Raw genomic sequence first — 144,179 nt, 5'->3', positions numbered from 1 at the left:
AAGTGGTTATTAACCTAGAAAACTGGAATACCCAAAACATAATCCACACATCAAATGAGATACAAGAAGAAAGCAGGAGTGGTCCCTGGTTCTGGAAAGACTCAGTGAAACAGTATTTGGCAAAACCAGAACGGGGAACTGGGAAGGGGTGGGAGGGAGGACAGGGGAAGAGAAGGGGGCTTACGGGACTTTCGGGGAGTGGGGGGGGCTAGAAAAGGGGAAATCATTTGAAATGTAAATAAATTATATCGAATAAAAAAAAAGAATGAGAAAAAAAAGAAAGCTCTATGATCAGGAAAGAGAGGAGAAAGGGGCAGAGGGTGAAATGTGAAAGAGGGAGGAGGGAGAAAGAGAAAATAAATGTCAGTCAACAGCATGCCTCAGTGACTTCTGCTTCAAATTACTACCCTAGCTCCCCTACATCATGGACTATAACCTGTTTCATGAAATAAACTCTTTCATCTCCAAAAAAAAAAAAAAAAAAAAAAAAAAGAGCACAGCAGCATTTGATTTTTCACAAGTTTGTGAACTTCCCAATTTTTTTAATGTTATTTATTTCTTACTTTATCCTGGTGATCAAAGAAGATTTTTTTCTTGCATGCTATCTTTTTTAGTCTATTGATGCATGATTTATGGGCTCCATATTTTGGATTCTAGGTCATTGTTCCAGGTGAGCCTTGAGAAGCGTCGGTGAACATGTTTGGAGCAGAGTGTTCAGGTGTGTTTCTGTAGCTCTGCTTCATTCATTGAGCGTTCAACTTCTCCGTTTTCCTTTTTTCTTCATGCTGCTGTGTATAGTAGTTCTGTTATTGAGAGTCAGGCACTGTGGCCTCTAGTTACTTGTTTTAGAACTGTCCATTTCTCCATTCAAGTCTGTTACTTTTCCCTTTGTACACCATCATTTAGTGCGTGGATGTTAAGCTTTGTCTTCTTGAGACGTCAAATACTTTAATTGACTTGCAAAAATGTCCTCTTTCACGGCTAACCACTTTTTAAACTCAAAGGCCCTCTTATCCGACCTCAGTACAGCCATGTGCTGCTTGTGACCCAACCAAGAGCCTTGGGGGTGGAGGTGGGGTAAGAAGGAGCAGAGCCGACCTAGACTCTGGGAGCAGGGCAAGCAGCGAAAGCAGATTAATTTACTGCAGGAACTGGGCAAACCTTTCTACCCACTCCTAGCATCTCATTGGCTCTCAAGTAGCCAGATGTGGCGCTACCTTTTGCCCAGTGGCTTGCTCCATCGCTTGATCAAGCATCAGTGGTCTCTAGCCATGCTGGCTGATACTAAGTTGGCTCAGGGAGGAAGTATCAACTGCGCATGCACCAGCATTGCGGCTGCGCCTGCTTGGCTGAGTTCCTCCTACGGCCACCATATTCTCTTCTTTCCTGTTTACATGCGTTGTCCCTCCCCATCTTTTCATTTTCATTCTATAGGTGGCTTTGAATCTAGGATGGAATTTCCTATAGACACTGTAAAGTCTCTGTGGCTTTAGGCATGACGCCCGTTTCTCTTTTCTGATGGCCAGAACTCATCCACTTCAAGCATTTACTGCTATGGAAGGATTTCTTCTGCAATTATTATTATTTTTATTGCCTGTCAGACTTTTATTCCTTGTTTCCTGCATTGTTATCTTAATCTGCTTAGTTATTTTTATTGAAATATTTGAATTCCCTTCCATTTCCTCTTGTGTTTATTTTACAAGTATTTTCTTTATGGTAACATGAGGACGATATGGATTTTCTTGAAGCTCTCTCTCACCTTTAATATTTTGATTTCATTGATTTGTTTATTCACGTTACATCCCGATTCCTCCTCTCCTCGCAGTCCCAACCTCTCCCATTACCCACTTCTCTTCTTGTCAGAAAAGGGGAAGCCCTCTTGGGTACTATCCCACCCTGGAATATCCAAAACTCTGATGCACAACCAGGCAGACCAGGTAGAAGAAGGGATCCAATGGCAGGAAACAGAGCCCATGCTTCAATTGTCAGGGGACCCACATGAAAACCAATCTGCACATCTGCTCCAAATGTGTAGGTCTAGGTCCATCCCCTGCGTGCTCCCTGATTGGTGGCCCAATCTCTCTGAGCTTCTGTGGGCCCAGGTCAGATGACTAGGACCTGTAATTTTAACTCTTTCAGTACTCTCATATTTGAGGAAGTCTTCATTTCTGAAGAACAGTTTGTCTGGTGACTTCCTCCTTTTCGTGAATTTTAGCACTTTGGTTATATAGGTCTCCTGCTCCACAGCTTCCAAAGGCGCTGATAAAAAATTCTGCCACTGAGGGGCTGTGCATGTCCCATGTTACTCTGTCTACCTGTTCCCAGATAGTTCTTCTGTCTTTGTGCCTTGAAAGTTTGATTAGAAGGTGCCTGGGTCATTTTCTCTTCTCTTTTCTTCCTTGGGGTTCGATAAGCTTCTTTGTTGCTTGAATTCATGTTTTTCATCAAAATTTGAAACCTCTCAACCATAACTCATTGGATTGTCTACTCTCTTTCTTTCTTCTTTAGGGATCCTGTAGGCACTGGCTTTACACAACACTCTTCCGCTGGTCCCTGTGATTCTGTTTACTTTTCTCCAGTCTTTTGGGTTTTCTGTTTCTTGGTCCCAATAATTTCCATTGTTCATTGGTGCCTTTTCTATCTTTTTTGTTTTCCTTTGGATCACTTTTGGAGGCAGTCTCATGTAGCCTAATCTGGCTTTGGATTCCTGATTCTCCTGCCTCCATCAACCAAGCCCAGGGATTACTGGGAATTATGTGTGTGTTTCCATCAACCTGACTGATTTTTCTATTTTACTTTGGAAAACATTTATGAACAGTGTACAAAATGATGGTTTTCATAAAGATATATGTTTTCAAAAGTACTACGCATTGAGCTAGCCTCTTTCCATTACTGTCTCCTGCCCTCTCTTACACTAATTCTATTCCTTCCCCCAAACCCTTACCCTTCTGTTTCTATGTTACTCCATGCTATCTATAAACTCCATGTTTCACACGTGAAAGCAACCATGATATCCGTCTTTCCTGGTCTGGGTTATTTCAGTCAACAGGATGGCCTCCAATGCCATCCATGTTTCCTGGATCACAACGTGATTTTGTTCTTCACAGCTGAATAAAATTCTAGTGTGTAGAGAAGTAGTTTCTTCACCCTTTCATTTGTCAATAGTCACCAATGCTGATGCTGCAATTGGGCTGTTATGAGAAATGGCACAACAAACAAGGGTAAGCAAGTCTGTGCTACATGGCCAGATCCCCTTGGTTGTATTTCCTAGAGTGTGGTGTTGTTGGGCCATATGGTATGTCTAGTTTTACTTATATGGGAAATCTCTATAGTGATTCCCAAATGGCCTCGCTGATTTACATTCGCACCAGTACTGTACAAGGCTTCCTTTTCTCCCACAACCTCATCAACTGTTGTCGTCAACAGTTTAATGATAATTATTCTGACAGTGGTGAGACTTTCTCTTTCCTTATTGATATTTCCACTCTATTCATCAGTTTTTTCCTGACTCTCATTTCACTTTTTGGCATGACAGTTGAAGACCTTGTCTAATGTAACTGCTATCAGGTCTTTTCCCCTTTGGAATAGGATGCTTTCCCCCATTTCTTTATCTAATTTGTGACTCAGTGTGGAAAGACATGCATTTGTATCTAATAATACAGAATATCAGGATGGAATTCTTTCTCTTACTGGGGTGTGCACACAGTTGTCATTGTCCTGTCTGTGTGTTCTTTTAGGTGACTCTGTTGTGTATCTTCTGAGCCTTTCCTTAGGCATGTGCAGTCTTCCTCCAATTATCCCCAAGATGAAGTCAGTTTCAATTATTCTGGCATTTAGTGTCTAGATCCTATAGGATAAGAAGAAAAATAATGGAGCTAGGTGAAAAACAGGACCCTACCCCTTAAAACTATACAGAAAGCATTTTAGCTGCAAGGAGGGCTTCCAAAGCAATGGCCACCAACAGGCTGCTTGTGCTTCTGTGAACAGAAGTGACCACCAGCAAGATTTGGAAGACACAGACATTTCTATGGCCCTTACAGTTGTCAGCAAATGCTCCCAGACACAGTCAGTCCTTTGGCATAAGGCTGAGGTGGGGAGATGGGTACCTGTTACCAAATTCAAAGCTAAAATTGAAGCTGATCACAAGCTGCGAGACTTTGGTATATTCTGGAATAGTAATATTGCCATATTCTGTTAACATCACTATCATTCAGGAGTGGGGACACCTTCCTGGCCCTCGTTCTATGACACCCTCCCGGAATCGTACATAGCCTTGCCTTTCCCTGCTTTCCCACTAATTTGTTCCATTTTCACCCTTATTCTTTGGGTTTGAGTGGTGAGTGATACCCAACACCCAGGCAGTAAGCGGATGCTTTCTGTTCCTCAGCCTCTAGGTGTTGGTTGAGCTGGATGTATTTTTATGGTCGTGTATATCTAGGCTTCACCAAGCTCTGGCAAACTTTCTTCCCCTGTCTCATGTTGCAGAAAGCAGAACTTTTTGGAGATGTTTGTGGCTCACAAATATCTTTCAATAAAATGAAAAGAGATTAAGAGAGATTTGTCGAAGTTCTGATATTAAGCAGCATGAAAGGGAGACCCACCAAGCACAAAAATGAATGAATGCCTTCAGTATCCAACATAATTCTCTCCTTTTCTTAGAATGAGATTTTTTTCCCTATAAACTAACTTTATTCTTTCAGACCCCTTAATTACCTAGATATGTCTGGACATAGTGGAACTACAAAGAGGCAGTGGTAGGGATCTGAGACTGAAATAATGAAGACTTAACAGAAATTTACTTAACAGGGAAGTGAATTTCTCCTGTTGGTTGATGTTTCAAGTAGGCTTTTAACTGAGGAGCAGAAATTATACTTCTAGACTGGTGTTTCTTACAACATGGCTCTAGATTACCCTCAGATGGTGGGTTGTAGCATTCACAGATGGGTAGAGCACACAGATCAGTGCAACAGTGGAAATACCGCTAAACTCATTACAGGATAGTTATCGAGCTCAAAATGCGGGAAACTACCACATGCCCAGGAAGCATGAAAGCTGACAATGTGTGCAATATTAGGCACATGAATATTTCATTGGCTCACTCATAAAAATCAGGATAAAGGAGTAGAAAAGTGAATTGTGTTTCACAACTTCCCTGATGTGTAGCTGGCTCGGATCAGGTTGTCTAGTGGACACTGGCCACCCATTTTTCTCTCAAGTCCAGACTTCTGAAAACAGCCTTGAGCTAGGAGATCAGAGAGTTTTCCAATCCTGGGCTTAAGCATCCCTTTATGCCAGAGGCTTCATCATCTGGGAATCAGTCCTTTTAGAGTATCAGAAAACATAATCTAACAGACCAACATCTTTAAAATACTCTCTTCTTGGTCATCATGCGTGTTCTCTTGGATACTTCAATGCCACTGCACTCAGCTTTAGAGTATTTCGTACATTTTACTTTCTTAGATACACCTTGCCGGCTTAAGAAACACACGGAGGAAGGGGCTCTTCCTGTTTCTGTCTTCTGAAGACCTTCATATAATGTTGTCATTTTTTCCTTAAACGCTTCATGGAGTTAACTGAGGAACTCATTTGGTTATTGAATTTTGGTGAAGGGGACAAATCCCGTTAGTGTGAGTTCAGTTTAAAAAAAAATGATCAGAGAGATATTTAGAATCTTCTATATCTGCTTGTGTCAAGGACAGTGAATTTTGAATTGGCAGCATTTTGTTCCTTAGAGTTACGTTGTCAAACATAGTGCTAAAAAAATAGTACCTAACCTCTTGTTGACTTAAAAGAAAGTAAAATTTATGAGGCGAAATAGCTTATTTTTAATCAAATCACTCATTTCCAGATAATTACAGTTTCATACACAATTGTAAGAAGTCATACAGAGAGAATATCTGTATATTTTACTCAATTCCCCTCAACAGTAACATGTAGAAAAACTATAGGGTAATATCTCAGCCAGGATATGGATTCAAATAGAGCTATCCTGAAAGAGTCTTTCATTTACCATGGGAATCTGCCCTGCTGTCCTTTCATAAACACACCCAAAAGTTTTCCCTATTATATCCCTAAAATCTGTCAATTATTATTCTGTCTTTCATTTCTAGAACACTAACCTTTCAGAATGTTATGTAAATGGAATTAAACCTATAGATTCTTTTAGAGCTTAGCTCCATTAACAACTAAAAATCCAGAGGGTTCTTTCTGATACCCTCTCCTCCTGTGAGTTCTAATACTTTGGGTTTTATGTCATTTCTTTGGGTGTGTTTAGAACTTTTCCTTGGGGATATTTAAAACCTTTTGCTAAGTGAATTTAAGGCTTCCAATCATCTTTTACATTTACTCAGAGATCTTCCGACTTATCAGGGTAACAGTTTTATAGACATTTGACTATAATGATCCATTGGACTTCTACCTGCTTTCTGACTGGAAGGTCTAGGAGTCCTTGACTGTGGTTCACCACATGACCCACAATGACCCAAAGAGGTAGGACTCAGGCCTCATTAGCATTGTTAGGAGTAAAAGCCTTGACATTCTGCCTTGCCTTGTCTTTCTCCATGCCACAGGGGATAGGGTAGGACTGGGTGATGGTTAGTGTCATTTAAAGTAAAGGTCCAAGGTCCTCTTGTGACTTTCTAGCAAGGATCAAAGACACAGCCCCATACTCAGCTAATGATGCCACCAAAGAAGGGATGTAGATATCAGTAGAGAGGAAACTGAGGCATAAGGTGTACGTTCATTATTAATTTCACAGACACGGGGAATGGACGTGTGGCTATCAGCGTGTGTATGTAGAGTAGGGTTGTTATTAAGGAACCACTTCTATCTTGACAGCCTACCTATTGTCTATTCTCATTTATCATGATTTTTCTGCCAGTGTCCTTTGGAATTTTTTATTTCTATAGCTTCCAGTTTGGAAAGAAAAACAAACAGGCAAACGACAAAAGCAACGTACCCCTGAGCCCATCTTCAGAGCCCAGGCTCTCTGAGTCATCCACTTCTTGCACGGCCTGCTAGTCCCGCTTTAACAGAATTCCTGGGGTCTTTGTGTAGGAGGAGAAATAGAAGGGAGCAGTCTTATCTCAGCCTTCTGGAGTAGAAGTCCCATCATCCTCTGAGCCTTTGTAAAAAGCCTTCAGTCAGGCTGTCCTCCCTTCACACCAGACTACAGGTTTGTGAGCCCCTGTGAGTTAGTGCTTTCCAAGTCATGTGCCTCCCACCTCGAATCTAAGAACATATATCAAAGTAAAAAGTCTGTCATATAGCAATAGAGTTCCTGAATGAAAATACACCAATCAACTCATATTTAACTGTAATTCAAAGAAATGACTCATCAGGGAGGCATTTTTTTGTCATAGCTGAATAAAAGCTAGCTTTAGCTCTGTGCCTTGCAGACGCTCCAAGGCTTATCTGAGTTGACACTGGTGAGTGTGGGTTTCTTCTACACTTGACAGAGAGTGGGCAGGACTGGCGCATTCCGGTGCCTTTCTTCCCAATGTTTTCTGAATCCATGGGGGTGAAATGATATAAACTGGAAGATTTCTTTGTAAAAAGTTAAAACGATGAGTTGAATGTATTTAACGGTTATGGAAACAAATTTGATGTAGGCCATCTGGGTGGTGTGTGAAGTTCCCAAGGGATCTGTCCCCTTCTAAAGTGCTGCATCTGGGTACACAGCATCAGCCACACCCTTCCCTGGTACTTTTATCTGCAAGCTCTAGAGGGATAATGTTGTGGAGAGTTTTAATTTTAATCCTGCCTTTGATCATGTAGTTCTTGGATAAAACACATGCAACTTGTATTACTTATAGTAATTACGCATTACACAGCAGAAGAGCTGGACAGATATCTATCCTCTGTGTTATTGAAATCTATTTTACTATTAATAACCCCAGGCTATTACTTACAGTGTTTTATCTAGGCTGTTCTTCACTCCAATTGGCCAGCCCTCAAGGCCATATGCTCTTGAACTCACCTACCCCATGGCATTTCTCTCTCTTTCTTCTTCATCTTCTCCTCTTCCTCATGGTTCTCCTTGGACTCCTAATTCAGAAATCCTAAACTCCACCTATGTCTCTTCTGTCCAGTTATTGGCTGTCAGCATCTTTATTTACCAATCAAACATAACTTGGGATGCAGATCTCATTGGATCACTTGGGTCTCTGGGGCCACCAGGTCTTGGGGGGTCACAGCATTACAATATACAGCAAAACCAAACTTAACAGGATAGCATCTTTGAGCCTATTTTTATTTTTTTCTTTTAAATATAAAACAAAGACTATTATCTCAACCTAGATAGGACAAGCCAATAGAAGGAAAAGAGGCAAAGATAAAGTATAAGAATCAGAGACCCATTGTTCACAGATCCTGTAAAAACATCAAACTAGAAACTGTCATAGACACTTGGAGGAACTGGTGCAGCCCTGGGCTGGTCCTGTGCTAGCTGCTGCCACGGATGAGTTCCTATGGTGTTTGTTTTCTTTCTGCGTATGTTGGTTTAGAGGGCCTTGCTTCTTGGTGTCTTTCACTTCCTCTGGTTCTTCATGCCTCCTCTTCTGTGAGGTTCCCTGAGCTCACTAGGAAGTGCGGGAGGGACCTGATGGAGACATCCCACTGAGAGCTGTGTGTTCTCTCACTCACTCTGTGTAGAGTCTGGCTGCGGGTCTCTACCTTTGCTCCTGTCTGTCTGCTGCTTCCCCGATGATGGCTGACAAGGCACGGAGCCACAAGCATCACGGGATTGAATTCTTAATTTTGGAAACAATGTTGTCCTTTTTCTTTGGTGGCATTGGGAAAGGTCTGCCTATTTTGTTAATCTTTTGAAGGAACTTTTTATTTTATTTCTTTTTTATTTGATATATTTTTTTAATTTACATTTCTATTGATTTCTCCTTTTCTGGCTCTCCACTCCCCGAAAGTCCCATAAGCCCTCTTCCTTCCCCCTGTTCCCCATTCAACCCTTCCCACTTCCCTGTCCTGGAATTCCCCTATACTGCTGCACTGAGTCTCTCCAGAACCAGGGACCACTCCTCCGTTCCTCTTGGACATCATTTAATATGTGGATTATGTCTTGAGTATTCCACATTTCTAGGCTAATATCCACTTATCAGTGAGTGCATACCATGATTGATCTTTTGAGACTGGGTTACCTCACTTAGTATGATGTTCTCCAGATCCATCCGTTTGTCCAAGAATTTCATGAATTCATTGTTTCTGATGGCTGAATAGTACTCCATTGTGTAAATAGACCACATTTTTTGTATCCATTCCTCCATTGAGGGACATCTGTGTTCTTTCCAGCTTCTGGCTATTATAAATAGGGCAGCTATGAACATAGTAGAGCATGTGCCCTTATTATATGCTGGGGAATCCTCTGGGTATATGCCCATGAGTGGTATAGCAGGGTCCTCCGGAAGTGTCATGCCCACTTTTCTGAGGAACCGCCAGACTGATTTCCAATTGATATTTTTTACCACCCTGATACTGAGGACTAAACCAAGGACCTCAGAGGAGCTAGGCAAGGACTCTATATGCTACATGGTATACATGCTACATGGCATACATGCTACACGGTATACATGCTACATGGCACACATGCTACACGGCACACATGCTACACGGTATACATGCTACATGGTATACATGCTACACGGCACACATGCTACATGGTACACATGCTACATGGTATTCATGCTGCATGGCACACATGCTACATGGCACACATGCTACATGGTATACATGCTACATGGAATACATGCTACATGGATACATGCTAAGGTGCCATGAAGTTTGAACTTAGCCCATAACCCAGCCTTCCCTCTGCTTCTGCCTTCATATAGGACATGCCACCACCAGGTGCATTCTTTTTTTCCCTCACTGGATGAATCACACAGGTGCAAATATTGTAATCAGTGAACGTGCACAGAAGGGTTGATAAGGATAAACCACAGGGGAGAGTGATAATCGTGGGGGAAAGGGTTTCATCACGTATAGGTATATAATGGAGTCTTTAGTTCAGTCAATTTTTAATTTCTCAAGTTGGATGGTATCCACCCATATTTGTCTGCCAGCAATAACTACATAATGTATTAACAGGAAGAAAAGGAAACAATTTTTCATGTCAGCGTGTTCAGAAAAAAATGAAAAAAAAATACCAATTTCAGATGCAGAAACCCCCTTCACATAGCATCTGTCTTCACTAACACTGGCCATTCTTTCTAATGATTTTCCTTCTATTCTATTCTAAGAAAAGAAGATAAGCCATTAGAGAAGAAGTCACTTCCAAGGACAATATGTGTGAATTTAAATTTACAGATAATAGAAAAAAATCAAGGAACTAAATAATAATAATACTGGGATTTGAAATTTGTGTCTTTTACTGATACATCTTTCATCTAACGTTGTATATTTGGATGTGTCAAAGTTACAAAAAAAGCTGAGATACTGAGAAAAGACACGAAGGTAGGTGTTTCCTGTCACGTGGGGTGAACATGCCTGAGCTAAGCATGCAAGGATAAGGCTGGGAAGGAGAACGTCCTCATCCGTCCCCAGCCAGCCTCAGCCTGCTCCTGTCTCCCGAGCCCGGCGGCTCTTCCCCAGGCTCTGAGGCCAAGTGGAGCAGAGCATCACAGCCTTCGTTTCCTTGGTAACCTGGACCGCGGTTTGTTGCTGTTTGTTATGAAAGGGCCCTCTCTATTGCGGTTCTTCAGGGGCGGAGGTGGCCGGGGACGAAGTCGGGGGGGGGGGGGGGATAAAAAAGACACAGGGGGTAGAAAAGACAGAAAACAGAACTTGGATTGCCTCTCAACTGAGATCCATTTTCCTTCTTCCAGTTCAGAAGGTCGTGGCCGGCCGCGGTGACGTCCACCTTGCCCAGCCCTTCCTACTAAAGGCGGAGGCGCTGTCAGGCTGGAGAGCTGTTAGGACATTTCCTGTGTGTCCCGGTCCTGGCCGCGGCTCTGTGTAGCCGGGGTGGATTTCGACATTGTTCTCCTGATGTAAGGCCGCTTTATCGGCTCCTCCCTAAGTCTCTTTTAAACACAATAAACTAACTGTGTCTTCACATTCCTCAGGGAAGTCAAGCTTTCTGGTTCACAGCGAGAAGAAACGGAAGAAAGATTTTTTTCCCCAACTGAAAAGTCTTATTAAACTAATCTTAGTATAAATAAGGGAAAACGAGATGATTCAAGGAACCTTCTTCCAGAATAGCAAAAATGTCTTTTAGTTACAAACTGTTTTTTAAACCAGTTTTAATGCAGTTCTGCATCTGTTTTCTTAGGGTTTTCAAGTTCCAGATACCCTAGAATGTTGATGAAATGAATCAGAGATATAACAACAACAACAACAACAACAACAATAACAACAAAGTGAAACCAAAAGAAAGCATAGAGAATCCTTGCTAAGTAGCAAGAGAGATTTAGTGCTAAATAATCTCCTCAAGTTAAAAAGTCAGACGGCAACTTTAGGAAACCTAGTTTGCGGAACACCCCTATTTTAAATTATCGAAAATATTATGAGGTCTTTACTTGCAAATTGGAGTTCTTCAACTCTGAGTATTTGAGTTAACAATATGGGAGTTTTCAGAACTGTGCGGGAAAGGCACACCAAACTTTATACCACTTTTTCAGGAAAAGATGGGATTTTCCCACTTATGAAGGATTTCTAATTATTATACAAACTTGGTGAAAAAATAACGGGAATCATTACATAAAATAGTAAGGTAATTTTGCTCTCTCATTCTGACATTTCATTCCAGGTTTTCCCCACACATATCCTTCTGTAAATACAGGACACATTATCAACTCAACTTGATTCTCCCCCGCCCCCAAAGAAACTGTCTTTTTTTTTTTTTTGCAGTTGTTTTATATATAGTTTTGTAGAATATTGCCAATCCAAAGTGTGATTGTTGTCTGTCCATTGCTATGTCCATGAGGAGTACATATATACATGCATGCATATATAAACATACATATCTGTTCATTTTTCGATTATAAATAGCATCCCCGTGTAAGCGATGGGAGGACCTGGTGACACACCATTTCTGGCTCGCCCTGAGTCCTTGGAGACACTGAGTCAGAGTATTAAACTCCTCTGAAAACTGCTTTCAAAATGGCTCCAGTGATTATTAAAATCACCAGTACGCACTCATTTCAGTTTCATGATGTCCTCAGTAAGATTAGATATCGCATTGATGCCTGAATAGTTTTAGTTTGCTTACATTTTATAATTGCATTGTTTGGTAATTAGGATGGATGCATTCTCATATTTATTTCCTAATATTCTTTGCTCTTTGTAAATGTGTTGGTTCAGATGAAGAAAATACAGTTCAGGTGGTGGTCGGATGATAATCACGAAATGTGTCCTTGACTAGAAACTGAGCAAGCCTCCAGTGTTCTGATAAACAGCCTCTACCGTGTCATCCTAAACGCAGTTCTCCTCTGAAGTAGTAATTTTGACTAAATTGGCTTGTAGGGCATTGAGTATTGATGTGAGATGTCTTAGGTATAATATTGTGGCATTATCTGTAGGAATTATGACTGTTGTTCTCAAATCTTTGAACAGATTTGATGTATTTGGCTCTCCAAATTTTGCCATGGTTAATAACAAGCAGTAATAAGTATTTGAATTTCAGTAAATTATTTTCTAAAATTTTCAAATGTCCTAAAGTTATTTTAAATGTTTTAAGATTTGAGAAGTCTTTATAGCTAAAATCTCTGTAACTATCTGAATGTTTTTGAATCAGTTGCGTTTTGCAATACAGAGAATAATTGCTGAATATTGTATTAGCTTTATAAAGTTGTTTTGAGGAGGAGTTAGAAGTAGTGGTTGTAGCTTACCTTTCGGGTGGGGGGGGTTAATGGACACAGGGACTATTACATTTCTGTTAAGGTTTCAAGAGTATTGGAATAAAAAATTAAAGTCAGTAATACTTTAACTGATGCTAGAGCATTGCTTTTCTTTATCAATGTTGAGGTATCAGGGAAAGTTAGATTTTCACAAATAAAATAAATAAATAAATATTTTCATGTAACATGTTTTTGCCCTCTCCGTTCCTGGGGTTCAACCCAGGCCCCCGTCCTGTCCTTGAAACTGTCTACCCCAAGTTCACAACCCCAGGCCCAGAGCGATGCTCTGTGACGGCTTGTTGTTGCTGTTGCTTTTTGAGTTTCATTTATGTGCACCCTATTTAATTCTGTTTTGCAAGGCTGAGGGGTAGTGTGTCCAGGCGGGGCTCAAGGGAGAGCTGGATTTTAAAGGAAGCCGATTTGGAGGATGCATTCCCATCCCTTGATCAATCACGATGCACCCTGTGGGGGCGGTTCGTGGGAACTGAGCTCCACCCAGCCTCACACCTCAGCAGAACGACTACACGCCAATAGTTAAACGATGACGGTACTCACAGCATTTGAGAAAATGCTCACAGAGTCTTGAGACAGTCTCTCACATACGCACATGTACACACGCCATAGCCGTGCACACACAAATTGGTAGACATATTTTTATGTGGAAGCTGGAATTTCCTGTAAGGTTTTCTTGAGACGTATAATATTTATCCGAATTCTTGGAAACAACACCATGCTTATCTGACAGATAATAGCAATAAACAGCTCTGTTCCCTGCAGGGAAGTTGATGTGGTAGAAAGCAAACAGCCATGTCTAAAGGGCCAAACATTTCTTCTTTTCGGTGCTGACTTCTATTTGTCTTCAATTCAGAGTAATGCAGAACTCACAGGGCTTGCATCCAGTCTCTGAAATAAAACATCCGGTAAAGCATATGGTGTCTGTTCCACAGGAGAACCTTTCCTAAGGTTAAGAGTTGATTTGGATGACCAGGTCTCATGCTCGCTTTATAAACCTTAGACAGAGCGCCCTCGCCCCCTTGTGTTCTTCTGCGGTATTGCCCGTGGGAAAACAAAACCCGAGTCTCTGTGAAGAGCAGGAGAAAGGTACTTCTAGGGCAGTAGTGTGAGGTCTCCCTGTGAACCCATGTGAGGGACTTCTTTATGTCACACACCTTAGGTTTGGTCACCGCTATTTGCGTCATGTTTTTCTTTAGTCCTGAGCCACTTTATATAATCACTTCAAGCTTTTGACCTTTTGTGATCTCAAAGACAGTGGTTACTGGTGAAAAAAAAAATTAATTGGGCTTCTGTGATATTTTGGGCATCGTTTTAAATGCCAAAAGAAACAGGAAAGGGGACACTTATCTTTCTGTTACCTGTTCCGGGATCTTCTTTGTTTTGCGGAGGAATCTCATTTTCCACAGCCTGCAGACTTAAGATAAACATAGAAAGTGCTTCCTGCTCTTAGGTGATCCCAGCCACCTCTAGATTCTTCTAAGTTCTGAACATCCTCAAAGCTGCCTTGAGTGTATTTGATAACCGTTCTCTAGGTGATTTCCACATAATACCAATTCCGAAAGCTATGGTCCTAATGCGCATCAAAAGCCTCTTCAAGTGACGTCCACGTTGCCTGCACGCTGTGAACGGGCATTGCTTTAGACAGTCGTGTTTCCATTTGGCCAGCGACTTACAGACTGGCTAATCTTTCCCAGAATCCTTCAGTCCCTTAGCACTGATGGCCTTTCTTTGTATGGGGGTTCACACCAGAAGCTTTGGCTGGAGAAATGAGTCGCTGCATCAGCCAAGCATCCAAGAGGCGTGATGAGGGCACTAGATGCTAGCAACAGGGAGGAGAAAGGTCAAAGATAGGACAGACACACTGGGAAGACGCTGCAGAGTACCACAGGCAATCCCCACGCACACGGATCCGCACAGTGGCACTGCTATGGGACCAACCCAGGATGCATTCTCTAGTGTGGCCACAAGCCATGTGTGCCTTGTCCTACCTGGTTTTTGAGCTTGACACTATAATACGCCTGGTCTGGGCAGTCCTCCTCAAAGGAGTTAGAGGGATTATTTTCCCCCTTTGTTTCTTTCGACACTTTAGATTGCAGCCCCCTCCTCCTGCCGCAGCTCCTTCCCCCCTCCCTTTCTCATCTGAGAAGGACAGCCCCCATCCCCAGAATCCACCCACCCTCGCACATCAAGTCACTGTAGGACCAGGCACACCCTCTCCCACTGAGGTCAAGCAAAGCGATTCAGCTAGGGGAACAGGATCCTCAGGCAGGCAACTGAGTCATGGCCCTGCTCCAGTTGTTGGGGACTTGATGAAGACCAAGCTGCACATCGGCTACGTGTGTGTGTGTGTGTGTGTGTGTGCTACATGTATGTATGTATGTATGCATGTATGTATGTGTGGCTACATGTATGTATGTGTGTGGGGGGGGCTACATGTATGTGTGTGTGTATGTGTGTGAGGGGGGCTACATGTATGTGTGTGTGTGTGTGAGGGGGGCTACATGTATGTATGTATGTATATGTGGCTACATGTATGTATGTGTGTGTGAGGGGGGCTACATGTATGTATGTGTGTGTGTGTGTGTGTGTGTGTGAAGGGATAGGTCCAGCCCATACTTGCTCTGGTGGTTCAGTTTCTGGGATCCCCAAAAGTCCAGGTTAGTTGACTGTTGGTCTTCTTGTGCTGTTCCTATCCTGTCCAGGTCCCTCAATCCTTCCCCCAACTAATCCACAGGACTCCCCGAGCTCCATGTAAGGCTTGGCTGTGGGGCTGTGCTTCTGTTTCATTGGCTGTTGGGTGAAGCCTCTCAGAGGCCAGTTATACTAGGTTCCTATCTGCAAGCATAACACAGTATCATTAATGGTGTCAGGGATCGGTGCTCGCCCGTGAACAGTCATTGTTGGCCATTCCCTCAGTCTCTGCTCCGTCTTTATCCATGAACATCTTATAGGCAGGGCACTTTTTGGGGCAAAGGTTTGCATGTGTGGGTCGGCGACTTTATCCCTCCATAGGGAGCCCTGCCTGGCTACAGGAGGTGACCACCTCAGGATCTATATCCCCCACTGCTAGAGTCTCAATTAGAGCCACCTCCATAGACTCCTGGGATCCCCACCCCCATCCCAGGTCTCTGGCACGCCCCAGAGCTGGCCCCTGACCCAGGAGTTAGAGTTGAGAGTTTTTGTTGTTTTTTTTTTTTTTTTTAATTTTTTTATTTTACGTGTGTGAGTACACTGTACCTGTCTTCAGACATACCAGAAAAGGGCAGCAGAATTTATAGATGATTGTGAGTCACCATGTGGCTGCTGGGAATTGAACTCAGGACCTCTGAGCCATCTCTCCAGGCTGGACTTAGAGTTTTTAAAGTTATTGACACAGAATCTAGCGCTATGTTCCAAATTTGAAACAAAGTTTCATGAAACCGAGGCTGCTCTCTTTGTGTTAAAACCCTCTTCCTTTTTATATCCTACACATTGACAGAGCAGTCGCTGCCCCCGCCAGGACTGTGGGTGGCTTTAACGACTGAGATGAGAAGGGTGATGACCGTGTCCGCCGTGTCCTCTGAAGTGCATGTTCGTACTTTCACTGTGGAATTTCCCCGTGAGGGCTCTGTCAGCAGTGCTCAGTTCATGTTCCCCTTGGGCTTCGATCTCATGAAAGCAGAGACTGTGTCTTACCCTTTGTGTGTCCTTAGCATTTAGGGCCAGACCTGCTTCAACAGGTGCTTCAGAAGATGAGCAGATACCGTAAGGAACAACAGAAACAGATTTCAGTAAGTAAACTGCGGATAAACTGAGGCCACACCCCCCCTTTTATATAGGCTAAGGGGGTGACGACAAGTTTCATTTTTGACACAGACTGTCAGGGGCTTCAATAAATTAAAAATAAATATAAAAACCCCTTTGAATTATTAGATAATAAAGAACATGGAACTTCGGAGAAGGAACCATGAATCATAACATTGAATCCTGCTTTTCAAGTCTGTCCACAGCCTGAAGTGGAATCTGTGTTCAGTGCTAAGAAGGCTGGCCAGTTTCTGACGTCAGGTTTTGTAACTGAGTAAAGTAGAAATAGATTCTGTTTCATGCTTTTTAGGAGACCTTTCCCTTTTTCTCACCATTTCTTGAAAAAAAAAAAGAAAAGCTTCCCTAAAATGCACAGACTCCAGTCCATATTCCCAACTGGGAACAAGTCTTAATTGCTATCTAAGAAAATCTAATAAAATAACTTATCTGTCATCTTCTGATATATGTGTATGCTTACACATGTTCAGAAGCACCTGTGTGGTGTGGGTGTGTGCACATATATGTGTGCAGGAACATGTGTGTGTTGTATGTACATACATATTTGCAGGTGAATATGTGTGTTGTACATGTCGCATGTGTACATAGATATGTGCAGGTGCATGTGTGTGTTATGTGTATATATGTGTATGCTGGTGAATGTGTGTTTTGTGCATTTTGTATGTGTATACATACATGAGTGCATGTGAATGTGTGTGCTGTGTGTATATATATCTGTGCAGGTGAATGTTTATGTTGTATAAGTTGTATATGTGTGTACATAAATAATTATATGTGAATGGGTGTGCTGTGTGTGTGTATATACATGAGCACAGATGGATGTGTGTGTTGTATATGTACATATAAATGTGCAGATGCATGTGTGTATTAGTGCTGTGTGTACATATATGTATGCAGGTGAATGTGTGTGCTGTGCTTGCATATTGTATGCGTGTGTACATATATGAGCACATGTGAATCTGTCTGCCATGTGTAGGAATGTGTGTTGTGTGTGTGTATGTACAAACATGAGCACAGGCGCAGGCATGTGCATATAAAAGCAAAATGAGATTTCATAAGCTTAAGACTGTGCATCGAAAGAAATGAATATGTTTGAAAGGATCTTTTCAGAATTGTAGAAAGTATTTACAAATTATATTTCCAAGATAAGGGATAGTCCTCCAGCATACATGAGAAACATCTGTTAGAGTTAAATAACAGCAATAATAAAGGCAATCCAATCAAATATGGAGAACGAATCTGAAATGATATTTCTCAAAAAAGACAAATGGCCACAGGTATCAGTGGAAATAGGGTCAACATCCTATTAGAGAATTACAGGTCAACAGCATGATTGAGTTCTCACCTCATCAAGAGAGCCACTGTCAAAACCCAGGAGCTAACAAGTGTGTGCAAAGACTCAGAGAACTGAGATATTCGTGTCCAGCTGTACATGGATTGTAAAATAGCACAGCTGTTATGTACGGGAAGCAACAGTGTGGCTCCTCCAAGATCACAGACACAACTAGGTCATGAGGATCTAACAGCCACACATGGAATACACACCTAGACAAACCTGAGGTGGGCCTGGAGAACATACTTGCGTAACTCTCATTAACTGTGACTGTAATAGAAGTGACTCTATGGAAACAACCCCAGTGACTATCAATAGACAATGTTAGTGGCTGGAGAGATGGTCCGAGTTCTTATCTCCAGGACGTAAGTGAAAAATTATCAGGCACAGTTGCACCTGGGCAAGGACTTGGCTGGAGAGGCAGAGACAGAGGCTCAGACTCACCAGACTTACTGGTCAGTCACAGTACTGCACACACACACACACACCACACACACACACACACACACAAGTATTTATACACAATGGGGCAGTATACAGTCTGACAGAGATGGAAATCACCTCATTGTTATGTAGGTAAGTCTCAAAGACTTACGCTAGGGCTGGAGAGATGACTCAGTGATTAAGAGCATTGACTGTTCTTCCGAAGGTTCTGCGTTCAAATCCCAGCAACCACATGGTGGCTCACAAACATCCGTAATGAGATCTGACACCCTCTTCTGGTGCGTCTGAAGACAACTACAGTGTACTTACATATAATAATAAATAAATCTTAAAGATGTCTTTAAAAAAGACTTATGCTAAGTAAATAAAAGAGATACTGTGCTATCATTGTGTTATTTCATTCACATAGAGTAGCTAAACTATTCAAGTCACAGAAACATCACTTAGAGTGGTTGCCAAAGACCATGGTATGGAGAGGAGAGAACTGATATTTAGTCTGTAGAGAATTTCAGTTTTGCTAAGTGAGAGAGTTCTAGATCCACGTCGCATGACAGTGTGAATATTCTTAATGCCACCAAACAACACATTGAAAGCAGTTAGCATGGGAAGTTTACCACTGCTTGACTTTTACCACAACAATAATAAATAAATAAATAAATAAATAAATAAATAAATAAATAAATAGCTGACACACCTTGTCTCCGGAGCCTCAAAGTTCAGCTTCTGAATTGTGAGCCGCTTCATCAGCGATGACTTCAGTCTCACTGAAAGCAGCGGTGATGATATAGACGATGGACGCGATACCACCAAGCGCTCGCACTTCTCCTCACTGCTCTTCAGAGTAAATGGGTCCCAGAGATGAATTAACGTGTGGCCTGTGAATGGAAAGCAAGGGAACTTGGGACTCTGCCCAGCCCTTCAAAGACAGCACTGCCCCTTCCGCTTGCACGCCGGTCTCCGATCAGCAGCCCCTTCACATTCCAAGCCCAGCTCTCGCTCACATAAACAATCTCCTCTCAACCGATCCGTCCCGTGCTCCGATGTGAGCACAGCAGCCACGTGCTTGCCTGGAGGTCTCCCAGATCGAGTCTCTTTGGGTCTGGCTTTTACATCTGCCTCCTTCCTATGTGGGTCACAGCGGCTGTTAAAATTCTGTAGAGTCCACAAGGAGCCACAGAAGCTAAACCCTTGTCAGACTAGCGGTCAGGGGTGCTGTGCATTTCTGATAGACCAGTGGCTGGACCAGAAATGGGCACATCCCTGTAACCTGACAGAAATGTAAATTCTAGTGTGCCACCCAGACCACAAGAATCAGAACCCCTGGCCTTGATGCTCACTGTTCTGAATGTTCCTGCTTTCCTGTGAGATTCTGGTACCAATCCTAGCAAACCCAGAACCTAAATCTAAATCTGAACCTAAAACTCTCCAGAAGTGTGCCAGCAGATGGCAGCATGCGACTGTGTCTGTCTACTTACCTCACTTGTCCTTGAGAAGACTAAATTATTGACAGAAGAAATGTCTGAGTTACCGGCTACTTAGTAAAAAATAATTGTAGTATTACCTTCCTTTCTAAATATGAAGAAGAAAGAGAATTCTCTGAAAGGACAGATTCAAAAGTCAGTTTAAAATAATGTATTTTTGGTTGTGAGCCCAGCTCTTTAATTGCAGAGCCATCTCTTGGGCCATAGAACTTGTGGGAGTGGCCAACCAACGACTGGTCCACCTGGAGACTCAAGCCTTATACTCCCTGGAGGGTCAGGAACCAGAGACTGCATAGCCATGAGACCTAGGATAGCACCAAATACAGCTAACGAATGCCTAAGGCCATTCTGCTGTACCAGTAGACTGGAGCCTAGCATAATCATTATCAGAGAGGCTTCTGACAGCAGCAGATGCAGAGACCCACAGCTAAACAGTACATGGAGCTCAGGAGACCCCTCAGAAGAGGTCAGGAAGGATTGTAGGAGGCAGAGGGATCTAGGACACCTCGAGAACATGACCCACATAATCAGCTAAGCAAGGCACATAGAGGCTCACAGAGACTAAATCGACCACCAGCAAGCCTGCATGGGTCTGACCCAGGCCCTCTGTATATTTGTTGTGGTTGTATAGTTTGTTCTTCTTGTGGGATCCAGAGTGAATGGGGACCTCTGACTCTTTTGTCTTCTTTGGGACCCTTTTCTTCCTCTTGGGTTGCCTTGTCCAGTCATGTGCCTAGTCTTACTGTAACATGATATGCCATATTTGCTTGGTGCTCCCAGGGAGCCTGCCCTTTTCTGAAGGGAAGTTGAGGAGTAGTGGATCTGGGGGTGAGGGCAAGGCACTAGAAGAAGAGGGAGGGGAAACTGTAGTCAGGATGTAATAAATGAGAGAATAAATAAATGAATTAAAAATAAAATCATACACACACACACACACACACACATATCCAAAATATGAACTCTGGACATTATTTAATATTGTTATATTCAGATGACAAGATGCATGTGCTTGTTCTATAACTCCCTTACTGTTTGAGAGTGAAAAGAATCATCTAACCCCGTCCCTGACCACCCTGCCCTACTTTGGTTTCTAGGTTGCCTGTCTAATTTACACACATGTTCTTGTTTGAATACTGATCCTGGGAAGTTTATATTTTGAAAACCATTCTGTGTAGTATAAGCCAACTTTGCTTACAGCCAAAGGATAGGACTCAAAGGGAAAGATCTTTTATGTGGTTATGCACCATGTATATGTGTATGTGTTTACAATAGGAGAATCAGGCTTTCTATAGAGCAGATGATGTCTCTCCACAGTAGAGATTCCAGGGCCTACCTATTTCTTTTGTGTTTCTTTCTTATTTTTAGTCTGTAGTCTCACCAGGAAGCTTTGACTGGCCTTGACCTCATAGCCCTTCTGTAGACTGGGCTTGACCTCATAGCCCTTCTGTAGACTGGGCTTGACCTCATAACCCTTCTGTAGACTGGGTTTGACCTCATAGCCCTTCTGTAGACGGGACTTGACCTCATAGCCCTTCTTTAACTGCCTCCCCTGTGCTGAGATCACAGGTAGACACTACAACACCCAACTGTCCTTAGACACTTTCTGCTCATCGGAAGCCTCAAGGGTTCACTCCTGATCTGCCAGGAAGCTTTCTGTAGGCTGCCCTCCACGTGACCTTTGCCAGGCCAGCGAGGTCATGGCTCAACCCTGGGCTTTCTCAGAGGGGAGACAGGAAGACTTTAGAAGGCTCCCTTCGACCTCCTCTCTCTCAGCATAAGCTTTAGGCACGGGCATTGTTTCTTTTCATATTACTGTACCGTAAAGGGCTCTTCTGATAAATGGCCTTCTGGGTGACAAGCAGAGTAGACAAGGCTGGGTGCCAGTGACAGACAGCCACCTAAGCTTTGTGCTGTCTGGGCTTCTTATCTCTCATATCAATTTGTTCCTGTCTGAGACCATAAACCATCAGGGCAGTATTGCACAGCTGGAACTCGGCATTCATCTTCCCAACCCATCTGGTAAACATATTTTCCTGATGTGATGCTGGCTTCAGCATGGCGCTGCTGGGGGGCCACAGGAGCCGGTCTGCTCCTGATCCTTTCTTGTCTTGAGATCATGTTTCATTGTCTCCCCCAAGCCAAAACTACAAGGAGTTTGATCCATGGCCAAATAATGTGATTCTGGGACATAGAATGGGATTACTGGAGATAAGGCAGCCCGGCCGAGGGGCACACTGTAAGAACATGTGCTTATTAGATTGTACCCTATGCAGGGGCTTTCCCCCACCCCCTGGCAAGCATCAGTGCTGCTAGGCACACACTTTCTTCTGCTCCTGTGACAATCGCAGGTTTGTGTTCACTCCAAAGACCAAAATCCAAAGTGACAGCGGCCCATTGCCACGCAAGAGCCACAAGCTGTTGTTAGTTCACTCGGGGACAGGGCCTGCTTCCCAGCTGATGCAGCACCCCAAGAATGCCAAGTGGCAACTCCTGTGCTCTCACAGGTGCAGGCTATTTCTTCCTGAATGAATCACCAGTTCTCCTCTTAGCTCTTTGTGACCTCACTGCTGCTTACCTCAGAAACACCCAGAAGCTACAGAGTCTCACACTTCGTCCGAACATCCTAGATGGGCTTGAGGACACCTCTCTCTGAATATGGTCATGACCTAGCTCTGAAACAGAGCTCAAGGACTTATCTTTGGAAGAAGCCTGGAAATCCAAAGCATTGTCAACAGTTGAAGATCAAGGGCAATTGCTTAAATAAAGCCAACATACAAAGGCAGGAACTGTATATATCCAACTGCTGTTAAGAAAGACTTACTTGGCCCTTCGGTATGCAAAGATTTTGTTGAGTCCACAGGTCTAGCTAACTGCACATGAAAAACAGTATACTCAATATAAATTCCATTTGTACCCAATACGGTCATATTTTTTGTCATTATTCACTAAGTAGTCTATTGGCATGGCATATGTGTTGTGTTAGACATCAAGAGTAATATAGAAATGATTTAAAGTACAGAAGAGCATGTGTAAGCTATATGACAATACTATGCCACTTATGGGAGGGACATAGCATCTTTAGGTTCTGGTATTCCAGGAGAAGAAGTGCAGTAACCAATCAGCTTAATGACTCTTCAAGAAGGCAGAACTGACCTTGCAATTTTTTTACAGAAGTGGTCAATGCCAGTAAACACACCCCAAAATCTTACAAAAACTCTTCAAACAGCAAGTGCAACGATGGAGAATGTTATCAGGGTTGATCGAGTTGTGTTTGAATGACACGCCACTTGTATTCAGTAGGCATGGACTCTACAATAACTCTTGTCTGCTTCCCTGATTTCACTCAAGCCCACAAGGGCGTGGCAAGGTTGACGATGCAGTTTACTGGCAACTGGCAAGGTTCTGTTGAAAGGACGTTCTTACCAAGCAAACCTGAGTGATGCAGGCTAAGGCAGAACCTGACATCTGAAGGGCTTGTTGGCTGAAAATAAGAACTGAGAGTCTGTTGCTCTCTGGCATGTGCTAACTCAGCCTTCCCATGCATCTGTGGCTATTTTAGTCTCCCGACCTTCCATACATGCCTTAGTTGTACGTGTATAAAGAATAATGGTAATGAGTTTTCAAACACCTCATAGTACTAAGAGAAAAGTCAGGGCAAATTCAGACATTCTTGAATTTCCCAGCGAAAATGACCAACGTGCCAAGGGTCTCTATGGGCATGAGTCAACAACACACATCAGTAAACTTACCTAAAATACTTTGTGAGTTTTTCTTGTAACTCAGTTGTGTGTTTCTCATGTGTGAATTCGTAGATGGCAACACAAGTCTGGCATGCTGGTCTGAAGCTGTGAGGCATTAGGGAAAACCAAAGTGTTCAAACTTTCAAGTCACCGTAGAGGGCCCTTTCCCAGTGTTCTTCCACACAGACATTGTCTTAGATGTGGATATTTCACAAGCATGGTTACCTGCACCCCGGATGCCTCAGTGTGCAGAATGTAAGCTCCGTGAAGACAGGAACTAAGAATACACTCAGTGCTCTTCCCAGGAGGAAGCAAGCCATACGGTCAAGCAGCTTGCAGGCAATTAATGAATACCTAAATACCAGAATGGATGGCATCCAGGTTCCTGGCAAACAGACTAGCCAAGGAAGAGTGCTGAAGCCAAGAGAGGATTGGTGCAAGACACAGAGGAGGCCCGGGGAGGGGCAAGCAGAAAGCTCCTTCTTCAGTAAAGATTCAGAGCCCTGGTGCCTGCTTGTTTCCAGAGAGAAGCCAGACTCTGCTTTGGGGAGAAGAAGTAAAGAAAGAAGGAAATCAGAATCTCATAAAGCAAAGGCAGAAAGGAGGAGAGGGAGGGTCTGGAAGGGAGGGGAGGTGGGAGGGAGAGGGAGAAGGGGAGGGAGAAGAGCAGAGGGTGTGTGTATGTGTGTGTGTGTGTGTAAGAGTGAGTGAGTGAGAGAGAGAGAGAGAGGGGGGAAGGGAAGGAGAGATGGATGGAGGGAAGGAGGGAGGGAGGGAGGCAGAGAGAGAGAGAGAGGAAGGGAAGGAGAGATGGATGGATGGAAGGAAGGAGGGAGGGAGAGAGGGAGGGAAGGAGAGATGGATGGAGGGAAGGAGGGAGGGAGGGAGAGAGAGAGATCCTGTGTACTTCTTGAGTCTCCCAAGTGCTCCTGCAAGGGACTGAGTCCTTCTGCAGTGGAAAACAGGTGTCTCCTGCCAATTAGGATTTAAACGTCAGCAGTGGCGTCTTGAGAGAATGATAACAAGTCTAATTGTAAGCAGCAGCTGGAGAGTCCTTGGCTCCACCAAGACAGGTTTTACTAATCCCCATTTTGCTGGGCGCCTGGCATCAGGCTGGGATCCGCTCCTCTTGACCTGGAGCTGAGGCTTTAAACTGTAGAACAAGTATTTCACAGTCAGAGCTCAGCAGGAAGAATCAGAGCACTCAGAAAGCTGACCTGACTGTGTGGTGGTCGGGTAGACACAATGGTGCCATCAGTAAGTTCCTCAGTCTCCTTGTTACTTGTTACTGTTGGCCCATTTTCAGTGTCCCTTTCCTCTGGGCGTACTAACATCTGGGAGTGTCTTTGGAGTGTGGCTTCAAAATGGTAACTGATATAACTCTTTATGTAAACATACAGAGTCTATGACACTCCTCCCCAAGAGAGAGACGTAAATGAAGTGTGGGAGACACGAGAAAATGTACTGGAACTTAGTGGGAAGCTGCTTTTCTTGCTAATCTTCATAGTGCCAGAGGTTGCCAGGCAGGCATCCGGGGAAGGAGAGTGAGCATTGGTCTTTCCTGGTTTTAGACCAGGCAAGATATGCTGACTGGTGTGATAATGGCAGACTGCCTCAGTTCTCCTTCATGCCTTCAGTAGCCCCACTCATGTCAAGCCCAGCCTGGAACCCACTTCCTGGAGTATGACTTGCTGAAGGTGGGGTGTATGCTCTTTCTTTTGACATTATAACTGACATAAAAATCAATGCCCCATAGATGCTTCTTTAGACTTCTACTCCCCAGTCTAGGAGGTCAGAGACGAATTGTCAAAGCCTCGCTGACCACTGCCAAGTCAAACAGGACAATCGTGGAGCTCCGCTGTTGTGGGAGGAGTCATTCCTTTACTCCGCCAGCAAAACCAGTCAGATCCAAGGCGCATTCCTCCAGAAACATGTGCAAGCCTCTGCTGTGGAATGCCTGGGCATTCTCCTGTAAGAATAGCACAGTGCCAGCTCGACAGAGGGGACCATGAAACCAGAGACTCACATCTGCTCACAGAAATGCACAGGCTCCCAGTGCTGAGGGGTGCTGGCCCAGCGGCTGAACAGCAAGGGAAATTTTCAGTGAGCAAATTCCATAAATCTTATGACTCTGTTGAAATCCACATGTAGATGCCAGACCACATACAAATGCAATCTTTTAAGACTAGCATTTGCTCAAATCTTATTGTACATTATTATCTTTTGTCTTTCCTAGTAAAACTTGGAGGAAAAACACTCCATGTTTGGCCTTCAGCTATTTCCAGCAGAGATGGAAAATCTTGATTAGTGGACACAAAGGACTGGGTTCTTTCTGTCCTTCGCTGATGGATGGGCTGTGGAGAAATTGTAAAGCAACAGATGGTTTGTGAAGAGAGCAACTGGTGTATGGTGGTCAAGTGGGCATGTCTGGTGTCTCGCAAACATAATACTCCAGACTGCAGTTCTACTTTTTTAATCTCTTCAATGGGCTCACAGAGACTGAACAGAACTGGTTATAACTGAACGCTGCTATAGTTCTGACAAAGGGGGTTAGACTCTAACAATGGAGTGTGAAGAGAAGTCAGACTATTACACAAAGAGCCCTTTTCATCCTGGAAAGGGAAGAGAGAAAGAAGGAGAAAGCTAAGATGAACCCAGCTCTTGGGAGCTGGATGGATGTTCACACCATGATTAACGGTGGAGGAAGGAGAAAGGGCAGTCTGGGCTTCTCCTGAAAAGCTTAACTTCAGAGATATTAAGTGCATAACGTATTGATAAAGTTAAACTCTCAGAATTCAGATAGATATTATGTAGGGTCTGAATCTATCACAAAGAGAGTGCCCTAAATAAAGTAAGTAACATAACGGATCTGCAGCATGTGAAGGAAATTAAAGACCTATCTGACTATTTCCTGTGTGCCTGCAGTGTAGAAGCAATGGCTCGACGCTCTCAGATTGGAACATGGAGCCAAGTTGCTTGTTTTGGGATGGGAGAGCCATGGTAGAGGAGGCTAGAGGGCACAAAAAGAATGCGTAGAAAGAGCTTGGCAAGTTTTGGGACATGTGAGTAATGGAGACCAGAGAAAGCTCTTGCAGCTTGGGAAGCTTGTCCTGTGTCCTGTGTGGATGACATGGAGGGTCGACTTAGCCTCAGAAGCATGAACCAGACATTCCCTCCCCCCTCCTCCATGCAAAAAGAAACAAGTCTGTACATGAAGCTATTGAAAAGTCCTTAAAAATTGTGATGCTGCTGCTAAAGTGTAGCTCTTCACAGTTGATGGCTTCTTGCAGAAATTGGGAGAACAATTCAGGTTTTGTTTGTTTTTGTTTTTTGTTTTTTGGGACTGACTATTGGCAATCCAATCTTACTCCAAGCGTACATGAGTACCACAAGTTGGACTTGTTTTTTGGTTTTTTTGTTTTTGTTTCTTTGAAGGGTGGGGGTGGGATGTAAGGACAGGAGAGTAGACCTGGAAGGAATGGGTAACGGAGTATGCTTGGGGTTCATTGCATGAAATTCCCAAATAGTTAATAAAATTATTACGTTGGCAGAAATACAAAGAGCATGCGCTACCTAAGACCAACCTTGCAGATGCTAAGCTGCCTCTGATTGGTTGGCTTTCCGGCTTGTATGCACTTCAGCACATTGTCAACGTATCGACTCAGGAGTTTGAAGGCCAGATGACCATTTGCTTGTTACCGTGGCTCCTGAAGGGAAATGTATTGGTCATACAGTGTTGAAACTAGCTTCTCATCATTACTTGTTGGCAAAGCTATAAACCCCTATGCTTTTCCCAAGAGTACAGGGTACATTGCCCTTCCTTATTCTCTATGACAATGAGACCAGTGCAGTAATTAGATCATTAGATCATTTCATCAAGTCACTGCTACAAAAAGAGAGGAGATATTTCCATTTTTTAAAGCTTCTCAATTTTCTCTTTTAATTTTCTTTTTTGTTGTTTTGTTTGTTATTTTGAGACAGGGTTTCTCCACATAGCCCTGACTGTCCTGGAATTGGAGACTTGGTTGGTCTCAAACATATAGAAATCTGCCTGCCTCTGCCTCCCAGGTGCTGGCTGGGATTAAAGGTGTATACCACCATGCCCAGAAACTTCTCAATTTTCTTAATTTCAGTAGAAAAATAAACAACTATGCCTGAAATTGCCAAATGCTTTGAATTTGTGTGATCCTACCTAATAATGTGTCACGATTTGTCAATGACTGAAAACATCTTTCTATTTTGCTAACTTTACTGGTTATTTGTTAACTGTCCCTACAGGAAGGTTTAAACTTTAGTTCCAAAGGAGGCAATTGAAGTCTATATAACCTCTTATTGAACAGAGGAGTCATGTCTTTGGGTTTGGGGATTTTATTTGTCAATGGTTTGTTGTGCCTGGAACTCTCCTCAAAAAACTTTCATTTTCTGAAACATTTTGGTAGTTGTCTTAGTTAGGATTTCTATTGTTGCAATGAAACACCATGACCAAAACGTTGGGCAGGAAATGGGCTATGTGGTTTATACTTCCATATTGCTGTTCATCATCAAAGGAAGCCAAGGTACTAACTCAAATAGTACCAGGAGGCAGGAGCTGATGCAGAGGCCATGGAGGGGTGCTGCTTACTGCCTTGCTCTCCATGGTTTGCTCATTCTTATAGAATTTAGGACCACCAGTCCAGGAAAGGAAACACCCAGAGTGGGCTAGGCCCTCCCCCAACAATCTAAGAAAATGCCTTACAGTTGGATCTTATGGAGGGATTTTCTCAATTGAGGCTCCCTCCTTTCTGATAACAATAGTTTATGTGCCAAGTTGGCATAAGACTAGACATCGCAGTAGGGAACCATTTGGTTTTTCATGTCTGGGGCTATGTTTGTCCCTGCAGATGGACCGATGGCTTGCTTTGTGAAGGTCTACACACATGTCTAAGAACATATGCCTTCCTTCTCCCAGGGCCTAACAGAAGGCTTATACTTCTTTTTTCTTTCTATTCTTTTTTCTTTTTATGGAAGTCTTTTACTTTCTTTATAAATGTGCCATGCAGATGGTAGCTGTTTTCATTTCTAACATGTCTTGATGCCTGGCAGAATGTTTGGCATGAAATAGATGTTTGCTATGTGTTTATTAAAAAGAGAAATAAGTCATTTTGATGACAGATGCCAAGGTGTTTTGTGAACAGAAACCAAAGCAATATATTCCTTTCATTTTGCTTATTTTCAAATTTCAATCAACTATAGATACCCAGAATCCCCAAAGAGGCAGAAATATTGGCAATCCCCATCTCCATCTAACTTGTTTTAAATTTTTCTTTCGAAATAAGTGGAGAGAAGGTTTTCAGGTTTTCATGAAGCTTGGATGAGAGTTTACGTTGTCCCAGCATCAAGTGTTTCTTCCTACCTGCAGAGGTTTGACTTTCTCTTCTATGATCTGTCTATGATGATTTTTTTCCAGTTTCAGCCTGAGACAACTACCTTTGCAGGATGATTTTCCATGCTGACACTTGTGACATGAGCTCTGTCCTGCTGCATTTTTTCAATGTGGGTGACATCATTCTCCCCGTATACCTGACCTACTTCATTGATCTTCTGACCTTGTGCCCTTTCAGCCTCCTCTCTGATTGGATGTGGATTCAGCACTGTCTTTCTGTCCTGGGTCTTTGACACATGGTCTTCTAAACTTGGGGATCTTTTACAGTTCTGTTTCTGTCAAATTAATCATCATTCTTGTGACTGCCACTTTAGCAGTGACTATAATAGGTCCTTTTGTCATTCATTTGCTCGTTATGGAGTCTAAATAGTCCTATGTCTTACTACACGGGTCAGGCAACTCAGTAGTAATCTAGAGCTAGATTGGCCTCAGTGTTCTTAACTCACTGACCCTGGAGAATAGGAGAAGTAACACGTACTTGATATTTTAAATTATTGGCTCTTGGGACAATTTATTACCAAGTTCTTGATAAGTGACTCAGCAGTGGATAAGTCTTTCTCCAGGAGGTTGGCCAGAAAAATCTATAGATCTGTAAAAGGACATTACCTGCCTCCTGCTTGACCCTTCAGATGAGGGTGGGTGACAGCCAACCTTGCCTTCAGCTGGGCTCCCAGTGACCAAGGCTTTGCCACTTTAGTGTATTAAATATGGATCTGGAGAGACAGACGACTCTCTTTCATTATTGAACAATGGGGAACAAATTCTGTGTATGTCCTTGACCCCCTGCGGAGCCTTGATGAGTGGTTATTTAGGGTTGGTCCTGAGTCATTAGTCCATGACAGCCCCACATGGAGTTTGCACAGAATTTATTGAGCAGCTTCCAATGATGAATAGGCTGAGAAACACAGGCAAAGGATATGGTCATAACAGTACATAAATTTTATTTTCATTTGGCATGAAAACACCTGATTTCCTTCAACACTGTAAGCATGTCACAGCATTAAGCAGCGCAAGGCCGACAGATCTAGATTTCATGAGGACATTTTTTTAATAGAAATGTCCCTTTGTCCTACAGGCCTCCGCTGTTACAGATTATTTTGATTTGACTTGTTTTTATTAGATTTTAGTTTGTTTTAATTAAAAAGAAAGCCAAAGAGAAAGAAACTGAAAAGTTTTTCCAAGATGGAGTTGGCTATGCTGAAGACATTTCTTGTATTTTTCTGCCATGAGACAGAGGCGGCCTCAGGACACAGTGTTTTATTGTTAAGTTTGGCAAGTACCTTGCTTTATAGTTCATACACATGATGAAAGCGTTTAACAGGTAACATTGGTAAACTATATTTAAAACGAAAGCACAAGCAATGTGCTCATGGTGGACAATCTGGTCATTAGTTAAGGAAGAGAATGTCAGGGTAGGAAGACAAATTACTTATAGATAAAATAAGAAAGAAATAAATTCAAACTTAAATTATTGCCTTGTACAGAGACAAAGAAATGTGTCAGCATTAGCTTCGTTACTGTCAAGTTCATAGAATATTGTTTTCTTTGCATGTATTTCTTAGCCCAAAGGTGTTTTCATGATTATTATCAGTCACTTAAAAATGGATTCTAGCTGAGTACTTGATAATTGATTTCGCAGTGTTTATCTGAATTTTCCCAGGTAACACCATGTAACTTTATCTTAGTCTATTTTGTGTTGTTGTATTAAAATCCCTGTGACATTTATTTGAAAATGAGGACATCTATTCAGCTCTAAGATTTGTAGTTTTAAGAACTGGTATTGGTCTCATGTGATATAATCAGTGGTATGTGTGAGGGTGTGTGTGTGAGAGAGAGACAGACAGAGACAGAGAGAGACACAGAGAGAGACACAGAGAGAGACAGAGCCAGACAGACACACAAAGAACTCATAGAAAAAGAGGATGAAGAGAATGAGTCAAGAGAGCAAAGTTACTTTATAAAAGTTCACTCTCAGAGTAACCAGTTTTTTGTCCAGAGATCTAACTCACTCCTATCCACAAGCCTGGATCCTTTTCCGGTGTGCACACACAATGGCCTCCCAGCAAGCTCTATTTCGTAAAGTTCCAATCATCCCTTTCTACTTTTACAGCATGGGTTTAGGTCTCTAGCAAATGAAGTTTTGAGAGGAAACCATGGTATGTTAGAGCAAACTTTTAACTGGTGTGTCGGTTACATGGAATGTTGGAGATTCCACACTCTTTAGTGGAACCCCTTCCTCTAGCGCATTGCTCTCCCATAAGTAGGACTGTAATGACTTAAGGTTAAAGGTAAACTGGTTTTCAATGAAATAAAAGTAAGGGCGTATGTAGAGGATGTACTTCACTAAATAAACTCTCAACTGCATTCCATAGACTAGATAATGTGATGTCTGTGTCAGAGACGGTATAGAGACATAGTATTCAGATTCCAGTGTTTACAAGGGATGTGAAAATTTCAGGATGACAAAAAATGAGGTTCTAGGACTCATCTGTAACACCACGATTTAGATAGGGCAAAGCAATATATTTAATCTATCCTGAAATAGTTTATAGACAGCCCTTAGCTTCCCAGACTCAGATGTCTTGGCTGTTCTATTGTTTGGAAAAATAGGTGGGTTCTCATTTGCCATTGGCAAAGCACTCAGTGACATTTGAAAAATAGCGTTCTGCCCTTTCCCTACAGTACTGCTGTCTCGCCTATCCTACTCTTTAACTGGGTAAAATTGATGGAGAAATAATTTAATGGCCCAGATCTGCTGATTTTACAGGTGTGTGTTTGCTTTCATTTTGCTTTCTGTTCACGTACTGGAGATTACTGCCTACTCTCATAAAATAATTTATTCCATCATAACTTCTATTTTAATGGTCACCATATTTTTGAATACATTAGTCTGTCTAAGTGACTAAATCATGTGTCATTCTGTTGTGGGACTTTTTGCTAATGTTTTATTTCTTTGCCAAATAAATTACTGTCATATTTGTTTCTAGGCAGGTATAGCTGGCAAGGCCTTACATGTGTATGTCCCTGAAGGAGACGTTCATAGAGGCATTTGAATTCTTCCAGGCTATAAATCAAGCCACAGTACTCCCTACTCTATCTTTTTGGAAACCAGGGTCCAGCAGAGGGTACAAAAACAATGTTAAATCCACAGGAGACCTCAAATGACATACACGCACACGCACACACACACACAAACACACACACAGATACATTGCTGGCAACATTTCTATTTCCACACTGATGATCCAAGATCATACAAATAGATGTTTTAAAAGTACTTGTGTATGCATGTCTATGTATGTGTGCTTGTGTGTGTGTATGAGCATGTATGTATGTATGTGTGTGTATGTCTGTGTGTGCATGTGTATGTGTGTGCTTGTGTATGTGTGTGTATATGTGTGTGTGTGTATGTGTGTGTGTATATGTGTGTATGTGTGTGTATGTATATATGTGTATATGCGTGTGTGCATGTGTATGTGTGTGTGTATATGTGTGTGTTTGTGTGTGTATGTGTGTATGTATGCTTGTGTGTGTATGTGTGTTTTATATGTGTATATGTGTGTGTATGTGTATATGTGTATGTGTGTGTGCATATGTGTATATGTATGTGTGTATGTGTGTATATGTGTGTATGTGTGTGTGTATGTATGTGTATATGCATGCATGCATGTGTCTGTGTGTCTGTATATGTGTGTGTTTGTGTGTGTATGTGTGTATGCATGCTTGTTTGTGTGTGTTTTATATGTGTATGTGTGTGTATATGTGTGTATGTGTGTATATGTATGTGTGTGTGTATGTATGTATGTATGTATGTGTATATGCGTGCGTGCATGTGTCTGTGTGTCTGTGTGTGTTTGTATGTGTGTGTTTGTGTATTATGTGTGTGTGTATGCTTGTGTGTGTATGTGTGTTTTATATGCGTATATGTGTGTATGTGTGTTTTATATGTGTATATGTGTGTGTGTTTTATATGTGTATATGTGTGTGTGTGTATGTGTATGTATGTGTGTGTGTGTGTGTTTAGATGTTCACGCCATGGCAAGACTGTGAAGCTCAGAGGGCAGCTTGTGACAATCACTTCTCTCATACCATGTGGGGTCCTGGGGCTTGAACTCAGCTTCTCAGGGTTGGCTACAGCCTTTACTCTCTGAGCCATGTTTTTCAAATAATTGATGTGATTTCATGAAATTATTTCAGATTTTACTTACTGCTTTCAGAGTGATTTAGCTGGGATCTGGCAAAGCATTTTTTTAAAAAGCAACCAGGAAATTGCTGCAGATTCAACAATTCAAACAACTTTGCTTGGCAACTTCTGGTTTTCCAGATGAACACGTCTCAATACCAGACTCATCTGCAGCCAGAGGCAAGCAGTCAGCACTAATAAAAACCCCACCAGAACCTTCTGCCTCCCTTTCTGGCTCTGCTCTCTTGGCAGCTGAATTGCAGTCTATTGAATTCCCAAGCAGAAACCCAGAGGTCAGGGTGGCTGTGCTTGAGGACAGGAGAAGCAGAGGTCAGAGGTGATGGTGGCTAGGTCTGAGGACAGGAGGTGAAGCAGAGGTCAGAGGTCAGAGGTCAGAGGTCAGGGAGGCTGTGTCTAAGGAGTAGAAGCAGAGGTCAGAGGTCAGAGGTCAGGGAGGCTGTGTCTAAGGAGAAGAAGCAGAGGTCAGAGGTAAGGGTGGCTCGGTGTCTGAGAAAGAGAAGCAGAGGTCAGAGGTCAGAGGTCAGAGGCCAGGGTGGCTATGTCTGAGGACAGGAGGAGAAACAGCAATGGTTGTCAGGCTGTAATTATTCAATCCCTCAATTTCTTTGAATCCATTTCCTTTCCATATTTGTGGTAATTCAGGAATCAACAATTCTTTGGGGTCCTCTGTCAGCCTCTTAAGTTCCACAATCTTTACAGTGTGGCCAGAACATTGGTATGAAATTTGAATCTGGACACGTATACCCTCTCTCTGATCTGTCATTCAGTGCCTTCTCATGCAGGATAACATAAGCTCTGTACTGAGATGCTTCCCACTCTGGCTTCCATTGAATCTGATCTCATTTCTTACCATTTCCCTTCATTCACTGCTCCATTAAGAGAGCTTTGTCGTCGTTCTCTCATGTAACAACCTTCTCTTTCCTCTTTTCCCTCTTTCTTTGTATACATTTAACTCAGCCTAGATGCCTCCAACCCCAACCCCATTGCCCCCGGCCTTCATTTTATTCTCAAAGATTCAGTGTGTAAATCATTTTCTCTAGGAAGCGTCCCCTTGAAGGCTGGCTAAGCATATATCTACGAAGTGATTGTTCATGTACCGTATACTTCCCATTGCACCCATAGTTCACTACCTCGAGTCTCGCAGTAAATTGTGAGGAGCGTCCAGGCTGTAGGCTGTGTGGAGCTTCTGCTTTGGTTCTAGAGAGACAAGCTTACCCCACGGTCCCTCCGCTTACCCAAGTGCACACCCCTTTCCATTTCACGTATTTATTGAAGTTTTACTGAGGAAATCAACTGATATCAGAGAGCAGCTGCCAGGTATAAAAGTCAAAGATATAAGGCAAGAATACAGAGTACCTGATAGCCAATGTGACAGTGCATGGCTACGGAGGACACAGGTCCTATCGGGAGCCTATTGTTGGTTTTCCAAATTATCCTGTTGTCACATATATATGTTTATACCTGCAGATTTGTGCTGCTCTCAACCGTGTTCAGGGAAGCTTCTTTTTGCCATGGGCAAGAGCTAATGCGAAGCCTCATATCTGGTCCAAGTGTTGATAAAGTATCGCCGCTACCCAAGGTTCGGGGAGCATGCGGATGGAAAGAGCTAGAGGCTATGGGGTAGGCCTGAGCAAGACTTCTGGATATGATGCGACCAATATAATCACGACCTCACAGGACCACAAGACTTACAAGATCAGTCTAGCTGAGTTTCCATCACATATGGGGTGGGTCTCCTGGGGTCCAACCTTTGACTGGGGAGCTATTGGCAGTTGAAGATTGCTGGGAGAGAAGAGTGTCAGTTTTCTTCAGGTTTGTGGACTGGGAAGGTTGCTCATTCTTTAGTGGATGCTCCCATGACCAGGCATTAATTGAACACAGTACAATACATGTATGAGAATGAGAAGTTGGGAGGAGATATGTTGCAGGGGTTCCAGGACAATTGGAGTACATGAGGAAGAGGGAGATTTGATTGACAATAGATTTGCTATGCATAAGAAGTCTTTGAAAAACTTAATTCAGAATTATGAACCATAGAACTTTCAGAGAGATGTGTTTTGGGCATGATTTTTTTCTGAAGTACTTTAATTCAGCCAAGCAGAGTGACTTTGTAAAGTTAGTACATTTTTTAAATTAATGTGGTGGTTTATGCCTATAATCCTAGCACTTATGAGGCTGAGGCAGGAGGATTGCCAGAAATTGGGGCCAACCTGAAGCACACAGCTACTTGTAGGCTAACCTGGGTGACAAGGGGAGACCCTGTCACAACACAAGTAAGCAAACACTCCAAGCCATAAACAGAATAAAAACCTAAGGAATCAATTCACAGACCATGAGAAGATTTCTTTTTATCTCAGCAGGTCATGCTCAGTTTATATACAACCACTTTTCAAATATATTATAAATGATAGATATAAGTATATCTATCATTTTTTTCATACAGCAGTAGGTTATCAAGCATCCCCAAGCACTGTAAATGTATTTTGTCTCAGACAACTTACCTGCGTGTTTTCTTTGTCTCCCTCTGGTCTTGTTGTATCATTAGAAATCATGCTAATTTTAGATGGTGAACATGTACATGTATCCTGTGGTTTAGAATACACTCCACAAGCACTTCTTGAGTGCCTACTATGTGACAGTAATCTTCAGAGATGCAGAATAGAAAAAAAATCAAGAACTGTAGCTTCACAGAGTGTATCTAGGAATGGCCAAATAGCACCGAATAAAAGGTGAATAAAATACTTACGTTAGATAAGCGAAGGGTATTTGTATTCAGTACAAACATGGAGACACATCCAATTTTAGAGATTTGAGTCTCGTTAACTACAAGATAGTATTAGGGAGAAAGACCTGAACACATGCAGTGGAGATGTCTGGTGAAGCTCTTCTAAAGGAGGGAAAGCTGGAGCCAGGTCTCTGCAGAAGTTGGTCATCAGTGTGTGCCCCAAATACAAATATTCTGCTGTAAGGAACTGACTGAAGGAAGGTGGAATGCAAAGATGAACTACTTATGATCATTGGACCATTCATGTAGGCTACATAAGTCATCGTACAATGGCGCTCATGCTGAATGAGGCTGGAAAAGGCAGTTGGCTAGACACTTCTGGAAGCATGGGTGCATGTTCTGATTCAACGGATTGTTCTGGCTGCTGTAATGACAGCTACTCAAGGGGACTGAGGGCGCAAGCAGGATGCTCGACTACAGGCAAATGGTGATGGAAGTTGAAAATGATGGTTGTGGCCTGGATGGTCATTGTGTGGAGATGTGTGGGTAGCAACACATGCTCTGGTTTATGTGCATCCATTTTGAGATCTTTCATCCATGCAGGTATACTGAACAGCCAAAGGAGACACACTTGTTTGGTGCCCAGGGGATAGGAAATTTAATATAATCTCAAAAAACTCACCTTTCAGTGGCACTTAGATGTTCAAGACCAGAAATAAGTTGGTCTAGTCAATTAATTTTAAGCACATCCGTTGTATTATGCACATCACAATGAACTTTGATATGGTATAGGGTTTGCTGGAGAATCCTCACATAATTCCCTCTAAATTTTGTTATAATTTGGAGGCAAACATTTATTTTAAAAGAATTGTGAATGAGTAAAGTCAGTTCTGAAACTTGTCTTTAGTCTTCACATCAACCATGCCCTTGTGAAGAAATGAACACAACACACGTGCTAACAAACTACTAAATTCATTTTATGAAAGCGTGCTTCTATTCTCTTGGAAGATACTAATAACAATGAGCCATAGATTATAAAAGTTACAACCACGTTCATCTAAATGGACTTTCTATAAATCTATTATTTTGGCAAGATGGTTCAGCAGGTTAAGGGACAACCTGGCAACCTGGGTTCAAACACATTTTGTGGAATGGGCTTCCATACATTGTTGTCTGACTCCACACGTGAATGTGGGATCTGGCAAGTATGCACCCATATGCATGTATTCAAACATACAGATATAAATGAATATAATAATTCTACAATTCAAATAGATACTCTCTGATTATGAACACACTTTGGTTGTATTATGATTATACATGAATGAATGAAGATTCCTAGATGCAGCCCACACCTTCAAAAACCAGCATCTTTACTGCATTCATTAGGGACATTTACTGTATTATAGTTCAGTTTGTCTTCAATGAAAACTCTTTTGCATAAGAAGATGAAATACTACATTCAGAGTCCTAAACATGAATTTCATATGATTTAGAATCAAACAATACATGCACATTAAAATCTCTACAAAATGGAAGAATGAAGACAAGATATACAGTTGCAAAGGTATTTATTGAGAAATAGTAAAGATGTACATATTTTTACAAGCTTTTAATATTAATTTACATTTCTTTAAATTATGTACGTCCCAATAATCTATACTTTACTAATATAACAGAAACCCTTGACTTTGACTGTGAGATTCCCTATAACGCCACCATAGCTGGGAGTCAAAATGCAACTTTGGCTCATGAGGCTTAGGTTTGTGTTGAAAAGAAATACTAAATGCCATCTTCACTGAGAATGTAGGCTTGTTACAAACAAGTAGGCTTTACAAAAAAACTTCACAGTAGGGCGTGCTGTTGAAGCTATTTTGATCTTAGATCACCAGACAGTATCTATTTTTGTGCACAGACTATATAATCTTAAAATCTTATTTTTAACCTCTGAATTGGATTTGCACATTTCTTTGGTTTTTTTATTTTATCATCTTAGATGTATGCTATAATGTTGAAGTTAGGGCACCTAGTTTCTTACTCAAGTGATAGGGTCTTGATATTTTTAAGGTGCAATATAAGGCAGTTATTTTTCTAATATCATACCAAGCTTGAATATGTAATAGCCCAAACCCCATCTGAGTTGGAGAAGAGTTTGCAAACTCATTTACAATAAGGCACGATAGTCTACATAAAAATAGAATGTAGGAACTGCTCGCGGGACTGTTTTTTTCATTTTTATTTTTATTTTTTTTTATTGCTGTTTGTCTGATATGTTTTTAGAAAGATAGAACATTTTCCTATCCTTAGGTGGGAGGAAAAGAGTTGTAGTTTGACCCTGCTCAAGTCACATGGCCAGGCTGGGCCCATGGCTTTCTGGCTGTCACCATTGCTGTGCTGGGAAGTCTGTTTTCCATCAACCTCACTGGTAGGTGTTACACTGGCTGCCTCCCCTTGACTGATACGCAGGAGCGGAAAAGGGGGATCGATGAACAGGAGCAGTGAGGAGGCCAACAGCCAGTCCTTGTGCATTTGGAAAGGGTGAACCTCGCTATCCCTCAAGTGGAGCAGTCCAAGAAGCCTTGTTCATCAGATTTCAAGAAGAATTCTTACTTTTGATGTAGAGGCATGAAGTCTATCAATGAAAGAAACTGGCTGTGTGCCCAACTAACATCGTTTTAGTCATAGGACTAAATACAAATTAGTACCAGTAAAGACTTCCTAATCACTTTCAAGCTGAAGACCAGGAGGAGTATAAAATGTATTATTAATAGTACTAATATTAAAATATTCCAATCATAATTTGCCACAATAGCATTGGGGAAAGGGTAACCAAAAGCCAAATTTAAAAAATGAGGATTTAGATAAGAAGTCCCTATCTTATGCAGAATTATCTCATCATCCATCTACCCTTTGTAAGCTGGGCCACACCATTCTCTAAAGAAATACAGCCCTCCAGAGGATTCTCTGTGATCTTTGAGCAAAATGCTATTTAAGTTGCAAAAGTCACAGATGATGACCTCTTAGGAACCAGTCTCAGATGAGGGGCATTGACTAAGAGCTGGACTCTAGGAACCATCTTGTGTCATTCAGAATGCAGAGAGGGTCAGGTGCTCACACCATTAGAATATTTTCCTTCTTGAAGTCTTAAATTTCCACAAGGCAAACCATGTCGTAACAAAGGAGAAGAGAATCTGTATCATGTTATCAATATGGGCTATACACCAAGACAAAAAGACAGGCAGACACAATGAGGCCAGGCTCTCCTGGCAATGAATGCAGGCATTGTTCAGCAGCCATTCAGGAAGAAGCCAATGTGTTCCTGTCTGTAATGGGGAGACCCTGGACTGATGTGTTCCAAGGAGAGAGAATACCCTTTTACTGTTGTGATCTGGTGATGTTGTCAAGATATAGCTTGTTTGATAATTAACTTACGATGATATTATATTACAAATTCATAGATTCTGATTTTTTTCAGCTATCTGGTCTACCTGCCTTCTATCACTGATGATGCTTGCTTTTGCAACAGCATGGAAGACAAATGCACTCTGCTGTGCCTACTCAATGTGTGTTTTAAGCTACATCCATCCCATAGCATGTTCTAAAAATGACTTTGATGATATTTGCTAAATGTGCACCATGATATTGTCCCCTTAGCAACTGGAACATATCCAGTCTTAAACTAAAATTGTGTATGTTAACATGAATATGGCTCTTAATTTCATTCCAGAAAACTGTAAGAAAGGATTCTTGAGTCTTTGATATATATATATCAAATAAAGAACCCATAGTCTCCCAAACCTGCTTAAGATTGGGTGTTCAGATAATTGACATATGCTGATTACTGGAATCATTTAGAATCCAATTAAAATGCAAGCTTTCTTGTATTATTATTGTTACTGGTTTCTCATTTTAACAAATACTCAGTTTGTTGATGCTTCCATATTAAACTGATAGCTTGAATTTTAAATTTGTCCATATGAAGAATTATCACAAAGGTTTTTGTTTGCTTTTGTCTTTCTTTATCTATAGAGTTTAACCAAAGTTACATTGTAACACACAAATGCTGTCTTGTCTTTAAGGCACAACACATCAGTATGAACATTCTCTTTGCCAAACTTATAAAAGAGACAATATTATATTCCCATTTCCCCAACCCTTTTCCCACCCCCAACAAATAAAAGAAAAATTGCATCCACTTTCAGAGTCAGCTGCTAATAAAGTCACAGTAAATTATTTTCATCAATAATTTACACAAATTACAGGTCTAGATAGGACTGTTGTTACACAGTCTGAGTGCATTCCGATTCAGATTTTCTGGGCTAGGTAGGCTATAAGTCAGATTCAAACCTCAGGGTTGAGAAGAGCTCCCATTTTGAGGAATGTTTTCAACCACCTTGTTGGAGGCAGAGCAGGCGCTGTGGCTCGGGAGGGTTTGAGTTCTTTACTAAAGCTGTCGATTCTCGTTAGGACTCACTTGATATGTGTCAGTAACTGCCACAGATTTTTATTTTTTATTTTTAAACCATGAAAGTATTGTAAAGATAATAAGACCATAGAGCTTCCTTTCTGTAGCACTAAAGTTTAATTCCATTCAGCAACCTGAATTCTTCACTCTGGAGTTTTCATTCCAAGTATGATTTCATCCGTTAAGACCATTTATATGTGTAGAAGAAGCCAGCGGCATTGGATCACACATAAAAATACAGTGTACTTGAAATATAAAAAAATGGATCCCCAGCTAGAGAATACAGTTACAAATATTCTAATTCCAGTGCTTGATGTAGAGCCAAGAGGTCCGAGTGGCTTGATATCCTCCAAAAGGGCATGTTGTGCTGTGTGGTCAAGAGAAGGAGAGAGGGGAGAGGTGGAGGGTAGGAATGAGGAATAGACACAGATCATAACCATCATCCCATGGAGACAGGAGCACACACCAGGATGTGGCATTCATCCATGTTCAAGGGAGGGAGTTTAATAGAGGCCATCCACAGGTGGAAGTCTGGTAGTACCAATGTGGAGTTTTCCAAGGAATAGAGAAATAGATCTGAACTGGATTTTCATGGTACAACATCCAATACTGAATTTCCTAGCGAGTTGAACCTCTACTCTGTAAATCAGTGTTACCAAGGTCAACACTGGGGAAGTCAAGTCAGCCTAGAAATCCTGCATGGCTGAGGGACAACTATCAGTAAGCACTGTAAAATAAATTTAGACCACTACCTTCCTAAACCCATAGCCTTTGGCAATTTGAGAGGAAAAGAGAGTGGATTCCTATCTATTAAAAATAACTTGGAACAGGATTAAATAAAATAAAAGTACAAGAATTGATAATATTCTTACTTGCCTGGGATAACTAATAACTTAAGCCAGGAGCTGGCTTGGTTTATTTTACTAATACAAGACGGACAGGGAGAGGATACAGTTTTAACAGGGACACACATACCATCCCCAAGTGGGTAGACATAACATTAGATGATATGCTGCCTTGGGGATTTTCAGAGTTGGGCTAATATGCAATATTCACTACAGATGTATTCAGAGTTTATAGGAAAGATTGATTGGAAATGAAAAAAATATACTTCAGTAATTACAAAATAATAGCATTAATTGTTGGATTCAACTTAGGACATCTTCTAAGACATATATAAATGGAATGCAGTCTTGTATTTAGTGGAAATTATATATATAAATATATATATATATGTATATATGGAAACAATATCTTATTTTAGCATGAAGCTTTATCATTGTCATTATTACCAAATAATTCTTTGCTGCTCAGTATGGTAACTACTAACTACATTCAGCTATGAGCATTTAAAATATGTTTAGTCCAATTTAAAATGCATTCTGAATTTCAAAGTAGAATGAGACCAATACAGTAATATAGACATCATGTCAATAATTCTCATATAGGCTAGATATTAATATATAATATTTCATACAGATTGAGCCAATTAATAGATATTATTAAAGCTTATTCTATTTGTTTCTTTTTGCTTTTGAATGTGGTTAGAAACTCTAGAAAATTTAGATTTTACATATACATCTCACCTGGTATGTTTTCAGAGGAGAGTGCAGTTATTCTTGCTGCTAAGATTTGATATATTTTTTTTATTTCTCTTTAAATTTCACAAACATGGGTTTTAGTTCAATTAGAGCAAAGAATTTTGAGAAGGGTGATGTTTTGCATTTCAGCTCAGATCTATTTGTAATAACAAAACATACTCAGAATGCCTACACATGCGATTACTTCTATGGTCAGAGAAAAGCATGCATTCTGGGTGCTAGGGAAACCAGCCACCTGTGTTTCCAAACAGAATCATAGCTTTTACCCATCACCCAAACTCTACCTACTTTAACAACCATTTGAAAACAGCATTCTATCTGAAATTTTGATCCATTTGGAGTCAAGCTATTTCCCCTGAAGCATGAGCTTTAAACCAGAGGACATGTCCAGAGTGTTATTCCCAGTGTGGATCACTAGCACAGACTAGATAAGTCTTACTTCTTAACAAACATATTGTTATTGGCTTGGAAAAGTGAGCTTTATTGGTTCTGCTGCCCTAGAGTTAAATAAATCTCACATAGGCTAAGGGCATTCTAGTGTTTGTTTGAGGGTCTGGTGTTCACTATATGTGATTATGGTGCCAATGTGGAAAACTAAAACCACATGAATTCCAAACACCCATAAACTCCAGAAGGGATAGCATCTGTGTGTGCCTTTGACATCACAGGCAGCAGCAGCAGCAGCAGCAGCAGCAGCAGCAGCAGCAGCAGCAGCAGGGGCAGGGCCGCCTGCCCTGATTGAGTCTGCATGGCTGACCTTGTACAGAAAGTTCTTGGGGCCAGTGTGCTGTCTTAAGTCACAGCCACTGCTAATTAACACCCAGGGAGCCGCATGTGTCACCAGATCTCCTAACAGAAGGGAAAAGTTCTGGGGACCTTCTGAAGTACAACCCATTCCCCTCCTTACCTGCTAGGTCTGAGCTGACTGGGTTAGCTTTCTGTTAGGGTCATGAGCTCTTCTATGGAGCTGCTCATTAAGATTATTCTATAGAGAATAAACAACTGGGTCACCTTCTCTGACCCATGGGTTTGGTGGTGGCTTTATTAGAAGGTGATTTAAACGGCCTGTAGATAAGAAGGGTGGCGGCCTCTTTATGAGCTAGCTTGTCCTTTATAGTTTCTTTTCTTTCATGACTCTTTAGTCAAGGAGGTAGTGGGCGCAGAGCAGTGCTGCCTGGTCTGAAGAACAAACTTCATATCATTCCTTTCTCTGATGCTGGGTCAATCACTTAGTGATTTTACAGCGGCCTGGGCTCCTTGTCAGAACTATGTGTTAGATAAAACTTATTTAAATAAGTAGGGTCTACCAGAACTCCTGCATGTGCTCAATGAGAAACTTGTAGATAGATGTGAGGAACGTTGCCCGTAAGACTCTAAGGCAACCTCTCATACCAATTAATAGGAGTGCTCCTATTCTAAGCACGCTGATTAAGGGTTCTTACAAGTTTTCCTTCAGCTATCAAGTTTGTCTTCAGTATTTAGTATGAAGGAACCTGTCTGTCTCCAGGCACTCCCAAAGAAGGTGTGGAATTTGAGAGTCTAGGGCTACCCTTACTGACCGTGCTATGAACCTGCTAAACTTCCTCCGGTAAATTCTGTGAATTTGTTTACCTATCACTGTATGCATGGTGTGAGAATCTATGTGCCTGTATTAAGTATGTGCTCTACATGTATGACTATATTTCTTATTTCCATACACTTGAATGAATATCAGTCAGTTCCCCTGCATTTCCTACCAAATTCCAGGCATAAAATGCTAGACTCCAAATGGTTCGTTTGCAGGCCCACATCGACTCTCTCATGCTCTTATTGATTTGCAACTTGGAGTGTCAATCACGTGTCAAGCTGCCAGCTGGCCAAGCTACAGGGATGCAAACTAGAAGGCTCGCCTGGGAGGCGCCACACCGACATTGTTTGGGACAGGTTACCTTTTGTGCTGCCTGCTCTTCTTCTACACCATCCCCAATTACAACATACACTACTTTTCTGCCAAACCTTTGCATTATTCGTTCAAAGCAACTTTCTTTTCCTGGAAGATAAACGAGACACGGTTCAGAGCTGAGTTACCTGGTTGGCTGCGTGTTCCTCATCCCGGCCATCTCCAATCACAACGTAAGTTATGTTAGTGCCAAATCTGGACACTATACGCTCAAAACAGCTTTCCTTGCCTGAAAGACAACGCTTTGTTTATTCTTGGGGACCTGGTGCTCGGGAACCTTAAGGTTCACAGAGTGCTCAGTTAATGTCTTTTGAACAACATTGGAGGGAGCCTATGACTACTATATCTACAGATCAATGCATACATTTGAATATAACTGCTTTTCTTTCAGAATAGGTTACTAAAACAAAAATGTTTGATGTTTAAAGATAGACAGTAGGCTTGAGAATTTGGCCCTGATAAAATGTTAGTGTTTTTTCACTCCACAGAAAGGGTAGTGGAAAACAATTTTATGGACAAATACAAGTTTTTAAAGCATTTGATTGATTCTGAGAACCAATTTTATCTAATTTATCTTTTATGTAAGCAAGTAAGTACGCAGTGCATACACAGCTGCATGCATACTCAGCAGAGTCACTGAGTAGACGTGAGGTGTTACCATGGAAACAGCAGCGATCTTTTATCTTTACAACGTTGGCATCTTTTCCCGAATTTCATTCTAAGAATATTCTTGCAGCCATTGCTATTTTTGACATTTTTCTTCTTTTTAAACTGCTAGTTTAGAATTTTAAAGAAAATGCTAATGACAAGGGAAAAATAATGATTTTTCTCAGATTAAATATTAAAAAAAATGGCCAATGGGAAGAATATCATCCTTTAAGGAAAAGAAATGTTTATTTGGGTGGGAAAATTATTCCTGTTGTCAAAATAAAAATCACATTCTGTCAATCCTAAGGATATAACATTTATATATCTTCATAGAATGGTGTATGGGGTTGGAATCTAGGTTCTGATTTGTAGAGCGTGGGATAACATGGCACGCACTTTAAAAAGTTTGACTCTCCCTAATTATTCTCCCCAAACGCCTGCAACTGTCATGAGACCTAGGGCTAGCTATGCTGGGTGGGGGATTTTAGGGTTTTAAGCTTGTCAAAGTGCAACAGGTAATTTCATTGCCCTTTAGGGCATTTTGCATGACCTATTTTTATTCCTAGGACTTTCTGCCAGAGATGGTAGAATAAATGTGCTGTCTTTTAACTCTGACAGGGTGGCAGAACTTGATAAAGTTTTGTCTTTGAATGGTAATTGGCAGTCAGACTCTGCACACCATATGCAAGGCAGGTGTCTTCACAGACAGACACGACCTAGGGAGCAGGCTATAGTTATTTGAATCTTGGGGACTATGTATTGCGGACAAACACTCAGGGAATGGAAAATAACGTACATATTCTTCTCTATGAATTTTTTTCATTTGTCCCTGAAATTATCTTTTGATTGCCACAGAACTAATCTGAGACTTCTTGGTGCTGCCAAAATAGTGTTCTTTTTTTTTTTTTTTAAAAAAAAACAAAAAACAAAAAACAAAAAACCTTAGATCAGTTTTTATTGAGTATGTAATTCTGTATTTCTCATTAATTGAACTATTAAATGTGGCTGGAGCACACATTTCTCAGACAACATATGCTAGAACATTGTATGATGTCATGTGTGGGCAGAGTGAGTGAGGATTTCCTGCATTTAGCATTCAGTATTTCTCTAGCTGAGAGTTCTTATAAAACATACACATGTATCATGAATTACACGCGATTTTGTTATTTGAAGCTTTCCCAAATTTTTCTGGATGTTGTAATAGGAAATTAGTTAAAAGAGAATCAACAATTAGATAATGTGTGTGTGTGTGTGTGTGTGTCTGTACGCGCGCGTGCGCACATATTGCAATCCTGCAGATGTGACCCCATCTCGTACAGAATTTCAGAGACATTCCTTACCTATTTTTGTTGCACTGTAAATGTTCTCAATGGGAAAAGCTCCTCCTAGGCTGTAGAGCAGGACTTTCGCAAGAGCAGGAATCAGCTGGGTCGTCGTTACCAACACATTTACACAGTTACTCCTAACAGGGACGAAACGTACACATTTGCTTTCTAGTAGTAAATAGTTTCTGCCGAAACAGATTGAAAATTGCCACTGTTGTTTCTAAGTTCTGTAAGAAACGTCCTCTTTCGGTATTTAGCAACTAGTACTGTCAGCTGACAGTCTCTGAAATGGCAGGTTATTAAGAATGACGTGCAGACTGAGACCATTCTCTGACCTGACGTTTTTGTCAGAGGAAGATGATATTCAGAGTCATTTAGTCTCTTATGTGATGAGAACAAAGTTGGATGACATCAGACACAGGCCTTTTAGGTTTGGAGAGGTGGCTTTGAAATGAAGTTTCACCATTTACATCAGTATTTAGGTCATCTTTCAAAATTATCAACACTCTACAATGGAAAACTTGTAAAGGACAAATATAAAGAAGGAAACGAGACATAGAGATGATTGATTACATATTCATAGATAGCATCTGTCCTCATTTGTGAATTTATTTTCCCATTAGCAATTATATACTATATATAAACAATTTTTATTCTGCTTCCTTGATTTTGTGAGTCTAGGGCTTGTATAATTTTATCCATTATCTTCATATTATCTACAAGTGAACACTTCTGCCAGTTGTTACTACATAATTTGTTTCAGTGGTTGTTGGTTTCTCCAGACTATACAGAATGCAATCTCGAGGCTTTATGTTTTTGTTTTTTGTTTTGTCTTTATTTTTGTTCCCTCACCCTAGTACCTGGAGTTACTTCTTTAATGATAGAACAACTATGGTAAGGAGATAACTCAACTTTGCTGAGAACTCTGACACATAATTCATCAAATAAATTGTTTTCCGTACATTTTTGGGCTCTGTGAAAATGTCCAATATGTTAGCGCTGAAATAGCTGGATACCATAGCAAATTTCATAGCTCACTAGTCAGTGGGCATTGACTTGTTTGTCTAAGGCCTTTTTTTTTTCCTATCCAGCTACTCATTCCTTAAGGTCGTATAGCCACATAACTATAACGTCATTCATAGAAAAATCTAAGAATAAGCTGTTGACTTAATTCGAGGAGAAATGAGCATGACTCCACATCCTCTACACAATTTCAAGGTTTTCATGTTCCAGAGTCCCTGACGTTTGATTGATTATGTCGCAGTTACAGATATCATGACTCAGGAAATTCCGTGTCCAAGCAGCTTTATCTGTTGTGTAGTTTCTGCATAATGCATTCTGATGCCCTTCCTGAGATGTCTATGCGTCACCCCAATTGTTACCTTTATATACACAGAGTAAAATCTAACTTATTTTGAGCCAAACATTTCAAACAGTTGCAGTGGGCAACTTTGGTCCAGGGTTGGCTCTTCAGGTTGAGTTCTCGGTGGCTTTCTCTTTTGTGTGGATCCTACAGACAAAATTCCGGGGACTACCAGAAGACTTCACGTCTGTCAGACTTCACATTAGAACGTGACACCGAGAACTGAACAGAGTGCTCGTGTCTGCCCCAGGTAGGCCAGGAAGTCAAGTGCGAACTCCCAATGAGGACTTTCTGTTATTGGCAGAGCTTCTGCTCACATGACCAGGAAGGAACCACACACCAGATTTGACGTGTAAATTTACTCTCATGTCCTAAATACTGGGCCCCTCCTTCACGCCAGCAACCTTTTTAATGTATCTGCTCTCTGTCTGAATAGCATCTCTTTTTATGCCCGTGTCTTTATTAATTAAGGTAAATCAGAAATGAAACTATGAAATAAAAAAGAGTAAAGGTTAATCTTACCCACCAGCCATCACCTCCCAAATTTATATGCACCCACCCACGCAGCACGCATGTACGTACACTTGCAGGCACGCATAGGCATGCACACAGTCATGTATGCATGCACTAATGCATGCAGCACATGTGCACACAGAAATCCATGAATGTGGCGAATTACTAGCAATTGGAATGGCTTTTCTCTGTTGTGCTGCTGGACCCAGATCTTCCACATAATTCAAGTCGAAAGGCCACAGTCCCACTTACCTAGTGCTAATAATTGATAAAGACTTAAGTGCGTTCGTTAGCCAGGAATCTGTTAGGCCTTCGATCTCTGCCCTTAACTGCAGCCATGCGTCCCTCTTGGCAGGGCCAAGGAGTCCTGAAACACGGAATAAACAGGCAGTCAGGAGGCGAACACTGCCTCTGGAGTAGGAAGTTTGGTGCCCCTTCTGTCTACAGTAAATAATTTTTATTTTGGTTGTGCCATTACATCTACATGGATTTATCCTTTCAGAAGTGATTGCTCATTATATGCTCAGTACTGAATTCTTGTGAGACAACATGTAGGGGTCATATACTTGGCTAGGTACTCAGAGATATGACACAAGGAAAACAGACCCCAGTTTTCCTCCCTCTCCGAGACTAGAATCTAACACAGCTGCTGAAAGCCTCAGCAGCTTCTAGGCCCGAGAACCACCGATGAGGTTGGGGCATGTCAGTCAGAGAGGAGCAGTGGGGTTCCTCCAGCAGAAACACAAACTCACCACATAAAATAGTCTCTTCAGAATCATAGCTCTGTTTTGGAAATGGATCCACAGCCTCCTACCCAGCTGTTACAATGGTTATCAAACCAGTGCCTGCATTTAATGACACTTTGTGTTTTTTAAAAAGAACTACATAGCTATGTTGAAAATCTAAAGGTGTGCTAACCAAGTATACTCAGAGATGGGAAGAAATAGGTATGTCAAATTTTACAGAGAGGCTGGGATGTCTGTCATTGGTAGAGCTCACGGCTAGTATGCAAGAGACTCCCGACTTTGACAAAAAAAAAGACAAGAAAAGAGGGAGGGAAGGAAGGAGGGAGGAAGGAAGGGAAGATCAGAAAAAAAAGAGAAAAGCAAAGTAAGCTTGCTTTCATGATAAAACGAGATCACATGAATATGCATTCCAAAGGAAGGTTTCTCACTTAAATTCTATTTCAGACACTGGGAACAAGGATGAACAATATGCAATTATAAATGTTTAAAATGAAAACTTCCACTTTCTAGAAAGTCTTATGTTTCCACATTTCAATAAGAAGATGCTAATCACTGACAGAAAATAAACTCTCACATCGATGAAATTTTCTAAGCTAGAAGCTGATATGTTATCGGTCTTCCCAATTTTAAAAGAGTTTAAACAAACCTCTGGAAAGGGGTATGCAAATGTAAATAATTCAAACAATATTCTGTAAAAGGGGGTACGCAAATTAAATAGTTTCAAACTTCTCAAAGGGATGTTTAGTTTGAAAAAAAAGTTAAACATACTGTTTATAATTATTTTATAAAAGTATCTGGGACAAAGCCTTAGAGTTAGGAGCTAAGGCCATGAGCTAGAGCCACAGTGTAACCACAGCCTGCAGGGCTCAGGTATCTATGTGGAAACGAAGCTCTCCCTGTGATGCTTCCTGTAGTTTCGAACATTCCTACGTCTGTGTCTCTGCCTTGTTTTTTACACCAGCTGAGGACCCACTGAGCATTTGATGGAATTAAGTGTTAGCAAACCCAAGACAACAGACACACAGCCTCATGCTCAAGTTGGAAACTAATGGGTTGCAATGTGTCGCTGTGGATGAAAATTATATTTATTTTACCCTATGGTACACATGTGAGCACACACATGTGCAGAATGCAGATGTGTATTTAGAAAATTCATTTTCTTTTGGCTTACTTTGGGTTTTTGTTCCTCAAAGATATTTCATTTCTAAAGGAAAACAGACAGTTTGCTGGAAGAGTTGTGTGCGTCTGACTCTGGACCTCATCTTTAGAATGTGTTGACCAAAAACTAATTCTAACAGTAAAGAAGATTCAATTTTTTTTTACTGTATCTAGAAACACAGCCAGAGTTGCAGTCTGAGGCTAAGGGTCTAAAATACTGCCTCAAATTATATGGTTGATTTATTACAAAATTAGAAGTACAATGTGATTTAGACACTACCTACAGGGTATCGAACTTTTAAAATCCAGTGATTACAGAGAGCACTGTCCTATGTGGAGACACAGATTGTCAGAAGATGTGTGAATTTTAAAAAGATCCAATATATCTGTTGCCCATTTTGAACTTTCACAAGCTGCTGTGTGAATATTTTCTCAGTTGTTCAATGAGTATTAGTATGACTGACTATCGGCTCAATAATGGTGGCTTTTATCGTTACAAAGGCCTCTTGACCACTTCCTTTTTTGTCTGCATTATTACTCTGATAATGTCAGAATAATACAGATGAAACAGAGAAAGCATCCTAGAACACATGGTTTCTCGCAAATGGCCGCGTCTTTTGTCAAGGGTGCATTCAACTCCCGCTAGTAATCCAAAGAGAGCAGAAATCCTGGCTCATTGCTTTTTGACCCGAGCCTTCGTGGTTTGTTTTCCAGTAGCTAATTTCCACTGTGAAACTACAGTGTGAGTTCTGCCTACGCCCAGGGTGCTGACGCTGGGTGGGGTGGCCGGGCTGCGCACGCGCACGCGCACGTACACGTACCTGCGACATTGTTCTTGTAGGTGTTATATAATTCCTTTACTCTTCTGTAACGAAAAGCCAGCTTCCTCATCCAGTCCACCCCTCCTCTCACACCTGTTGGCAAACAAAGGTTCGCACTACTTGCAGCTGCATGGAAGCCATCAGTTGCAAAACTGTAGGTACTGCAACACCCAAAATACATTAAAAAGAAACAGAAGAAATAATTACATGTGCAAAACTCCACAGCTGAATTTCTGTAGGAAACGGAAGACTGAAAGCGCGGCTTACCTTAAGTCCTGACCATTGTCATCCGAGGAAACATCATCTATATGAACTTGATCACACTCCTGGGAAAAGGGAACAGCAGACATTACCTAGCGCCCAAGCAGGGCTAACACCTTCAGCTTTCCCATCATCCCACAGCATCAGGCTACGGCCACGAGGTGGCAGCATGGGTCCATTCTGCCCTCGCTCTGCCGCTTGCTTTCCTTAGCAGGGAGGGAAATGGAACCACTTCTGTATGATCTGAATCCACAAAGCAGTCTGAAAACTCGGGGTGCTTTGAAAAATAAGTTTAATCTTAACATCATTGATAAGAAGAGCTCTCTAATCTTTGAGAACAGCGCCCTTGCTATTCTGAAAATCTGCAATCTGCCCGGGGTCCGAGCATCTCAAGTGGTCACTATTACTTATTATTTGCTTGATGGAAGTGGAGGGGTCTTGACCTCAGAACATGGTGTCTTGTGAGCTCTGCAAGACTTCCTGCTCTTTGCTAAGGCGAAGGTGTCATTTTACTTCAAGCCCTGGCTTTCTCACACAGAACAGCATTAGTGGCCATAGAGGCTGACACCTTCTTTCATCGGTCTTTAGAGTTCTTAAAATGCCAACGAATATAAGAAAAGTCGTGAAGATTTACATACCAAAAGCAATACAACCTCCAAGGAAAATAAATTTGTTAAGGTTGCCCACACCGGATCTGATTTCAAGTTAGAATCTGCTTAAAGCAAATTGTGGCTTCTACATAGAACTCAGGCTCTTAGAGATTCCGCAGAACTTGGTCTGCGTTTAGATGATCTGCAAGGTTCCCATTGGAATATTACATGATTTAAGGCAAAATTTGCTGATGAGATTTAAGATGCCTAGCTCTTGGAGGAGTAAGTCCACAATTAGCAGTTACAAATGATTTTTAAGTTACAATAAATCAATGAGAGAGACGGAGACAGAGACAGAGATAGACTGATTTGTAGGGAATTTAAGCTAGGCTTGCACGTGTTGTGCAAGTGTTTTACTACTGAGTTAATATTTCCCAGTTTTTGGGTCTCTCACATTTTCTGAAGATTATCTTACTTATATACCTCCAGATTTTGATGCTATAAGTAGCACTTATCACTCAAAAATCAATTTAAAATTATTAAATATGAAAATAGGCCTTATTAAGACAGGATCTCCGCTTCAAATGTGTTATAGTAGACCGGGGAGGGTCTGTAATCGAGCACCGAATGTCGAGTCTTCAGCCTCCACCCAGAACGTGTTGTGTTGATGCCATTTCAGTGGACTCGGACTCCCTTTAAGGGACAGAATGGGAGGTGAGGAGCTGGATCAGCAGCAGGTACAGAGCAGGCTGCTGAGCCTGAGGACCTGAGCTCGAATCCAGCAGCCCATGGGGCAGAGGGGAGGAAGGAGGAGGGAGGGGGAAGCCGAGGCGGGGGCGGGGCGGGGGCAGGGGCATGGGGACGGGGGCGGGGGCAGGGGGAGGCCTCCCGCAACTTGTCCTCTGACTTCCACATGTGGACTGCGTCCTTTCCGAAGTAAATAGGACAGATGTGAAGCAAAGAAATAATAAAACACAAATTAAGTGGTGAGCGCAGTCAAGAAAGTGTTCGTATGCGACTTCAAAATGAAGAGCTGGCTGGGCATTTCAAAGCATTTGCTACTCTTCCAGAGAACCCAGGTTTAGATCCCAGCACTGAAAACTCCCTTTTCTGCCTTCTCTGGGCACGGTATACACATGGAACACATATGTACATGCAGGTAAGACACCCATACATGTAAAATGAAGACAAAAATCTTTAAAATCTGTGTGTACTTACTTTAGTAGTTCTAAGGTTTACATGAATTATCGGTTACTAATTTTTGAATAAATCTTTACCTATGTTCATAGGTAAGGGCTGAGGAGTGTTATTCTACCTGCATCTGAGAGTGCATGTGGGGGAGAAAAGCAGGACATATGGATTTTTAAAGGCATGTTCTAGAGGCAGGAAATAATCAACCCAGATATTTGGGGAGTAAACAAGTTAGACTTAAAACTTAAAAACTAGAAGGAAGGCAACTTTGCAATGGAAGATATGCTCAAAGTATGCAACATATTTGGTTGAAAATAGGCTTATATAGTTGAGCAGTGGTGGTACACACCTTTAATCCCAGAACTTGGGAAGCAGAGGCAGGTGGATCGCTGAGATTTAGAGGCCAGCCTGGTCTACAGACAAAGTTTCAGGACAGCTGGGATGCACAGAGAAACTCTGTAGAAATGAAGAAGACAGAAAGAAAAGAAGAAAGAAAGAAAGGAAGGAAGGAAGAAAGAAAGAAAGAAAGAAAGAAAGAAAGAAAGAAACACAGAAAAAGAAAATGTCCTAATTTAATTCTTTATCATGGTCAATGAGTATACACCAATAAATAAAAACTCAAATTAAAAGCAACACAGTTGCAGAAGTCTAGACAATGATAGTAACTGGCAGACTTTCTCAGTCATTTCAAGTTTCTAACACAATGTTATAGTGACATAAACGAATGCCCTGGATGGTGAGGCTTGTGGGACAGTTTGGGTGTCATCAGAATAGAAGGAAGAAAAGGAACAGAAGAGGAGATGAGGCTGCCTGAGCTATCTTGGTATCCCATAGTTGAGAGGGATGCAGGCCACCCTGTAACAAAAGGAGGCTTTCACTGCACCTTCACAGCCACCCTCTCAGATGCAAACACACCAACCTGCTGCCGTGGGCTTTCAACTGACTAAGCCGTCAGCATGGACGCTGGAAACCCTGTTCCCTCAGAACATGGAGGCTCTTAAGGAGCCCTTCACGACCTAAGTATCCGTGCTTAGACATGGTAATGTTCTTTAAGTAAGTGTTAATGTGCACAGGTGCTTCACCTTCATGTCTATCTGTGTACCGTGAGTGTATTTGGTACCCATTGAGTCCAGAGAGGCTTGGTTCTCATGGGACTAGCGTTACAGACGGTTGTGAGCAGCCATCTGGGTACTAGGAACTGGACCTGGGTTCTTCGGAAGATCATCCAGTGCTTTTAACCACTGAGCCATCTTTCCAGCTCAGACATGGTAATATTCTTGGGAGGCATTTAGATAGAAATAAGTACCTGCAGCTTCTCATTCTACTGAATTTCCAAAACCTTTCCTCATGTAAATAACCTCCATCTCTCTCTTAACATACCTATATAACCCCCCACCCAAATGTGAGTTCCTCTAACTGCCAGAAGTTATTTCTTAAATATTTCCCCATTCTATTTTTTTTAAAAAGCTCCCCTGACATTTCAAGTATTAACTCACATGATTAATTTATACATAACTTGCCCCCAAATTCATTTTTTACTCCAGAGGACAACAGTATATCAAACTTATTGGACCATGCACTCTGTATTTGAAGTTAGGTTTGAGGGTCTTCCAAATCTAACTTCTCTTTATATTTATGCTTAGCAAATCTGTGTGTTGACTCTGGGCAGTTGCCCAAGGATTACAGCCCAGTGGAAGAAACTTGAACTTCAATTACTTAGATTCTTTTTCTAAGGGAAAGATAAATAATTGTTCATCACTAGTTTTCATTGTGGAAACCATGCAGGAGTCATTTTAACCTAAACCTAAAATACTCCAAAAACATTCAAGGGCTTCTTCGGTTTTGAACACAGCTTAGCGAAGACCTCAAATTCTTAAAATAATTCTGGTGTTAATTGTAAATGCTTTAACTTTGTCTTAGAAGGCAACCACAAAGTTGCCCCTGATCTGTTCCAGGTAGAAGTCACTGCATTCTTCTCTCACATTCGTGAACCCCAGCTCCCTGGAGCTTTCTCCTCTGGAAGTTATTCTAACTGAAATAACATTTTTTTGAGTGGGGAGAATTCTCTTGCCGGGGTGGGGGGGGGGTGGGCAGAATGGGATGAGGTGTTGAGTGCTCAGATTCAGAGTTGGAACTTTTAAGGATGTTTGAGAGGAACAGCTGTCATTGCCCCTGCTGCACCATGAATTGAAGCTTTTACTGTTTCAAATAGACATTTGGAATCCCACAAAAAAAAAGAAAAGAAAAGAAAAAAGAAAAAAGAAAAGAAAAAGAAAAGAAAAAAACCAAAAAACAACCTCCAAGAGATTAAATATGCAAGAGAAACAATTCTCACAATAAGCTAATGATATACAGACTGTTTTGAGCAATTCTATATGTCAGCAGAAGCAGGCTTAGCTTAATTCCTGCCTTTGTAGGAACTTGGCTGGCAAAGGGCACATTGGCTTGAATGCGATGTTTAAAATTAGGCCCCCAGGACAGGGGGAATGGAGGTGGGTGACCCAGTGGACTTAAAAGTTACTATGTGGATCTCATTAATCCAGTGCTTCTATGTGTCACCTGGAAATATACTTTTGTGTTTCTGGGATCATCACCTGTGCGAGCACACACACAGACTGTGTGTGCACTCCGTATGCCTATTGTGTGTGCATCTTTTACTGATCAAACGGAACACATCTGAACAGTGGAACTGTGGGGTGTGTAAGTCAAATAATGGTTCTGTGGCATTCTTAAAAGAAACCCAAAAGCCAATATTTTCTGTTTAGTGTTTCTGCCAGTGATCCCAGCTAGTATATATGAAGTGCTTTTAACATAAGATCTAGCATAAGATGAAAAATCTTAAAGCACTGTATCTAGCCACAGCTTTTCATATATGCTGTGGTGCTTTAAGTATGTAAAGATATTTACATATATGGGGTAAGACACACTCACCTTCTCATTTTAATGTTCTGCTAAGAGGTGATTTTATTTATTGTTAGTGTGTGTGTCTGTGTGTGTCCTCCTGGGAGGCACGTATGCAATAGTGCCTATAAGGAGTGTGAAAAGGACTCTCTCGGGTCCATTCCCTCCTTTCACAGTGAGATCTGATGGGTCTGTGATCCTAGTTTTCCCTGTTCCATCTTATTTATATGATGCCACCAAAAAGCTAAAAGTTCAGAACACATTCCATGTGTTCCTAGTAAAAAAGAAGTCACATGAGATAAACATCATGAAACTGGGAGAAACCCGTATAAAACTTCTCGTCTCTTTTTTGCAACCTTGAAAATATACATCATCTTGCAATTTTTAAGCTGAGACTCATCCACATGAAGAACAAGAAAACTAACACTTAGCTATTACTATAATTAAAATGTCAAGTTCCCCGCAAGGCCAATCACGTTTCCCGTGAGCCGCATCATCACAAATCTGTTCTGTAACCCTGGAGTAGTCAACAGTGGTGTTAGCGGCAGTCGGGCCTTGCAAGGGTCATCGGTATGTATTACAAGAACTAGATGAAGAACACTGAGCTTTTACCTTGCTCATTAACAAATAAAGCTTCTTCGAACAGACATTTTATCACCCAATGAAAACACGGAGCAAACTGGGAAAATGACTAATCCTTTCTAACCCTGAAGTTTTAGCATGTTTTCCACGGGCCATGACGAACCATTTTTATTTTGTGTCTCCGATGTAACTAAGTGTTGATCTATAATCTTACCTAAGTCACTCACTAAATGCAAATTTTCTTTCTTTCACCCTAAACTCACTCTAATCTATATATGATCTATCTATCTATCTATCTATCTATCTATCTATCTATCTATCTATCCATCCATCCGTTCATCCACTTACCTACCTACCTACCTGTCTTGCTGTTGAACCTGCAGTCTGCCCCCCTGAAAAGTAATATACTGAAAAGCGATATACTTAAATTCATTTCAAAGCATTTAATGCAAAGTTAATAAAATGTCCAGAACTACTTGAGGAGTCATAGAAATCATCATCTTTGTTCATAATATGACTGTAGTTAAATATTTTACCTCATTATGAAATCACAACATTAAAATAAAAATTAAGCATGCCATTCTTTTAAATGAGAAATCTCTATTTTAGCCCAATTATATTTGCCCATAAGGTACTTTGTTCCTTCACTCAAGCTGCCTTGTTATTTCATATTCTACTTTCTGCTGGTCTGGAACCCCAAATCACTAACACAGAGACTGTCTTTTTACAGTGGCACGCATGTGGCTGTTCTGAGGCTAGGTTTTCTTGTGATGCTCCATTTTGTTGAGTTTTACTTTTGCTCTCTCTTGTCATTCAGACAGCTGTGTGGGAAGTCGACGTTAGGAGTAGAAGCCCTGAGAGAGGAAAGTGTTCGGTGCATTGAAACTCATCAGCTGAGCTACGGAAACAGCTGCAGCTTTAGTCTTGAGGGGGAGAGGATGAGAGTGAGAGTTTGTTAAAGATGCTGCAACCCTCAGTGGCCCGCGTTTCTCTTGTGATGAGGAATGGTGACTGTCACGCACGGAATGAAGAATAACGGAAATTGTCTTGATTAGTAAGGCTGATGTTGACTCAAAGGTGAGATACCAAAGAGTGGAGATCAGAATGGGGGCTTCTCTGACCTCAGCCACACAGGAGGCCAATGTCTTCTCAGACATTTTTGTTCTCGGCACGGGTCCATAAATTCCTATTACTCAAGAGCACAAGTTTGTAGTCTGTTCGTACTCGTCTATTTCCACTTGATAAGAACTTTACAGCTCTTGGGGTCCGAGCATGTTTTCCTCCCCAAATTTCTTAAGGTTTTTACTGCATTTGTGACACCATCTGAGAGTTTTTGTGTTGTCAATAATTAACCTTGACTTTTAAAATTCTTACCTCTAAGTCATTAAAAAACAAATGTGTGTCTGCAAGATTAAAGATCATTTCTTCCATTCGGAGCCCAAGGGTCACAGCCATTGGGGGATCCTGAAAATAAATACATGCAAAATGAGGTAAGATTTCATTAACCCCAATTACTAAAGAAATATTTTAGGTAGGTATTATTGGAGATGGCAAAATATTAAATGAAATTTTAGCGAAGATTAAAACATTTTCCAGAGGAAAGGGAAAGAGTTGGGAAGTAGCTAAAAATATGACAACATTCTAGTGGCTGATAATATAAAATAGTATGACTATAGTTAGCAATATTTCTTGTAGTCTTCCAGGTTGTCAGAATAAAGGATTTTGCATGCTTTCAACCCAAAGAATAATAAATGTAAATATTAATTTACAATTATTAATATACATGTAAATATTAATTTACATGCAAATGTAAATATCAGTTATCAACTTGATCATTATATATTACATACATGTATTGAAAGTTTTGGTGTATATATACAATTATGCCATTTATAATAGTGAAAGAATTACATGTATGTTTATAAAATAACTTATAGATAATTCCTAAACATGGACCCTTAAAGAGATACTTCGTAATTTACAGGACTTAATATGTATATAAAGATTACAGAGACATTTTAATGTTAATTTATCTACCCAAATCCATATATTCATAAGAGAAGCATGCAAGCCAACATGTTTAGGTGATTTAGCTTGCATATATGCCACAAATACCTTTTGGGGAATGGTATTTGGATGGGTGGCGAACTGAGAAAACTTACTAAATATTTGCAAGGATATGGACTTAACATTATATGGAGAAAATGTGTTATATTTAGAAATATATGTATATACATATACATACACATATCTATACATAGATATATATACATATCACATACATATACATATATATACACACATACATATACATAATATACATAAACATACAAACACACATATACATATACACAAAATACACATACACATATATATAGATATACATATATATACATATACACATATATACATATACACATGCATACACATATATACATACATAAATATATACACATATACACATATACATGCACATACACATACATAGGTATACATATACACATATACATCCATACACATCCATATACATATTTGCATGCTATACCAATTAGTGAAAGAAGAGGAAGTGACATTGAAGGAGATTGGGGAGAGGTGCATGGGAGAATTTGGGAGAGATGAAAGTGAAGGGATAATGGTTAAAATTATATTATAATCTCAAAAAGAAAGGGAAAGGGAAAAGGAAACAGCTACCATCAAACTAGAGTTGACGAGAATGGGCCCAGGGGATGATGCGGATGATACGGAGGAGCAGAGAGGATTGCATCAAACCAGGATAGTAAAGCAGAGGCAATGCCATTTAATGTGGACGGCATTTTGATTGACAGGGTAGCAGGAGTCTCTGTTTAGTCACACGTGTAGTTTGCTCTAACCTGAATTTCACCGGGGTTGCAGAAGTGGAGATTAAAAGAATATTCACGCACTGGGCATAACTGTGTAGAAAACCTATGCTTTTGGTGATTTAGGGATGGGAGGGTTTGGTGGAAAGTCAAAATGACTCCCGTGTTTGCATACAGTGACCAGTATCTTAACTAGCAGCAAGAACTGAAGAGTTAAGAGCAGAAGTGTTGTCTCTTTACCATGATTAACTGAAGATGAAGGCTTCAGGAGAAGGGTTCAGGAGATTTCGAGACTTGAGAGTCTGGGGATGTGGAAGCAATCATTCACATGGTTGTGATGTAATGATTGAAGTGGGCACAAAATCCAAGGGACTACTACAGGTGTAACGAGGGGAAGCAGAAAGCAGAAACACCGGAAGGGGTGATTCCTTTGCATCTGAGTCCAGGAAGTCTCAGGGGGAAGAAAATTATTGTGCACAGCGCTGAGAAGTCTAGAGAGCACTAGCAGTTTTAGCTGAGCAATTACCTGGGAAGAACTCCGCCTGTGTCTCGGGTTGTGTGACTTGACCATGAACCAGACAGCAGGCATGCGAGAACAGAGAACTGCTTTCCGGATCTCAACATTCTAATAAGTGGCATCTTAAGAAATGTACTGGACTTGGGCAGATGTATAGATAGCTTCACTTCAATGGCTGATGAGGACACCCAAATATACCTCTCAGCTATACCTCCAACTAGCTCCACTTGACCATAGCTGCTCCTCCGCAGCACTGACTGGCTCTCTTCAAGTGTCCCTCCCATGTTCTGTGGCTATGAGAACGTGGAGGGGAGGGGGGCCACATCAGTAGGGAACTGCACGTTAATGGATGTGGAGGTACACAGAAAAAACTTAAGGCTTGATGTGGATGCGGATGAGGCAGGGGTGGTAAGGATTCACTGTACTTAATTTCATTTTCTTAGCAGGCATTTTTGTGGATCTTTTAAAGATTCTTGACAAAATCCTATGCAGATTGTCCATGTCACGGAGCATGTGCTTTGGCTACATGGACTTGGGCTTTACTGCCACATTGTTCTGCTGTCAGTGACAAGTTACCAGGATCAATATACCCAAGTATCCCCAAATCAAAAAGATGGGGTGGTGAAGGCATGGGTGGGGGTGGATATGTACGCTGAAACATACTAAATATAAGGGTTCTGAAAGGTTCAAATGTCTACACTACTCAGTACAAGGCAAAGATCAAATTGTTTTGTCTAAAAAGCACTCATTCAAATGTAAAGAAAGTATATGTTTTGTGACCCCCAACTAATTTTTATTTTAATTAGCTCAGGCCACTTCAGAACTCAGAAGGACCCTGGTCACGTTTCCTTCCATTGTCAGACTCTCTTTTGTGGGAATTCATATCCTTTATTGCAATTGAAAGAACTCTCCGAAGCTTGAATAATTTTTTAACTACGCATTTTGTCTTTTTTCTGTTAAAAATTGATCTCTGCTAATCCTCTCTTTTTGGAGGGAACAGAGTGGATCTTAATTAGGACAATGTTATAGAAAACTTTGAAATATTCTGCTAAGTCATGGACCCGTGAACAAAAAGTCCACAGAAATATCAGGAAAATCAAATATAATTACAGCATGAAAACATATAATTCCATCAGTGACGCTCTTTGAATTTCAGGAATGCCCATGATGCAAGACAGTGAAGGGGAGATCTACGGGACTCTGATGCTTTCTGCCCTGAAGATATCAGTTTCAGATGCGGGTACAGAAATACCTTTTGAAAACTTTTCCTTTGGAGGCTAGGTAGTGAATCTTTCATCCCAACTGGTATTTGTCTCCCCTTTTAAGTTTCTGATAAAATTATTGGCTATCTTAACGTTCATGTCTTATATTCTTTTCATTTATAGATTTGATTTCTGGGAAGACAGGAGAAACCCTAGTGGTCCCAGGATTGTTACTTTCATGGATAATGTGCTCCTGAATTACATCCCCCTCTGTGTTATGCAAACAGTGGTGGAAAAATCCACAAAGGATGCATTTCCTGTGCATCTGATAAGCTTGCAAACAAATACACTTTTTAAAAAAAAAATTACATGGTCCTTATAGTAAGCGGGCATAGCATATGGTGAAATGGAAGCTGTATTGGAGCAAACTATTGAAATGCAACTCTGTGGCACTGGGAGAACTAATCACTTGATTTGCAAGCTGTGGTGTTTGTACAACACACGCCCTACTGTAGCCAGTGCTTACAAAGCATCTGGCAATAATCCCATTTCTTAACTGGGTAAGTTTGGATTTGAATTTCGTCAGAGTGTGAATTGGTTAGATTTTACTAAGGTTTCCAGAGTGCAAGCTCGCTGACAGAGAGGTGTTTGGTCATCAAGGCCACAAGCCAAGGAAAACCGAGTTAAGCGGTGGTGTTCTTGCTCCTCAGAGACTGCTTGGGGAGGGCTTCTTTACAAATATATGATTTATCCCTCCTTCTAGTGAACTAAGTCACCGGGACAGCTAATTCTAAACTAGCAGATTACAGAGTCACATTTTTCCAGCTGAAGGACTCATAGATCCCAAACTCTAAAAAGGAGAGAGATTTGTCGGGGGGGAGGGGGGGATGGGGGATTGTGGGGAAGGAAGCCTTCATAGAACCTGGTCACCTTGGATACCTCTGGCTGGGAAGGAGCCACTGGTGGCTGCAGTTCTACTACATTATCAAGCATTTTTGAGTGAAACATATTTCTGGAGAGAACCCAAGTCTTGTACTGAAATTCCTACTATTTTCGTAGATGTTTATGGGGTGTCTTAGGAATCCAGATTTGCTGCATTTTTTGCCGCTTAGGGGGAGTGAATGTTGAGTTTAGTACTGAAAATGAGGCAAACACAAAGACTTGGGCAGAGTGATAAAGTGGGGGAAATAAAGGCACAGACGGGGTTGGATGAAAGTTCTGATACACATGACACACATAAGAGTTCTGAAGGATTCAGCATGTCTCCTGCAGAGTTCAGCGTGGGGCAAGTGGACCGTTTGCCAATTTATGCTCTGTAGAACTCTATCAAAACATTGAAGTGATTCTCAGGACACTGTGCTGGAGGGAGTGGAAGGAACGGAAGGAAGGAGGGAAGAAGGGAGGGAGGGAGAGAGAGAGGAAGAGGAGGAAAAGAAGATGAAAATAAATAGCTCTTGACCTTGAAGTGTGTGCCTCTCAGCCAGATGTTACCAGTGTATACACCCAAGTCAGGATCAAGTAGAAGCACTTCTCTAAATCAAAATACTAATGCCTATTAGCCGTGCTAGCACAGAACATAAATCGGAGCCAGACTGTCTGTCTGTGTGTCTCTGCCCTACACTGGGCCATCAGCTGCGATTCCTCCTCTAGGGAAACACTGTAAAAATATCTCAGGAGGAGCAGTAATTATGTATTTTTAAAGAAACGGGGGACTGTTTTTCTTTTAAGACCCTGGGATCATGGACCAAGTATTCCTTTGGGACATAAAGTACATTTGTAGATTTTTTTTTTTTAACTCAAGGGACAGAAGACGCCCAAGCACCCTGCAATGGAGGTTAAGTCAGCTTCATAACCAAGGTGGGACGGACGGACGTGTTCCTGGGTTCTCAAGATGCAAGGACTTTTCTAATTAGACATAAGAGGTGAAATCCATTCGTCAACCGGAAAGGAAGCTCCACATTTGACCTATTTGTCTAAGGAACAGGTAATAGATTTCAGAGTTCTTAAAGGAAAGGTTGGGTCTTCAGATCAGTGGGTGAGTGCTCACCTAGTATGCACGAGGCCTTAGTTTCAACTTCAAGTATTTCTTAAAAGTAAGGGAAAAAAAGAATTCTCAGAGGGAATTGGAAAATGCTGTTAGACTATCATTCCATTATTGATCATCAACATTCCATTATTGATCATCTGTTCCTATGGTTTTGAGTGCCTACGACATGCTCAAATTCTGGGGACAATAAAACCAAACCAACAAATTGGACTAAAGCTGGAAAGATGGCTCAGTTGGTAAAGTGCCTGCCGAGGAAGCCCTGGACCCTAGGCTCAGATCCCAGCCCCCCTACAGAAGGCTGGGCTTTCGATTATAATCTCACTGCCAGGGAGGCAGAGACCAAAAGACTCTTGGGGCTCAATGGCCAGCCAGCGATGAATTGGTGAGATGCAGACTCAAAGAGAGACTCTGTCTCAAAGGGGCAAAGAGGGATGTGTGGCTTAATTGGGGAGAGGGCAGGGAAGTCAGTATAGGAGAGGGGAAAAAGGAGAAACACATCACCCTAAGGATGAATCATGTTTGGAAAATCCATAGGGAATAATAGCATGTTTACCCAAAATTACATATAGTATATGAGCTATATTACGCAAGCATGTGAGCGTCAAAGTTCAGTTTAAATGAACCTGTGCCATTCGAGGTGATGGTACTCTTTCCCGATAGGCACAGACTTCCTAATAAAAACCCCACTACCAGGCACTAGAAGACGCCTTTTGAGTTGTTGGTCAAGGGAATCCCAGAAGATCATAAAATAATGCAGGGTATTACTATTGCCTTTGCTTGTCTTCAGAGGTTGATGACAAGTTCCTGTTACTGAAGGCACCACATTTGTCAGACATAGGAGTCTGAGGAATGGAGTTGAATCTGACCCCAAATCCCCTCAGTGGGGACTAGATTTCATAGTACTAGAAGTCACTCTGCACGCTATCAGCGGAGGAAAGCAGTCGGGTACCATACCAGCTGTGATGGCTAGGAAACATAACACTGGCCACCGTAGCCAGCCAGCCCTAAAGGTGCAATAGTGGCACTTCAATCCTGGCAATAGCCACAGCCATTCGACAGGACAGAAACCATTCCCAGTCCTGAAAACCCACCAACTATGACTGGTGAGGTCATGGATCTTAGAGGAGACCCCATTAAAGTCACTTTCCTAAATGAGCATAATTCCTAACTTCATTCTAAATGTCCGTCCTCACACCCACAGATTAGCATGGATCTCCCCTCTCATCTGAGAAGCTTCCTTTAGTACCAGATCATTACAGAAAAGCCACAAGTGGTCAAACATAGAGAAGAACAGACTGGGGGGGAAGGGATACAACGATTCTAAAGCCAGAGGATCAGATATCTACTGTGACATTGTGTCTTATGTATGTGACAGGCAAGGCACACACATGAAACCTCAACGTATAGTAGTTGACACAAGGCCTGAGACATTGGTTGACCTGGTTGGCCTGTTATTGTGGCTGGGGAGGGCTCATAGGGCTCTATGTCTGGATGAAGGGCTACAGGAAGCTAATGACCTCTGATAGAAGGAGAATTACCACGAACCAGATCCCTGGGACTATTTAAGACCAAGTAGATATATCTATATCTCTTTCTATATCTATATCTATATCTACATCTACATCTACATCTACATCTACACCTACACCTATATCTATAGTGTGTGTATATGTATATATACATATATATACGTATATATATATACACATACGTATATATACACCTACACCTACACCTACACCTATATCTATAGTGTGTGTATATGCATATATACGTATATATACGTATGTATATATACATATATACATACGTATATATACGTATATATAGTGACATATACACACATTAAGAAGACTCAACAGCTTGTACTTACATATTTATGCATATATATATTGTGTGTGTGTGTGTGTGTGTGTGTAGTGATAGTAATCAAAAAAGAAGTCAGGAATAAAAGAGGGGATGGGATTATGGGAGGGAGTGGATTAAAAAATGAACAACTTTGGAGAGTGGAAGATGTCATAAATTGACCTCTGAACATGCATGCATAGACATTTATATGTATTCCTGCACACACAGAGACACTCATATACCCCTCACAAGAACAAGCACACAGAAGCCCTGCCCCATCTCACACATACATACCAATAAAGACAAAAAAAAAAAAGCAAAATCCACATGCTTCTGGGCTTTAGTCATCACTGTTATGTGACATAGCTGATAAACAGCCCAGCAAACATAGCATTGCAGGTGATGATCCCTCTGCAGTGCACAGAGACCTAGGTGAATCGCTGCAGAAACGAAGGGGGGAGCTGTGACTGTCAGTGCCTGCCGCCTGCCCCTCCAGGACTAAAGCCTGGATGAAACAAACACCAGGGAGTTAGCCACACACAGATGTCACATGGAAGACAGGCAGACTTGGGGGTAAGAGTGGGTCCATCATGAGTGGGGCAGGACACCCAGCGGTGGGGCTAAGCCTGGGAAAGGCGGGATGTGCTTTAGGGAAGATTGATCTGTCACCTGGGTCAGGGACAAAGAAGAGATCCCCACCCCCACCCCAGTAAGAAAGATTGAGAAAGACCACTTGCCTTGCCACAGCTATTTCTCAGACTGTAGAAGGGTGTCATCCTTTGTAATTTGGGGACAAGAAGAGAAAGAGAAAAGCAACTGGGAAGAATTTAGCTCAAAAGGTCTTTCCCAAGAACAGTTCAGAATATTGTAGCCAGTAGTACGGGGTGGGGGTGGGGGGGATGCAGGTCACAGGTGTGTGGTGGCACAGAGAGAAATCACCTCAAGGGGACATGAAGTGCTTGCAGCACAATCATGAGAATAGGAGTCCCATCACCAGAACCCGCTTAAACAGCACTGGGCCTGACTGACACCCCTCGACTGATGATGAAACTCGCTGGCCAGTCAGACTAGTCAAATTTAGTGAGCTCCAGATCCTAGCCAGAGAACCTGTCTCACACAATAAGGTAAGGTAGACAGTTGCTGAAGATCAGTGACTGAGGATGACCTACACACACACACACACAGAGAGAGAAACACACACTTAAACAGATACACACATATACACACATACACATGGAGAACACACTTAAACACAGATACACACATATATACACATACACACAGAGAGACAGACAAATACACACTTAAACACAGACAGACACACACAGATACACACACAGAGACAAACAGCAGAGTCAGGAAGACAGACAAACACACATACTTAAACACAGGCACAAACAGATACACAAATAGACACACTGGCACATACATAGACACATACACACACACACATACATAGCCTGGCAGACACACACATAGACACACGCTAACACACACATACAGACACACACATAGATACACATATACATGCGTGCACACACACACCCCAAAATCATTTCTGAAGCATTTCTCTGACCCTGGAACTTTCTATCACCTCTCACCATTTAATATAGCAGGGAAAGAGCTTCTAAAACGAACATGTATCAGATACAAGCTCTAAGAATAAAATAGCTTCCATTGTCTCTCCACTTCCCACAGCTGACTTTGACACATTAGTGTCCTGGATTCAGCTTCACTCCATGTATGTATATTCTATTGTATATGCACTACACACATGGGCATATGAACATGCTTTTAGCAAACACGAAGAATATTATCCACCTTATTTGCCCTTGAACTCATAGGGATTCATTTTGCCTTAGATTCCTGAGTGCTTAGACTAAGGTATATACCACCTACCACACATGACTATTTTTTTGATACTTAACACTGTTTTCCTATGCTTTACATACTCTAAAACACGGCTATAGCCACCTGACCACAAAGACTGTTGAGTTCTTGTCGCTGAACTGAGTGTCTCATACTGAAGGGCAAAGTGACAGAATCAAACAGAAGATGCGCATGCCCTGGGAAACATCCGGTTGCCCAAATTTCAAATTCCCTTTAAACTGCATACTAAACAAATTTCCAAAGGCCATGTGATCTTGAAGGGGTGGGCTAGAACTTGAACTCAGGTCTACATTTCCCCCCCCAAAGCCAAACTTTAACTCTTCATTCAGAAGGGAATTAGTTGTCATGGTATTAGCCGCCCCAGGTGTGGTTGCTTCAGACCCTAAGTTCTAATCATCTAGCAACACCAGTCACTTCCTACTAAATCACACACTGCTTTCTTTATGACTGTAGACATGTTTCTATGTGAGTGTATCGATTGCCAAATCCAAACGCAATGTGGTTGTTTATTGTGGTGAGTGTCTCATCTCCCAGCTCTGGTCCTCCATACAGGTTGTTTCATATAGGCAAGTCTTCCTGTGAGCTTGAATTATGATCATGTTATGTTATAGTGAAGCTATTCGCTTTTCTTTAATCTCTCCTCTGACTGGAGTTCTTCTTCTTTTTAGTCTCCTTAACCGAATGGCTTTAGATACTCCAAGCATGTAAGTCACCGATGTTCCAAAATAAATTAAACCCCTACAGCAAAATTTGCTAATACTTATTCCCTCACCTGAGAAAGGAATTGCTGTTATTTAGGTAAAATAATGTACACAGTTGCTCAGGGTGTCAGATCCATCCTCACAAACCCCAAGATGGTGGATGAACCCTGGGTGCCATCTTGTCAAATTCATGAACTTCTATTTTAGATTTTTGCTGTGATGAAGCTCTGTTTGCCAACTGGTGCTTGGCCAGAGAACCCCTCATCTGCCTCCCTGCGCTTGCCACTGTCAGAAAGATCCAGAAATAGTTCTGCTTGCAAGGAGGGGGTGTTGACAGTTGAACAGAGTCACAAAGTGATAACATACTAGGAAGAGCCTTGGAAATTTTTATATTATTTATGGAAGGGTGTAGAATCTTCTGCAAGTGTTCTTAAGTGAATACTAAAACTAGTTACGTATGACAATTGTGCTTCTAGAAGACTGGAGACTATGGATTTTATTTGCAAAAGTCCCATGTGGTGGCACAAGAATGAAGGAGGATAAAGACTTAAGATCATGTCAGAGAGCCAGGTCCTGGCTGCCTATGCCACTTGCAAAATACATTTTACCACACCAGTGGCAGAGAGCAGAGGTGAGATCTAAGTGTGCGATGCACTGAAGTGGAGGCCCTTATGGAATGCCAAGCGTACTGTAGGAGACCAGAGGCAGCATTTGCTACAATCCACAGGTTCAGGAGAAATAGAAGCAGGCTGTAGATTGATGTGTTAGCTCTAGGGCTTAATTTTACAGTTCAGGTGCACATGCCCTCTCCTTCTGGCTTAATGTATTTTGTATGATCGCAAATCCAGACCGTCTGCAAGACACAGAGCAGCTGTTTTCAGTTATTTCTCATGGAGGGGGGGGAAGGGTGAGTATTATTACTTAACTTTATTTGACTTGAGAAGGAGATACTTGTGTCCATAGCTAAATGTCCTTAATATGATCTTATTTAACCCACCCACTAACTCCAGTACGGAAGAGCATCACCTATTTTCTTTTTAAGTTTTAAATTCAATGTGATGGCTTCTATATGCTTGGCCCAGGGCACTGTTAGGAGGTGTGGCCTTGTTGGAGTAGGTGTGTCACTGTGGGCGTGGACTTTCATATCCTCATCCTAGCTGCCTGGAAAGCCAATCTTCTAGAGGCCTTCAGATGAAGATGTAGAACTCTCAGCTCCTTCAGCACCATACCTGCCTGGATGCTGCCACACTCCCACCTGCATAACAATGAACTGAACCTCTGAACCCGTAAGCCATCTCCAATTAAATGTTGTCCTTATAACAGTTGCCTTGGTCATAGTGTCTGTTCACAACAGTAAAATCCTAACTAAGAAAAACTTCTTTATTTATTTTGTGACAGGGTCTTGTGGTGTAGCACAAGCTGGCCAGGGACCCACTATATAGCCCAGGTTGGCCCTGAAGTTACATGCTTCCCACTCCAGCCATTCAAGTGCCAAGATTAGATTATGCCCCTATAATCACTTTCTGATAAAGAAATTGGCTCAGAGGTCAAAAGGTCTCTCGTTCAGCCTAACAAGGTCAGCTGATACTCATTACGGGGGAATAGTCAGAAGCCCACGCCTCTGTAAACGCTTTTTGGGTGGCTGAGGATAAGAGGAAAGGGGCCTGGCTTCGTGGGGGTCACGCCGGCTCTCATGCTTTGCCTGTTCCCTCCAACTGGAGAAGCTCTAGTTTTATGTATTTTATGAAAGGACATTCTGTAGAATATGCATAAAGAATGCCCTGCTTTAAACCTGGAGCATCACCATCACATCAAGATGTGCATCTAAAATGTACGTTGGTGTTGGCAAGACCGTTCAGGTTAAAGGAATTTGCTGCAAATCTGATGGCCTGGAATTGATCCCTGGAACTCATGTCATGGAGAGAACCAACTTGTGAAAGTAGTCCTCTGAATATGGAACGTGGGACATGTATGCACACACACACACACACACACATACACACACACACAAAGAAATAAATACATGGAATGGTTTTTAATGCACATTGAAGCAATGAGTGATTTGAATCACAAAATAGCCTGGGTACCCAAAAGTAATTTCAAATCTACAAAACTATTAACAGGATATGGGTCCTTCCAAATTTACCTACCTTCCAAAATTAATGGTCTCAGTTACTTTTTAAACTATGTATGTGTATCTGTGTCCTTGTGAGTTTAAGTGCACTGTGTGTATGCAGTAGCTTGCAGAGGCTAGACGAGGGCATCCAATTGTTTGGGCAGGAGTTGAAGATATGTGAGCCTTTACATGCCTGCTGGAGACTGAGCAGTGGTTTTTTTTTGTTTGTTTTTTTTTTGTTTTGTTTTTTTGTTTTTTGTTTTTAGATATATTCTTTATTTACTTTTCAAATGCTCTCCCCTTTCCTAGTCTCCCCACCCCTGAAAATCCCATAACCCATCTCCCCTCTCCCTGTTCCCCAGTCAACCCTCTCCAGCTTCCCTGTCCTGGTATTCCCCTACACTGCAGCATTAAGCTTTCCCAGGACCAAGAGCCTCTCCTCCCTTTTATGTCCAACAAGGCCATCCTCTGCTGCCTATGCATCTGGAGCCATGGGTCCCTCCATATGTACCCTTTGGTTGATGGTTTTGTCCCTGGGAGCTTTGGGGGTACTGGGTGGCTCATATTATTGTTCCTCCCATGGTGCTGCAAATCCTTCAGCTCCTTGGGTCCTTTCTCAGAGCAGTGTTTCTAACAGCTGAGATGTCTGTACTAATTCATCTTAATCAGCATTTTTAAGAACAGTGAAAATTATTATTTTTTCAACTAACAGCTAAAACGACTTTACCTCTATCAGCCTGTAAAACCACTGGAGAGCTGATGAATTCATGATTGCTTACACTATCTCAGAGCTATCTTGATCTGATAGCTTGCCCTGAACCACCATATGGTGTAAACACTCTTCACATAAACTCACCACAAGCTTTCTTTGAAGACTACTTATGCACATGCTGAAGAACCAGATTTACTTATTTTTTTTTTTACCAAGATATAACATTTAGAAAATTTCTCAATGCCTCTTGAGATTTGTGGGTGACGCCCTCCTGCTGAGAGAGGCCTGAGAGCTTGGCTTTGGGTTGACTCTTAGAGTTAGCCAGCTTGGGAGGCAACTGAGCTTCCCTGGCTTTATGACTTGTTTTGTTTTGTTTGAAGGAGGAAAGATTTATTTTGGCTCACGGTTTCAAAGATTTCAACTCAGAGTCAGGTTGCCTTACCCACTGGGCCTGAACGGTGGAGGGCTTATGCATTGTACTGGGACTGTTCTTACCACTGAGGACAGAAGGAGAAACCAGAGGCTTGCTATAATCCTCCAAGACCTGTCCTTACAGATCGAATTCTGCTTGCTATGCCCTTCTTTCCAAAGGCTCTGTAGCCTCTCAGAATAGAGTTGGTGCCTGAAGGAAGACTTTAGAATGGGAGCCTGTGGGAACACGGGCATGTACCATGCCAATAGCAGTGTGGTAGCGGCTTTTGGTTGCCCTAGCGGAATGCCTGAGATGGGGTAACTTAGAAAGAAAGGCAATTTTGGATGAAGGCTCTGGGGGCCTGGATGTCTGAGGCCTGGAAATGTGTTGGCATTGACATGCTCTGGTGGGGTGCATGGGTGGCTTCGACTTGTGACAGAAAATAGAAGTGCAAATAAGACAAGGAGTCAGGACCACAGGAGTTCAGTGGGTAGACTCACAAGGTAGGATCTGTTATCCAGACACTTTATCTACTGGAAGAAATTTGAACCTTCTTCAAATCTCATCATTTGAAATTTTAAATCCTGGAGTTAAAAACGTTCATAAATAAGATTCCCGCCTCCGCAGGCTCCTGGAATTCTCTACCTCCTGTTCTCCTTATGTCCCCCCCCCCCCATCTTCAGCCTCACTCTCTCTATTTCCTGAGTTTTACAGTTCAGTCTCAAAGGCTGCAGGTGTGGAGTTCTGTAGGAAGACCTCAGCCTGCATACAGAGGACATCCACGAGACCAGACTGAGGTTGCACACTGTGGGCAGAGTACTGAAGCGTGCTGGCCTCTGTTTAACAAAAAGAAAAACAGCTGTAATGACATGTTTACCATTCTCTCTAGGTTCCATTTGGGGAATTCAAATGATCTCACAATTTAAAAGACTCAATTTCCTAGAAAGGGATGAAGATCTGATGCCAAGGACGACGTTGAAGTGTAAAGGAGAATACACAAGGTGAGGCCCATCACTGCTGACCTGATACCTGGATTAACCTGCATCTCGGGACACTCCCTGGTGGTGAGGGTTTGGAGGGAACTTTTCATGAGGCCATGTACAGCCACTACTCACTGTTATTTCAAGCTTTCATTTACTGTGAAATGTAGCTGCACACGCCATCACAGTCATTTAAATGGGGATCATAGTATAGTTTTGAAAAGACTCCAGGATTATGACAACAATTTAGTTATAAATTGTAATCATGCTCTGTTATAGCATCCAGAGCTCACAGGTGCATTATTTATAAAAAAGTATATTAAATATTAAAAGTATTTATAAAAAGTGCAGGAGATAATAATAGGAGATACAAATTTGGGTGTGTGAGTTTGTTTTAATATCTCACAGATTCTATCCTCATCTCAGCAGACATGTTGATGCTTGGGAAACAACTCTTATGAATTACAGAAATCGATCCCTGAAAGTGTAGTTTCAAGACATGTGTTAGGCACTTATAAAGGAACTAAGACACTTTTGGTAAATGACTGCTAAAAAGAAGTTAGTGGAAGGGTTGGGTGGGCAAACAGGGGGAGGGAAGGGGGTTGATGGGACTTTCGGGGAGTGGGGGTCTAGAAAATTGGAAATCATTTGAAATGTAAATAAAAAATATATCGAATAAAAAAAAAAGAAAGTAAATACAAGGACTGGAGAGATGGCTCAGCAATTAAGAGCACTGATTGCTCTTCCAGAGGTCCTGAGTTCAATTTCCAGCAACCACACACACAGTGGCTCACAACCATCTGTCATGGGATCTGATGCCCTCTTCTAGTGTGTGTCTGAAGACAGCTGCAGTGTACTTACATATAATAAATAAATAAATATTTAAAAAAAATAGAAAGTAAAAACAAATGACAGTATAGATTCATCCACAGTGCAAATTTACAAAGAGGCCTTTGGGGGCTGGAAAGATTGCTCAGTGGTTAGGGACATGTCTTGTTCTTCCAGAGGACCTGGGTTTGGCTCCCAGCACCCATATATTGACTTGTATCACACCTCTAACTTAAGATTCAGGATCCGCCACATTCTTCTGGAGTTCATGGTCACTTGTACGCATGTGTTCATGCACATACGAATACACACACACACACTAATGAAAAGAAAAAAGACACAGTTGAATGAGAATATAACTGTTGCTATTTATCATGTTGATAGAGTATAAGACCCTGCCCGCTGTGCCATAAGACCCTGCCCACTGTGCCATGCCCTGCTATGAGACACCGAGACATTTCAGTGGGTGTGGCTGTGATTTGTAAAAGACCCAAAACTAACCACATATTTTCATATTAGCAGTGGAAACCAGACCGACATGTTCTCACCAAACTCTCTTTCGAGTAAATCCTATAGACAAAGTCAAAGCCAGTGATGAGCTAAATATGCGTGCTTCCAGCAGAGCAGCCTCCTATGGTTGTATCAGTCCAGGACACAGAACTCACACAGCTGAGATGCTAGTGTAAGAAATTCAGTACAGAACGAGTAGCAAGAGGCAAAGTCTGTGAAATGCTGAGCCTTTGTGTTTAAGTGTCCCCAAATATGTGAATAGGGTCTTTGAGAAAACTCAAAGTTTCCTGTAAAAAGTGCAAAGGTAACTTCTAATTAGCTCTTCCAAGATAACAGTAAGTGGCCACAGAAGGGAGACTATCATAAGAGTTGACGGAGAAAACAAAGCAGCTTAAAAAAGACCTTGAGCTTTTTAACTGGCCAAATCCAGAACAATACATTAACAATACTTTTGGGAATAAGCTCTCAGCTCCTTACCTTGCCATATTTCTGTGCATAAGAGCCCGTGAGGAGAGAGTGGAAGACAATGATGGTTTCATCCAAGTCCCAGACAAACACACGCTGAAAAGAAATGGCCACGTCAAAATGGCTTAAGGACACAGGTCTTTACAGTTAGATAATATTCCCTTTCTTGTTTTAGTGGTCTTGACTGGTTTATAAAAAAACACCCCCTTCCATGGTTTATTCCTTTTTAATCTTATTTTTTTTTAATTTTCATAGTTCTTTCTTTTATTCTTTTTTTCACATATTATATCCTGACCAGTTTTCCCTCCCTCCATTCTTCCCAGGACCCCCTCCCTTTTCATCAGATCTACTTCTCTGTTTACCTTCAAAACAAAACAAGCAGGCTTCCCAGGGACATCTACCAAATATGGCACCAACAAGTTACAATAAAACTAGGCACAAACCCTATGTATCAAGGATAAGGTGGTCTAGTAGGAGGAAAAGGGACCCAAGAGCAGGCAAGAGAGTCAGAGACACCCCACTCCCATTGTTGGGAGTCTCACAAAAATATCAAGGTACCTGACTGTAGGGTATAAACAGAGAGCCTAACTCAGACCCATACACGGTACATATTTGTCTCTTCAGTCTCTGGGAGCCCCATATGAATCAAGCTTTTTTGAGTCTGTGGGTCAAGTTCCTAATTTTCCAAGTCTGACTCTGGGGACATGGGTGATAAAAAATGTTCAGAAGCTTAATGATCAAGTGTCCTGACCTGTAATGAATATACCTAAAATTTAATTATAGTTAATATGGAAAAGATACATTCTGATTTTATGATAGAAAGGAGTCTAACCTTGATATAATTTTTGCTTCTTGATCTCATGGGGATCACTGTGAACCTTGATATATTTTATGCTTCTAGATCTCATGGGGTTCACTGTGTTTTGGAATTTATTTGGAATTTTCATAAAATATTTTCAAAATAGATTTACAGCAATCTATGGGTAGCTCCTAAACAACAACTATAAAATGTCGCATTGGTTGGTGAATGTGTTGTTTGGCTTGCAGGGACTCATGAAAGATTTCACATTACAAATTTAGGAGATTGGGCCCAAACAGCAGAGGTTTGACATTGGAAGAGAATCTGGAATTTGGACCACACTGAACGTCACTACACTCTGGAACGGGCCAGTGTCTCTGTCCAGCTCCCTGTCAACTGGGCTCCTTAGCTGTCATCTGTCAGGTCACCACTGGCTTCAGAACACACTTCATCTCTTTGGTATATTCATATATATCTCTTAGGAAGAGGCACAATGTGTGCTATTTGATTTGTATTACATCAAAATACATTTGTATTACATTTGTATTACATCAGTTAAACTTTGTTATTGTATATGAACATATTATGGTTAATTATAGATTTCTATAATAGAAACTCAACTTTCTTAGTGTAGTTACATTTTAAAGAGCTCACAAATGAAAAAAGTACTTTAAAAGTACACAAATCTGACAGTTTTTAACACATACATCATCGATAAGACTTTACTATTTTCCTTTCAACACAGATTTCTTCATCTTTCTAAAATATTTTTCTAAGCATATTATTGCACACGTCATAGCTTTATTTTAACTTTTTTCAGTTTGAAAAAATGAGATTATCAAAGTTTTTAACTTTCAAAGTATTATTTCTGACTTTATTGTTTTAATTTTGTAATAGATAGATAGAAATTTCAAAACTTACTCAGCATTTAAAATACGGCTATACCATTCAGTAAAATCAAGTATCTCACATTCTATATCAATAAGCAGGCATACCTCTAGGTCACTGTCCGGAGGTGGGGAGGGATTATTTTTCCGGCCTCTTCCTCGAGACTTTGACCCAGAACTTCTACATGTTCTGTCATCGAGATCTTTGATTGGTGTCGAGGGACTCTGCACTGTATCAAACTCTCCTATAAAGAACATGGTGTGCCAAGAAGAACAGTTTCGTTTTAGAACAACTACAAATCTTCATTATTACTTAACAAATTCCTATACATTATGCCCTCTTTATGACAAAAATTATAGCTCAAATATGTAAAGTTGTAATTTAGTCAAAAAATGTGTAGGTCATACGAATTTCTCATAGAACCCTGAATGCCTCTTATATGCCAAGTACCTTCAAGTTTCCCATCTGTACCTTCATCTCCATGTTTTCTGTGTTTAAGTCTAGCCTCACCTCCATTTGTGCCACATCCCACAGAACCCAATGTCTTCTGGATCAGCACTGAACCCCACATGCAAACTTGACAAAATAAGCCCTTCTTATTGAATGTGCCTCACCACTTCCATCCTGTCTCGTGTCCCCTAATGAAACTCCTTAAGACCAGAGTCCATACTGCTGCTACTCAGTGGAAGTAATTGAGGGCCATAAGCTTGGACAGTTTTCCAGCAGTTATATTAGAAGGCAAAAAGAAACATGTAAAATTAACACATGTTAGCTTCCCATACACAGAATATCATTTTAGCACTCATTGATATAAAAATTAGCACAAAAAGTTTTACCTTTATTATTTTCACAACAAATTCTTGAAATTTTGTGCCTGTTACAGTTATTTCAGTGTGTGGTGTCTGTGTTGTAAGTGAATCATAGCCGTAATGGACACTAGTTACATTACTGTATGGTACAATTCCTTTGACTCCCTGACATCCTTAGTAAAATCTAATTTCCTCTCACTAAAACTTGAATGCACATACTTTGCGGATAGTCCCGAATAACCATCAGATCGATAAATGCAGAACACAGGCTCAACCTGTATCTTCCCAGATAGGTGATGTCTTTGATCCTATTAAACACACCCCTTCGGAGTTATTATTATCTGTGGGATGGCAGTTACAGCCTTCCTCTCCAGTGTCTTCCTACCTAGCAGTCACAGACTCTTGTCCCGCCCTGCTCAGCATAGGTACCAGGGGTTCTGGTCTTCCTGATGGAAACATCTCACATCAAATGTCTCTGTACATGAGAATCCAGAACAAGCTCTCTCCATCTAGGCATCATCTGATGTTCTGGACACTTGTCCAATTGGCTTTTCTATGTCCTACAAGTTCCTGAAATCCAGGTTCATGAAAAGTTAGTGACCATGGACCTTAACAGGCATAAAGCACTGGCCAGTAGCAAGTTTGTGTTAAGGTAAATGGAGGCTACAAAGGTCACAGCTTAACAAGTCAGCTTGACTTGTCATAGTACATCAAGGATTTTACTTAGTTTTCCTGGACCTTAGTTTCAGTATATACTAAAGTTTGGAGAATAATCCTTTTAAACCTTTTTGAGGATGAATTAGATTTGTATTTAATTTAAACTGTAAGTATAAAATGAAAATCTCTAGACAAGTTTGGTATTAAGGTATATTAGACTTAAATAATGTGTTTATAAATAAAAAGTAATACGATCTTCATTTATCATTGAAATACAATATGCTATGATACAGCAATAATTCACAGAGAATTAAGTAATTCTGAACAAATGGCACGTTGAACGTTGCTTTTCTGAGAAACAGAAATTGTTATAGAGTTAACATCTTACCACATCTTTTGATAACAACATTTTATTTTGAAAGTATATTGTATGGGATCAAAAATATGCCTTAGCTGTCTCTCCCATGAATGGAGTTGGGGGGGGGGAGATTGAGAGACTATGAAAAAAGTCTTTTGAGGGGTCATACGGAAACCCAATATAGTAGAAACCTCCTAAAATATATACATATGTGAAAATAATTTAAACAGAATTTCTAGTTTGTGGGGTAGACAGAGCCCCAACTGGCCATCTTTCATCACAAAATGAAGCTTCCAAGGAGGGTACCTCTAATATAATTGCCGGCCAAAGGGGTCCTATGAAAAGCCCCAACAAACCAGGCTACTTACTGCCAAGGCTACTGGTTGTGTTGTATGGGTAAGATAAAGAACTGCTGCTGAAGACAACAGCTACACAACTCACCGAAGATGGAGAAGTTACCCTGGTGCCTACATAGAGCCTTCACCCCTACTAGCTAATGTTCATGATACTGGAAGGTAATCTGTGTACAACTAAAGGAAAAAGCTAAACACCAACCCAGCTACAACCCCTTTGATCCTCAATGGCGTCTTGCCTGCCTAGCGTGTGGGAGTGACCCACAAGTGACTTAAGGTCCACTCCATGGGATGGAACCCGTCCTTGATGTTCCCATGATGAAGAGCCTGAGACCAGTCAAGGGACCTAGGCGAAAACCAACTACCACTGTTCTACTAAAGGAACCTAGCACAAAAGTGACTACTAATGACTTTGCTCGCAGGTCAATGTTTTCCTCAGCCGTCGTCAAGGAAGCTTCCTCCCGCAGTAGATGGGAACAAATATAGAGATGGACCGCTGGACAGTCTGCAGAGAGTGAGAGAGCGTGGAACACTCAAAAGCAGGATGTCTTTATCAATTGCTTCACCTTAGGACTAAGGGAACCTGGTGGAAGAGCAAGAGGGGATGGAGGACACCAAGAAGACAAAGCCTTGTGTCTAGAAGACACAGCAGGACTGACGTGTGACCTCACAGAGACTGTGGCAGCATGCACAGGTCTGGGCCTGAGAGTCCCATGTTGAGAGGGGCAGTAGACGCAGGTCCTATTTCCTAAAACAGAAGCTATCTTCCATTGAGAACCACTCATGAATGAGAAGGTAGTTTTCTCTAATGGAGTCTCATGGGTGTACAAACAACAGGGCAGGGCTGGCCACATGCTCAGCAGAAGACCGCCAACATAAAACCAACTCAGTGTGCTCTTGGGGCTTTGTTTTGTCTTGAAATGATTTGCCTGAGCATTTCGTTCTTTTTGCTACCCTATAGTTCTTTAGCTTATATATTATGGCTTTGTGTTTTTAGGTGATTTCTGTGCATGCCAATGTGTTCCTTATGCTTTGACAAAATGTTCGTTTCTGTCATTAATATTTGTTTCTTAATATTTTATTGTTTTCCTAATGAGAGAGAGCAAGAAAGGATACAGGTTTGGGGGAGTGGGGAGATGGGGAGGATGTGGGTTTGGGGGAGTGGGGAGATGGGGAGGACCTGGGAGGAGCTAGAGGAAGGGAGACTGTAATCAGGATATATTTTATGAAAAAAAAATCTTGTTTCGATAAAAAGTAAACAAACGATATACAAATATGTCTTACTATAAATGTGGTTTGCTCTTAAAATATTGCCAGTGCAGCTAACTGTTTTCCCAGCCACCGCCACAGGATGGGTGGCACAATAACAAAATGCTGTAACTACAAATTTGCATATATCCTTGTCTTGCAGCATCTTATGTTCTGGCTTATTTGGGTAGGCTTTAGATATTTGAATGCATAGCAACTTCTAAGTAACACCACACACACGCTTCTCTGCTCTCCACTGTTATACTGGATACTGGAACAAAAAAATTCCCTTAGGTTAATACGTCCTTCTAATAACATGATTGAAATTAATCCATACTTCAAAATTTTATTTTTATGTGTATGTTTATATGTGTGTAGGTAGGTCTGTGCATGTGCACATATGAACCATGTATGTCCGTGAATGCCAGGAGATGACACTGGATCTCCTGACCTGAAGTTAGAGCTCTCTGTGAGCCTCCAGACATGGATGCTGGGAACCAAACTCAGGTCCTCTGCAAGAGCAGGGAGTGTTCTTAATCACTGAGACATCTTTCAGCCTCAAACTAATGCTTACTTTAAAAGTAAGCTTAAACAAAACTCTTTTGGTATTTATAAAATCTCTCTCTTTTTGCACATGTGTACACACACGTTTGTTGTTCTTATTTCTTATTTATTTGATTTTTTTCTTCTTGAGACTAGATTTCACGCTAGCTCCAAACTCCTTGCATAACCAAGGATAACCCTGAACTCTTGCTTTTCAAGTGCTGGTATAGCGGGTGGGTATGTGATCCTTGTCTTTATGGTTTTGGCAGATCAATTTTAAGGTGAGCTACACAAACACACACACACACACACACACACAAGCCTTTTTACCTTTGGTAGCAGTGCAGGATTGGAAAGAAGAGAAAATCGCGGACTTCCAATCGCTGTCTTAAGTTACAGATAGGATGGCTAGCAGCGGCCTATGTCAGCACTAAGGAATCTAGCAGGAACAAGTCGGCTATTTAAACCCGAGACTCAGCAGCTATCACAGTGTTGAAGGGGGAAATGGGGCCACAGGAAGTGTGGGGGGCTCCGCACACAGGAGAATCTGTTCTTATTGGCTCTTTGCCAGTTAGTTAAGGATCTTAAAGATACTAAAAAAAAATACAGAAAATAATTATGGGTAAAAATGTTCTCCATGAGAGTAAAGCAGACATTTAGAAGAAAGTTGTGAAGGATAGCCTTATTTTTTATTAAACTTTTAGTCTGCAGCAGGCGCTGCCTTTTAAATGCCCTTTAAAATGAAGAATCAGACTAGAGAGATGGCTCAGTGGGTAAGAGCACTGACTGTACTTCCATAGGTCCTGAGTTCAATTCCCAGCAACCACATGGTGGCTCACAACCATCTGTAAAGAGATCCAAAAAAGGAATATTGCTTCAAAGAGACTGAGATGACCAGTTCTGTATAAAATGAAGAATCAAAACTCACCCGCAGCTCATTATGTTGGCGAGAACTGAGAATGTTTGTTTCTTCTCTCCTTAATTTGTCTAGAACTCCCTCAAGGACACATGTCATACTCTTCCTTTCTGCCGATTGTCATTTAGGTGGGTCACATGGTTAGGTGACTATAAATTATAAATATAAATACTATGTGTTGAGTGTGTGCCAGGGAGACCACTTCCTCTTGAGTAGCTATACTCAGCACTGGCATTGCTGGGTCAGTGGAGGAGTGCGGTCATCTTATACAGACACAGATCTTCACAGAGCAATTATTGACCTACTGTCTTATGAGCATCAGCATCCCTGTGGTCCTTGCTAGTCCTTGGTAGGACTATTTCAACTTTTGTGGATACATGATGATAAGCTATTATTTTAAGCAGAATTTTCTTGAGAAGTAATAATAAGGAACATGTTTTCATCTATTTCAAATTTGTCATTTTCTTACTGATTTGCAGGTGTTTATTGTGAACATTATGTGTGTGAGAGAGAGAATGAGAATGAATGAAAGAGACAGGGAGAGAGAGACAGAGATGGAGAGACAGAGAATTAAACCCAATTCCCAGCTAACACAGAACTATAATTATGTTCTTATTACCTTATAATTATGGAGAAACTGGCAACGCAATACACTTAATTGGGCAACAACAATCAGCTGATATTTGGTGATGTTGGTGTGATTCCAGAATTTCTGCTATAACCACTAGGCTAATAGTTCCTCCTCCAAATAGAAACAGTTTCTCCCGATCAAAAAAAGACCTCTAACCACTCACCAGAATGAGAGAAAATGTTGGGAAGCCGGGCATGTGACTTATCTAAGACATCTATGAAACTCGCACCACCCAGTGGAAAGAAAAGGAAGTAATCTGACCGAGAAGCAATGCCCAGAGTAGACAGTTCTCGGAAGGAGACACAGAGATGGTCGATTAGTGTGTGAAAGTGTCAGCAGTGGTTAGAGAAATGCAAGTTCAGTCTACATACTGAAACTCACACTTGATAGGATGTCTGTCATCACCTTTGAAAAGGGAAGAGGCATCGGACTTGATGTGGTTGTCCTGTGGAGACCCCGTGTCTGAGGCCTTAAGAGGACTGCATAGAACCAGAAACTTAAAATAAGGTTGCATGAATGACATGGCTATTCTGCTAAGACATACCTGCCCTCGAGTTTATAAAAAATAAATTTAAATAAATTTTATTAGAATAGACTTCTGCCACTTTCCTCTGTCCAGATCGCACTATCTTCTCCCATCCTCACTCTCAAAGCGATAGCCTCTGTTTCCTTGATTGCTACATATGTATGTACACATGTATGTGAACGGATGTAAGTGCAACGTGCTGTGTCCATTTTTATTGTTTGATTGTGTGTAGTTGCAGGGATGGTCACTCTGCAGAATCAATAAAGCAACTCATCTCCGGAAGAAGCTATTTCTCCCTCTCCAAGATATATGGTCAATCTAAGTATCAAGACATAAGATACATAGGTAAAGAAAAGCTCTCTCTCTCTCTCTCTCTCTCTCTCTCTCTCTCTCTCTCTCTCTCTCTCTCTTTCACACACACACACACACACACACATGAACATACACATTTGTACACATACAAATGGGATTACACCTCAAATATGAGAGAAATCCTTTTCTTTTGTGACAGTACAGATGGTAATGAAAGTCATATTCCATGGTGTAAGTCATGAACAGAAAGATGAATGTTAGATGATCTTATTCATATATAGAATATGAAAAGCTTGATCCCATAGAAATAGAATATAGAAGGGCGTTACTAGAGGGATTGGGAACAGAGTGGTTAAAAGAAGATGTCAGACAATGGGTACCATGTTTATAGGTTAAGTTCAAGACATTTACTCTATAGTATGGAGTCTGCTTGTTCCAATGCATTATGGCTTTGAACATTGCTGGGCTAAGGTATTTTAAGTGTTGTCACCTCAGAAACGAAGCACACAAAGTGTTTGCGAACATTAGTTTTCTGTGTGTAGTCATTTTGCTTCACTGTGTAGACAAACTTCAAAGCAACAAGTCATACAGAATAAATATGGATATATTTATTTCTAATTGAAAACTTTCAAAGGAGTCATACAGCTTTACGTGCTGTATGTTAGAGAGAAGGCCTGTACATTCATCGAAAGGACTGCACGGGAGTGAGAGTCCTTACTGCGGAGGGCACCAGTTCTGACAGTCAGCACCCACCCACAAGTAGAATGATCTCCTCTGTGCTGCCTCCTCTCTCTACTTCTGAAGAGTGGACACACAGGACACTGAGAGTAAGTGTCACCAAGCACTCACTGATTTGGGGTCAGGGCTGCTGATACTGGTGTCTTTGGCCATTTCACTCAGATCACTTCACAGGGGTACAATAACAAGGCACATGTGGCCAATGAGGTGAAGAAATTCAGGTGGTCCTCTCCACGTATACCCTCCCGTGGGTATCACAGAGAAGAAGCTGTACTCTGAGCACTGACGATTTTCAAAGGCCGTTAATTCATTCCCAAGGACCTCCTTTCTGAGAGGGAGGGGCTCCACCAGCTCTCTCACTCAACCTGAGCACTTGTTAATAAGTTCAGTTAGCAAAAGCACTACAGTGTTTATCAGGGTCTTACAGTCAAGGATAATGTTGCACGGTACTAACCATGTTTAATTTTTAAATGTTTAAAATATTTGTAAGGATGAACTAAAATTTTCTTTCATCTCCACTGGTAACTTTTAGAATGCAAATCAAAACCATACTTTACCTTAGATAAACTTCATACAAAAGGCAGAAAAAAGATCTTCATTAGGATAATGAACTAGAAATGTCTGCTTTCAATCAGTATGGTAGTGTGTCCTTAAATCCACGGTCAAACTACCTAATAAGGCAAAATAAATAACTGAATGCTATTTGCAATTTCTAAATAGCATCAGTCATTTACCAGCGGCCTTGGGCTTTTCTAGGTGATTGAATAATTATCCTTCAATCAGGACAGAAATGAAGAGCTGCTCTTTACAAAGGTTTTGGGTATTTAGCTTCAACTTTATTTCATTAGGTTTATCTGTAAATCAAGGCAAGCAGCTGTCACTTACTGAACATAAGGATAAGGTATGTTCTATTTTAAACATGGATGTCCACAGAGAATGTTCTGTAAAAAATTGTGGACATGATTGTCAGGTCTGGTCTGTAAGCCCCAATGCGCACAATTGGTTAATGGAAAATTCTTTGCCTGCCCTTGAACTAAATCCATCAGATTTCACCATTAATGAAGCCCAAGCCTATAGATATGAATGTGTTTGCTTTTTGGATGCATGCCAGATCTGAAACGGCTGAAATGAAATTATAGACTACCTCTGAGAGAGGATCATAGGATTCCTCAAGAAATACATGTGTGAGAATAAGCATGAATAGAAGAAATAAGTTCTCTTGTCAATTCAGTACAAAGTCTGATGGAATCGGAAAGTGCCATCAAGTGTCAAATTATATTTGTTGACACCAGTAACCAACTGAAGGGGAGGCACTTTCTGCATCTGCCCATGCACGTAGCAGCTGGACTGGAAGATGCTGCCTCAGAGACCACCTCCACGTGAATGTTTGCTTGCATTTAGTATTTAACATTAGCAAAAGAGATATTCTGATTATTGGCAACGAAAACTCCCTGGGGGAGAAACTTTGTTGTGATTAGACAGAAATTTGAATGAAATCAAACTTGAAATAAAGCCCACACCTCGCCAAGCATACTGAGTTTGCTTCAGTCACGGGAACTGGAGTCGTGTCAGTTCAGACATGCCCACCTTGTGCTCTCTGCTTCCTGTCTCTGAGGCTGATGCTAAGCACATCTGTGATTTTGTCTCTGCGAGGTTGAGGCAAGAGTTCTTTCCCCACAGCACCTCCACTACGTCCTAAACAGGGATTCTGTCCTGTTAAGTCCTTCAGGTAAGGTCACATTCCTTAGAAAATCATCCTGGGAATAAGATAAAGGCAGATCTGGGATGCAGGACTAGAGGCTGGGATTGGTGCGTGAGGCTCAGGAGGCAGAATGGTGAGAGGCCTTGTCGATTGAGCATTTCCTCAGATCTGGGCATATACCCAGAGGATTCCCCAGCATGCAATAAGGACACATGCTCCATTATATTCATAGCTGCCCTATTTATAATAGCCAGAACCTGGAAAGAACCCAGATGTCCCTCAACAGAGGAATGGATACAGAAAATGTGGTATATTTACACAATGGAATACTACTCAGCCATTAAAAACAATGAAATCATGAAATTCTTAGACAAATGGATGGAACTGGAGAACATTATCCTGAGTGAGGTGACCCAGTCACAAAAGAACACACATGGTATGCACTCACTGTTAAGTGGATATTAGCCTAGAAGTTTGGAATACCCAAGACACGATTCACATATCAAATGATGCCCAAGAAGGAGGAAGAACCAAGTATGGATCCTTGGGTCCTTTGTAGAAAGGGGAAAAAATACCCACAGAAGGAGATACAAAGACAAAAGGTTGGGCAGAGTCTGAGGGAAAGACCATCCAGAGACTACTTCACATTTTTCTTATAGGTGATATTTACACAAAAATTGATAATTCACTCTAATTTGTATATAAAAGTATGAATTGTGCTTTAAAAGAAAGAACAAACAAAAAACTGTGAAAGCAGAATATATATATTGAACTCATTAGTATTTATAAAGTAGTATTGATTCTGGGACTAGAATCAGAAGTTAGGAGCATTGGCTGCTCTTCCAGAGGACCCAGATCTGCCTTTATCTTATTCCCAGCAGCCCAGTGGCAGCTCACAGCAAACTGAAGCTCCAGTTCCACCGCCCTCTTCTGGCCTCTGCAGGTACTGCATGCATATGATCCAAAGACATGATTGTAAAACAACCATATGTGTGTGTGTACATACACATAAACATACAGACTTAGGTTTTAATTGATTTCTGAGAATCCTTTATGTATTCTAGATTAGAAGTCTTGTATCAGACATGTGTTTTACAAAAATTTTGTCTACAACTCAAGCTTTGCTTTTGGTGCTTAGTGTCTTTCAAAGAGAAAATAATAATTTTATTAAACCCAATTCATTGTTCCATTTCTTTTAAGGATTATTTATAAAATTCATAATTTTATAACTTTATAAAATTTTAAGATTTCGTTATAATTCTAAGAATTGTTTATAATACCCAAGAAAATGTTTGTTTTCCCATAATCACACAGAATTCCTACAGATTTTTCTTCTAGGAGATTTTTGCACAAAGGATGATGATGATTTACTCTAATTTTTGTATATAAATATGAATTGTGCTTCTTCTTTTGTACCTAGATCTCCAGTGCGTCATTTACCCTACTGTAAGTGTCATTTCTCGGGCATGTCAGGGTCTGTGACCGACTTCTCTGCTCTCCTGCACTGCTCTATGCATGCATGTGTGCATTGGGTTTCGCTGCAGGTGCAATCAGGCAACCCAATTCTTCAAACATCGCTCTTATTTTCCAAAATATATTATATGTTTGAATTCCCTTACTTTTTCTTATAATTTTAGAATTAATTATCTTTCTCATCCTTCAGGATGGAGAAGATACTGTTAAGCTGGCTTTGGAGCTTTCAAGTCTGGGTAGCAAATAAAATTCTAAGAGGAGGACAGTTGGCTTCAGATAACAAAACAAAACAAAACAAACCCAAAATCAAAATGAAAAAACAACAACAATAAAAACAAAAACAAGAAAACAAAAGACTCTACAATGGACTTTACAGTACAGACCAGACAAAGTTATTAAACTTATCCTACCACTGATCCTGCAAATCCTAGGACTGCAGCAATGCTGACTGGCTAGAGTTACTGATGACTGAAAAGGTAACGGGGTGACTCAGTCCCTAATGCAAAAAGGAAACACTCCCAGTTACACTCAAGAGAGATGGTATTACAGCCGCTCTTTGTTGTCAAGTTTTTCATGGGATAAAGAATGGATCTGGCCAGAGATTCGTTCACCCACGTTGATATTCTCACACACGTAATCATTCTGAGGTTAACATCTCCTGTTTGTCTCACAACTAAACCGGGAATTTCTGAAATGCCCCGGAGCCCTGTCTTAGGCAGTGAGCTAAAAACTCATTAATCATAAGAATGATCGTCTAGTGGTTTCTGGGCATGTCTGCTGCAGTCATTCTCTTCTGTATTATTAGATCACACAGGACATTTAGAAGCATTACACCTGGGTACGAATCTGTACCTGGTTGGCTAGTCAGTCCCTGGAGAGATTCCTGCAGCTGATAAGTCGAGGTTGACGATGACGTGCCGTCGGCTGTGTTGTTTGATGTCATGTATGCCCCGTAGGTCGATGCTGAGTAATACTGAGCATATTGGTTTTGGCCAAAGGCTGTGTAGGATGGGTAATCCTGAAACAAATAAATGATGTGTATGGGTACAGAAGGACACTTAACATCAAGTACAGTCTAAGAGAGCAAGCTTACACCGTCACTATGGCAACCAGATGATCTGTGATCAGTTTCATTGGCTCTCCAGTTCAATGGCTTGGGGTTGACGGTGCTAATGAGTGGAGCTTATCTTCTGGGCACCTCACACATGCAGCAGTGATTGATTTCTCTATAAGTTTGCAAAGCAAGTCTAATGCAAGGATGTGAAACTGACTGAGGGGTTTTATGCCACCCATATTGTGCACTGAAAGGGGAGAGGACCTGCAGTCAATTCATATCCATTCCAGTCCATTCTTGTGCATTGCCTGACACTATCAGTAAGGAGGAGCTGCGTGTCCTTTTGGCTTCTACACAAACCTCAAGGTATATTTTCTTTTCTAATTTTTGTTCCTCTTCTAGGCCTTGTGTTTTTTTCATTCTGTCTTTCTGGCAGTCATTTTAAGATAAACAAACAGGTTTTATAGCTACCACAAGCTACCTAGGGCTTGACTTGACATCTTCAGTAAGGTTTTTATAAACATTTAGCTTTTCTCCTTTGTTGCAAATAAAATGAAAGCATTGAATCGACTCCCTTGACCTTTTTTTTCTATCAAAAAATCTTAAAATAATAAAAATGATCCTACAATAGCCTTTTACATATTAAGATGATGAGTAAAGACTTGTGATAAATGGCGTTTAATATATCTCGTGTGGTTTAGCCAAAAATGTTATCAGTGATGACAAATCCTTGGTCAGGAGGAAGATCCCCTGTTGTGAGAAGTTCTGAGGAGCAAAGATCCACATTTGATGTCATTTCCAAAACAAGAGAATTCTTCGTATAAGTAAATACATGTATTACTGGGAAACATTAAGTAATATGTCAGGCAACTAAAATTCTATTAGCCCGTTTATCTCAGGATCTGATGTTCCACATCACATCCTGTGAGCTGAGAAGAAAACTGCAATGTTTGAACGACGTTTTTAGCAACACTTCTCAGAGAGACACGGTACTGAGAAATAGCAAGTCTGGCTCTGGGTCATGGCCCTGCTCTAAGGGCTTCCATGGAATGTCTCACTTGCCTCTCAGAACCTGTTGTCTGTTGGCATCATTATCGTCATTTCATATTAAAAACTATGAAGCTACAGAACTTTAGGTGGTTTTCGTCCCAGTCACACAGTTTGTGAGCTTCTAGACTGGAATTATAACCTGAGTTGTCAGAGCTAGCTCCTGTGTGCTCTAGCTCTGACAATGTGCCTAGCCTCACCAGCAAAGGACGGCGCGCACACACCAGGAAAACCTGCCAGCCGCTTCTGGGTAGAGTGATAGTTTTAGTAGCCAGATATATCTCTAAGGTTCCCCCTTTTCTTATTTCTACTCTTACCACCTTCATCTAAGCATTCTTCATGTCCTGTTGACGTTGTTGTGTGTGTTTTCTAATTTGTCTTATTTCATTTCTACTTCATTTGGAACAATTGCTTCAAAGCACAGATTATATGATATTCTCCCATTCCAAAGCATTGATATCTTTCCAGTGGTCCAAGACTACATTCAAAATTCATATTGAAGCCTACAAGACACCATGTAAGCAGGCCTAGTCTACTTCTTCCATGAAGAAGCTTACAGGACCCATGTAACTGGACCAAGTCTACCTTTTTCTGTGGTGTCTCTTCCCAGTCCCCTCAAGGATGACCTGGACACCAGACTTCCTTCAGTTCAACAACACATTGACCCTCACCGCCTTATCTCCCTGTAACTTTTTGTCCTTGTTCCTGACTTCATTCCAATAAATCCTGACTCAACCATGGCTCTGATAGGAAAGCCTTGCACAACATCCTCCTGTGCAATAGTAGATTTCTATGAACATTTTAGCAGGGTCTTTTGTCTTCCTGCTATTCTGCTGTCTACTTCCTCTGTAGACTGAAAGTCCCATGAGGCAAGAGTGAAGCCTATCCAGTCACACAACTATCCTCAGGTCCCAAGTATGCAGAGTTTTCTGTGTTTATCGTGTACTCAACATGTTTTAAGTGATAAATGGGTACTCAACCTCCATCCCAAATACAGTTATAGTCTCTACAGATCCTCTGAGAATTCTCAAGCAGAATTTGATCCATTTGTAATGGAAACTTTATAACGTTTTCTTGTCATATATATATATATAAGTTATATATATAGTTATATATATAGTTATTGTTGTTGCTGTATCTTGCAGTAGAGTTTCACTTATACTAACTTCTGTCAAAAGTATTGCTCAGTGATTATAGCCATCTGGTCTACCTTTTGACTGTGTTGCATGTTGTCTGTTTCTTCAGAAAGACTGCATATTTTGAGAGAATAGTAAACAAAGACCTGACTAGTTTTCAATTTCAAATGACTTGTCAAAAATATGATGTATAATCAAGTGCTCAATAAATGTCTGCTGTGTTAATACATAAAATATAAGCTAGCAGAAATCATTAGTTTTGTTTTGTCTTGTTTTGCAGAAAAATAAGATACTTTTAAATTAATGCAAAATTATATACTTCATATCTTTCAAATATTTTAAATAATACTATTTTGATAAAACTTCCTTTAGCCCCTTTGCTATGTTACTAAAATTACAAGAAGGCAATGGTAGAATTTTTTATTAAATCTAAAGAGAAAGCATTCGTGAAATATCTTTCATTTTCAAAATGTATAAAAACACAGTAATTGTATTAAAATAAAAGTATATTGTTTGTCAGTTTCAGTCATTCTGAACACAGTCGAGAATCATGAATCAAGGACAAAATTTTGAATTGTCAACACAATCATGACCCATCTGTGTTTCAGGATGCTCACACAGTAACATTTACTCTTATCCCAATGTAATTCTATCATCCTAGATTTTAAAATTCATGAAAACATTAATAAAACATGATGAGTTAAGTGCGACTGGAGGCTCCGTAACCAGAGAGAAAAGTAGAGCTGTCAGGGAGGTGGCAATCAAAGATTTATTAAAAGAAAATATAGATCTAAATGACTCAAAAATTAAAAGCCAACAGTAGTTCTGCAGACTTTTATTTAGTCACTGCTTCTTTTTTAGGATTCCATCTTAGAGTATACATCTCAGTCTTATGACTGATTCTAGTTCAATGTTTTAAGTAACGGTATATTACATAAACAATTTCAATCAAGGGAAATAAAACTATGTATACTATAGCTTAAGATAAAAAGCATGCAATATACCCTATAACAACATGATAGATGATTAAAATGCCTATAGTTTAGGTATTTAATGGGCAAACCTTTAACAGTCAACAAGAAGAACAAATACCTAATAATTCTGAATAGGTAATTTTTTACTCTGCTGAATTGTTAGCTTAGTTTTAAATAAAGAGCCTAATTTTCAGATCATGTATGCTTGCAAGGTAACCAGAAAGAACTATTGAAGTTCACAATACACATGTATGCCATTCATAAAGAATTAATAAAGTTATATTTAAAATATTCCTCCTATTGTCTTCTCCAGGGAAGGGCTTCCTAACTATGCGTCCAATACCAAGAGATCAGCCCTGAAATGATCTATATATCCAAAATTAAAGAAAAACAGACAATGAATTTGCAAGAGAGCAAGAATAGGAACTTATGGGAGGGGCTGGTGGTAAAAAGGGAGGGGAGAAAATGATGTAATAATATTCTAATTTCAAAACTGAAAGTAAACTTAAAAAGTTTTGAAGAATAAATGAAAATAATCATCTTAATCCCAAGAAGCCCAGCAAGGAAGAGACAGAGTTTTTCAAACTCTGCAGAAAGCTAAATAAGGGATTACGGCAATTATAAATTTTAAATAGCTATAAATTATAGATTGAAGAGGCGTGAAATCTTCAACAGAAAATTTAAAAGGTGTAAAACCGCCATACCTGCTGTGAGCCGCTGAAGTTCGTTGAATTAGAAACGGAATTGTTTGCATAAATAGTAGACGATGGCGCAAAGCTGGAGCCTGGGGAAGACATAACACAGTTAAATGGTTTCGGTTTCCGTGTCCAATCGGCTGTCAGAGGGACCGAAACCTGGTCACTCGTGGTTCTGTGATGGACAAGGTCACAGTGCTAAATGAAGTGAGCTAAGCACAGAAATATGAGTAACACACAGTGCTCCACCCTGTGAAGAGTGCAGGCGAGGGGAGGGGACAAGGATGGGTGCAGGGTAGAGATGCTGGCCAGTGGTTGCCAAGCAACTCAAGAAATCAGTGTTGAGACTCTACTGGCCAATGACAACATAGAATAACATAGGCTGCAGGAAAGGTACAAGGTTGAATTTTGGATGCATTCACTGCAAATAAATTACCAAAGCTTGAGCACACATAAACACTTATCCTGACTTCAACATTATATACCACATTAAACTATATGTCAAAGTAACACCTCTCCCCCACTCAGGAAATGGGTACTAAATTATATATATTACAGATTAGAAAATAAAGTTTAATCAATAATTTTTTGTAATATGATTAAAAATATTTCTCTTTATAGAATTGGCAGGAGAGCTATTACCTGAGTTTGTTTTGGTTACTGAACTTTGAAATCTGAGAGATTTGAAAGGAGATCCACTCCATGCTAACCCCCTCCTGAGAGCAGACAAGGAACCCAAAAAGCTGCCTCCCAGCGGGGCTCTGTGAGTCATCTCACAACATTTTCTTAGACAGACCTCAGGCTTCTGACTGTCATGCCTGTCTGAGCCTCTCAGCTGTATTGCCTGATGCTCATTTCCTGTCTGAGCTTAACCTGAAATCTTTACATTTGGTATGAGTCATCCTTCTCCACCTACATCCAGCTGTTTCCATCTGCTTCTGCCCGGTTATCTGACTTTTCTTAGGAAATCCAGTGAGCTGTGGGGAGACTGAAAACTGTCTTTGTGACTCACCTAAGTCTGAAGTCTCAGAGTCACATTTAAAGAATCCATTGTATTATTTTCCCAGGAGCATGCTTTAGGGCTGGCCACTTACCTGGCATTTGGTAAGAGTAAGGTGCCTGGCCTGGCTGTGGGGTGGAAAACCCAGGGCTGTAGCTGAGGCAGCCACTCTGTAATGGGGACTGAGTTTGGGAAAGCCCACTTTCTGTCTTGATGGCTGGCAACATCACACCAAGATCTGTTTAGAAAACACACAGGCAAACCACTTGGTTAGTGAGACGATGTCCCTCTCCCCCGGGGCTGGAACTTGTAATAGTGTGGGAAGCTATCAGCCAACAGAAGATTGCAGATGTGACCTACCATAGGCAGGCAGGCTGTAGGGCTGCCCTGTCTGCGAGTAGGCTGTGTAGACGGCCGGCTGCTGCATCCCAGAGTACTGAGTCTGGCCTGCATAGGCCGACATTGTTTGAGCTGCTGGTGTAGAAAGAATGTGTGGATAGGGCCTAAATATCAGAAAAATAGCATTACTGTGGCAACAAAGACTGCATATCAATTCAGACAGCTCAGCTTCAGTGAAATGCTATAACACCCAGGAAGTAATCCCACTCCTTATCCCCGACTTGTCGGAAATGAATAAAAGTTGAAAAAAAAAACCAAATCTTTTTTTTTAAAGGAGCCCTAGGCTTTGGTGTCAACCAGTCTGGAACCCTAAACAGATAATATAAAGATTTGGAGACTACATCTCACCTCTAAAATAAAAGCAATTCGATTTCGACTGCATATTTAGTTTTCTCTAGGTCTGCGTTTTTAAATTTACATCTGCACTAACACTCCTTTAGGACACTCTTGGGGAAGAAGGGTCGTAGCCAGCTAATGAATGTATTCATAGTATATCCACATTTATCGCAGGCGTCTTAGTGATATAAATTAATTACAAAAGTCTACTTAGCAGCCTTTCGAAGAACTCACTACTCTAAACTGGAAATCTGAGGAAAGGAAAGTGTCTTCTTGTAAAGAAATGGAATGCTGTTTTTTTTCACTGGGCCATTCTATACATGCTCCCAACTGGAATCCAGTCCTTAGCCTGTACTTAAGGCATCCTGGGGGTGAAGGAACATAACTTATTATATTTTAATATACATGCACAGGAAAACTTGAATCTTGGCATATTGCTAAACAAACAAATTGAGATATAAACTGGAAATCGACCTATTTGCCCTGTCCTCCAAACAGGTGACTTCGCTAGTTTTAAAAACAACACAGCAAACTCTCAAAAGTATGTTTGTTGTAACTTGGAATCCTAGAAAATATTTCACTCAGGGACTGGATTGTAAAATTGTGGTGTTTGGTTAAAGTATGATCTCTGTATATTTTCTTCTAATCACTGATTCTTGAATTTTCCTTAAAAATAGAGGATAAAGTTATTTTAAAATCCAAATTCAGTGCATATTCATTTAAATGCTCAAACACATATTAAGTTACATGTATTATTCTTATAATTAGCTTTACATATAGATTCTTACTTATTTTCAAGATGGTGTACAAAAATCATTACATACTAAATATTTAAAGCAAAAACCTTGTATAGTTGAAAACCCCATATATTTGAATTCTAAAACAAATATCCAAGCATCCTGGTTTGACGAATTTTGAAGTTTTATTAGCCTACACACTTCTTATTTTCCTCAGAGCAGAACATCGGGGACAATAGGAATTACTGACACAACTGGATGTTTCTAATTCTTGTAAAATATACTCTTTTACAATCTAATCTAACGTATCACATCTAATCTAATGAATCACATTTAGTCTATCACATCTAATCACATGCATCTGCCCAGATTTAATAGTTATATGCATACATGTTTCCACTTTAAAGTTCTAATATGTGAATATAAAATTAGCACATGTAATTTCAAAGAAAAAAATAATAATCTCTCCAGCCAAACCGAACGCACCAGGCACTTACTTGGAGGGGTACAGCTGTGAGGAGTACTGATGTGCCGACCGGGGGCTATAGCCGCTGCTTGTGATTACTATAAGACACAAACAACAGCACACAGGGCATCGCTCCATGAACACATCTTTACCACAGAGTGCACAGCCTACTTAGGAAAACTACTGATTAAACACAGCGCTGAAAGTTTGCGTTTCTCTCAAACTTGTTTCAGATAGAGGGAGTTGATTAGACACCATCTCCCTTTCTAAAGTGTTTCAGGTTTTGATGCAAGACATTGGAGTGTTTGTTTCTCCCACCAACACTCCTGACCTGCCACGTTCTCAGGTCCCTGCTACGCTCTTCTGTACTGATTGCTTATTGGCAAGTGGCTGTGATCACACAGTAAACTTTCGTGGTAGAAAGTCAGTGTTCTACGTGTGCAAACCTTATACCTCAAGCCCAAATACGACACTGATATACTGATTCCATATTTATTCTACCCAAAATAAAATAATTGTTAAGAGATTCAGGTTTCAAACTCGTACCTCCCGATTGTAAAATGCTACTGTTTCCAATTTCTCCTGGCCCATCAATCAGGAGGGTGCTTAAAAATGCACAGTCAAAATATTTGAATAATAAAAATGTGCACAGGCAGCATGGGCTATTGATAAGCTGCCTCGCCTTAAGCGGTGTAAAAGGTTGGACCAGTTATGTCTTCAAGCCTGTTTTGAGCCATCAAAGATGATGTTTTGGGGAGAAGACCTTAAAAGGGAAAGTCGGGTTCTTTCAGTATTTCATTCAAATATGCACCCCACTGTGGAATGTATCCAGAAGTTTGGAAGTCTTTCCCCGCTTTAGCCATCTGCCTTGACTATGACTGATGTACTGCACATACATGGATTCTAATGTGTTGAGCCAGTTCCTTCCCAGCCCGTCCGTACGGGGCAAGCACACAGAGTGTCTTTATTAGGCCATCTGCTGTTCATTCACGTTTCAAAAAGATTAAAGTCGTACACAAGGCAGCGCTGGCATGAGTTTAGTCTAATCAATCATGGTTAAACTTCAAAGCGCTACACCCTTTCTGAGTTGTTCATACGAACGCTGGAGCTAAACGTTTAGAATGGCAAGAAGTGACAAATAGGTTTAGGTTGCTGGCTGGTCCAGGCAATATGATAGGTTCCTATGTCCAACTGCTATCAAGTACCCCCGTGAGCTTCACAGACATGTGTGCAATGTGTGCTTAACACGCTGGCTGTGTGCTTGTCTCAAATGTGCAGTGTGCTTAAAACATTGCTTGGCTGGTAAGTGTAGAATAGAGAAATTAAAATTTCAATTTTCATAGCAATAGAAAACAGCAAGCACGTGTTTCCCAATACTATGAATCAGTTTTGAGAGTTGTCGAATTGTGACCACAAGGGTGTTAAGTTTTAAACATTTGGGGAACTGGATTTACGTGAATTTTTTAATATATATTTGGAAATAAAACATTACCCTTCACTTAGCTCTTCCAAAACCAAAATGATTTTTAAAAAAATCTTGAAATCAAATAAATGGGAATAGAGCCTTGTGCTACATTCCATGGAAACTAAATTTACATTCTTCAAATTTCCACAGTATTGAATATTATAATAGAAACTGGATTAAGAAAGGCTTAATTTCAGGTTGATTTTTTCTGATTTTTGATAAGACTCCCTGTTGGGATAATCAAAACTTGAGCTGTCCATACTGATAGGCTATCCTCAAGATTGAGAAACATTGAAGGGATTTCAAATAAGACAAAGTAATGAGAAATATTAACTTATGAAATCTTTTAGTAAGTCAGACAAAGAAGAATTCTATGTCCCAGAAAGACCCACACCACTCTGAACATTTTTCCCTTCAGTGAATTCATTTAGACCTTAGGAGAATAATGTACCCCAAACACTAATGGCTTGATTGATCTTTGGGACTTTATATTAATATCTGCAAAATACGTTAAAAGACAAAAACCTTTGGCTTAGAAAACTGAGCTGATTATGAAAGAGATAAAAGTTCTTTAGTAAATCTTATCATTTTTATTCAAATTGATAAATGTCTAGATACATTGGGCAGCAGCACAGTTGTTTAGCTATGTTGATCCCTGTAGAGGCTGTCTCTCCAGAAAGACCTGCAGATTGCTTTGGGAAAGTCTAGAAACCATTGGGTGATGAGTCATCGCTCTGCATATCCCTCAAAGCTCCGGACTCATGTCTTATGCCGGATCAAGTGTACCAACAGGAGGAGCAGTGCCGTCCACCTTCGGACTGTACTGAGAACTGATTATAACTTAGAATGAATGCCTATTACCAGTTTCTCACAGGATGGGATCAAGAAATGTTAAACCTTTTACTCCTCTACCATGATTTCTTTTTTAACTTAGTGCTTCTCAGGAAGAAGAGAAGCAGTGGGGATTATTTGGCCTGGTAGGGGATGCTTTGTGGTACCACAGCCAGGCTACAACTGATGTTTGGTCTACATGCAGAACTCGGTTGAGTGTCTTCACTACTTGCGGACAAGGTTCATTTTGGACCTCTGCTGTCTGTCCAGTAGTCTCCATAGTGCTAGGGGTGTTTTGCACCTGAATTTCCACTCAGGTAGCCACCAACTATGGGCAGGAACTACTTGATTGGAAAGTGGTTGGTTTAACCAGAAACATATTTTGTTTTATTTCAGTAAATTTTAATTTACTGAAATTAAATAATTATGTATTAGAAGTGGCTACCTGACTTAGATCACGGAGCCCTACAGAATTCTTAGAAGAAAACTAAGAACGTGTCTTTAGAGGTGCTGTGCAGGATAAGCAGGGAGAATACTTACATCATTCCTTCTTGATCATCATAGTTTCCAGGGCAATACCACAGCAAGGGCCTGATTGTCAGCACATGGTTCTAGGCTAGTCTATGCTTGACCATGTGGCCGAACCACCCTGGATGTCTTTGAGGACTTTCGTATTCTTATTTGTAAAAAGGATTGCAAAGTTCTGAAATTACAACCTGTACATTGGCCATTCATCAAAGGACTTGTATTTTCACAAAGCAGGCACAGTAGCAACTGCTTCATAATCTAATACCTCCCCCCAAACTATTTGCTTACATTTATTTTGTAGAAAAATTAAGAGTAGTTATTGTTAGCAAGGACCACAGAGTAATGTATATGCTTGTGCCTGTTCATCTCCTGTGAGGCAGGTGGCTTGCTGACAGTAATGCTCACTGGCACACGTGTGTCTTTATGTTAACTTGTCCACTAGTATTTATTTCTGTCTAGAGTACTAGTATTTATGTGCACATACGACAATTGCTCCAATTGGTGTGAACTAATAAAGCTGGGTCATCTGTGTCCATAAAAGTGAAATATGTTTCATAACACTGCATTAGACTCAAGGCGTCCCTCAAGTCTTTCTGCATAAAGCACACCCACATAAAATCCTTGCACATGAGAACATGGATAAACATAAAATATAGTAAAGCACAGCTACGGAACCGAGACTTAACTGCCGTAACACTTTTCTGGTTTCATGTTTATCTTTGTGATATACACCGTCCTTCTTGGGTTTCCAGAATTTTATTCATTAGATAATAAGCCACACAGAATAGTAATTTTAAAAGAGCCTTTAAGTCGACTTAATTTGTACTCTTTATGCCCAGCTGGGAGTTATCAGGTATTTATATTTAAAAAGGATTGATGTTTAAAGACATACTATTGTTCTCTTTGAAGCACGGGACTCTCCCAGGCTGGGTTCTAATGTAACCAGCATGTGTTCTCCAGAAACCCATTAACCTTTAATACTTGTCTTTCAGCTGCCTACACAGGAGTACTTTCTTAAACCCAGAGAGGAAACAAGGTTATTTAGAAGGAATCAAGTGGATAGTTTTACATCTAGAAGAGTAGACAGAAGGCAGTTTTTAATGTAATTTAAACAGGCAAGTTGAAGGAACAAAGTTAGCTATTATGGACCTAATTATTAAATTGATCAAGCAGTGTATAAAATAATGAAGAGAGCTGGCTCGGCTAATGAGAACATCATGGGATTGTTACTGGGCAGGCTGAAGGGTTGGCAAAAGGGTTCCAAACACCATTTCAGAAAACACGTAATTTTAAGAGAATTAGTTCTTCGGGGAAAGTGGGTTTCTGGCCGATCTTAAAACAGGGAAAACTCTTACAGCTTTGGGTCTGTGCTGCGCTCAGGCAGGAGGATGTGTGTGTAGGGACCCCAACGTGGACACAGAGACACGAGCTAAAGGCTTTACCTGACCCAGTAAAAGTGTCAAGCGCTTCATCTCCAGTCGTGGTAGTGGACTCACTGCTGTGCAAGGGCTCTGTTTTGACTGCAAGAAGAGACACTATGCAGAAGAATAAGTACAGGTGAGTTTTATTTCTAAATCCACAGCAAAGGCCCTGGCTGCAACTTTTTTCTTTTCTTTTCTTTTTGTCTTTCTATTTTTATTTTATTTTTTTTTTATTTTTTAAAGCTATCATGGGCATGCAAGAGAAAACTTGAGAAATGAACGAGGAAAAGCTTTGTTAAGTTAGCTTCTAAGTGGGCATGCATTTATAGAGGATTTATTCTAAAATCCTCTGGCTGGGCTGGTTCTGAGAGTCTGGCTTTTAAAGGCCTGGAGCCTTCAAAAGTGAAACAGGAGCGCTTGCCTTTGCATTTGTAGGAAACTCTCTTAAGCACACTTTCACACACTAACAGATAGAAGAGTTTTCAGCACTCAACTCAAGTCATTGCAGAGGTATTTACAACCTTAGGTTTAATTCTTCCAAAGAAAATAAAATATGTAGAGAGAATTGCATGATGGTTCAATGAAGGCATAAGCAAATCCATAAAACCCTGGGCCTATTCTCCTCAAACATGGGTGACAAACAAGGCACTCAGTAAATATCCTGATAAAACAAACAAAGCAACATGCCAAAAGAAGTTTCTTAAAGTGCTGGATACTTTCTATGTAACAGTAGAACATTTTCTTTTGATGATGTTGAGGTCAGTCCTGCATGAGAGAGGCCACCTACAGCATTACAAGCTTCTCCATAAAATGCCTACCGTAAGTAATTTTGACAAAACCCTCCCATGGCACGGAAGAAGGCTGGCACACACTGTCACCATTATCACATGCAATGACGCAGCCTCTACCGATTTGGTCACACCATATTTTCCTTTTGTTGACAAAAATCCTACCACGTGTATATCTCACAGCAGACAGGGGGATACGCTGAGGTATTTTCTATGTGACACACCCCATGTGCCTTGGCTGTTAAGTGAGCTGGTGCAGTTAAGTAACTTAGAAGCAAGCAGACCAGTAGAGGAGAGAATTTAATATTAGCCGGTCGTGAGTCAGTGTGGTACAAAACACTAGTGGGCTCACCCAGCTCCTGCCAACCAAGCAAGGGAGAAATGCTACCCCGTTAGAGAAGCGGCTGGCTCGTGGGAAGCATGCAGTGAAGTTACACCCTTCTATAGCAACCTCAGCCCAACCCTCCCTGAGGTCTAGCTTTAGTATACACAAGTGACTAATAGCATGAACTGCTAAGAGATTTAGAGAACTATAAAGGTTGGATGCAGGAAGTTAAACACACACACACACACATACACACACACACACTGGGCTACACACACACACACACACACACACACACACACATAAGAATTACTTCTTTTTGGAGAAGGAAATTTTAAGGTTTGTCTTTTTTTTAAATAGTAACAGTAATCTGTTTCTAGTCATCTGCATAATAGATGTGTGGTTACTTCATTGAGTAATTTGCATTCATAGTATAACTGATATACCTGATCTGCATTTACTACTGCAATAACGACTTACTATTATGAAGTTATTTATTATGCATCCAGATATGAGTAAGTTTTAGAACAGGAACAATCAACAAAGCTTGGGTGGAATTTCTGTTGGATCTTTACACTTGGCATCTGATGGTCTGTGTACCAGTGTGAAGTTGTCATATCTAGATGGTAGCTCTGAGTCTGACAAAAATGCGGTCTCCTTTTAGAGTAATTGGAAATACTTCACTACAATGAGCAGCTATAAAATACTGGGATATGCTACCAGGTTATGTTATGTGTGTTTTACTCATGGATTATTGTTTTAAAACACAATGAAAAGCAGCATTGTTGATGCATTAGCACACAGCCAAAATGTGCCTATCGTATTCTAGGCAATGCAGACGAATGGAAGTAAACCATATAAATGACGGATTCATTTACTCCCAAGACAGTTAGGTGATGCTATTACCATCTTCATTTTTCAAATGACAGACCAAAGCATGAAACACAAAATGTTAAGAGCTTGAGTTTGACACCGGCTGGTGAGCTTGCAGGATCTCCTCTTTACCCTGTATTGCCTGCAATTGGGATTCCTTACTATCTGCATAAAGACAACACCTGGCATGATCTAGATGGGTGTGAATCTGTGCCATCCAAAGCCTGCATCTTCCTTCTCCTGACACCTTTGATAGAAGCACAGCCTAAAGACTTCTGGAACATGAGGACAAGAGACATCTTAGAGCTTCCAAATTCTCATCTGGCTAGGGTCCCAGTCAAACAAGTCCGTGTCTGTAAAGAGTATTGTAGCAGCCATTGATTATCCTCTACCATGTTGTCTGTTATGAGAGGAGAGGGGCAGAGGTGAGCTGAGTTTGTCAAAGGTGGCCTAGCAGCCAGACACATTGATGGTGATTAGTGCTGTTACCATGGATACAAACCTCAAGAGTTGATTTAGGCATCACTCAGCATTGGTTTTGATTATAATTTCCTGAATTTGAAAGCTTCAGGCAGTCAAAAGGAGATGGAAGAAGAGAAAGAGAGGTTTGGTCCCATTCATAATTCTGGTGACATCTTTCATTAATTTAAAAAGTCTGTATTCGGGACAAGAGTGGTTTATTTTACCAAGGAAAGCCGTCCCCTGGAGAGATTGTAAAGAAATGCAGAAATACCAAGAGGTTCCCAGTGTTGCAACATGAATGGATTTTTAAATGACAAGGTAACAAAACTGGTAACAAGGTAACATTTGGAGGGAAAATAAATACATTAATGTCAGGTAAGGGTAGTATAAAGTAGAAATGGGTTAATTTCTGGTTAATTCTTGGATAGCAGAAAAAGGAACAAATTTGATTATCTTTTTCCAACAAATTATTTTTGTACATCATTTTTTACATTATGTGGTCATTGGCAAATCACTTGTGCTCCTAGGAAAGTGCTAAGTTATTTTGTTATTATTACTTGAAAAGAATGGACAACTTGCTAATAACAACTATTCTAATTTTCTCAATGGAGGAAAACTCAAAGATAAATCCATACTTTTATATCATTAAAATTCTCATAAACATTAGAGAAAGGTTACTAGACTACTTTTAACACTATAAAATATGTTAAGTAGCATAATATATATATATATACATATATATATTATGGCATATATATATATATTTGGCATATATATATATATATATGCCAAATTATAAATAATCCTTTGTTCTGGACATCATGTCCACTGGGCTTCCAAACATACTTGCTCACATTTTTTTCCTTACTTGCTTTTGCTTCTGCATTTTTTTTCTTACAGAGAGAAACCTCTCCTTTATGTTGAAACATCAGGGGAACCATGCAGGAAAATGTCACAACAGGGTTAAAGAACCCGTTCACGTTTCAAAAGGGTGTGTGATGGTGGTATTAGCAGAACTCATGAAAATAAAAGCCTGTAAAAATTATGGACCACTGCACAGAGGCCATGCTGATCTTCTCTGCATTGGTCCAATTTTAGTATGTGTGCTGCTGAAGCGAGCACTTCTTTCTGCATTTTTAATGAGATATAATAGATACAGTTCGGGTTTGAAACTGTATTTTAATGTTATGTCCATGGTGATATGAGAAAAATTTTCTTTAACAAAACAAATCTCGTTTTTTCTTTTTACTATTTTTCAAACCTATAAAAATCCAAATTCACTATATATCTATAAAAATATTAAAATATATTTTAATTTCGAAATGTTAATTTTGTAAACTAATATATGTCATGCAAGAGTTGTTTCCGATTTTTCGGATGGCCTCCAAAACTATTTACATATTAAAAATGGAAGGAAAACCTTGTATATCTACTGATAGCTCCAAGTTTTTCAGCAAATTCCTGCATCAAATACTTTGAATTAAAATCAACAGCCATCCTCAAATGTCCTGCTTTGAAAGTTTTGAGGCTTTCTTCTCCTGCATGCTTAAAATAAGAAAGCCACAGGACATTTCTCTAGAAGTGGGATAGAGTAGATCTCACCACTAAGTCATTCCTATAGCTGGGTGCTTTTCATAGAGACAAATAGTAGGACCATACTTTCCCATATTGTAGCTTTTTAAAATACTTGGCATCTACAGACTATGTCCAGACCAATTGTGACTATTGGTGGCAGTCATTTATAGCTTCTTGATTCTCAGGTCATTTCTCATGCCTGTTCCCAACTCAGTCTTGAAAGCAAAGTCTCTCTTGTCTCCTTAGAGTGTCTTCAGAACTTAGGCTTAACATCAAATTGAGATATTTGTGTGTGTGTGTGTGTGTGTGTGTGTGTGGACCACTGCGAAATTTATTTTTGTTATCAATAACTTAACCTTGCTCCTTGGAAGGCAGGCCAACTAATTTACAGTTTTCACTTCATTTTCGGAAGTCTGTGCTTAAACTGGTATGTATGTAACTCCACACACATACCCCTCAACCACCGCATACAGCTAATTCTTTTATACTTCATACTTTGGTCATGCTTTCTTTTTCTCTCCCAACTGCTTCCAAACCCTTCCCACCTCCCTCCCCACCAGCTTCACGTTCTTTCTCTCTCTCTCTCCCTGGCATTTGACAGATTCTGCAAAGAATGTCAACAAGAAATCTATTGAGGTGATCTCGGTTTACAGCACTACCTGGACGTGAGCATCGATCACCTCCCAGCTTTATCAAGCTCTAGGACACACCATTATGGTTGTCTGCACCAATACGTCAACTCAAAATCTTAGGCACGACTGTCGGTGCCTTCTCTTCCTAGCTGGACAATAAATATTTAATTTTGTGACAGAACTTGATGAAACAGTGATTGATTATCATTCTACAACAATATAACTAGAGCACAGCTATACAATATAGAGAGTAGAGTTTAGTAGTTGGAGACTCTCATCCTAAATACATAAGTAGAAACAAGTTTACTCTATGTGGTTTAGTTGTCTAAATGTGAAAAGTTCTAGAAGATTCCTTGATATCTGTTTCAAGTTTCACGAGGACAGCTGACAGCAGTGTCCCGTTTTTGGCTTCCCCGATCTTTTGTCTCAGGACTCCTCAAGCTCCAGGAGGAATCAAATCCTCTCCTTCCCTAGGCGCCCACTCGGCTGGGACCTGCCTTCCACGGACATTTTCAGTCTGTTTCGCTTGGTGCAGGGTTTTGGTGGCCGACTGTGTGGAGCCCTGGGTTCTCATTTTCTAGCACAGAGAATGGGATGGAATTGGGTCTCACTATGATTTGATGAAACGAGAAAATATACTTTTATAACACTGTCCAAAGCATACCCAAGAGATCTAAATATTTGCATATGATATGCATATGACTGATCCAATGCTCATGATGGTATTTCTAAAATCTGAGTTAGAAATTACATATATCTGGAAGTAGGTTCTCAGATGCTCACAGATTTTTTTGTTTTTTGTCTAAAATACACCAATAGACTTGCATTAGTCATTATGTCAAATCTGCCCAATGACCCGTAGTTTTAGTATGTGGGAACGTAATAACACTTTATGATGTGGAGTCTGTATTCCAGTGTTTGAGCACAGCCAGGCTGTGTATTTAGGTTTTGGTCTCTGCTGTATTTGTGTACTAAGAGCAGAGATGAAATAATCACATGTTCAGATAGCACTCAGAGCCTCTCCTTCGACTTACGTGCTGAGTGCCCTCCCTTCTTCTCTTCCCTTCCTCCCTGCCAAGGATTCTGTGTGTTGGGATTATAGATATACAGAACCACACCTGGTGCCTACATTTTACATTCCATTGAGTTTTACAAATAAACATTTGAGGTGAAAATGTGGCTTTCAACATAAATCTCCAGATGCATTAATATAGTTGAAACTAAGGTGTTATAACTTCTTAACTCAGTTTGGGAAATATGAGAAGCTTAGGTGCCTCAAGGTAGCAGAGTCTCAAGATGATGTTCCAACTTAACTAAAAAGCTTATAATTAAGTTTTTGTTTTAATGATAAAAAAAAACTGGGAAAGGCCATTAGATTTTAGCTTTTCTTTTGGCTTTGTTGTAATAAATTTGTCAAATGATCTAAATCTAATATTAAAACCAGTATTAAAATAAAGCATGTACAGTCAGAGAGATGTAAAGGACCTAAGTTCAAGTCCCAGCACCCATATCCAGGGCTCACAAGTACACTTTAGGGGCACAACACACACACACACAGATCTAAAACTAATCATGAAAATAAATCGTTTAACAGCATTTTATCCTCAATTCGAGTGATCCAACAGGAAACATTTGAGTCATAAAGAACTGATGAGACATCAATAAAATTCATTAAAACTTCTCTATCAGAGTCTGAAAACTCATTTCAACATTAGTTATTATTATTTTCGCTTAGTGTTTGTATCAAAGTATTTCTAGCATACCCATACTGCAGGGTTGGTTTCTGTTGTCCAGTTTACACATTTGTAAATTCAGAGAACGTGTAGCATGAGAAATATTTTCAAACAATGAACGTTTCCAGTTTCCTTAAATAAAAACCTATTGTCTAATTATTATGGAATTATCTATTGAAAGAAAACTATGGTGGTATTTATTGCCAATCAGTTTATCTACTAACAAAGATGCCTGTCAGGAAGGCTGGAATCTTCCTTTCATGTTAAGGAGCTAAGACGTGGAAGCACCAGGAACTTGTTTGATGTGACACTGCCAGTGTATCTGAATGGGAGGAACTTGTTTGACGTAACACTGCCAGTGTATCTGAATGGGAGGAACTTGTTTGACGTGACACGGCCAGTCAGTGTATCTGAATGCTACAGTCCAGACTCACTGTGCTGTGTGTGCTTGCCCTCACAGACCACCTGAGCACAACGTGATGGACTGGGAAAATGTGACACTGGACACCTAGAAAGATGCTTCAGGGTGAGATGACATGGGCTGGATGACACACTCGGTGTTAGGGGTTCACCACTGTAACATTGCATCACACTTGATTAGAATAAATATCAGTGAGCCATGGATGGATTTTCCATTGTAATTGCTTTCAAAAAACCTCAGCAAAATTAGAATATTTTGTAACACAATATATTTGTAACACACACCAAAAAAGCATATAAAATTTAAATTTCAGGGTCTATCAATAGAGTTTTGTTGGAACTGGGCCCTGTGCCTTTATTCACATGCAGCCTAGAGCTACTTTTGCTTATGCACAGTGGAGATGAGCTGTTGGAGGAAACCAGATGACTGACCTACCATCATGGGAGAGCATTTACCATTTGGCTCTTTACCAAAAGAAATCAAGAATAGCTACATGCTGGCAACCCTTTTTTAAGCATGAAAATGGAAAATATTTGCAATTCAAATTATGGAAATAGAAATAATGAATATAATACTTTTGTCATATATTTCAATTTAATCTGAAATAGAGCAACGTCCAGCCCAACTCTCTATTTTCATGCCTGGATGTGATCTACATTTCCATTTAAATCCTAAAGTGGGAGGCTCTGTAGATCTGTGATGCTTTTAACTTTCGACGGCTTATCAGTGTCTATTTCAGGAGAATGCTTACATGTACGGATGAATGCAGTCAGCATCAATAGATTGGAACCTTTTAAGAGGCTTAATTTATAATTTTGTTATTTATTCATTTATTCAGTTAGTTGAGATTGGGTTTTCCTATGTGGGCTGGACATAAACTTGCGAGTTTTCTACTTCAGCCTTCCAAACAGCTTGGATTGCAGCCATGCTCTACTTTGTCATGCTAATAATCTTGTAAGCACAGCCATCACTACTAGGAACTTTTAAAATGGCAGGCTACTGAGTGCTGATTCTATTTTAGATTCTTTGGAATATTTTCTCAACGAATATAAAATAGTGAAACCTTGTAGTAGCAGTAAGAATATAAACCAGGGGCATAAGTAATTGGTAATTACTTATTGCCCAATTACCAATTGGTCATTGGGTAATTGAGTTACCAATTGGTCATTGGGTAATTGAGTTTCTGAATGCTCACTGGCTTAGATGGCTCTGATTGCCACGATTTTGTTGGGCTGAAAGAACGACAAAAGAAACTGATAATTAGCTATGAGTCAATATAATCTCCAGTGGTGCAGAAGTGTGAAAAATATAAGACCCCCCCCACTGATCTTAGCATATAAGATTAGAGTAATAACTGATAAGAAAACTGCAGCCAGATGTTAAACATGAACAGGTACGAGGCCCGTTTACTTGCCAGTTTTAGCTTGTTAAGTGTAGAATATAGAAGAGAAGGGCAAACAGAGCAGACAGCAAACCAGATGCCAATCCACACACCCAAACACATGCAGTGTACCATCGGCTCTCATACTTGTGGCGGAAGAGGGGGTGTTGCAACTCAGCAGCCAGTCTGCTGTGTTTAAAACAGTCATGTTGTCCCCTGAGAACAGGAACGGTTAAGAGTTCATCGTCTGAAGGCATGCCGGGTGTCCTTGGGTCATCATAATGCTTGGCACCAGTTTCCGACCTGTCGGCACCACTCTAACTGTACCGTGGCGTGCCTTCCGCGTGCTAGCGTGCCAGGTCTGCTCTGGTGCTCGCAACTCTGAGTAGGAGCCGTGAGCTCCTGCTCTTCTTTCAGAGAGCTCGGATTGGATTGTTCAGACTTATATTCTGCACTCAGCTCCGACTTTAAAGGTAAGTGCTCGTGCTCCGGTGGTTTTGACTAAAGCTCCCTAAACACTGGCAGTTCCAAACCCATCCATTCATTAGCTTGAAATTACAGATGCATGTTTAGAGACAAGTTAAAAAGGGAAGGGTTAATCTACAAAGGGTTTGTATGACACACTATTAAAACGCAGGGTAGGTTGCAATGCACACGCCTTGACAAGGAAAACATGGCCTTCAGATTAATTGGGAAGGGGTATATCAGTCTCACAGATAACAAGAAAATATGATGTGGCAAATGCTGATATCTGGCCATATGAATAGTTTGTTAAGGAAAACAAGAGTTTTCATAAATTGATTATGAAATTGGTATCTAGGCTGATGGTGGATAATTTAAAATACAATTTACATATTGCTTGCGTGTATATGCCATAGTCTCTCCAAATGTACATATTTTTACACACTTGGATCATATGTTCTGAAAAACTGAATGTATTTCTTTTAAAAAAGTAATGAATATTTGAAATAACTTATTGTTATCATAAGTTGTGGGATTAATTGTACCATTTTAATGAAAAATGTTGGGATAACACTTTTTATTTAAATTTGAAACTAAAAACTATTGAATATGCAAGTTAATTCACACACACATATATCTGGTGATATCTTTTATCTACAATTTTTAAAATCTGTGGAATGTTTCTAGGGGAAAATATGAAAAGGCAGCCTTTTGAAATCTTTTGAAATATTTCACAGGACTAATATATTCTCTATGTATGCTCATAGCTATAGATAAGGGATTGAACTTTGAAGATAAGTAGAACACTTATAAACTAGCTGGATATTCCTTGTATGTAACTTTGATCAGTAATAGGATAGCTATTTATTAACAACCCCTAACATCAAGCTGGAGGCAAGCCCTTAGAGGTGACTCTGGGCATCTTTGGGATGGCACTTACCTCCTGTCCCATTTGTTGTGACGGAAGTACTGCTGAGACCGGATTTATCCAGCTTGGAGCTCCCGGGTGTATCACTGCCTCCAACCAAGGCATGGGGACTTGCTAGGTCTTGCATTTCCATAGACCTGTTAGAATAGGAGCATCAGAGATCAAACTGACATTGAAGCCAACCTTTTTTAATTTCTCCTTTCAGTCTTTGAGTGTTCATGTATGTCAATGCCAGCAAACTGAAAATAGGAAGAGAATGCACTGTGAGACCACATGACTTGTTCTGCTGTGCAGTCCTACATGCATGTTCATGGATAATGCAAGGAAAGGTCAGACTCTGATCACGACTGTCCATGTTGACATGGATGCCGTCCTGAAATAAGTCATTCCTGCTAGCAACACAGGAACTGGGAGAGTGTTTAACTCCCGTGACTCGGCAACCCGTCACCAGCGAGGACATAAGCAGTGGCTAGAGGCAAACACAACCTCAAGTTGATCCAAGTGGCTAAAGGACAACCCTGAGGCTGACAACCAGACTTGTAAATCTTTTAACAGAAAATAATGCTTTCATTATAGAAAGAAGAGACTTTGACATGTTTGCTTCTTGGAATAGGAAAGAATTGATGTATCCAATAAACCTGAGATCCTGAAAGGATAGACTTTTTCTGACAAAATTAAAGGAAGAAAGAGGCAACTAACTCCACAAACATGATTGGAACCTTAAACCATGATTTCACAAAAGTCATTTTTTTTTAAAGACTCCAAAATAAATAATAAAAATACCCTTGAAGCATTATCATCACCAATGAGACTTAATTTATAGGACCTAATAATAACTTTAAAAATAAGCTATTTTTTAATTAGACATGGAACATTGCCAAAAGAACTATACTGGCCTACGAGATAAATACTAATACGACATTAGATGTAAATCTTATAGAATATGATATCTAACCACAATGAAGTCATTCAAAAAACAATGATAATATGATATATAAAAAGCCAAATTTTGCTAATGAAATGTTATATTTTTATATAATCTTCTAATGTCGGTCAAAGAAAAATTGAAAATTAAATGAAAAATAGCATATAGAGCAAAAATAATAGTGAAAATGCATCTATTCAAAACATGGTATGTGATATATATGGTGGTTGTTAGTGACAGGAGGAGGGGCTCAAAAATATATGATATACAGTTTCATCTACAAAACCAGAAACAGGAAAATTAGCAGATACCAGTAGGATGAAACAGTAGAGGGAAGAAATTATTGAAATAGAAAAAAATCCATAATCAATACAAATAGTTTTTAATTCCAAACAATCACTAGAGACATTGGTGATCTCCAAAGGACAAAAGGACATTATAAACCATATCAGTGAACTCAGGTTGGATAAAAGAGGCCAACCCCGACTCAGTAGAAATGTAGAAAATCTCCGAATCAGTTATCAAATGAAGAAAATCCCAGGTATGGGGTCTTAAAAAGGTTTAGACAGGGAAATGCCTGCTCTGCAAGCATGAGGGACTGTCTTCAAATCCTCAGCACTTATGCAAAAGCTGAACTTGGTGGAGCTTCTCTGTAATTCCAAAGATGGAGAATGGCAAGCGCTCCCTGGATGCACTGGCCAGAGAGATTTGCGCATGCCCTCAAGGCTCAGGAACTGAGCCTGTCTTAGCAAATGGGATAAAGAGTCATTGCCAAGGCACCCGAGTCAGTCCTATGGCCTCCACATGTGTGCTCTCTCACATACACACACACCACCCGCACTGGCATGCACGCGAACACACCCCCACACAAACATGCAATACACCACACAGACACATGTCACAAAAATGAAGTATCTTTTGAAAATTGAAGCAAATATGTGAGGGAAAGCAATTTTATGTAAATTGGGAGAAAGAAGGAAAATTTATTCTCCTGTTGAAGGAGAGTCCATTATCTTGAACCAGACAAAGGCAGTTTCAAGAGAACGACATGGATCCATACCTTCTACAGACAGCCAAGACTGTTTAAGCTACTATCAAATGGAAAGCAATGAGAAAAGGGAGCTGTTTTCTGACCAGTGTGGTTTATCCTAGAAGTGCAAGGTAGGCCTAACATCTAGTGATCAATGCAGTGCAAAATATTGACAAATACTATGGCTGTGGTTGCAAAGATGTACTGAGTAATATCCACCATCCATTCATGGTGTACGTTCTTGGTAACCTAGACCAGTGAGTTCTCCTTTATCAATGGAAACATTCCTGGAAAACCTCTGCAGTGTGCGCCACAGTAGATGAGGAAATGCCAAATTATTTCAGAGCAAGGACTAAGATACATGCTTTCCCCTTGGGTGCAGTGTTTTTACTCACAGTGTTAAACAGGCAGGAGAAATAAAGTGTCAAAAGGAGTAAAGATAGAAAAAATAGTGTTTAGAAGCTTAAGGGGGGGACTCCTCTTTAATTCATATCAATCTGAATTGCCATTTTTGTATTTTTGTAAAACTTTTGAGATCCACTGTGTGAATTTCCCAAAGATAAACACGTAATGACTTTCTCAGCAGTAAATAAAACCAAAAAGTGTCTCCATCTTCAATAAGCCCAGAGTTCCAACACTGAACTATCAAGATGGTGCTGTGTCAGTGGAGCTGGAGGTTGGCCTGCTCACTGTACAACTATGGTTCAACTCAGCCCAAGATCATCATTCTGAAAGATCAGATACCTTGCCTTAATTGCCATAAAACAAGAAAGGGCTTGTGCTTGGGGGAAAAACTGACAGAGAAAATAAACACTATGCTTTAGAGTTCACTGAGTTTTCTTATGTAATGCTCAGGAAACTGGAAATATTCTGAGGAATCAGGGAAACCTGACCCTTGTTGAAGAGAAAGCACATTAGCTAGAAGCAGGCCTATGCATGACCTTGGCTTTAGAATCAGCAGGTAAGACCTGGATGGAACTCCATGAAGGGCAAAGTTGTTTGGATGTGTTTGTCTTAGTTAGGTTTGCTGCAGTGAAACACCATGACCAAAAAGCAAAGGGTTTATTTGGCTTACATTTCCAGATCACAATCCATCATTAGAGGAAGTTAGGACAGGAACCCCAAGCAGGGTAAGACCCTCAACGTAGGAGCTGGTGTAGAGAATATGGAGTGTACTGCTTACTGGCTTGCTCAGCCTGCTTTCTTAGCCAAGACCCCAAGCCCGGGATAGCCTGACCCACAGAGGGGTGGGCCCTTCCCCACTGATTGCTACTTAAGAAAATGCTGGGTCCTATGGCTGGATCTCATGGAGTCATTTTCTCTACTGAGGCTCTATCCTCTGTGATGACTCTAGCTTGTGTCAGGTTGACACACAAGACGAGTCAGTACAATATTGTATCTTCTGTGCAACCGTACTGACAGAAAAGAAGTAGAAATTAATTCTTGGACTCTGTCTTAATTAAATATAAAAATATAAATAGAGATGTACATTGTCCAGACAGACATACATTTGTGTTTATGTGGTCAATGACATGAGGAACATTAAGGGGGGGTTGAAATGGATGGAGTGGGGGATCCTCCCAGTGATAGCCTGACAGTCACCGCCTCAGAGATGCCTTCACTGGCTCTCAGCACAAGCCAAGTCTTTTTGACACAAGAGGGCCGAGTCTCTACCTTGGACTTTATTTGATGGGACAGACAGTAATGTAAGCTTAAAGAGTCAGAAAAAAAATCTCGAAATTGCAAGTTAGATTTTAATTGGTTCAAATAAAGGACCCTGGGGGAGGCTTCTAGTCAGTGGTATTACTGAAGACTCAAAGTAGTGTAGGGGCTTTGAGCCAATTTGGATCACGTACAAGATGTGTAAGCCAGGAAAATCAGTCAGGAATGAAAGAACGTAGCATACACACACACCAAAAAAAAAAAAAATAGCAAAGAAGCAAAACATGTTGCTTCTGCAAACCAACAAAATTTAGCCTATGAGGTGAATATAGCCCTGGTGTGCTGCAGTCCAGGCCACAGGAAATGAGAAGGCAGCTATCTGGAGTTTTACAGTGCAGCTCCTCAGGCATATTTATTTTACTGGATTTAAACCTCCTACAATTAAAGAAGTCTTTAGTGAACAGAAATATATCATTATTCCCGTGTATTTCAGAAGTATCTTCCTGTAGTCTCTTGTGCCTGCTTTGGGATGCATGCAACTGTCAAACTTCAGGTACTTTGAAAGTTCAATGTAATAGTTTTTTTTTTTTTTCAAAAAATACAGATGTCAATACAAACACATATTTGCCCCATCTAACTCTGCTCATACACATTACATGTCAAGGCGTCCCTCTTTCCCTCCTAGGGTGTCTCTTTCAACTCCCTTTCCATGAGCCTTATATCATCAGGCTTTTAAACATTAGGATCTGTCTGGGTGATTTAAATAAGTGAGCTTAATCTTAGCGTGATGCGGTCATTGGAAAGAAGAAATAAGAGAATCCCAAGACGCAGGAACTAGCATCTTGATTATTTTCTAGCGTTTTTGTTTGTTGCACAGGTAGAATTTGATTTGATTAGTCTGAAATGTCCTCTTCAAACCTAAGGGAGGGTAAACCTAAGTGTGTGTACTGCAGAATCTATTCCAACTCAGACACTATGATTCACTCTTTGTAGATCCTGCTAATGAGTCATGGCCCTGTTTATTTATAGAGTCCCTCCATCAGCTGTTCAGGACCCAAGAAATCCAAGCGTCCAAGACTCTACAATCCTGTCACACGAGCTTTCTCTCTCCGTATGAAATAGACATTGCAGAACAAGGTACTAGGTCCCAAGTTCTCAGTGCCTGCTGAGAGAAACTGCAGTTGGACTTCTGGATCGATGCCTATGAAATATGGGTTTAGGATTTGCTTTGCTGATGATGTTGCTTAGTATGAGACATAATTATATATTCTCCTTAGCTGAAAAAGGGAAGTGACGGGGAGGTTCTTCTCATCTGACTAGTGTAAGGCTCTGGAAGAGCAGGAACTGCTGCTCTCTGTTGTGTGTTCTGCCCCATCCTGCAACTGTTATGATGACACAGAGCATCTAGCCACGATAACATGTGCATAGTAACACAGCAATAGAAAACAACAAGTAGATCACATGGCCTGAGCTACTTGAAGAAGTCAGCTTTCGTGTAGTTTAGTGACCTGTTTGTCTATCTCTGTTCTAAGCACAGTCCTAGGAACAGAAGGGACTTTTAGGCTTCTAATACAAAGATGGGGTTAGTTCTATGATGCCAATGTGTGTTGAATTTTCATAGATATATGTGTGATTGTGAATGGATACATTCATATACATGCATACATATATACACATGCATACATAAAAAAAAACTTGAGATTTCTCCAAAATATGTATGCATGTGTGTGTTAGAGAAAAGAGATGGAGTGGGGGTAGGAAGGGAGAGAGGAAGGATGGTAGAAGGGAGGGAGAGAAAATGCTTCCATGTGCTAATAATGCAACTTGGTTAGTTGATGTCAGGACTGGCTCTCATATTCTGACATAGCACACACCCAGGAAAACATCAGGAACAGCAGCAGGTCACCCTAAGCCAACACATTTCTGAATAAGGTCTGGATGTTCTTGCCACAGCTATGGCCCTGAGACAGGCTCTCTGCTCCAAGACATGACACCTCTCTGTCACTTAGTGCCTGTGCTCTGGTGGACAGAATGCCCTAGGGGAAGGCTTCCAGGAGCTCATTTCTCCAAACATGGTAAGAACTGAGTGATCTGTGCTAATGAGCAGACACAGGAGGAAGACTGCATGATCTTTACTGAAAAACCAGAGAAATGGGCTTCTGTGCACACTGTGGAGAGCTACACTATTCTCCAGCACCTTGACAACAATCCCCAAGGCCAACATAAACGCTCACATTGTGGGGCTCACTTAGAGAGTGATCTCAGTCCCTGGAGCCAAAGCAAATAAATGCAGGAAAGTGCTCTTCTCTGGATGACTTTACAGCCCCCATTTAGGTCAATATCTTCCTTATACTTAAAGACTGGAAAACTAAAACTCTCTCCCCCTCTCTCTACGTCTTCTTCTCCCTCCCTCCCTCCCTGTCTGTCTCTGTCTCTGTCTCTCTTTCTCTCTCTCTTCCTCACCTTTGACTCCAACAAATTATTCAGATAAAACTTGAGTTCTCCAATTCCACCTCTAAGAACAGTGAGCAAATACTTCAAACTAATGGGAGTATGTCTAAATCTGGGTTTTCAAAAGAGTCCCTTCATTGGAAAACAAAGAAAAGAACAAAACTCCCCCAGATCCTTCAAGCATTATTCGAATGGAGCAGGAGTCAAATTTCTATAAGATCGGTTACAAACCGTGGTTAATGAAGCAGGAAATTATTTTCTTCTAGCAAGTTTTGGGGTAAAGCCATAAGGCCACAATCAAAACATTCAATGCCATGAATTATACTGGGGAATATATCAACTCTTTGTCTACAGAGACACTCGGCCAGGAGTCCAGACATTATGTGGGATAAACATTTTTGGTACTAGAGTGTTTTAACCGAGAAGAAAAAAGCATCAATGTAATGTACAGAATGAAGATAGCTAGCTATTAAACTAATTTAATTTCTGATTATGATGGTACCAACCATGGTCTTCAATAAAAAATATCGTATTTTGTTTCAGGCTGAGTATAGAGTTAAATCTAGGCACTGTTAACTCTAAAGTGAGCATTGAACCTCACCTCTGTCATTTACCTATCAGGGAATCTTAAAGGTCAAATCTGAAGTTGATAAGTAGATCAAATATATCAAATATGGGGATTAAATATGCACCGGAGATAAATAAGCTTCGCCTCAATGGCACATTTAGTTTAATGGAGTACCTATTTAAGAAGTGTTTTCACTTAGTAAAAATCACTTCTGCAGTGTTGACAGCACACACCTGCGCTGCCTGAAAACACGCTAAGGAAAACCGTTCTCTTAATAAGAAGCCCCATTTCATTTCCAGAAAACGTACAGCATGAGAAAGATTTGTATCCATATTTTCCTCGGAACTTTTGGTCTAGAAGAAAGCAGCCTTTTTGACAGAAGTCAAACTAAATCTTCGCTCCTGAAAAAGCCTTTTTTTAAAAATCAAGAAGTCAGGATCACATCACGACCTTTTCCTGTCTTCTAGGCCATCTCCCCGTCCTTTCAGTGATCTTAGGCCATTGAAAGCCTCTTTAGGTATCAGGGTAATCTATAGGTAATGTATAGTTCATATAGATGCACAGTTAAGATCCCCAGAATGGCAAAGTCATCTGGAGTCTACCTGAGCAGTTCTTTTACTGGACAGTCTCAACGTTGGCTGCAACTGGGTCACAGAAGCCCCCGCAGCTGTGTCCACGCAGACGCTGCAGAACTCCCTGTCTACCCCATCGCCACCAGTGCGTCTGACATTTGGCACCTAAATGGATCACTTTAATGCCTTCCTCAAAAAGCCATAGCGTGGGATTGAACCATCTGTCCTGCTAAGCCCCAATCCTGTACTCCAGTACCCTCTTCTTTAGTGCTACAACCCCATAGTCTTGCTCACTGTGTCATCGATCTCCCCAGATAAAGGAGAGGAGCAAGCCAGCTTCAGAACAGGTTGTGAAGGCAGTAAAAGTCTGCGACCGGATTTACTCCTCTCAAGAGAAGGCACCGACATAACTTAAGTTCTGGCCCTCAGTCCATGTTGTAGCTTTTTCTCCTTAATAGGCTTGTCATGCTCACACATGTTTACACACACACACACACACACACACATACACACACACACACACACACAGTTCAACTCTGTATTAGAATGCCTGCCTTCGCTGTCCTTTTCTGGCAGCGCCAGCATTGGACAGGCTGTCTCCTTAGGGGACTTGGGCTGCAGTATCCTGATCACTGTCCTCTATTGATTTAGATTTAACCAATAAAACAGCAATTCATAAGAAACCCAGTGGTGGACAATTTACTGTCTCAAAGGAAGAAACACAGACAGTGTAAGAAGGGGAAATTTTCAAAAGGACGTGCTTGCTCCTAGATGAAAAGCTACAGGAAGCCAAAGCCTGCACAGAGAAAGAATCTGTTTTCTTCAGGAACAAGCTCCCTGATAAACTATCCAAGCCCAAGCAGTCAGCTCTAAGCACATATATATGCTAGTAACCCTGTATGGATTCAGTATGTTACTTATGACACACACATGCATGCATGCACGCACGCACGCACGCACGCACACACCCACATACACGCCAATAATCATTACAAAGAGGTCTTGAAGTTCAGAGATGGAGGGTAAAAACAAAGAGGCAGAATGATGTGAATATAATACTTGAACATAAAATTCTCAAAATCCTAACATTTTAAGTACAAGAGAAAGAACAATGAGCTTTTCTTAAGTAAAGCTGCCGAAAAAATATGCACAAGGCAGGCGTCCCATGGATACAAACTGGGAGAGGAGAACGTGAGTTTCATTTCATGGCTGCTACCTTGAAAAGGTTACTGGGTGTGTCTGTAGAGACAACTTCTCAGGTTTGCAAGGCTTACTGAGTAACACAGAGCCTCTCCCTACGCAGGCATTCTGCACTCCCGTCCTCCCTTCAGCCAAGACATTCTGTGTCTTTATGAGGTGACTCGACCCCATTCTCTTTGAGAGTTAGGGAGTTAGCAGTTGCCACGGGGAATCGGAACGTGAAATGTGATGAGAAGGTCCTGTGATAAGTGTCTGACCTTAGCACACAGAAATAAAATCCTCTTAGCAAATGATGGAAATGCAGCAACACCCGACGCGGAGAGTTGTGTTTTCTTTAAGGTAATTGCAGGCACCTTCCATTCTGCTAAAAGCAGTGGTGGAGTTTGTATACATCCTCACAGAACAGCAGTGCCACATGATGGCAGGAAATGTCCCCGCCCTCATTGCCCCCTTCCTTAGGACACTGTAACAGGATAGTCTCCGTGGGGAAAAAAAAAGTCAACAAGCCATCTCAGCAATAGGACCCTGTGGCCCATTTCTCATCTGGCGTAATAGTTCACAGAGCAGATCCAACACAATGCAGCACCCTTGAAATCAGCAGTCGCTCAGCACTGCGGGTCAGTGCCAAAGAGCAAGATGAGAAATGGGGTTGGTATAAATATTCAATTGGGGAGCTATGGCCAATTTCCAATGTTTGGTGCAACTCAGCACTGCTCCACCTGGTCCCTCCTGGCTCCCTGGTGTCTACCAGGGGCTGGCAGCTGGGAGGCAGGCTGAGCCGGGAGACTTTTTAATTTGCTGTGTGATCACAGAGGCAGGCAGAAGGGGAGATAATGCATGTGCTGGGATTCCATTACAGAGCTGTCTTTTTCTAGGTGAGAGGCATCACGACCTGAAGAGAACTCAATGCTTCCATTTGTTAAGATCCATTAGGGAACAATTGGCAGTTTGCAAACACTGGATATGGAATGAAAAAAAATGCTATGATCCTTCTTCAAGATGGCGGTCTTGACAAAAAAAAATAATAATAAGGAAACTAAATGACTAAGCTGATATATTTATGTGTAACCTTGTAGCCCAGGCTGGGGGAGTTAGGACTTGAACTCACAGAGTCTCTGAGGACAACCTGAACGTTTTGATCTTCTACCTTTCAATTAATAATTTCCAATTCTTTTCCAGAACATGATGACTTTGTAACTTCTCCATGTATAATACAAATGGCAGCTTCTAAAACACGAAACAGGCATGCAAAATATAGCTTGGGAGAAACCTTGTGTTATGGTCTCATGGGTTTCTGCACCCAAACAACATATTACTAGTGTAGACATTCACATGAGTCCTAGGCATAAGCTGCTGAGAAGAACACGGGGTGTTTTATGTTTCAGTCATCTAGTAGCTTCTGAAACTGAGTCTTGACAATAACAGGCCACCTTGTCATACTCTCTAAGGATACGGACCTCAACAATCTGCAGAAACTTGCCACTGATGTTATATCCAACTACCAAATGGAGTTAGCCAACTAGAAGGGCGAGGGATGGAAAGTATTTCTACACAAAGAGTGGTGCTACTTATGAGCCAAAATTACCCATTTATTATTGCAAACCCTCTTCAATTTATAATGGGTTGATGTTCTAGTACATTCATTGGACATTTTAAAAAAAGACTTAAGGTCAAAGGTGCGCTGAATACATATAATTTATGAACATTCTAGCTGGATCAACTTATTTGAAATAAGCTTTTTAGAGCCTATTTCTAGAGCCTGTGGCGAGTCATAGTCAGGAGACACAAAGTTTATCTCAACTGTTGCATATCTCCTGTAATTCATGGGTTATTATGTGGGAAGTGAAGCTGGCTGTACTTGTTTTGACACCATTAGAAAGTCAAGGAACCATTTCCAGTTAAACCCTCTAAATAAGTAGGGGCCATCTATTTTCAAATCGTGTAGCATTTCTTCTAAACTTTTCATCTTCCTTGTCTTCCTATTCTTAGTTAGCTTTAGTTGAAACAGGAACAAGCTGCAGCATTTTAACTTTGTCTTCCAGGGTCATGCTTATCCTGGAACCCATTTTCCTGTGGTAAATTCTGTCGGTAACAGATTCACCTAAGCCAGGTCTTCCTTCCTTATGATTAAATCTTTCTGCCTCTGGTACAGCCCTTCCCAGGTTCTTAGTCCCTGACTCACGACACCACATCTGACACTCTCATTCTTTGACTTGGTTTTCTAAGTGATTCCCCTCTTCCCAGAATTCCAAGTGCTCTCCAGCCTCATGATATACATGATCTTACACAAACCTGCCCAAATGCATCTCCAGATTAAACCAGATACACTTTTTTTCTTTTTCCTGAAACGTGGTTTCCCCAGCTGCCCTCTATTATGTTTAGATCTCTTCTGTTCTGAGATTTCTTTCTCTGCCATCTTTATTTAAAGGGGCAATCTACCATAGCATAGATGCCAACCATCTCCTTACCCCATTTTTTCTTCTTTGTGGCAACCATCTCCCTGACATATATTTGTTGATTCTCTCTTTGTGCCCTCTCCTCCTTTCTCCCTCCTTCTCTCTTCCCCGGAATGGACACTCAATGGGGACAGGGAGATTTTCTTTATTGATGTATCTCTCTAAAAGTTTGAATTGGGCTTGGCGCTAAATTAACATATGCTGGAAGGAGGAACCATAATTCCCGAAACGTCATTATAACTGCTTAGCTAGACCTGGTTATTACATCCCATCAGACTGCCCATAATTATTAGGTTTTAAAAATGACATTTTTTTTTTATTTTATGCCTATGAGTGTTTTGCCTGGATTGCATGTTTGTGCACCTGTATGTAGTACCCAAGGAGGAGAGAAGAGGGGGTTGTGTCTCTCGATCTGAAGTTACACAAGGTTGTATACTTACTGTGTGTGTGTGTGTGAGATAAAACCTTGTCTGGGTTCTTTGTGAAAGCCCCCAAGTGTTCTTAGCTACTAAGCCATTTCTCCAGTCCCAATATTAAAACTTTTCTGTAGGTGCTACTCAGCACCTAGTTCAGTGGTTAAGAGTACTTGGTGTTCTTGTAGATCATCTGACTTTTAACCTCAGTAACCACATTGGGTGGTTCCCAACTCCCTATAACTCCAGTTCCAAAGGATATGGTCCCTCCCTTCATTTGCCTTCTATAGGTACCTGCATTTATGTGCGTGTACACATGAGTGTGCACACACATATATGGTACTGATTTTCTGAGATAAAAACTAGCCCCCTGCCCTTTCTCCCTGTCAACTGTTAGGGGACATAGAGCTTGAGAAGGTGACAGATTTCATGCAACTACCCACTGGTGTAGTCTTCATCCCAACGCAGTTCTGCGATAGAATCCATAAAGGGGCTCCAGGGTCGTTGCTGGTGTGATGTGGGATGTCGTTTGGGTTTCTCCTGTTCCCTTTATTCTTTCTCTGACTTCACTTTGTCCTGCCAATGGCAGTGACTTCTCAGACTGCACCCTCCCACGCTTACAGAAGCCTTAGATGGTGAGCTTGACTCACTTGTTACACACACATCCGGTTCCCATTTCCTTCAAGATTACCTGAAGAAGCTTGAGTTTGTACAGTCATCCATCTCTCAGTGCCAATGACCAATACGTCTATGAAATTAATCCAGGATCAGTTCTAGAAAACGGAAACCTCATTGTACTTCCACGTCAGTGGTTGTTTGGGGAATCATCATCAGGTAACACAGTCTGTGCCAATGGAAGCTAAAGGGTACGCTGGAGAGGGGTGGGGTCAGTCTGTGCCAATGGAAACTAAAGGGTACGCGGCCATTGTGACCTTTCCGTCTCAAACTGTCTCTTGTCTAGATGGGGATGAGGAGCCCACGGCCCCCATTTCTACTTCCAGTCAGGCATTATTCTCATGAGGGGAGTACGAGGCACCAGGCTGATAGAAACTGGGGAGGGTGGGGCAGAAGGAGGCAAAGGAGACTATTTCTGGGATGAGATCACCACACTCCTGGGTCAGCTATTGGAGGCAGCCTCACCTCTGGAATTCTGGATATGTGAGCAACATGTAACAATCACTCACTGTTCAAGGCTTCTGCATTACTTGCATTGGAAAACATTTAAAGGGATACAGCTGTTGTTTCTTGGTTTCTTGATGTCAGGCTTGTCCATTGATCTCTAGGCTTCTTTAGGGACATTCCAATTATCGTGACCTCTTTAGGTCCTTACTTTGCAGAAGAGGCCATTCATTTTGTCTCATTCAACGTAAGCACCCGTTTGGGGAAATTATACATCTACTTATGTCTTCATATTTGGCTATGTATTGTATTTGTTACTTGTTTTCTAACCAATTACAAGTCTTTTATTGGTCCTCTTTTCTGAACACTAATCCAAACCTTCTGTTCCTCCAATTTTATACTGGTCACCTTCAGGGATTTTTCTGAATCATACATTTACAGCTAAACTTAGTTATCAGCTTCCTCTGTCTCTGTCTCTCTCTCACACATATCCTCATTCATATTTAATGCCTTATTAGATTTAATATATAGCTTCAATCTTTCCTCAGTTTATCTGAATCTATATTACTGATTTTGCCTAAATAAATTCTAAAGTATTCATTCCTTTTGTCCTAATCACAATCTACATGCATTCTTACTAATTTATATAAACCATTTTAGGAGGTTACATGATCATGCATAGTTTTAGCTGGACACCTTTCCCTAAGTGTGCACCTCTAATAGAGGCTGTCACTGCATCCTGATGAAACAGCACAAACTCTGCTCCCTCTTTTTTCTTTGCCTTCTCTGAACCCCATCCAGCACAGAATCATGGGATTTTCTTTCCTCAAACTCATCCACAAACTATGTCACCTCCTCCTTAAATGACTCCCTGCCCGGTGTTAAAGAAAGAGCCACCCTATTGTTCCAAATCAACAGCTAGTGAGCAGTTTCTACATTTCTATCTCAAAGCTAAGAGATATAAAAAGTGGCATGGATTTTTAAAATGTTATTTTATGTGAATGGATATGTTGCTTGCAAGTAGATTTGTGCAGAGAGCATGACAGATCCCTCAGAACTAGTTACAAATGGCTATAAACTGCTGGGAATTAAATCTGGGCCTTCTGGAAGAGACCACCCGATACACCTGCCTATACTCATATTAGAGCTACTGAGTTAATTTTAAACTATATTAATAAATAAAAGTTCTGTAAAATGTGTTTAATTGTCAGTGTTGGGTACAGAAAGTGTTCTGAAACTCAGTTAATGAATTAATTCAGGTGTGTTGAGACAACGTCTCCTTCTGTATGCCAGACTTGGATTCAACACAACCCTCCTGTCTCAGCTTCAGGAGTGCCAACATGACAGGAGTGAAAAGCTATGCTTGATTTAAGCTTAGAAACCTTACAGCTAAAATAAATGAATATCGTAGTCTGCTGTTTCCATGAGTCTGCTCCAAACCATATGTCAAAATTCAGATATTCTCTCAAACCTTTTTATGTTACGACATTTTCCCCTGCAGAAATATGGATCGCTTGTTTTTCTACTGTGTTGTAGATAATTTCATGCCTTTATTAATTTATCTGTCAGATACCCAAGTATGTAGGCCTTTGGACTTTTGACAAACTGTCTGTGTTCTATGAGGCTTGTGTTTTAGTGTGAGGTGTGGGGAGTAAATTTGATTTACGTCCATCTCGACTGGCGTTGGATACTTTTGCCATGGGTTATCTAATTATTCATGTCTATGAATGCTGGTGGTGTGCTTCAAACTTGAGCGCTATTGATGAAGTCATACCCAAACACCCCTGGGAGATGCGGCTCTGATGTTTATGCAGCTTTAGTGAGGCCTAATTAATAGCAGAGTTCCATCCACTGGGGAAAGAGGACTCAGATGGATGGAATCTAACAGCCAATCTCACGGAAGTCCAGATACAAGAGTGGAGAGTGGAGCAAATTTAGCAGAGCGTTGGGGGAGGGTCGACCAACAGGTGCAATGCTTTTTGCTTCAAGAGACAAATAAGTTGTGGAGTCCCGGGGCCCAGTAGGGTAAATATCATTAACAATGACACATTACATAGCTACAGATTTTCAAAGGCAGGTGATGGAACATGATAGGGGAGAGCTGTGATGAACGTAAGACTCTGTAAGAGGCTAATCTTGATAATCTGCCTTAGTACTGTTCTGAAAACGGAGACAACATTGACACAAGATGTAGGAACCTGGTGCAACAATTCAAGCAGGAAGCTAAGTGGTTTTTCACTAATGTGATGACAGAATTAAAAATAAGTGGAAGGCATTAGCCATATTTTGACTACGGGACTGTGACTCAGTCTTTAAATCACCCGTAACTTATTTCTATTCACCGAGCACCATGCTTTGGGTTATGGGATCTTATTGGCTTATTATGTACCTATTAGGGAATAATATCTTAGTTGTCACTGGATTCAAGGGGGAAAAACCCTGGCTTCTATGCTTTCTGTGGCCACAGACCAGTGCACAGAAGGTGCTTGGAAGAGTGCATAAATGATTTCAGTTCTTTTCAGACGCTGTCCTGGACACCGAGTAACACTGGGAATTAATTTTTCTTTAATGTTTTGCTTAGAAAAAATGTAGAGGTATGTACATTTTCCCCTAAGAGACATTGCAAGCCCAATGAGCTGGAGATAGCATACATGTTCATCAACTGGTGACTGGGTAGACACCTTGTGGTACAGTTCACTGATAGAGCAATGACCGTGACAGAGTGGTCCTTGGGCACACACCTACAACGTAGAGGAGTCCGTGTAATCATGAAGAGACATGTGTGCTTGGGGGAACATGAAGAAACTCCTGACAGGAAGCAGCAATTTTTTGAAGCTGATGAGTAAGTTGATAGTTTTGATGTGGGTCATCTTGGGTACTTCAAACACCAAACCTTCATAAAGTTGTGTTAAGCATTAAACTTCTCTCCATGAAGTGAGCTGTGTATTCATTTTAATAATCCCCTTTAGCATATTTTGTCTTCTCGGTAGTACCATAAAACTATATCATGTATGCACCAAAAGTTATTTTGAAAACTAAACATTATGAATATAAAAATATTGTTTAAAATACCCACATTATGATTGACTGACATTTCTCTAACATCTGTTGCTGCAACTTTGAAAAAGGATGAGACATTGGGCTGGATCCATCAAGCTGTCAAACCGTGCAAAACTAACTGGAGGTCATTGTGAGCTGGAGCGTGGTGAACTGGGTAATTCTCATCCTTCTTCTGAGAATATAAAACAGTGCAGCCAATTTGGCCTGCAGGGATGTGGTAGCCAGGAAAGTTGAAAATGTGTTTGTGGTACTAATGACTACAACACCACTTTCAAGTTTCCATTAGTACATTTTAAAGTATTGACACCCATTTATGCCTTTGGCACAGATGCTGAACTTTCAGTCTTTGGTCCCTCCCAGCCCTCTGCGTAGCTTCTCTCCTTACTCTTGCAAGTCTCACGTGACCACTCACGGAGCTCTGGCATCTTAGCATTTCCATTTATCTTCCTTATTCCTTCCAATTCCAACTACTCCCACAGAAGGCGAAGATCTGGACTTCTGCTGACTGGATTGCCTCTGGAGTCGCCATGGATAGATGGTAAACTTGCTTCCTAGCCACCCTGTCATGAAATCCACTCCAGCACCATTGTCATTGTAGAAGAATGGAGCAATTTGCCAAGGGCCAGGCAAGTCAGATAGGGAATGGGGAAAGTCAAAGGGGTTTCTGTAGCGAGGGAATAAAATTCCAGGGGAACAGAATGCGCACTCATCTTGGTTAGAGGGATATTTTAAAAGTGTATAATTTTTAGTTAACACTGCCTCATCGGAATGCTTGAAATATTAGTTCACAAAATGCTTTTTTATTAGACACACATGTTCTGATACTTAAAATGCTTACTAAAACTTGTATTTCACAATAAATGCTAAATAGATTCCATGCACCAAGGCCTCAGAGTTCTCCTTTCTGTGTAAACCACAGAACATTAGAGCGTTAACATCATTTATTTGGAAAAGCAAAGACTTAGAAAAATTACATATTCACCTATAAATGAATTCATAAACACAAAGGGATGTTTTAAGGTAGCGATAAAAATAGGTGCCTCACATGATTAGTATAAATAAAAGCATAAATTACAACATTAGATAAAAAGACAAATTAGAATTATGTTTACCATTTTATCAATTTATAGATTTTAAAACCATCAGAAAGTGTATTTGATAAGAATACAACATAAGAAGCATCATTTCGAAGTTAATAAATGCATAATAAGATACATTAACAATTTCATGGGAATGATGATTTCTAAGCTTAGGATAATGTTTTTCCCAAGGAGAAAGGATGTCTCTGGATAAACAGATATCCTCACAGCCTCTCTTACTTAGATATATGATCTAAAAGGAACAGAAAAATGATTTATAGGTTGAAAATGATACATAAATGTACTTACCTGTTTAAGATCTCACAATAGAAAAAGAGATGGGTAAAATTTTAAAACACAGATATTATCCCATTGAAAGCAAAGAACATTATTACTAAAATGGCTTGACATTTTTTAACACAAAAATAAAGATAAAAGTACTCCAGACATACAACAGCTTTAAACTTCACTGTGGTGAGAAATTGTTTCTCATTTGTCACAGAGTGGCTGTATTTCCTTTCCTGCTTTAATTCTTCATCTGTGAGGTTATGTGCACCAGGAAAGCGGGAGGCTGTTTGTAGATTTACCCTGCTTAAGCTATCATGGCTATGGTTCAATTCTTAGCTGTCCCTATAGGCCAAACATCTTTTAAAGCTGACCTGTGCGTGTTCACAGTTAGCTCTTAGCAAAAGAATCAATAAACATGGCTCCATCCTATCCCATAACGTGATCCCCACATTTCAGGAAAGTCTGGTCTCTGCAATTCCTTTACTCTCAATGTCATTTAGAAGCCAGGAAGGGTCACCCAAATACATGAATGCTAGAATGATGAATAGCATGACCGCTCTCAAGAATCCGTGTTAAATAAAACATACTGTGACCCAATTTTAGGCAGATGGAACAAGTCCAAAACGTTGTGGCTCCATGTATTAAACCTTATCCTGGTGTGATATTACTTGATTTATTTAGATTCCCTGGCGTGTTTGGATTAACAAGCTGGCCATCTAACCACCTCTTCCTGACTTCTACATGTAATATTTGGATAGACAACCTAAGCTACTTTGAATGGTATTTCTACTGGATATGATTCCAGGTGCAATTATAATCAGAACGTGGAGGGAGAATCAATAATTCTTCTGTACAACTACTGCTTGGCGCATTCACAGGCCAGCAGGCAGTAAAGGTAGAAATCTCACTATGTCCTACTGGTCTGCTCTTGCATGATTGACCTGTTTTTCATTTGTCTTCACTGGAAAGATGCACTGCCTAAGGAAAAATCAAACAGAAGAGTAAAGTGTCTGCCCATCTTCATGCACAGAAACCTCCCTTAGAGAGCAAGCTGTAGTCATAGTAAGAAGTCATAGTAAGAAGAAGTGAGAGCCAGATAAAGCTGTTACGTTGTGCCCAGTCCTGCATATCAAGTTCAGCTCCTGAACTGTGGCAGGGCTGCTCTTTTTGGATTACACTGAGTGTCGTGAGAAAGAGAGTTGTGATCATCTCTGAAGCTCCTTCCAGGACTGACACGAACTGTGACCGTTTGTGTGTCATTCCAATGCAGCCAAGCTTACAGAGTCACCTTCAGGGATATCACAAGGTTGGCTAAATTGATTCGGGTGGAGGCAGGGACTGCTCAAGTTGTTCAAGGTCATCAATATCTTTTCTTTTAAAACTGTTATGATAAAAAGAAAATTTAAGAATATGCTGTCAGAATCTGGGGCCTTAGCAATTAAAGAGTGCCTTCTGCCCTTTTGGAGGACCAGAGTTTATTTCCTTAAACCCAGGTCAGGTGGCTTAAAACTGCCTGCAATTTAGGCTCTAAGGGATCTGACATCCTCTGCTGGTCTTCACAGGCATATGTTCATATGTACACACGCACACACACACACACACACACATATGAATGTGCACACAAACTATTAAAAATTAAGTAAAATATTTTTTAAATCAACCTGGGCATGCAGAAAGAGCAGCATGCCTTGAGGATCTGATGCTACACCTCAGCCACACTTTCCTAAGTTTTCCTAAGTCAATACAGGACTTGGCTCAGTTTGCTGCTCAATTTTCTTCTGTACACAAAACCAAGAAAACAGTTCTTGTGCTGGCTAACGAGGATGCTGGAGTGAAGACTGAGGTATATTTAGAAAGACACCATTAAAATGCAAGTTGGATGAAAAATATTGTTATTTGTAATATTCGTGATAAGGGCACAGGCAATAATCTAATCAGAAAACATGTTCCAGAAGGCAGGTCATCTTGTATGTCCTCAGTCCTCACTGAGATGATTTCTCATGTGCTGTAGATCAATTGCCTCAGGAATGGCAATGGTGACTCAGTGTTAGTGTCTTTACCATGGAGGTGAGTGGGTGAGATTACCTCTTAAGTTATAGGAAGAGTTTGCCTAAACAATTAAGGAATCCTTTTTTTTTCTCACCATATAGCTCTGGCTAACCCAAACTTGTAATGTAGACTAGGCTAGCCTCGCAGTCCTGGGGATCCTTCTGCTTCCATCTTCCAGGTGCTGGGATCACAGACATGTGTCACTATGCCTGGCGCATGGAAGTTTTGATATTTCTTCTTCTTATTTAGATGTATGAGTTACAGACCTCTTTTGTGATTTATGATGTAGAGTTAATTGCCCGGATACATCCCTGAAGCTTCTCCAGCGCAATAAATCAGCTCCAAAAAATGTAACCCTCACACTTGCTATTCTCATCGCCGCATTTACACAAAGCAACGTGCTCAATGTACACAAGCAAGATTGCAGCAAAGAAAAAGATTCTCTTCTGAGTTTTCAATGTAGGGCATCATTAATTAATTAATCCATCCATTCATTCATAGGCACCTTGTCTAGTGACCTCTTATGGTAGGCTGAGTATCAGTCAAACAAGATGAAGAACTCTGTGTGTGTCCTTGTGACATTGAAACTTCTTACAGTGCCCTGGCTGCCTGATTCACTCCTCTCTACTCCTTTCCTTTCCAAATGACAGAAATCCTTTGGGTTAGGCAGTTTATAACCTTTCAGTCTGATTCTTCTTTTACCCCAAAGAGGAGCACGTGAAGAGGTGGAGAGTCTTTACGGTTTATCTGCACATTCTCTTGCTGCTCATAGCTTTCTTCACGCGAGACTAAAGCACCTCATTCATTTTCGAATGTTTGTCTGAAATTTATCAGAGGCATAGTGAGGAGCACTAAGTTGCATCATCAAGAATCCATTCCTAGCATGAGAGTTCACAGTGGGACTAGGAAGGTCATTCAGATAATCATATGTGCGAGATGATGCTGAGCGTATCCTGAGGTCACTGAGACAAAACCATCAATGTCCTATGAAAGATAAGGATGGACAACCAAAGGGTCTTCAGTAAAAAGTATAACACATTGCAGTAGAAGATTGTGAGCATGGAAAATGAGTTTCCATCTCAAGATAGAACATCTTGGGAGAGGCATGTCTTAATGTCACCAAGAGCAAAGCTGGATGTCACACAAGTGAAAGTTATCCCTCCTCCCTCAGTGACCATGTGTCTGCAGACTGTGGGGTTCCCAGAACCACGCCTACCATCTCAGAATTTAAGGAACTGATGAAAGAAACAGCCGAGCACTATGTAGATTCCTGCCTGCCCCCTTTTAAAGAGGAAAACAGCATTGTCTGCCTGGATATAGGTAGACAGTAACAGTTAATGTGCAGAGTCAAGAAAGTCAAGTCAGTGCTGCTCTACTACATGCGTGCTGAAGACAATGACTCGGGAGTCCTGCCAGTAGATCCTTACTTCTTCAGAAATTATTGCTCCCAGATGAGCCAGCTTCACCGTTTTTGAAGTATATTTCAAATATATATTTATATTATTCTAGCCAGTGAGTGGCAATTGATAAACTTTGTGACTTTCGATCATGGGGATATATCCGCAGATCGTAATTTCTCTCTCTCTCTCTCTCTCTCTCTCTCTCTCTCTCTCTCTCTCTCTCTCTCTCTGTGTGTGTGTGTGTGTGTGTGTGTGTGTGTGTGGTGTGTGCATTTTCTTGTGTGTGTACTGCATGGGCATACGTGTGGGTATGCACATGAAGGTGAGGTTGATATTGGTGTTGGGCCCCTTCCTCTGTTCCTCTTATTTTATGAGATAAGGTTCTCTCAGTAAACCTGGAGCTCACTGAGTCAAGATTCAAGAACACGAGTTATCTGGCAGCCCCTCCCCTTGCTCTTGCTGTCCCTCCTCTCTCAAAGATGAGGCTACAAGCAAGCCCTACCACAGAGGACATTTTTTACTATGTATGGGCAATCTGAGCAGAGGTCCTCATGCCTGTGTAGCAGGCTCCTGTTAACTGAGCCACCTGTTCAATCCCCCATGATTCCTCTTTATATCTGTTTGGTCTTCTTTATACAACTCTGCCCAGTTTGTGTACCACCATTTCGCTGGCTGATATGTCCAAAACAGGAAGGGCTCATATTGAAAAAAAAAAACCTTCCCATTTGTGTTTCAGATTTTGTATAATTTATAAGTAGGATGGATTTTTCAGTTAGTGTATTTAAAATATATTAGAGTCCATAATGTACACTAGTATTTTTCATGTCTATATATAGCTTATAACGTGTTGAAAACACCTAAGTAAAGTCTAAACCAAGATTAAAAGCTACAAAAGGGACAAAAGAGTAAACTTTTTTTCTGATCATTTTTTTTTTGCAATTGGAACATATGTTCAATGTTACAGAAAAATAATGCCACAGTATAATGCCAAAAATAACTTCCATTAAGCATGCATAGTTTTGAGCAATTAGTGTATATGTGGTAGTGTGGCGGGCACTGTGGGGACAGGAGATTTGTGTGACGTCTCACAGTCTGAGCATTGTGTAAAACAAAGCTGAAGGATCAGCCACAGCTGTTGCCTTCCCCTGGTTACAAAAATGTGAGCCAGTGCTCAGAGCCCCACTGGCAGGGCAGCTCCTCCCAGCACCCCGCCCACGCTGTGCATTCCAGCCTGCCCTGCAAAGCGGGCTTGACTTTGCAGAGTTCTGATAGGGAAAATGTAGGTTCTGAAAGCACAGTCATTCAGGCTCACTGCTGAGGATGAGGAGCTATGCAAGGCTCCCGGGCAACACGAATGTCAAGACGTGCTGCCTCGTCAAGGATCAGCACATAAACTGGCAAACACAAAATACAGGGAAGAAGTCGATAATTTTCTACATAATCTGGAAACAGAAAGAAGACTATGAGGGATGTTTGGTTTTGAAGCACATGCACTACCTACAGTACAGATTAATGCATTAAATTTCACAGAGCACAGAACTCAGAAAAGCCTTGCACACACACATACATGCACATGTACATGTATACGCACACAAATACTCACATAAACACACACACACAAACACATACACACACACACACAATACACATACATGCACACATACGCACATGCACACACATGCACACATGCACACACTACACACGCACATGCACATGTACACACATGCACACACACATAAGCATACACACACATACACCATACACACACAAATACATACACAAACACACACACAGGTATGTGCACACAAACAAGCACACTCACATGCATACACCTCACATGCACAGCACATGCATACCACACACACATTCATACGCAGTGGTTAAAAAGCCTCTCTGTGAAAAGATCCAGATTTAACTGCGAAGCTTGCTGTCACCTCTCAGCTTGGCGCTTCATACTCAGTTTGTGATTTTAGGCAAAGAGTTAACTTCTTTGATTCTTGATTTTGATCGTTTGATTATTGACCAACCAATGAACTCATGTTTATGAAAAATGGCTTTCTTTTCTCTCCCTAGGTACCACATAGCTCATGGAGAGAAAGGAAAGAGACCCCCCCCCCCAAATGCTACCAAGGAGTGAGGTCTAGTTTTGAATCTCCTGCAATGACCTCAAATATTGTGCAAACCGTTCATTCTCTAATCCTCACAAACTCCACGGTGGATCTGCTCTAAGTGACTTAAGGATGCCTTCTCTCCGGAATGTACCTATTTTTGTATTTAGTTTTCAAATGCCATACCACATCGATGCCAAAATCAAGTCAAGACAATAATCTCACATGCTACAAGGATCAGGATAGGAACAATGACAACTAACACATAGCTTTTCAGTTTTCCACATGGACAACAGGTGTCAAACACATGACAAAAGCCATCTGTACACCCACGGTGACATAACTACACCATGCAGCTGGCCCCAGACATCTCTATTCACAAACTCCATGATGAAGTTAAACTCGAATTTCAGAATGAGATGGTAGTTTACCCTATTCCCTCATTTATCTGTATGCCAAGTTTTGGTACTTTTTGTCTGTTTGTTTGTTTGTCTTGTTTGGAGAAGTAGTGGAATTTTATAAAAACAAGCAATTTTATCTTAAGTGCATGTGTACTATGATTATTGCCAGGAAAACTATAATAATCATCATTAGTATCATTATCAGCAATGAAAACATCTAGGCACACGTTTTTGTGCACATATAGTTTCTCTTCTGATAATATCATGTAGGTACACACAATGCTTTATATTTTCCTTGTATAGAGAACAACACAACGTTGCTGTTTCTTAACTCCCATATTTGCACAAAGACCCATTATACCTGAAATAAACTGTTTTTTTTTTGTTTTTGTTTTTGTTTTCTTCTTAACTGACTCCAGTTAAAGAGTTAGGGAAGGCCTTGCCTCTTTCTTTGGGGCATTCTCTAAATTATCTTGAAGTTGGGAAGGGCATAGATTTCCTCTGCCTTGACACTTCATATTATGTTCAAGTCTGTGCCTTCTTTAATAAGTTTCTAGAGATGTCTTACCTTTCTTAGGGCCTGAAACATTGTTTAGTCAACCAATATGGAAAAAAAATCAACCAATTACCTACAAAGTAGCAGTCAGTGTTCTGAGAGGGAGATAGCAATGTACAAGAAGGACAGAACAACCTCCCTCTTAGCAAATTTTATGAAAAAGGCTGAGTCAGAGAGGAACACTGATGATCTCAGCCGTGGAATCTCATGGATCTCACGGATCTCAGCAGGGAATCTGGGAAAGGAATCGACCACCAGGCGATCAGAGGGAAGAGAACTTATAAAGAAGAGCAGCCTTTAAACAGGCCTCGAAAAAGCAGAAGCAGAATACACATCTGGCAAATTCATACAAAAGGCAGGGGCCTGGAGGACTTGAAAAAATCCAGTGCCTCGAGGAGAGAGAAGAGGGTTAGGCAGAGAGAGGGTGCAGACTGTCTGTGCATCCAAGCTGCTGTAAGCTCTTGGGCATTAATTCTTGGAGGCAAATGGACTTACCAGACAGATTTCAAATAGAAAATGGATAATTAAGATATGGCCTATGTCACGTGAGGACTAAGACGCTACTTCGGTCGGGAGTTCTGCTTATCAGCATGTCATGGAGTTTCTGGCCACACAACCAAAGCCTGAAGCTTACTACGGAACCAATGTGGCTCGTGAGGAAGTAGCTTTCACGGCGTGCAAGCCCGAACTTTATATAGGATGCTGCTGTCTTAGTGGCCTTCCATTAGACGCCTCACTTTTCTAAGCTTGTGTGCCTATCTGAGAAGTGGATTAGATTTTCCAAACACAATGAAATTCTTATAGAGAGAGAATTAAAAATAAAAAAGGCCAAGAAAAGAAAGTCAGTTTTACTTTATTTCTAAGGTACTCTGTCACTGACGAAACACTCACTTAAAACTGATGCGCAAGGCTGACCATCTCTAATAGCTACACACCTGATCATCTTTTTACCCCAAACAACTAGTAAGATCTAATCGAGTAGACTAGACAGTGGTTTCATAAAACATTGACTGTCAGACAATTTGGAGTAATGATGCCTGAGAGTTAAGAGCAAATCCACAAAGACTTGCAATCCTTCTGGAAACTTCTAGATGACTGTGCGGAAGAGAGGAACCAAGGCAGAGATGTGTGGACTGCAAACAATGCCTGGAATGGTAAGGTGTGCGCTGTCCGTTTAAGTCTCCTGTCTGTGACTCACTCCTGCTGCTGGGTGTGGTGAGACAGGGGAGTCACCTTTGGGGCCCTAAAGCAGAGAGAGGTTCAGCAGGGCACACAGCTGCGCCAGAGCAGCATGATAAAAAGAAAGACAGGCGGGAGTTGAGGCTATTGTCGGCCAGAGGCTGTAAAGGGAGTCATGAAATAGAGGCAGGCCAGTGGAAGGGTGAAGATCTTTAGGGAGGATTGCTGCTGGGACAGTGGGCACCCTAACACTGAGCCCTCCCTCAGCAACAGAGCCACTGAGCGGAAGTCCGTGCTCCCATGTAGTAACGTGCACAAATGCATGACGAAGATTCCATACACAGAAAACATAACATAACAGCATACAAGAGGTGCTTCATACAAACTGGGAATGGAACAGTATCTAAAGCCAAACACAGCACCCTCTGCTACTGAGAAGAATGCACAAGAGGCAGCTTTGGGGACTGGTTTTATCTGAGATCATTACATGAATATCTACAGATTTTTTTGATAAACCATAAAATTTCACATTTATGATATGCATGTTTTTCGGTATGCTATTATACTTAAGTACTTAAGTTAGGTTCAAACAAAGTAAGCAATGTAAACCAATTTCCATTTCCAAATAAAAGTTTGTTATGTTTTGTTTTTTTCTTTTAAGTAAAAACTAGGACTTTCCCAACATCCTTAGTGTTGGCTATGTATTATGATATTCTCAAACAATAAAAATACTAGTTCACCGAATAAAACACTTAGATATAAGAAGTAAAACTCAAGTCTGAGGCATTCCAGACAAGTCGTCTTGTGCTTTACCGGACTTTAAAACGACACAAGATTGAAAAGCTTCCAGCTTTAAAAAGGGGCACAAGCTGGGACCTGGATCATGTTTCTCCAATTTCACGCCAAGAATATAGGTGATATTAGCAGAATTATGCACAGATATGTTCAGTGGATTATTTGCTGCATGGAAGATCCTGAAAGGAACACAGATATTCTAAGTGAAGAAATGGTTACATAAATTAAAAGTGTCATGTGACATATTATGCAAATAATTCTCAATTTTATGGTAAATTATTTGTAGCATACTGTAAAGTAGAAAACTCAGAAACTTAGCATTCAGTAATCTAAATATACATACACATACATGAATATATATATAAATATATACATACATACACCTGCATACATACATACCAGAATTCCAATATATTCACTATTACTTCAAAGAATATGAAGAAACGGGTCACAGTGTGTTTATATCTAAAAGTAATGATTCTGCTTTTAGCTTAATCAAGTGTGTATTTTCTAGAAAGAACACCAACTATGTTATTGACAACTTACTCACAAATGCATCCTGGTATTGCATTTTTTGCACATTTAAAATGAAGATTTGTTTTATTTCTAACCCAAGCAGCAGCTGTGTCCTGCTCTAGGGGTATCTGTGGCCACTCTCCAACTCCCTGCTGCCTCAGGACAAGGCACCTGACACTTCTTAGAATCTTCTCCCACAGAGCAAAACTTCTATTCCAAAGAACACAAGTAGGTGTTCAAAAAATATAGCATTGAAAATCATCTGTCTTCTATAATTACACTATAAAATGAAACCAACATCAAACAGCGTTTGGCTGCCGGGACGTAAAAGGAATAATAAAGTGTGTCAGACTGCACAGCATACAGCCTAACCACAGGACCCATTCTGCCTTCTGGATTGGCTGAGGAGGGCAGAGGGTCAAAGAGTGGGGGTGGGACTGCTGAGAGGATGGGGTGGGGGGGGAGCAGAAGAGAGGGCTTAGGTCTCAGGTCTGTGTCTAAGGCTCCAACTCAAGCCCAGATACTTTGATCTTCCAACACCCTCTGTTTCCCCCAGGATTTAAAACTGGAGGATGTAGAAGCCAATGAGGAAAAAGGGGAATCACCACGGGGGGTGGGGGTGGGGGGTGGAGGGGTGGGGGTGGTAATAACGTAACCACATTGTTGGGGAATTGAGGTTCATGTCCTGAGGACTTCAGGGGGAGTAGAAGAGTCATGGGAAAACTGGGCATCAAAGTGATGGACTTTGGGCATGAACTTAGCACATGCTGGACAGAGGTTTGGGGAAGTTCCTTTACCTTTTGAATATTAGGTAGCCCATTCTCAAATGACGTAAACGTAACATTAAGCAGTCTAATTTGTTTCTTGGAAGTCTGGTCACTTTGCACAACCAAACCCCTTGTGACGTTGCCTAGCGCCCACTAATCACGCTCATCAGTCGTGACATGAGAATTAGTCACAGCCTCCATCAGAGCCAAGTTCCTTCTCCCCCTGTGTGTGTGATTTTAGGGTTGATTTGAGTTCAGTTGCCAAGTGGTTTGATGCTGGTTTTGATCGTGTGTGTGTGTGTGTGTGTGTGTGCTGGTTTGTGTCACTTTCAGTGAAGAATAACTTGGTAAACAGTAAAACAATGTTCACCTTCACTAGCTCCACTTTGATCTTGTGAAATCCCTTTTCAACCTGGGTTTAATTGTGAGTGCAGTAGAATTGGTGGCCCCATGATGCTTAGATCTCTCTGTGTAGCTGTCAGGTTACACACAGCTCCTGCTGGCCCAGAAAGACTGGAGGCTGGATCGCTATCCAAGAGGTGGAATCAACACGTTGTGGAAGAATCTGCAGGCCCCACATTTGCTGAGGCATTACCCATAACTGCCAAGATGTTGAAATAAGCAAATTATTCATTGATGTCAACTGAGTGCCTCCATCAGATTCACCTGTGCACATGCCAAGGGGCCCTTTGTGATTGTCAGTCCATCTAGGGGGGCCCAGCCCACTGACTGCAGTGTCATATCTGGGCAGATGGCTCTGGGCTGAAAGGTAGCAAAGCAAACCAGGAAGAACAGAAATGCCCATCGAGTCTGGCCAGTGGCACAGTGTATAATACAGAGTAGAGATACTGGTGTGCGCTTCACTGGTCTCCTATGGGCTCTCTCGTGGTTGCCCTGTGCTGCCCAGAAAACCCTAGCCATCTGTGGCTGTGTCGGTGTCAGACTGTGAAAGTGAAGGAATCGACTTCTCAGTGTGCTATTTTCGGCCCAGTCACTCATTGGCTGAGTGTAGCTAGTGCCCACTGCACAAGACAACACATCCAGAAGGGCATTCCCACCTCAGACATCATCCTGGACGGCACTGTCCACCGCGGAAAGAAAACAAATCTGTTAATGGTGTTGACAGTGTTTGCTCCTCAGCTCTCAGCCCTTCGGTGGTGTTTAGGTCAGGAACACCCTCCCATCTCCTCTGTCTCCCACCCTGTCATTTAGCAGTCCCTCTCATCCTCACTGTGCTTGAGCTGACTGACCACACAGCTCCTAAAACACAAGCAGTTGCTACCCCAGGACCTTTACACGTGCTGTTTTTGCTCCTTGATATTCTTTCCCTAGTATCTGCATAAAGATTTCTTCCATTTCTTCCATTTCTTCCTTCACTGAAGACCTCTCACATACTGTTTTCTTTTCCTGATATACGATTGTCAATAGCATTTATTATCACCCAGTGTATTGATTACTACATCGGTCTTTATTATAATTTGTTTCTCTTAATTACAATGCAAGTGCCCACAGGGAAAATTTGTCAGTGTTCTTTAGCATCATCCTATATGCTTGAGAGAAATCAATGAGTCAAGAGTGCCGGTGTGCCTCAAAGAGCTAGCAAGTCCTGGGCGTGGTTGTTGAAATCAATGGACCATCCATGCCTTCCTGAAGAGGCCGGGGGAGTCTGCAAATAGCATTAGGCATTTTACAAATATGCTGTTGGCTACTCCACTCCACTGCCAATTCTATATATAACATATTTCAACAAGAACCACCTGGAGTCTAAAAGATGTTTTCATTCAGTGTTTCTGTTTGGGAAGGGTGTGGCCAAATGATCCTAGTCCATTCACTCTCTTACACAACAGATGTACAAGTTCTTTTCATATGCCAGAAGGTGGCCAGTTCCTATCTAACAGGGATGAAAACACATTCCCTGCCAACTCAAAGTCTACTTGCATGGCAGAAGTCACAACATTCTAGCACTGTGTGAAAAGACCATAAGTTGGAGAACATAGGGCAGACAAACCAACAGGCAGGTGCCTCTAACCCATGAGAGGAAGGAACTGCTTCCGGGTCAACTGGGCTCACAGATGAGGAGGAACCAGGATGGTGTTGTCAGGCGGCAAGCTGGGAGACGGGGACTGAGCGCTCACAGCAGAATGAAACAGTAGCCATTGAAACAGGCAAGTTCCAGTTCCCATTTCCAACCTCACAGGAAGAGCCAAGGGGTGGAAGGGTAGCTGGAGACAACATGTGAGTAGATTCCAGAACTCACCAAAAGTGACTCTTGTTAGGCCTGAAGGCACGAGGGTATTTGCTAATAACCGAACACACTGGAAATTAAGGCCTTATTTATTTTATGCTAGAAAAAATCTATTAAGATGGTAATTAAAATTGTTTACTGTGACTGAAGACCAAGAAGATGAAGCTGTTAATGGTTGTTATATTAGGTAATAGAACTGTGTATAGTTTCTAACTACATTATCTATGCTGTACTAGACTGATAATATAAAAAGTCTGTTCTAAATTTCACAAGACAAACATTGAAAACCAGGAGCCCCTGGTGTCCCAATCCAGTTAACACTGGACAGTGTCGCATGAAGGAGCATGGGGGTGAGGAGAGACTCGTGGTGAGGACTGACTGCATGATGGACTGACACGGGGACATGGTGAGGACTGACTGACTGCATGACAGACTGACACGGGGGACACACAGAGGTTCAGCTGCCGATGTCTTATCTCTACTAACCCTAAAATCAACACTGGGAAAGAGACAGCTCATAAATGCACAGTAAAGTAAGTGGAGGCAGGAGGACCGACCAGAGGTTCGAAGTTATCCTTGACTGGACCAGGATACAAGATATCCTGTCTCAAAATACAACAAAGCAGAAAACTATATATAGAGAGAAAACTTCTGCATTTTCTCTTCTTTTATTTTCTTCTAATTTCTACTTTTCAAGTATTCTTCCAATACTTGTGGGAGAAAACAAACAGATGTACAAACAAACAAAACCAGAGAAACCAACCCCAAGACATGAGTTCAAATTCCTGGGACATTTGTTGTCACAAATATTGATCAGGCAGATTTTTGGCCAGTTCTGAAGTAATAAATGGAAGATGGGCTTCCTTTAGTTTATAAAAGATGTTCTCATTAAACCAACGTGAAAATGTAATGCTAGTGTATCCAAATTTTAATAAATAATTTCAGATAAGGGAAATCATGAAAAATGCACTTCTTGATATCAAGAAGAATCTTTAAAATTTAATTTAACTTTTTTTCCCCTAAGTTCTTTGTCAAAAAAGTATTTTGTGTAGCCCAGGCTGACCTCGAACTCATGATCCTCCTGCCTCTGTCTCCTTCAGTAAATGCTACCGGCATGTGCCACCACACCATGGGGACCTCTGAAGGCTCGACAGATGCCACAGCATTGGGGTAGGTGGGAGTGGGTTGGGTGGAGGGCCATCTTCCTGGAGGTAGGGGAGGGAGAATGGGTTGGGTTTTTTTTCTGGGAGGGGGAAAACCTGGAAATGGTATACAATTGAAATGTAAATGAAGAATATGTTCACTATAAAATGTAAAAAAAAAAGTCTTTTGTGTATACATACAGCCATGAATGTGCACGTGCCTCGGAGGCCAGAGATCCACTGTCTTCCTCCAGTGTTCCTCACTGTATTTTGGGGATGATGCCTCCCTGGGAACCTGGAGTTTACGGGTTCAGACTAGTTAGTTGGTGAGTGCCCTGCTGCTTCGTGTTTCCACTTGTTCTCCAGTGCTGGAGAGTTGAGAAGTTGCAAGTCCGAGGCCCTTGAGTTAGCAGGAGGGGCTACTCTCCACCTGGTCCCACGTGCAGGGTCATGGGGGCGGGGCCCACTGCTGCACCATGTCACATAGTAACCAACCCTACCATCCCTGCTTGTCTTTGTTACTGCACAAGCACAGATGTCACATTGTTCCCAACTCTATAATCCCTACTTGTCTTTAATTGTTAGTGATCTTGATGGTGCCATCCCCTGATTGTTCCTCTGTAAACACAAGACTTAATTATATTTTCCAGTGTATTCTGCTATTCTCTTGGGTTTTAGATTCTATTCCTTCTGGCGTATCTACTAGAACCCTGATTATTATTGCCTGAAACAACACATAAAAACCATACTCAGTGCTGACTCAGGCCTTGCATGACAGGCATGGACAGTGCTGTTTCCTACTAGGCAAGCCCTTGTTGCCAGCGCATACCCGGGGTGACTGGACTGATGGAAGTTCTAGAAAAGCTGAAAGTCCCATAGTGCTTTGTCAATGTGAATTTGCTCAGTGATAAGTTAGCTAGACTGCTTCACCACTTATTTTGACATTTGTGAGCATAACTAAGTAATATACATTTATGCTTTCTGATACTTTGTTATATTTTCACTTGAAATAGTGTGTGTGTGTGTGTGTGTGTGTGTGTGTGTGTGACATGTTTATATGTATGACTGCATACATGTGGGCACACCAGCATGTGGAGGCCAGAAATTGCCATCAGATCCCTTTCTAGATGACCCTTCATCTTAAGTTTTGAGACAGGGCCTCTCACTGAAAGTGGAGCTCACTGGTTCAACTAGACAGGCAATCCAGCAAGCACCAAGATCCACCTGTGTCTGCTTGCCCGGTCCTGGCATTACAAGTTCACCACATCCTGCTTTTGATGGAAAAGGGCAGTCTAGGACATCAAGCCCACAGCCTCATGCTTATGTAGCCAGGCTTCTATCACTGGAGTGACCCTCTCTTAAGTAGATACTATGCATCAAACACTAAGCATGAGATAATTCAGATGTCATAAAAACAGAAGAGAAAAGTCCCAGATTTCTGGAACAAAAACCTGGTGCTCAAACAAGATGTAAAATTCTATGTCAGTAGGTAGGGGATGTCATTTGAACTCAGATCTTTGGTGTCTAAGAATTTTTATACCATATCTGCAAGTGTATCTGCAAGTGTAATTTCAACGCCAACTTCCACATATGAATAATTTCAGGTTGTTTTGATTTTGACACAGAGAATTAGAACATGTGTCAATCTAGGGAGAAAAACGCCATCATTTAGCATAAAGGGCAGATGTTAACTGAAGCTAGCTTCGATGTAAAGAAACCATAACACACAGCACCTATGTATCTAAAAGATGGCATTGGTGATAGAGAACTAACAATACTTTGAATAATTACATTCTAACTTTGGGCACAATAACACTCATGCTGCCCAAGGCATAATATCCACTCTGTTTCCAAGGGTTCTCCTGAATCAACAACTCATGTTTCATAGGATGGATGACCTGTTTTTCTAGTTTGTGGTGGATTAGCTAATTCTGTCATAGTAATGGACTACTAATATACTATGAGACTATCACCATGACAAACCATCCATAAGTACTACAAAGTTTCATGTATAACATGTTTTATATGCCTTTTATTTGGACAGAAATTTAGCAGGTGAGCTAGTGGGTTTTGCTGTGACCTAATGTTATACATATACTTATTGTATATGTGTACATGTATCATGATTGGCTCTTAGCTTATCCATCCCTCCTCTGTTTCTGATCCCCCTTGCTCCCCATAATAGGTCCCTTTTTCTTTTCTATATATAAATCTATCTGTTATACACATCTATCTGTTATAAAATTACATATATATATATATATATATATATATATATATATATTGCCCCCTCCCTTTCTCTTAAGGTATCTTCTTTCCCCCCTATAGCTTCTCCTCCACATTCATGTGCTATGTATATGCATGTACGTCTTTCATGCCCTATGTATGTGCATGCATATCTTAAAGTCCTCATTCCACATAGGAGAGAAAGCACTAAGGTCTTTCAGATGGAGTTATATAAGCGAACAAAAATTAGGACAGATTACTGCTTCTTCTGTGCTGGTTCAGCACCAAACATTTGCTGGCTATCACACAATGTGGAGACCCGCTTCTTTCCTAGTAGCCCTTTTTGTTTAATTTCCCTCCATCAATCTCTAGTCAGTACTCAGCATGTCAATACTCAGCCCCTCCTCAGACTCAGTATTTTCTCTTACTAATTGTGCTGAAACCGTGGCGGAATTTTACAAGCTGGCATCAAGCCTTTAACTTTCACATCACAATTATTTCAAGCAACCTGGTCTAAAGTCAGACAGGCACACTGTCAGATATGAAAGAAACCTGCTCTTAACATTTTTACAAGTTGGGAAACTACTTTTAAAGTCAGAAAGCAGGAAAGTATGGCCATTTGATGGGGACCTTGTTTCACGGCGGAGTCCCGATTCCCGCCAGAATTCAGGGCTGTGGGACGGCTACCTGCAGTCTGATTCTCAGCAGATGTGGTCAAGGCTGACAGCCTTCTTCTGTGAACCATTAGAACTATTTTCACCGAAAACATCTTCTTGATTTAAAACATCGGTGACCTGTTGTTTCCGTCTGCAGCTTGAACCAACCTGTCTTTAACCATCAGCCCTGCCTTCCCATTCACCAACATCTTAGCTGACAAGATAATGAATCCTAGTGAGACTGATTCTCTTGTTTTGAAAGGGAATGAACTATATTAAATGACTAGCTTAACAAAAGTGATTCTTTCCAGTTTACCAGGGCCTCCCTGGGTTTAATTGGTGCTCATTTCAAATTAAGTCGTTTATAAGCATAAAAGAAAGCTTCGCCATAGAGACATTGAGACTAACAAGGGAAGAAAGCAAGTATACACTATGTCTGATGTGCCCACCGGAAAAGCAGGCCCCGAGTCTTCTCGGATGCTTCCTGGTGAGAGCATCAACTGGTGCAGGGAAGCTGGAATTAGTCTAATGGAAGACGGGCAGGCCACAGAGCGCTGTGCTTGAAGTTATGTAACTCACGCTCATTCACAGGACGTAGAGTCATCAAGGATCCCAGTCCCAGATGTGGCTTGCATAAGTTAGCAAGTTTCTCTTCCACATGCATAATTCAGCAGCCTCGCTTAGGGCCAGACTGTACTAATTACATGTTTGAGCTGCAATATCTATCTATCTATCTATCTATCTATCTATCTATCTATCTATCTATCCCTCCCCCTCCCTCCCTCCCTATCTATCTATCTATCTATCTACACACACACACACACACACACATATATATATATATATATTTGCCAACACCATAATGAGTTTTGTTTTTAATAACTGGCCTTTCTCATTCTGCAGAATAACTAGTTTACCAAAGAAAACACCAACCTTTTCAGGGAAATCCTAGACTGTATTAATTCTGAATCTTCCCCGGGTTTTCACCCAACCTTCCATAGCATACGTGTGAAGCGAGAGGCTTTTTTTTTTTTTTTTTTAGAAAGAGACTTTGAAATAAGAAACACATGTTAGACTCAAAGGTTCTAAACGTTATTACTGACAGAATAAACAGAAAAGCCAACTGGGTCCGAAAACATAAAAATATGAAGGGAAAGAAAAGGCGCAGCTGAAAGGCATCAGGCGCCCTAACAGGAAGAAGCGGAGCCCTGTGCTCATTGCTTACCTTGGGAGGCAAGGCTCAGCCAACTGATAACAGCTTCAATTTGGTTGTGAAGCTTCAATCTAATAAAAATCTAGAGCATAAAATTTAATCTCCCATAAGACAAGGGTTAAGATTACTCAGAGAAAGTAAGAAAGCAATGGGGAAAAAATCAAAGTAGCTCATGTAAATTGACTCAATACCTCCTACATATACGTAAAATTAACTCATAGCTTCTGGCTTTAAAGTTAGTTTGGTGACTCTTCGCGACGACACACACTGAAAGCAAATTATGCTTTTACTGTTTCCGGACCTGGAGACAAGGCCGATTTCTTGTTTCATTCTCTTTGCTCCAACTGAACTCGTCAGTTTAGCACAAAGCACTAAGGTTCTGTGATGCGTAATCTTCATCGTCAACTGTGTTGGGCTTCAGAGTCACTAGGAGAGACACACCCGGTTGTGAATTCTGGAACGATGGGGCTGATTTCAGGATGAATTCAGCAGAAGAGGGAAAACGATCTCGACTCTGACTGGCGTGTCTCATGTGCTGGGGCAGAGACTCAGATAAGAAGGAGGCTGTGAGCTGAGCACCAGGCTTCCTTCTGCTCCCTCTTTGTCCCGACTCAGGGTACGATGTGAGCATCCCAGCACACCCAGACCACTGTGCCTTCCTTAATACCATGAACCACCTCCTCAAACAATGAAATGAAATAAATCCTTCCTCACTATGTTGTGTCTTGTTGACCATTGGATGGCAGAGATCAGAAAAGTTCGTAAAGTCAGATTCTACTTGATTGCTTGATTAAGTGGGTCCTCAGGCTAGGACCACAGGGGGAAAGCAAGAAAGTGAGCGCAAGGTAAACTACGTGGGGTAAAGGAAGTCGGTTCGAAGGTTGAGCACACAGCTCAGGCCTGTTTGCTTCCCCAGCAACCTGTAAAGAAGAGCCTGGCCATGGTCGCTCATCCATGACAGGCCAGGGGAGGGAGACAGGACAGGTGGACGGGCAGGCTTGCTTGCCAGGCACTGCAGCCAACACAGCGAGCTCTGGGGTCAGCGAGACACCCTGTTCCAAAAGCGAACGTGGTGAAATGATTAAAGAGAGTCATGCAGACACTAAGCTCCGGCCACCAACCTCTGGCCTGTGTCTCTATGCATTCTCCAAACACACACACACACACACACACACACACCACACATAAACACATACACACACACACACCACACATACATACACACCACACCACACACACCACACAATACACACCACATATACACACAATACACACACCATTACATATACACATACACACATCACACACACACATACACACTCACACTATAAACACACATAACATACACACATACTCAAACACATACTCACATACCACATACACACCAGAAACACACATACACACATACCACACACATACACCACATATACTCACAATATACAATACTCAACACAAAAATACTCAACACACATACATACCACACTCACACCATAAACAAACATAGCACATACACATGCTCAAACATACACACTCACACACCACACACATACCAGAAACACTCACATACACACACATACATCACAGCTACACACACCACACACATACATCATACACACATATCACACAAATACTCATATCTTACTCTCTCTCTCTTTCTCTCTCTCTCTCTTTCTCTTACAAGTAGGTTGCAAAGATTCTCCCACTCTGTTCAGGGTAGTGTACTAGCAAACAATAAATCATGAGCTTTTTAATTATTTTAAAACCCGGCTATTTTTAATATTCCTCAAAGATCATTAATTTTTACTGCATAAAAGAAAATACAGTCTTTTCTATGAGGTAAAAATCAAATGAGCCTGAATGCAAAGAGTGAAAATATGGCAGCTGAGTGGGTTCTACAAAGATTCTGAAACACCATCCTTCTCCCAAGGTCCGGAAGGATAGTGCATTAGGGCCTGGGGCTAACTGGCTGACTGAGCAGCGCCCACGCCAGCGCTGTGGCTGGGACACTGACCTTGAGTTCTTTTCCTGAGGTAGTGGTGAGCTTTGTCTTGCAGCCAGTGCTTGTGAGGTGTTCTTGTTGCAGAGTCAGGTATCTGCAGGAGCCAGGAATCAGTGAGCTACCAGAGGCCATAGGGGCGAGTGCCTTTCAACTCAGCCAAGAGAAAGGAGTCCTCCAGAGTCCAAAGGTTGCCCTCGCTAACTACATTTTCTGAACCTTGTGTTTACCCAGACTGCTTCTAATCCAGAGACAGTTGACCTTTCAGTATCATGCTATCCCCTCTGACCAATCTCCGCAGTGTGTAGGCAGTAGTGGGCAGATACACTCAACAGAGTTGGCTCCAATTCCCGTGACTTGAGGAATATTTCCCACCCCTCTATGTGCTGTTTTGAAAATAAGAGTACAACACTCTGTTACAAATATAATCCAGAGAGGGCTGGAAGAAGGGGAAGGCGGAAAGGATAGAAAAGATAACCTGGTTCACTGTTCCATTTTTTTCTCTAACCGCGTTTGTTAATGATGACTTTAATTAGACTGACCCTAACATTGTATTAATAGGTTTTTGTTAAAATGAAGTGTGCCTCACTGAGGGGACATGGGGACAGCAAGTACCGATTAGGACTTTAAATTAGAGTGAGGTAGATTACAAAGTGACCCCACTTCTGTAGAAGTGGATCATTTTCCAGTTTGACCTTGTTTGCACATAACATTGAACGTCTGCTGTGACTACACACATAGTCACATAAACCAGATAGAATTTTGTAGGAAAATCCAGACAGGAAAGTCCACTAAATGTGCACACCAGCTGCTTCTTCAGTCCTTGTGAGTGAGTTCTGCTGTGTGCCAATTATTGTGCTAGGTTCCTAAACTGAATAAACCAAATATTCAACACCAAACCGAACAAAACCAAAACCAACCGAATGAGCTAGATAGGCCCTTGACTTCTTCCTGTTAGTGGACAAATCGAATTATTCTACAACCCTGAGCTGTTGGTGACCTTGGAGGAATGATCGATAGCATGCATTGGCATTTTATATGCTGTTCATTTTAAGCAAATTTGTGCATCATTTTAAAGCAAAAGTCTAGTGAATAGTGGCTCCTCTTGCATAGAAATAATTGTCAAGGGTAATGATGCTAACTTGATGCAATTTGTGCTGAGAATGTCAGGGTGGCTAACACCAATTGGAATCATCACGCTGAGCTCAGGGACTTCCAAGGCACACTGTGTTTATAATGTGGATGCCACAACCCCCCATGAGCAGCGCTCCACATTCTTCCATTTATCCACTTTCATTTGTGG

General features: G+C 41.0%; 1 protein-coding gene, 1 long non-coding RNA gene and 1 pseudogene across 2 annotated transcripts; 1 reads left to right on the top strand and 2 right to left on the bottom strand.

Moving 5' to 3' along the window:
- The first annotated feature begins 10,517 nt into the window (after positions 1-10,517).
- LOC127673883 (uncharacterized) lies at positions 10,518-12,604 on the top strand. Its single transcript, XR_007975246.1, has 3 exons — positions 10,518-10,648; positions 10,836-11,000; positions 11,076-12,604. It is a non-coding gene; the product is annotated as an uncharacterized LOC127673883 (long non-coding RNA).
- Positions 12,605-40,654: 28,050 nt separating this feature from the next.
- On the bottom strand, positions 40,655-114,420 carry Eya4 (EYA transcriptional coactivator and phosphatase 4). The gene is made up of 20 exons (XM_052169177.1): positions 114,307-114,420; positions 114,043-114,177; positions 107,105-107,273; positions 106,817-106,957; positions 105,562-105,630; positions 97,246-97,338; positions 93,011-93,077; positions 91,402-91,544; positions 91,136-91,279; positions 90,051-90,130; positions 85,988-86,153; positions 74,977-75,113; positions 73,195-73,278; positions 57,492-57,581; positions 50,860-50,918; positions 50,593-50,753; positions 48,120-48,234; positions 46,007-46,128; positions 44,008-44,108; positions 40,655-40,845 (listed from the first exon to the last, which is right to left on the bottom strand). Exons 1-20 carry the CDS (start codon positions 114,418-114,420, stop codon positions 40,765-40,767), a joined length of 2,271 nt encoding a protein of 756 aa, XP_052025137.1. The 3' UTR covers positions 40,655-40,764.
- LOC127674289 (uncharacterized) lies at positions 100,695-100,794 on the bottom strand (annotated as a pseudogene).
- Positions 114,421-144,179: the final 29,759 nt, after the last annotated feature.

This window comes from Apodemus sylvaticus, chromosome 23 (genome assembly GCF_947179515.1).
Source record: "Apodemus sylvaticus chromosome 23, mApoSyl1.1, whole genome shotgun sequence".
Lineage (NCBI taxonomy): Eukaryota > Metazoa > Chordata > Mammalia > Rodentia > Muridae > Apodemus > Apodemus sylvaticus.
This window is presented reverse-complemented; position numbering and strand designations above follow the sequence as displayed.

Excerpts from the sequence above, each read along its gene's own strand:
- Eya4 (XM_052169177.1), bottom strand. The coding sequence starts at position 114,420 with ATGTCGGTGCCTTCTCTTGAGAGGAGTAAATCCGGTCGCAGACTTTTA. Across the intron at positions 90,131-91,135 it reads TTACTCTTACCAAATGCCAG|GCTCCAGCTTTGCGCCATCG; the intron begins GTAAGTGGCCAG and ends TGTCTTCCCCAG. Across the intron at positions 75,114-85,987 it reads GGGACTGACTAGCCAACCAG|GAGAGTTTGATACAGTGCAG; the intron begins GTACAGATTCGT and ends TGTTCTTTATAG.